Source organism: Barbatula barbatula, assembly GCF_947034865.1.
Source record: "Barbatula barbatula genome assembly, chromosome: 8".
In the NCBI taxonomy this organism is placed as follows: Eukaryota; Metazoa; Chordata; class Actinopteri; order Cypriniformes; family Nemacheilidae; genus Barbatula; species Barbatula barbatula.
Window position 1 is genome coordinate 11,811,451 of NC_136771.1, and position 144,179 is coordinate 11,955,629.

General features: G+C 41.1%; 5 protein-coding genes across 11 annotated transcripts in view; 1 reads left to right on the forward strand and 4 right to left on the reverse strand.

Moving 5' to 3' along the window:
• Positions 1–7,464: 7,464 nt before the first annotated feature.
• Positions 7,465–12,461, reverse strand: lsm6 (LSM6 homolog, U6 small nuclear RNA and mRNA degradation associated). The gene is made up of 4 exons (XM_079463439.1): positions 11,441–12,461; positions 10,951–11,049; positions 10,066–10,179; positions 7,465–7,672 (listed from the first exon to the last, which is right to left on the reverse strand). Exons 1-4 carry the CDS (start codon positions 11,457–11,459, stop codon positions 7,638–7,640), a joined length of 267 nt encoding a protein of 88 aa, XP_079319565.1. The 5' UTR covers positions 11,460–12,461; the 3' UTR covers positions 7,465–7,637.
• A 17,710-nt stretch (positions 12,462–30,171) lies between these two features.
• Positions 30,172–98,425, forward strand: znf827 (zinc finger protein 827). Of its 3 annotated transcripts, none has more exons than XM_079461884.1 (14): positions 30,172–30,456; positions 45,186–46,379; positions 48,515–48,687; positions 50,515–51,013; positions 65,684–65,911; positions 77,408–77,647; positions 79,892–79,946; positions 80,046–80,146; positions 84,973–85,110; positions 85,958–86,296; positions 89,520–89,717; positions 89,982–90,159; positions 93,407–93,457; positions 93,800–93,935. In XM_079461884.1, exons 1-13 carry the CDS (start codon positions 30,414–30,416, stop codon positions 93,453–93,455), a joined length of 3,435 nt encoding a protein of 1,144 aa, XP_079318010.1. In that variant the 5' UTR covers positions 30,172–30,413; the 3' UTR covers positions 93,456–93,457; positions 93,800–93,935. The 3 variants fall into 3 exon arrangements, with proteins under 3 accessions (XP_079318010.1, XP_079318009.1, XP_079318008.1); XM_079461883.1 differs by having other exon boundaries at positions 93,770–93,909; XM_079461882.1 differs by lacking the exon at positions 93,407–93,457 and having other exon boundaries at positions 93,800–98,425.
• A 14,923-nt stretch (positions 98,426–113,348) lies between these two features.
• LOC306897397 (uncharacterized protein) lies at positions 113,349–121,874 on the reverse strand. 5 transcript variants are annotated; one of them, XM_079462114.1, is made up of 17 exons: positions 121,464–121,874; positions 119,016–120,775; positions 118,430–118,519; positions 118,142–118,346; positions 117,839–118,050; positions 117,575–117,715; positions 117,376–117,490; positions 117,192–117,263; positions 116,843–116,983; positions 116,404–116,517; positions 116,242–116,315; positions 116,058–116,162; positions 115,827–115,942; positions 115,601–115,739; positions 115,320–115,440; positions 115,009–115,096; positions 113,349–114,040 (listed from the first exon to the last, which is right to left on the reverse strand). In XM_079462114.1, the coding sequence occupies exons 1-17, from the start codon at positions 121,582–121,584 to the stop codon at positions 113,992–113,994; spliced, it is 3,663 nt and encodes a 1,220-aa protein (XP_079318240.1). In that variant the 5' UTR covers positions 121,585–121,874; the 3' UTR covers positions 113,349–113,991. The 5 variants fall into 5 exon arrangements, 2 of the variants coding, with proteins under 2 accessions (XP_079318240.1, XP_079318241.1); XR_013787004.1 differs by lacking the exon at positions 113,349–114,040 and adding an exon at positions 114,641–114,792 and having other exon boundaries at positions 114,837–115,096; positions 118,142–118,343; XR_013787005.1 differs by lacking the exon at positions 113,349–114,040 and adding an exon at positions 114,662–114,792 and having other exon boundaries at positions 114,837–115,096.
• Positions 121,875–126,157: 4,283 nt separating this feature from the next.
• mmaa (metabolism of cobalamin associated A) lies at positions 126,158–131,669 on the reverse strand. The gene is made up of 7 exons (XM_079463245.1): positions 131,472–131,669; positions 130,841–131,252; positions 130,527–130,649; positions 130,126–130,296; positions 129,943–130,028; positions 129,313–129,462; positions 126,158–127,150 (listed from the first exon to the last, which is right to left on the reverse strand). Exons 2-7 carry the CDS (start codon positions 131,235–131,237, stop codon positions 126,863–126,865), a joined length of 1,215 nt encoding a protein of 404 aa, XP_079319371.1. The 5' UTR covers positions 131,238–131,252; positions 131,472–131,669; the 3' UTR covers positions 126,158–126,862.
• Positions 131,670–132,475: 806 nt separating this feature from the next.
• smad1 (SMAD family member 1) overlaps positions 132,476–144,179 on the reverse strand; it is a 15,772-nt gene continuing 4,068 nt past the window's right edge. Inside the window, exons 2-7 of the mRNA XM_079462095.1 lie at positions 139,606–140,197; positions 137,947–138,225; positions 137,698–137,814; positions 134,588–134,809; positions 133,956–134,212; positions 132,476–133,862 (exon numbers count right to left, since the gene is read on the reverse strand). Of these exons, the coding sequence (XP_079318221.1) occupies positions 133,719–133,862; positions 133,956–134,212; positions 134,588–134,809; positions 137,698–137,814; positions 137,947–138,225; positions 139,606–140,005 (1,419 nt within the window). The 5' untranslated portion in view covers positions 140,006–140,197 and the 3' untranslated portion in view covers positions 132,476–133,718. The remainder of the gene's footprint in view (positions 133,863–133,955; positions 134,213–134,587; positions 134,810–137,697; positions 137,815–137,946; positions 138,226–139,605; positions 140,198–144,179) is intronic.

Sequence of the window (144,179 nt, forward strand, 5' to 3'; positions counted from 1 at the left end):
TCAGGAGTCGCAGCAGGCTAGCAGCAGCACACAGAGAGCACAGAGAACGTTAACGTAAAATAATAAAGGAGCGGCAGCCCAGTCCAGCACTGCTTAGGTTAATGTATAGAGCGGAAACCCTGATTTATCCCCGGTTTTACCGATGTTTGTCGCCTTTCATAGGGACAGTGAGGGGGACGGATCGGGTCAATGAGGGGGCCATGTCCCCCCTAACCCTAGTGCCATCTGTGCAGCTGGGTGTTTCATATTGTGAAGCAAAGTTGGTGTTTATGAAGGGGGCAAATGCGAGTAGCTATTGACTGAGTAAAGGAGGGAAAATTCTAAACCTGAATCTGCGGTCGGGAGGAGACGAGCCGGATGACTTTCTACAACGTTTAACGAGATTAAGAAGCCCACATTTCTGTCAAGCATTGTCATATACACTAGCTGCTGTTAAAAAAATGAATCTGATCGTCCATTATAACAAAACAGCTTAACAACGTCTACGCAAAACCAAATTTCTATTAAACCTTGATTAGTAAATGCTAGCTACTGTTAAAAGAACAAGCACTTATTCCACTGATAACAATAGTCTCACGTTAAGCTTGTTTATTTGAAAGGAACCACATAACGTGGGTCAAGGCAAACTGAGAACATAACACATGTTTATGTTTGATATCAGTGATAAACTAAATGTATTTCATTTGGTTTTTGCCGTGGTTGTTGTTTTGGTACGTGTCCTTATAATGGATTTTGGGAAAGAAAGTATTTTTTACTTTATCTGTTTAATAAGGGCTCGTTCTTTTAACAGACGCTAGAGTTTATTACAAGTAAGGTTTGACAGAAAGTTGGGCTTACCTGGTCATGGTTCAGATCCTTAAACAAAAGTACATTGAGTTTGTCAAAGTTAATTCCTATGGAGAAAATCACTTGCTGCCATCCACGTGATTGAAAACAATCTTTTAGTGAGCTATTTTTAGAGTGTACACGCGATGCCCGCATCGACACAGGCAAACTGCTCAATCCTACTTCTACTTGGCGATGACGGCATGTGGTTAAAAATCATAACAAACAAATCTGAAAGTTGGGGGGGACACGAACAGGATTTTGAAAAGTGGAGGGAACATGTCCCTTTTGTCCCCAGTGGAAATAACGCTCCTGTGTGTTTGCACACAACCCACAGTAAGAATATTCTTCCTCTCAGAATCAATGAATACCCCTGCTGCACCAACACACTTTATTATAAATTAAAATAATCTGTTTACATCAGAAATGGTATCATTTGCATCCACTAGAGGTCAATAATACACAACAATAAGCAGTGCTGTCAGGGCCAACATACCCCCAGAGGCTTATTTCTCCCCCAAAATGAATGCCACTTTCTCTAGCCAAGCAGCTTCACTTTGCCATTTGTAGGTTGGTCCAGATAAATCATTCAACCCCCACTTGCAAACACCCAGAATAGTTCCTTTCAGATAATAAGGTCAGGGAGCACATTCCAGGCCAAGGTTGACAGTATTGGAGTCTAAATTAAGAGTCTGCATGTGGTATGCTAGTCATCAACAGTCTATAAGCTTAAATGCCCCACATACACATTCCAATGTAATGCTAGGATAAAGCTATTAAACCTTATTTTCAAAAAATAGATAAATCTATAAACAATGAAATAAATATTCTATCCCGCAGTGCCGATCCTAGAAGTTGGTGTGCCTTATATTACTGCGTAACAGCAAAAACTAATACATTACTGTAACATCGTTACTTTTGTAATAAAAAATCATTCTTAAATGAATAAAAAGTGTAAGACAAAAAACATTAAACTGACAGAACAATTTAGTATTAAATTAAATTAGCATTTTTGATTTAGATGAAAATAATTATTTACATAAAGTAATGTGCGACTCTGGAACCATAGCTGTAACAAAATACTTTAACACACAAATTCTGTGTGTTTTTACTAACCAACTGAGTGATTGACAAAAATATATGGAGCGATTTTAGTCTCATTAATTATTCACGCGTAAAACAAGATACACACATGCGTAAACAGTTTCGCATGCATAAAACCTAATTTACGTGCACATAGTATATATTTACATTTACGAAAAGCCATTCACGTGCGTAAAACAAAACTATTTTCTCACAAAGTACGTTTCGCAAACATACAACTGCGCACAAAACCTTCAAAAGGTAAAAATGTACACGTTTGTCTTGTTATGCGAATGTTCAAATCGTGACACACGTGTGAATCGCCTTGGACGTGTGTGTGTGTGTGTGTTTTGAGACTCTCCTGGCAACTCAACCCCTCCCACTTGGGTTGTCGTACTCTTTAGCCAATCAGATTCAAGCTTACCATTCAACCAATCACAACCCGCTGAGGGCGCAGGACTCAAGGAAAACTTTTGTGCAGTTTGGCTCAAATAGAACGAAAATGACGCATCACCCTCACCGCACGTTAATCACATTACGATCTGTTCCACGCCTGCGCAGCTTTGTGGATACAATTTATAATATTTTTTACTGTTAAATTAAATACAATACTCAATTTACTTCGCTGCTGTCCACCTCGTATAATTCACTATGCGTTCTGTCAAGTCAGTTTGAAATACTGTAATGTTTCCCCTGACTTTGTAGTTTGTAGTTCTTTCTTCATGTAAATTAATATAGTCTAGTAAGACATACGTGTTATGTTCCTTATTGACTTCTGCAAACGCCATTGAAGGGATTATTTTACTCATTTAGATTAAATGGATAGATATATTAGCCTATATAGACCCTAACTAATAAATTACTACATTTAAAGTTAATAGTATTATCAGATTTTAATTTAAAAAACGACACAAACCGTCTTTGACAAAACTACTGACCTCAGATCGAAACACGGTAAGGTAAATAGACATGCCATACAGCAATGAATCGCAAAATGGAGTTTAGAGGATACTGAAGATTTGCAGTCGGATAAAAATACTTTATTCCACATGTAACCAAAATCATCCATGTTCATGTAACAACTCTATTATTTTGGATTGGCAACCACATAAACACATCGTAATCATGGTAACGTAAGCAACATTTAAAAACATAAAAACAGACTCGCCGTGAACGGTTAAACTATGTTAACTAACTAACGTTAGCCTACAAAACAAAAAATGTGCCGCCTGCACCAAAGTTGCGCAGAGCCGTTTTCCTTGAGTCCTGCGCCCTCAGTGGGTTGTGATTGGTTGAATGGTAAGCTTGAATCTGATTGGCTAAAGAGTACGACAACCCAAGTGGGAGGGGTAGAGTTGCCAGGAGAGTCTCAAAACACACACACACACACGTCCAAGGCGATTCACACGTGTGTCACGATTTGAACATTCGCATAACAAGACAAACGTGTACATTTTTACCTTTCGAAAGTTTTGTGCGCATTTGTATGTTTGCGAAACGTACTTTGTGAGAAAATAGTTTTGTTTTACGCACGTGAATGGCTTTTCGTGAATGTAAATATATACTATGTGCACGTAAATTAGGTTTTATGCATGCAAAACTGTATACGCATGTGTGTATCTTTTTTTACGGGTGAATAATTAATGAGACTAAAATCGCTCCATAAAAATAAACCATGATTAATATAGTTTACTCAAGAAAGCTAATCATACGAAAAAACAATAATAACAAACAATTATTGAAAAATCAATAATTCTCTAAATTTGATGACACAAAAATTACATATTATCTGAGGCCAACGAACTACAGTGGATTGCAGTGGTGTGCATTATAGCTGAGACTCACATGAACACTGTACAGTTGGTTTTGTAAATCATTCCCTGTCAATGCTATTGAGCTTTAAATATTTGTGTATGAACCCATATTGAAATACACAGTAATATTTACATATTATTTGACAGTTTATTGTAATAAATATAAAAAATATAAAAGGTGTGCATTATAGCTGACACCCACATGAACACTGTAACGCTGATGACTTTAAGTCATTCCGTTTAAATGCTATGGAAATAAGAAACATGTATATCATATAGGCGTAATTTGCTGGTGGAAGGGTGGGTCATGTCACCACCACTTATTGGAAGATATAAAAAATACGGAGTGTCTATTTACCGTGCAAGTAGCCTGCTTTGTAAGCAGAGGCTATTTATTTAACTCCGCCCACCAGTTTCAGATTGGAATAGACAAAATGTTAGAGAGGCACACGAAAATGTACTTTGTCGTCGTGGGATCGGAACTAGTGTTTCCTGAACTTTTTCCAGCATATGTTTTTTAATAAAATGATGAAAATATTAGAAAATGGCTGTTCAACTCAAACATGTACCAAACATTTTGCGGTTAATTGCACTTTGGTTCTATTTATGCGTCCTTATTGTTCTCGACATGCGGTTGCTATTGTCTACTGCAAGATTAATTACATTTTGATACTTGATAGAAAACTCCAATAAATGAAAAGTCACAACTTTGTAGTTTCATGAGTTCCTAACTAAATTTTGAAAGTTCGTTGTATATTTGTAGCATATCTGGCGATGCCTGTATAGTAATAAGTGAAAATAATATATTTTTTAAGATATTATTTTTCCATCTGTTTCCCCTGTATACCTGAATGTTTGTCCTTTTTAGCAGGGGGTTCTCAAACGTCTCAATCCTTGACCCACCGACAGGCAATCTGTGTCAAACACCAAATCTTTTACATGGAGAAAACACACATTTGTTTCAGTAGTTTTTATTTTATCATAAATTAATGTTTAAGTACATACGGCAACAGCCATCCTAACATATAATAAAGCACAACATGCTTTAAATTATCTATTGATGAAAACATGATACTAGTTTAAAAACAAATGGAAGCAGATCTGATATGTGAAAATTTAAAATAGTCTTCACGGCAGTGTCAATATTATTTGCACGAACTGTCTTTCGCACTAAGGTTACAACAATGACGTTTTTATACTGTTTTCTGGAGGAGGAGTCACCTACATTTGTCGCTCTTGTGACGTCCATTAATATTTCCAACCAGTTATTACAGAAACAATTAAAGTATGTTTGTGTCGTCTTTGTCCCCCCTCCCCACTTTTCAAAACAAAGTTACGCCATTGGTGTATATCAATGTAACTTTAGAGACGGTCCCTAAATTTAGACTTTCGAGGCGTCCAACGCCAAACCTATTTTATGGCCGTGGATAAACACTGATTTTGAAAATCTGTACCTCCATAATTTGGCACAACTAAATAAGACTTTGAAAATAGTACAAAAACGCCTTGTTTTTTTGCTTCGCGTTTTTTCCGCTACTCACGAATAGCTCCGTTTTAAAGCCATGGCCTGACATAGTAAAGACGCATCATCCCATCACGCGCATATCATCACCTGTCGCGCACTACATGATGTCCGAGACCGAGAAAAGTAACAAAATATATTAAGTATTAAAATGGAAATATTTAAATGATTCCTGTAAAGTATAATCCGCAAGATATAAAAATAGCGTCTTGTTTACGTTATAGTTTTTTTAATTCGGTACTCAAGGGGGCCCCCTGGTGGCGCAAAGGCCCTAAGAAGCCTGTGTATAAAGGATCGGATCTGCTATCGCGTGAAATTAAAACAAGCAGCAGAAAGAAATAAAAGACAATTAAATCGATGAAACAGTAATAATATAATTGAAATACAAACTTCAGTATGCTGAACTGAAAATGTGTGCATGGAAGTTGATCTCTTTCACTTCAAACCTCTCTGGCAGAGCAGGGTCTCACCAGATCAAGTTTACAAACTGTGATGTATGACATCGGCTTAGACTCACAAACACTGCTGGCTCTGTATGAACATTCTAGAAATGCCTGTGTTACTTCAAGGAATCGGAGAGGAACCTAATATTCGATCTCTAAATAACTCATTCATAACATTGCACATCAAAATACTGCGACAGCAAAAAAAAACTCATTTTTTACCCTGCTATATCTAAAGGTTTCCTTTATACCTCAATGTGATCGGTCTGGCTAGTGGCGAATAACTATTCATATATAATTTAGATTTTATAATTTTGTATAATAAATAATAATTGTATAATATTAAGAAGTTGTTCAATTTGATTGTATATTTATTTTATTAAAAAAAACAATTAGTTGATTGGGTTGTTTAACTTATGTCTAGCCAAGTAAACGTTCTTCTACTGGTAACCCAATATAATACATACGTTTAACTTGCTTGCTAATGTCATTTACTTACTTCTTGTGCTTGTTTTCAGAAATAATCTGCAGGGATGTTTAAGTAATTGCTTTGAAACGGTCTACAAACTGAAATTATTAGAACTTTTGTTAAAATATTACAAAATTTTTTTTTTTTAATATATTATAGTTTTCATAAAACAATTCACATTATGTTACTTTCAGGATATGTCCACATCGCAAAGTAAATGGTTAATTCTGTTTTCCAATTTGTGCCATTGTTTTCTGTTGCAATGACAGGATCTAACTCCTGGTGGAGCTGCAGACCTCGGTGTCTGAACCAACATTCACATGAATTAAACAATCCAATCTATTAAAAGCTATACATATATATATTATAAAAAATGACCATGTTGTTTTACTGTCAAAAAGCAATAGGGAGCCAATTGACAAACAATGTCTGTTACATCACAAACCAACTAATGCCGTCATCAAATATATATATATATGGCTATTGCCGACCCCAAAAATAACCTGTGTACAGATCCTGAAGCCAGTCTTTGTTTCCAGTTAGGATGTTTCAGACGGTTGCTGTAGGTCATTAGAGCAGCCCTCATAAGACAGTCTATTTAGTCATTGGGTCATTACTGGGAACTGTGCTAATTAATCTCAGAGTGCAGAGAGCCGTCGCGAGAGGGGTTCTGGTATTTGATTACAGTAGAAAAGCATTTGCTGTGGTCGCCATAATGATACCGAGATCCTGCTAGAAAGCCCCCACTCACTCCGGTTACGGACAAGGTTTAATCAATACTGTGTCCTTCATCCTGCATTCAGGGCCGACCTTGACAGCCTTTTATCTCCTAAATGAGGGCAAAGAGCATTTATATGTGAATGCAGAAAGATATGCATTCCAAGAAAATCCTTTTATCATATAAAGAAAAACTCTGGAGCTTCCAAACAGCTCATTACGAGCCTAATGAATCATAAGTTACACTTTTTAAATTAGCAGTGCCAAGATCATTTGTACATTTGTTCCAGTCCCCCTAAAAAAGTATATATACACACTATATATAGAAATGGCCATATGAGCAAGAGTAGATTTGGGGGGGTTGAGGTCTAACTACTACTGATAAAATGCAAGTGTTTTAAAAACAAGGAGAATGTTTCTCAGACCAATTCAATAAATGGTGATGTGTACTATCCAGACTTTTCTAAGTCTATAGACTTAAAAATGCAAATCAAGTAATTTTTCACTACAGAATAAATCACAAAATAGAAATATTCACAGAAACACCTGAAAAGCAAATATATTAAGTTATTAAGACCCAAACACAATGTATATGGTTGGAAAAGAGATTATTTACTGCATTACACTGTGCAGACCACCAACTCTTTGTGTTACAAAATATCAAACAAACTTGGACATTATTGTCATGTAACAAAGGATTAAGAATATACAGTAAACAATAATTCACTTATCTAACATTGAATAAAGAAACAAGTAAAATGGCGTTACATCTTCCTCTTCTGGGTACTGATGTATAACACTGAAAAAAAAGGAAAAAATGAATCTGTAAATAATGCACAGACATTACTATAAAAGACTGTTTAAACATTATATCAGTAATAGAAAGAAATTAATAGCATACACAGAGAATTTTCACCCAAAAAAGAACATTCTGTTTCATTTACTCAACACTGTTTCGTAACAGGGATCCTATTCTTTTTCTGGGCAATACTCCCTGAAAAGCATGGCAAAGCGAAAGTAATAACCCACTCACGCACCAACCGACGAGCAATAGTAAGACCCACCTACCATCAAGAGCAGCTTCGCTGTGGGCATGCAGCTGCAGCTCCTTACTCTTGCGAAAGTGAGAGAAGTCCGTAGTTTGTTTGTTCACAGCATTTCAGTGATGGATGTTATATAAACGGTGGTTATACAGTGAGGGAAATAATTATTTGATCCCCTGTTGTTTTTGTAAGTTTGCCTGCTTGAAGAAATGAAGGGTCTATAATTGTTACGGTAGGAGACAGAATATAAACAAAATCAGGGGGGAAATGTTATATAAAGGCTAAAATTGATTTGCATTTCAGTCAGTGAAATAAGTATTTGATCCCAGAGCAAAACATAACTTTGTACTTGGTGGAGAAACCCTTGTTGGCAAGCACAGAGGTCAGACATTTCTGATAGTTGGTCACCATCACACATGTGTTGGGATACATTTCAGTCCCCTCCTCTGTAATCTCTAAGGTTTCTGGTGTCGCTCAGCAAATTGGAGTTTTAACCTCCATCACAGATTTTCTGTTGGACTAAGGTCTAGAGCCTGGCTAGGACATTTTATGTGGTTCTCCTTAAGCCACTCTTTGGTTGTCTTGGCAATATGTTTTGGGTCTTTGTCATGTTAAAAGGCACATCCATGACGCATCTTTAGTGATCTACTGTAAAATCTTGGAGAACCTCCACCCCTACAGTACATGGGCTCGTCCCTCTACCCCTCAATGCAGGTGACCCTGTACCCGAGCAAAGAAAAAGCCCTAAAGCATAATGTTTCCAACACTGTGCTTCTCTGTAGGGATCGTGTTCTTGTGGTCATAGTCAGCATTTCTCTCCCTCCAAAAACGGGTGTCAATTTTGGTCTCACACCAAAGCCTTTTCTGAATCATTTTTATGTTCATTGTCAAACCTCAGACGAGCCAGGCGGGCGTTCTTGGGCAGGAGGACCTTGCGGGTGCTTCAAGATTTCTAGCTATAGATATCTATTGTGGCATAGCGTGGTCCCAAATGTCTTGAAATCATTAACAAGCTTCTTCCGTGTAGTTCTGGGCTGATCTTTAACCTTTCTCATGATCATCTTTACCCCATCGGTGGAAATCTAGCAGGGAGCTCCAGACCAAGGGCAATTGATATTTATTTTGTATATTGTCTGTCTATAGCCAATTCAAGGTTTGTGCAGGTCTACAATCTTGTCACTGACATCCTTTGAAACCGATTTGGTCTTGACCATGGTGGTGGAGAGATTAAAATGGAAGAGAGATTCTGTTGGCAGGCATTTTTTATATACTGTACATAACAAGCAGATTTAGGAGTACTTTCTTAAAGTCAGATTTGTCTTAGCCGTTGTTGATCTTCAAATCACCAAAACAAACACACCCAGGCCCATCTTTCGCTTGGCTCCACTAATGTCCGTCCTGTGCACTTTGTACCTTACTGCTGATTGGCTACAAAGTTGTTTTGGTACTCGGCCCGACTTTGTCTAAACAAGCGTAATGCAGACACCCCGCCTTTAAAGTGACAGGACTAATCAGTGGTCCATATAAGCACATAATCTATATGTGGAGCCAGAATTCTTGCTGGTTGGTAGGGGATCAAATATAAAAAAAAAATTGATATTCTGTTTCTATCAGTTAAAAAAACCTAAATTTTTAACATAAAAATTATAGACCCTTAATTTCTTTGTACGCAGGCCAACCTACAAAATCACCAGGGGCTCAAATAATGATTTCCCTCACTGTAAATCTGGATTTGGAGATCATTTGAAACTGATAGATGGTGCGGTCCAAGTGCTAAAAGATGCTGGCCATGAACCGCAGTTAAATTCTTAACTGATATTTTCTTGTCAATATATTTCTCTTGTGGTGCAGAGCAGACTTAGTTGTGCAAAAGATAGTCTCATTTTAAAAAGGGAAGTTAGTGCTGGGGAGTGTATCAAGCACAGAAATCTGTTTGCATGTTAAGCATGAGAAGCCAGCACGTTTAACAGTGTAAAAAAGTCAGAATGCATGAAACAGCATCTTACCCAATCTCTAACTAAACAAAGGTATTTTAATTTTGGGGTAAACTATTCCTTCAACAAAGCACTAGGACTGTCTAGGCAGCTTGATAAACTATCATAACAAATTTAAAGGAAAAATACAAAAAAGGTACACAGACATTACATACCATTGTTTCCTCTGAGAAATGCATCCCCATATTTGTTCTTCAACTGACCATTGACATATTCCTCTGTCTGTTCCACAGCAATGTTCATGTAGCCATCAAGGCAAGCAAGAACCCCTGGGGTCAAGAGACATACTTAAGTTAAGCTTTTAATGCCTGTTGGAGAATTTTCAGCAGCAGTTCCATCAAACAGTTTCTGCTAACAGAGGAACTATTAAAAGGGGACTCAACCAAATCAATATCACATCATCAACAGCAATGTGCAGATGCATCATACACTGAGGATACATTTAAACATACTATAAAAAAAAGTACGCAACATTAACTGAATATACAAGTCAAAACATTAACAGAAACACAAGGTACACATAATATAGTTGCAAGCACATGTACAACAGGTAGGTAGGTGATGGCAAAGCTGATTATTAATATTGTAAAGCGCGTAGTACATCACAGTCCATAAACCATTTAGGAAAATGTGGTAATCGGAGTTTAAGTAAGTGCCATGCGTGGCATTTGATAGAGTGGGGAAATGCTGTATAAAAGCATATCAACGTGTTTGGTGCTAGTCTGTGTCCAAAGTCTGTCCTGGAAACTACTACATTAATGATAAATACATTTGAATGTATTTTTACTTTATTTTAAGACAGTCATGCACATATCATCATAAGCAAATGTGACGCTTTCATATAATATTAGGCAATATACTGCTCTGTGATTGGGTGGGTTTAAGTACTTGTGCTTGCAATATACTTCACTACAAAGTAATAGTATTAACGCCTGTGTAATTTATCCCCAACTTATACTGGTCTTACATTGTTTAAGATATATAAATATGAAAAAGAACCCCACTGCAAGGTGGCAGGTATTTCACAACAATACTTTTACCTCTGTAATCCACACCAGAGTTCAGTTTCACCACCACCGGTCTTCCAATGATCTGCTTCAAGAAATCACTCGGTGTCTGCTTCCGTAAACTCATTTTCGCTGCAAAAGAAGAAATAATATCACGTTGGCAAGAAAAATATATTGCTCAGCTCCATTGCTAGCAAAGAAACGTGTTTTCTGTCCTCGTAACATAATTGTACCACTGCCTGTTTATACAAAATAATGACAAAAGAGAAGTTTAAAATTGTTTTGTAAATAGGCTGGGGTGGATTCGTTAAATAGAATAAAGGCGACAATACCGATCTTTTAGCATGAGCGGCTACCTAGCCTGTTAGCATTACAATCCACAGTGCTAACGCACGATGAACACTTAAGACGTAAGTTGTATAGTGCACAAGTCTTGAATTTTATGTGAAATTATTTAAAACCTACTATCAAATAAAGCACAGCACGTTAATTTAACCAACATTAAAGAGTCACGTAACGTTACCTCTATCGCTTTCCAACATATACTGCACGTTTCAGCGGAGTGTTTATGACCAATGACTGAAGCGCCAACTCTATTTCCATGGTGTTTACAGCACACAGCCAATCACAGGCTTCGATAAACTGTCAGCGTACGGAAGCCGCTATGGAACAATCCTTCTGCGATTAAGAAAGCGAAGAGATAAATGGGCAGGATCCACGTTGGTCATACATTTTTTGCTGTATCTGGAAATTAGATTGTTTCATCAATTTCCATTGTTTTAAGAGTCTTATTACAATATGTAATGTTATGCAAGTTACTCTTATTAAACAGAATATACAATATATTATAAAACATTGTTTTTTGTGCACTGTTAAGTCCACTGTAAGCATTGTCTAGCAATGAATAGCAAGCAATACTGTGACTAGGAACAGAATATCCTTAGCGGCCAACAAAATATAATATATGAGGAAGAAAAGGCTATCTTTTTTTTCACAGGAAGAGGAGGGCATGCACCTGAGAGACACAATCATAAACCATTTCTGGCGCATCCAGACAGTTTGCTTGTTAGCAGGGCATTGGTAGCCCTGAGGAGGCTAGAGGTTAATTTGGTATCTGGCGCCGTGTTAAACTAAGGTCAGCGCTACAAGTCCTTAAGTCATAAACAAGAGTGGTTAAGAGCCGTGTACACACCTAGGCACAAGTTAATGAATATTCAATGAGTATTTTTTCCCTGTTGCCTGTCTTGGTTTAATGTCCTGAAGGAGTGGAAAGATTGGGGAATAGTTATCTAATGCGTTTTTCTATCAAAGTAGTCATTATTTTAAACAAAATCTCTCATCTGTGATCATAGTTGTCAGTAACGTAAATGCGCAAATGCGCAAAAGTGTAAAAAGCTTGGCTTGTTAAGGGATACTTACTAAAAAACACAATAGAGCTGTACAGACACAACTTGGGCTTCACAAGCTTTTTCTTCATCATTGTGCATGTTGCTTGGTGAAGGACAGGGAATGTTTCTCTCTAACTTATGGCCCAAACTGAAGACATTATACGTTCTAATGCTTTTCAGTGGCGTACTTTCATGGTCTTACATATTTGATCATTTGCATGATCAAACCCATGACCTTGCAAGCTGCATGCTCTATTTTCAGCAATATAGTTATGTTATTGTGAACACTGCGGTATGTAACACTGACTAACCAAAGAGCAAGAAAAAAACGTTTACATTTACTCAGCACCGACAATCTGCTCTTTCCGCGAAGCTGAAAGAACCCCACAGCTAGTCTGAAAACAGTAACAAGTTGGTAATAGCTGCCCAGTAATGCCAGATGGGACTGTTTGCACCTTGTATTCAAGATGCTGGTGAGCTCAGATGGACAGTGGCACAGTTGATTTGCTGGTACAACCTGCCTCACCTTTCAAAGCCCCCAAAGACCTGAGAGGGAGTGCAGGAAAAATGAAAAGATTACAGAGGCAGCTTCGACACCAGGCTGAAGGGTGTGAGATGGGAGGGGAGGAGGGACCTCTCGGTTGCCGCAGGCTGTCCCCAGAAAGAAGACAGAAAGGCAAGGAGAGGAGAGTCTAGACTAGGTTGACCTTTGCAGGCCAGGGCTTTCTCTAAAGGGGTCAAGTTGGATATGGAAGGGGGATAATGGAAAAACCTCACGGGAGTTTTCAAATGAAATCCAGATTGGCTGCTGGCGTGTAGTCTTTCTCCTCCCCCTTCTCTCTCCCTAATCCCTGCACTGCATGGGGGTAATAGTGTGGAAATGATGGGGGAGCATTGCCTTGATCAAAAATGAGCAGTGGAACCTTTCTCACCTTTTCTAACACCAAGATGCACGCCCACTATATACAATATCTGCACTGCAAGCCACGTTATCAAATGTGATTTCAGACACTGGTTGCATCCTCTGGACCTTTGTCATATCCCTATAGCAGAAGTGGTTTGCGCTGAAATCTGTTTATATTAGAAGTCTTATACGAAGTGAATCTTGGAAGATATTGGATTCTAGATCAGTTGTTTCTCTTAATTACCTTTTCAAAAAATCTCAAAAGATTTAACTAAAAGTATTAAGCTGAAAGGTAAACACATTTTATTTTTTCAAAATTCAAACATGTTACAAAATTGGAAACGTCCAACATTAAGTTTGCCATTTCGGAGTCTAACCTTGAGTGAAGACATTCCTCAGCGCTCACAATGAACTATTAGCATTGTCTGTCTGTTGTGGAGTTTCAGTGCTAATTAAATCGCTAATTGCTAATTAAAACTAATGAGACACATCAATATACGTAGTCTCTGTGCACTCTAACATTTTAAGCGTGAACAATACACAGTGCCTTGCAAAAGTATTCAGACCCTTAATCAATTTTCTTATTTTACCACAGTCCCATGTTGAAATTTTGTTCTTTTTTATATTTTTCATTCAGTGTAATATAGGCAGAGCTTTTATTATGGTTGACTTCACTCTATTCTTAGCTGCTGAATTTGGTAGTCTTTCATAATTGTGATTCTTTGCACAAAATATTAAGGGGGACAATTTAGAGTCGTTTAAATGTGGCTTTCCAATAATTGTACCAGCAGGGCACCATGAGATGTTGGATATTTATTGGACATTGTTCTGTATACTATTGCCTAATTTGAGCATCTGTTTGACCTTGCTGTCTTAAACATCTTTGGAATGCTCTTGGTGTTCATTTTCACTGCTGGCTTTCAGTTTTACAACCCAAACATTTTATGATAACTAATTTACCAGGTGCTTTTATCCAAAATGACTTACAGCGCACTGAATGTATAATCTTTTATTTATGTGTGTTCCCTTAACTTTTTCTATCACAAGGCTAGCTACAGGAACATCCTTTTTTTGTTTTTGTTTGTGTACACATTCAATTACGAGTTTCATAAAATACATTAAAAAACATGAAATATTCAACTATACAAGAGGATGTATTCAGTCTTATAAATTCAAGTCTGATGCCTAGAAGTGCTTCACATGTTTCAGACCACTATTGGACATACGCCCACTTTTGGCAGCCCACTCCTCAAACCTACCCTGCAACTAGCTCTCCATGAACCCACCCAAAAGGCATGGCACAGAGAGTGGGACTCAAGCCAGGCCACTCAATGTAAAGGCTGTTAAATGTAAGCTGAGAAGTGCCTGGTTCTTTGGGCATGGTGTTGCTAATTCTTGAGACCTTTTCTCTTAAAGGCTAATGGGAAGATGGCTCGGTAAATGTATAAGTGTAGCTACGTATATGCATACTTTGATTGCACGTGTCATGACAGTGATGTAAGAAGAAATGTTTGCGACTGAAGGACAGGCGAATCGAGTATACAAAAGGAGCACTTCACAGCCATAAATATGCATTGTGACATTTTGGAACAAAGCCCCCTCATTCCACTTTCATGATGAGTTCACATAGCATGCTGTAACATATTGCCCGATGCCCATACAGTTCTACAGTCTTGCCAGATCATCAGGTTTGTGGTTCGAAAATATACTTTTAAAGCTAAGCACAGGGAAAGCATTGCCCAAGTTGTAAAGCAGATGGAAAAATAATTAAAATAAAGAATGAAATAAAAGAATTCTTAAAGGTCCTGTGAATTAAATTTAGCGGCATCTAGTGGTGAGGTTGTGAATTGCATTCAGCGGCTCACTCCAACGCTCATCCATCCATTCTAAAGCATTATGGTGGCTGATACAGAACTAAGATGTCATCATGTTTTTGCTTCTTTGCCGAAGGAGATAAAATATTTACGAAGCATGCACTGTATGCCAGTTTGTCCATTTAGGATTACTGTAGAAACAACATTGCAAATTCCATGTAAGGGGACACGCGATGTAAGAAGTTAGAAATAGCTAATTCAAAGGTAATTAAAACATAACGCTTCATTATTGAAGGCCTTTTACATAATCATTGGACCTTTAAATCATTAATATTCATAAAACGATTTAGCTTTTTAATGCTTCTTACATTTTTCTCCATAGAAACCGCCTGTATAACTCAGCAACTGAGGCTCAAATTCAGTCTTAAACTGAGCTCAAATTCAATTTAAAGTCGCAGATTAAAGATTATAATATCAACCCACATCTTTGTAAAAAACCAAATTAACTGTGCAATGCTATTAAAATGAATCGCAAATCTTTACTGTATCTCAAAAATAGTCCATTTTATTATTTTTACCTGATACGTGGATGATACTGAACAAGAACCCTAAAAGATTAGTAAATGTAATATCCTGAGCTATAAAAGAGCAACCTCTGAACAATATTTTTTTATCCTCTCAGGAGAACAATTAATTGATGTATTAGTAAAATGATGTGCGTGTGACTATGGGATTGTGGCAGTAATGTAAGAAAATCCTTTCGTGGCATTCTTCTCATATTTTGATATTTATTTTTACAGTCATTAGCATTAGCCCCTGGGAAGAGAGAAACATCTCTGCTTTTATAGGCAACCGTCTAACTTAGAGATGGTATGCTGGTTTCTAAACACCTCACTGGTTGTTCTAAAAAAGAGATAAAACTCCCGGCTGCCAGTAAGCTTGCCTTTCAAATCCTACACTCCTCTCTCCTCGGGTAAGGATCTCTCCCCCCCTCTCTCTCTCTCTCTCTTCTTATCTATCTCTCTTATAAACACAACCACACTCACATACACAAACTCCCACTCTGCCTTTTGACCACCAGTGTTCCCTACCACAGAGATGTTGTGACTCAGAAGCAGACAAATAGTGGTCTGTGCTAGCAGAATATTCATTGGAATGGGAAGTCATGTTGTACTTGATCCTAAAGTCGCTCATTTAGCAAGCGTTCAACAAGGTGAATATGGGTAGATTCTGTACGTTGAACAGCACCGTGTCTGACTTTAATATCTTCACTCTCTCCACAGGCATTTAACAGAACATTCTGCAAGTCTGATGCCTCAATAAATCTACCCTACTTTGTGTCTCTCGCTTAGCTTGTCTTAGTGGAATGTCAGCTGGCAAGTACCCAGACATTGAGACTTAGCCTTTCAGAACGTGCCAGTCTCACCCAAGCTCCACATTAGAGCCTCAGAAGCGGGCAAGCATGGAAGCAGTAGCCCTCTTATCAAAGCGCTTGTCCAGCAGGTCTCACTGAACCTCTGATCACCAAAATCTTTTGACCTGCCGTTAACCCGCCAGACTCAGAGCGACGGTGACAGAATATTCTGTCGTGGAGAGGACCTACTGGCAGACTACAGAGACTGACAGGGATGAGATGATGTTGGAATTTATCATGCATCAGGCTTGGCATGGGTTTAGGCATCACAAAGATTCCTACAGTACCCCACAATGTGTATTGTAACAAAGCAGCTTACATTTTTTTACATAGAATAGTGTATAAAATATGAAAGGAGTTTTTAATTGTTTATTTATGTGAACTTATTTAGTTGTATTTTGTAATCAACATTTAATTGGCTAAAAATGTGATGCATGCAGGATGAGTCATCAATATTTTGGTTTGTCTGTATCGGAAAGAATATACATGTCTCTTCAAAAGTGAATTGCAACATTAAGAAGGACATACATAAAGCGAAAGTTGAACAGTTTTTTTGAGACTGGTCATTTAATAATATGTTCAGATGCACTTTCGAAAAATACAAAAAGGATTTGCAGCCATGCCATAAATTTTCATTCTGGATCTACAGAATCTTTATGTCAAATGTTCTTAAAGTGTCAGTTCACCCAAAATTTTTAATTGTGTCATTGTTTACTCACCCTCAGGTGGTTCCAAACCTGTGTAAATTTCTTTGTTCTGCTAAACACAAAGGAAGATTTTATATCAGTTACCAAACAGATCTCATCCTGCATTAACTGCCATAGTAGGGAAAATAAATACCAGGGGAGTCAGTGGGGGATGAGATCTGTTTGGTTACTGACATTCTTCCTAATATATTTGCTTATGTTTAGCAGAACAAAGAAATGTATATCTGTTTGGAACAACGGATATACCAATTCTGTCATCATTTACTTTGAGGGTGAGTAAATGATGACAGAATTTTTATTTTTGACTGAACTGTCCCTTTAAAAGAACCATTTCACCTTCAGTGTTATGGATGAATAGTATAAACTCTCAAATAATGTATGTTTTACCAATATATTGAACCATCTGTTTATATTTTGAAAGAGTCTGATCATCAGAAAAATATCGATCTACGCACAAGTTTAAAAATATGGAAACATACATAATGGATGTAACAAAAACGGACAGTAACTACATACTTTAGGATTTCTGTAAATTAAAATGCATAAACCAGAAGCGAAAATAGCGATGGCTCTTTATACATGTAGTTAATAAAATGGTTTCTATATTTTAATTGTTATAACTATTTATGAAGAATATTTACTGTTATGGATGTGACAACTGAGCACCTCAGATGACGTATTTTTGTAGGCCAACGTAGAAGTTTGCGCGTCGCTGGTTCCCATGACCGAAAGCCTACGCATTTTCCCCATAGACTTTTGCAAGATTGCTGTGATAGACAAAAGATCATGAACATTTTTTACATTTATTGATTAACTCAACATTTGCTATTTTTGAGGCCTAAATACAATGGGCAGAAGTAAAAGGCTAGCATGAGGCTTTAAAGAGACTACACTACAGTCGCTCAATATGTCACCACCACCAAGCCTCTGACATCTTTTTCAAACTTTATTAAAAACATGTTCCCTTGTAAGTAATGCTCCGTGAATGAATCCCCATTAATGCTTTAGAGAATTGTGAACATGTTGCATTATTTGTAAGATTTATATGCGTGATGATGTCTAACATTCCCGTCAAAGGAAGTAGTTACTTTTAGCAACTTGTTAGCAACCAACGTTTACAAAACACAATAAAGGTTTAAAAATTCACAAGCGGGTTATAGCTTATAACATTTTATGTCATAGATTCAAACATAATACTTTTTAGACGTTTTGTTAACCACAAACTTTATTTCAGGCAATTTACCAAAAATTAGGTACTCTATTCTGAAAGAGGCCCTTACCTGAAAAATTATGTTTTAGATCTCAAAGTTTTGTGCTATCAGACTATTTGTCTGCATTGTATTTCTATAGTCTGTAGAAGCGTTTTCAACTATAAAGAACATTTTGTGCAACATGAAGATTCTGCGAAAATGTATTTATTGAACCATGTGGTCAAATGGTATTGTTGGGCACCTTTATTTTTAAGAGTGTGCGCAGTGAGTTTGCACACTGTGTTCTGAAAACCTTTTGACTGACTAGATACGTTTGAATCTCTTGTTTATGTTAATTTTGTAAATGTAGTGAGATTAAATTGACCTGCTATTTATTATTAATAAGAAGTGGTGATTGATTTGGCCTTTCATTGATGGATCAGTTCAGTGATCCAGTCCAACTAACTGGTCTACACTGATAGTCCATTAAAAAATGTATGATGCATTATTAGTTCAATGCAATATTTCTCTCATTTGACGGATGGATGGATTATGTGAAATTCCTTCTTGTTTCTTTGCCATGTTTTCATGGTTCAGATCTCTTGATTTCAAATACAGGCTATATAGCCGGCTATCAAATAGCCGTTCGGTCTGGCATTTTTCAAGCCAAGAGGAGCTGCCAGCACTTGGCTGTGTTGGTTTAATATTTTAATGTGTTTAATTATGACAGGATCGGCTCGATAACCTTCTGTGACGTTCAGGCAATTGTCAGCAAATGAATGAGATTACACGACAAGCAATGAATGACAGTGCAACCCGGTGCTCAGTCTTCCCGCCACTTATCTGATGGTAGCCTAGCAACAGATCCCTGACCTGGCATTGACCTCCACCTGATAAGGTCAGCACCTGAAGAGTCTCTCATTGGTGGGCCCAGTGAAGAGGAGGAGGAGCTTTGAAGAGAGGGAGAGAAACGAAGAGAAACAAAGGGAAATGGAGAGAGGGCAGAAATCCCATCAGAGAGACAAAGCCATAGCCACACAAAAGCTTGAGGGCTCGCGTTACAGTGTGTGGATCAAAAGAGAACTGTAATCACCATAGGCTTCCATGATAGTATTTCCCATATGCAAACCAAGAACCGCACGTTCAGACGCATTTATACAGTGTTGGAGAAATGGTCAATAAACATTCAGAAGGAAAGTCTTTCTTTTACATACACAACATGGCAACGCAAGGCACCACTAAAGCACTGCATAGAATGACAAAATTGTATAAATACTATTATTTTAATATTTTAAGCAGCGCAGTCACTGCAAAGTCAAAATTGCTGCAAGAATAGCAAATGTTAAAATAATTACCTTTATAGAGCCTGCATTCAACTGCTAAATGTCAGCGTTGTGTGTTTTATGCGCTGAGATTGTTCCCTGCTTCTTAGTATCCACAGCTGAGAGGTTTTCCATTTTGTTCGTGTCACCAGTATGTCAGTATAATGTATTCAGAATGTATTAAATCAGTAGATTTTGATTGAAATTGATAGAAGCAGATGAGATTTCTAAGGAGAGGAGTCTAATAAGAGAGAGAGAGAGAGAGAGAGAGAGAGAGAGAGAGAGAGAGAGAGAGAGAGAGAGAGAGAGAGAGAGATAGGGAGACACTGAACTGAGAACTAATTGACCGGAAATAGACACATGCAAAATGCAAACATTCCAAATTGACCCTATTTTTAAACATTACACATACTTGATCCTATTATGAACACTCTATTCACAGTAGTTAGCTATAGAAATTTTGACCTAGCAATTAATCCCTTAAAACTCCAAGCATCACCAAGCCCTCTTATAAAAACTGTCATCTAAACTTTACTTGAAAAAAACAATAAATCCAGATGTCAAGCCACACCATGCACACTCCCACATATGCATACACACACACTAGTAAACTATGTCATTATTATTTATTTTTAGTTAAATTGTGATAACTAATAACTGAAGAATTATGCAGTTGTCATCATGGCATTAAAATAAAAAAACTAACTTGTCATTGTTGATGCAGGTGACAAACATGCACAAGAAACACAGAAATGCACAAAAATTCAACATTTGCATGTAATCTGTGGAGTTTTTCGAAGTACGTTTTTGCCTGAGAGGCTTATCATCAGAAAAAAATCGTTCAAGACAAAAGAACCGTGAAATGTGGCATAGAAATCAAACGATTAAAGCAATTAAAGTCTTCGAGGGTCAGACCCTTCATAAGGTAGAATAAATGACTTCAAACTAATTGTCTTTTATAACATTATTCTTGGTCACAGAGCTTTACAGAGAAACATGAATAGGCCAGAGAAAGAGGCCTTAGACTTAATTTAAAAGGTCATGATTAGATGGACAGTAACATATTATTAATATATGTACTTGTGAATATACTAAGTGACATGTAATACACTTCATTAAAATTATTATTTCTAAATTCAATAAATTAATAGATATGTTTGTCAGCATCCTGCCTCCTGCTGTTTGTCTCCAGGCCTCTAGAGGTCACCTGTATTGCCATAGGTCTTAGTTGTTACTCTTGTGTCCTTGTTAGCGTTATCCAGGTCACCTGTGCCTTGTTTCCCCTAGAATATTTAAGCTGTGTTTTTCCCCTTACTCCTCACTTGGTTTTTGAGTCTTGACTATGCTTCTCCTGCTGTCTCCCATTGAGTCTTTCGCAGTAAGCAAAGTTCCCTATCGATACTTCACTCGTACTGCGTAGCAGGACGCTATGGGGGGGAAAACTCCTTTTTCTCCGATGACTGAAGCAATTCAATAGCGCAGTGAAACTGCACGGTGATTGGTTGGAAAAAAGTAAAACTTTAAACCAATCGTAGCGGAGCTGCCGGACCAATTGCGATGGCACCCGCCAGAATGGGCGGGGCTTATGGCTATATAAGCAGACGCATCGCCGTAGAGTCCTCAGATCTCTTCTCCTTCAGCGACTCCTTCTTTGCTTCCCGAGACTGACTGCTTCACCGTCGAGAGAGCGCCTGCAGCGGATTCGACCTCCTGCTCAGCGGCTTCGTTCAGCGGCTTCGCTTCCGGCGGATTCTGTTGACGGCTTCGCTAGCGAGTGGTTTCGCCACTCAGCATGGTCTTTTCCCTGCCGCTATCCTGCGACGCTAAAAGATAAAATTTCTAAAGAGCAAATTTCTGCGGTGTTTTCGTGCAGTTTTCACTGCGCTACAAATGCCGCGTCGTCCCTGTCACTCGTGTGGGGTCATCCTGCACGCCGCTGACGGGCACGACGAGTGCGTCTCATGCTTGGGTCTCTCCCAAGGATCTCTCTGAGAACGTGCTCAAAGAGACGGAATGCTCTCACTGCGAGAGTATGAGTCTCTCCTCTCTGCGCTCGCGGATAACTTTCTTTTCAGAGAGTGACTCTGCCCCTCGATCCCCCCCGCCTCTGCCCGCACAGGCCACTGTGCGAATGAAGCAGCGGGGTAGAGGAACTAAGCGCTCGGGGAAGCGCGAGCTCACGCCCGCTCGGCGTGCCTCGCCTTCTCCAGAGAGAGAGCTTTCCCCGGTTTGTTTCACCCGAACAGATCAGCGTGCACTGGCGGCCGCCAGCGACATGATCTCGTTTGGTGGAAACAAACTCGAGGATGACAACACCATGTCGTTAGCGGCTTCGGACGGGGAGGAGTTAGCGGGCTCAGTAGATGACCCCGCCCCCTCCCCGTCTCCAGAACCCAGCGGACACGGGCCAAGTGCGGACTCCGAGCTCTTCCGGGTCCTCACAAAGGCAGTCAACGAGCTGGGTTTAGAGTGGTCTCCCCCAGAGGAACCCGCTCGCAGCCGCCTGGACGAATGGTTCTTGCCTGGGCGCCGTCTGGCCCCTCGTCAAAGAACTTCACCGTTCTTTCCAGAAGTTCACGGCGAACTCACAAAGTCGTGGCGCGCCCCCTACTCGGCCCGTCTTCGACCTTCTTCCTCCTCCGCTCTCACCTCCGTGGACGGCGCAGAGGAAAAAGGGTATGAGAAACGTCTGTGTCCGCCCACCGCCATCGGATGGAGGGCAAAGGCATCTCATCCCTCTAAGCCGTGCAGAACCACCTCGGCCCTCGCTGGACGCGCATTCTCGTCCTCAGGCCAGGCGGCTTCGGCACTACACTACATGGCAGTGCTCCAGGTATACCAGGCCAAGCTCCTCCAAGGAATGGAGGAGTCCGACCCTGACCCTGCACTCTTCAGAGAGCTACGGAGCGCAACGGATCTTGCTCTACGCGCCACCAAGGCCACGGCCCAGGCGATAGGAAGATCCATGGCCAGCCTAGTAGTGCTCGAGCGCCATCTGTGGCTGACGCTTACGGAGATCAAGGAGGCAGACAAAGTCCCCTTCCTAGACGCTCCAATTTCCACTACCGGCCTCTTCGGACCGGCGGTGGAGGGATTCGTGGAACGCTTCACGGCTGCGCAGAAGTCTTCACAGGCCATGAAACAAGTTCTGCCGAAAAGACCCGGATCTAGACCAGTGGCGACCCACCCCAAGCCTGCTCCGACGCAACAGCCGGTGAGAACCCCTGCTGCTCAGAAGGCTCCGGGAGCTGACGGCGGTCAACGTTCCCGATCGGGACGGCGCTACCCACATCCCCTACAGCAGGGTGTCCAGCCTAAGATCACGCTGGACCCTGCGCCTCAGGCCCCCTCCTGAGACCGATGCAAGGAAGAGGAAGGCTACAGGGCCCACTCCAGCTGGCCCTCCTTCAAAGACCGCTCTCATGTCTGCCGAGTCACCCCGTTCAGTTCCGGGTGCCGGCAAAATATTGACAATGTGCAAGGTTGTAAGTGCGGGGCCTGTTCCAATGCCTACACAACATACTGCAAAATGTTTAATAAAACACAAACATTGTCAAAAAAAGAGCAATCTTCCTCTCCCATTATCCTTGGGAGCAAAGCCCCCAAAAGGCGGCGTACCTCCCCATTGCACCCAACCCCTTGCCACCCGGGCCAAGGCCTGGCGAGCCATCCCTGATGTGTCAGATTGGGTTCTGGATATAATATCACGAGGATATTCACTCCAGTTTGCTCGTCGACCCCGCGCTTCTGCGTTTCAGAATGATCACGATGAAGCAGATCCTCTCGCAAATACGCCCAGAGGACTGGTTCTTCTCTCTGGACCTGGTAGACGCATACTTCCACATTCAGATAGCCCCCCGTCACAGACGATTCTTGAGATTCGCCTACGAGGGGGTTGCATATCAGTACATGGTCCTTTCATTCAGACTCTCTCTAGCTCCCCGCACTTTCACAAAGTGCATGGATGCGGCTCTTTCCCCTCTCAGACAGAAGGGAATCCGCATTCTGAACTACCTCGACGACTGGCTTGTTCTAGCCCAGTCGGAGGACGAGCTAGGGTCCCACAGATCCCTCCTCCTCAGCCACCTGGAGTGCCTGGGATCAATCTTGCCAAGAGTGCACTGTCCCCCAGCCAACGTATATCGTTCCTGGGGGCAGTCTCTACTCAAATCGCATGACTGCCAGAATATCGCCAGAATGAGCACTGACTATTCGACGGCTTGCGGCCTCATTCACACCCGGGGTTTCACGCCCCCTCAGGGATTTTCAGAAAATGCTGGGCCTTATGGCCTCTGCATCTCAGGTGCTGAGTCTGGGCATCCTCCGGATGCACCCCCTCCAGTACTGGCTGAAGCCCAGAGTTCCTCCACACGCTTGGCGTCTTGGACGTCTACGTGTTTTGGTGAACCAAGCCTTCGTATCCGCCCTAGCCCTGTGGAAAGATCCCCTTTGGCTAGAGCAGGGTATGCCCCTGGGCTCCACGTCCAGCAGGAAAGTGGTCACGACAGACGCCTCCAACACGGGTTGGGGGGCTCTGTGCGATGGCGAACCTGCCTTCGGCCTCTGGTCGAACCAGGACAAAAGCCTCCACATCAACTACCTGGAAATGCAGGCAGTATGGTTCACTTCCTGCCGGTGCTAAAGGATCACCACGTCTTAGTTCGATCAGACAGCATGACGGTGGTATCTTTCATAAATCACCAGGGAGGCCTCTCCTCAAGACGCCTTTTTTCCCTGGTATTACACCTCTTGGAATGGGCCCAGTCCAATCTGCGCTCACTGAGGGCAACTCATGTTCCAGGCAGACTGAACCGGGGGGCAGATATGCTATCTCGGAGCAACGTTCCTTCGGACGAATGGCACTCCACCCCATGTCGGTTCAGCGAATCTGGCAAATCTTCGGCAAGGCAGAAGTAGACCTTTTCGCCTCAGAAGACAATACTCATTGCCCAACGTACTTTTCGAAGGGCAGGGACGCCTTGGCCCACACTTGGCCCAATCGGCTCCTCTATGCTTTTCCCCCGATCGCGCTCTTACAGCAGATGATCAGGAGAATCAGGGATCAAGCGCACCAAGTGCTATTGGTAGCCCCTCTGTGGACAAACCAGCCTTGGGTCGCAGATCTCTCTCAGCTACTAGTAGCAGCACCGTGGCCCATTCCCCTGAGGCGGGACCTCCTCTCTCAGGCAGGGAACACGATATGGCACCCCCAGCCAGAGCTGTGGGCTCTACACGTTTGGCCTCTCGACGGGAGCCTATGGACCTCCCCGAGAGCGTCCTGAACACCATATCTCAGGCTAGAGCCCCATCCACTAGACGTCTCCATGCCCTCAAATGGTCTGTCTTCGCCTCCTGGTGTACACCACGCGGCGCTGACCCGGTGTCCTGTGACATATCGCTGATACTGTCATTTTTGCAAGAGTTGTTGGATAACGCCCGTGCCCCTTCCACGCTCAAAGTCTATGTGGCAGCTATTTCAGCCTCGCATATCCACATCGAAGGAAAATGAGTGGGCAAAAACGACCTTATTGTTCGTTTCTTGAAGGGCTCCAGGCGGCTACACCCTCCTTGCCCTCTTACAGTTCCCACTTGGGATCTGGCCATGGTCCTGAGGGCTCTAAAGAGCCCTCCCTTTGAGCCTCTGCTATCTGTGGACCTCCGTTCCTTAACGCTCAAAACCGCTCTGCTTCTCGCTTTAGCATCGGTGAAGCGTGTGGGCGACCTACAGGCTATCTCTGTGAGCCCATCCTGTCTTGAATTTGGGCCTAACGACGCCAGGGTCATCATCAAACCAAGGCATGGCTATGTACCTAAGGTTTTCTCTACTCCGTTCAGAGCACAGGTTATTACGCTCTCTGCTCTCCCTCCTCAGAGCGGGACCCAGACCTTAACCTGCTCTGCCCAGTCAGAGCATTAAAAATCTACAACCGCCCCATTCAGGCGGTCGGAACAGCTCTTTGTGTGCTTCGGTGACCGCACCAGAGGGTCTTCGGTCTCGAAACATAGACTGTCAAAATGGATAGTAGAGGCTATATCGCTGGCGTACTCTTCCTTGGGCCTTCAATGTCCCACGAGAGTTAGAGCCCATTCTACTAGAGGCATTGCCTCTTCCTGGGCATGGTCTAGCGGTGTCTCTATAGAGGATATTTGTGCGGCGGCCTGCTGGGCTTCGCCGTCCACTTTTACAAGATTCTACAGTCTGGACGTCCCGGCCCTTCAGGCCCGGGTCCTTTCTGCTTTGGATTAGGCCGCTGAGCCCTGGCTCTGTAGCCACGCCAGCACCTAATAATTTTGGGACGATTAACCGGACTAGGCCACCTTCTAGCTCGGCCTTCTCCGCCTTCTCAGGGATTCCCTGTTCTACCCCGTCTCCGAGCCAAGGCTCCGAGACTATCTGTGTTTTCGTTCCATCTGTAGCACGGCGTGATTATACTGGTTCCCCATAGCGTCCTGCTACGCAGTACGAGTGAAGTATCGATAGGGAACGTACTGCTTATATAGCCATAAGCCCCGCCCATTCTGGCGGGTGCCATCGCCATTGGTCCGGCAGCTCCGCTACGATTGGTTTAAAGTTTTACTTTTTTCCAACCAATCACCGTACAGTTTCACAGTTTCAGTTTCTATTGAATTGCTTCAGTCATCGGAGAAAAAGGAGTTTTCCCCCCCATAGCGTCCTGCTACGCAGTACTCGTTCCCGTATCTCAGGGAACCGAGGTTACGTTAGTAACCGAGTACGTTATCGCAAGTAAGATGTTAGTTATTTGATTTTGCTTTTGCTTTTTCTCCCCTCGTGGAGTTATTTTATTTACCTCCTGTTTGCAATATCTTTTTTTGTTAGTAATACCTCTTTCTGAGAAGAATTTTTGTTGGACTTTTTATGGACTTGCAAAGTACCTTTTACCTGGAGTATTGCCTTGAGTGTTTCGTTTGGATCCAATACTATCTGCTCTGTGGTAGATCTCTCAACCCACCACACCTGAGACCCGAGTTGTGACAATGTTTGTGTGTGTGTGTGTGTGTGTGTGTGTGTGTGTGTGTGTGTGTGTGTGTGTGTGTGTGTGTGTGCACGTGTAAGTGTACATATTAATGTGTATATTCAACGTCTTATGTGTATATCCTCTGTATAATGTATATTGTACTTTGCACCGTTCATCTGCACTACAGTTGTCTGTCCAACAGCACCATATTTTGTATGGAGTACGCACCCAAGACTTTCACTCACCACACATGGTGATGTGACAATAAAAGTTGAGGTGAGGTGCGTGCCTGCGTGTGTGTTGTTTAATAAAAGAAACTAGCCATATTTTCTATATGACAGATAACTATTTTAACATAGTATAACTGTTCTTGATAACGGATACAGTCATAACTGAGTGGCAGCTTAAAAATACTAAACCTCACTCATTAAATTTTACTTAATATCAAGACTGTACACATGCATAAAAATAAAGATAATCATTGTCAACAATCAGTGCTCACACTAATTAACATAGAACTAATGTAGCTGCGGGTCAAAGGTCGGGGATCATCAGTCATCAACTACTGTGCTTAGAAAAACACAAATTGGAACATAAACAGATATTTTTGTTTTAATTGATAGATAATTAGTGGTTTACAGTCTAATCAGGCAACAGTTAAAATAAGTGGGGCGAGTTCCTTGAACAGGTTTTTGTGGGGTTGCTGTGCAAAAGGTCAGAGATCATGTGCAGGGGCAACCACCTGCTTCTGTCACACTGCTGAAGAAGAGAGGGAGGAGGGACAGGTGGCATGCTGTGAAGGACAGTGGCTCCAGCATTCTGCCAAATCATTTTTTTCAAAGTTTTAGTTAGCCAGGTCTTTATCTTGAAACACTACAGACAAGGTGGTAAGATATTACGCTGCAATAAATTAATTGCAGTACAAAATTTAAAGAGGACGTTTTTATCTAAAGCACAAAATCTAAAGTGGACGTTTTTACACAGCCTGGCTAAGAAGTGTTTAAAGTGAACTTTTGCACTCACCAAATATCAACTTTGTGTAATTTTTTACTCACCCACATAACGTTAAGCATGTTTTGAGAACTTCCGGCGTCTTCGGTGCCAAAAATGAAGATATTTAGGTGACATCCGAGTGATTTCCAGGCCTCCTCATAGACATCATGGTGTCAGTTTTTGCCAAGGTTCAGAAAAGTACTAAAGACATCTTCAAATCGGTCCATCCGCGCATAGTGGCTCAGTTGAATTTTTTTGAAGCGACGAGAATGCTTTTTGTGCCAAAAACAAACCAAAATACAGACTTTTATCGATATGTTCTCCTCTGTCTTGTCAGTGTATGGCATGCGATCACGAGAGCGGGGGTGTTTTCTTTAATAATTACCTATTTGATTTCTTTCATAATCTCTCTACTTCTGTTTCTGCTGTCTATATGTATATTTATATACTTTGCAACAATGCAGCATTGTGATAAGTGCTACATTTTTATTATTAAATTCAATGTACAGCGTGTGGGGGTTCAAAAAATATACCCGTCTGTCTCGAAAACCTGTCATGTCACTAGTCCTCTAATGGCATGCTTGACTTAGAGTTCCTAACACAATCTTGAAACATCCTAACAAAGCGGAAGAGGCAACGAGGAGTTGCAAAAGAGGTAACCCACACCACTATGACTGGCCTAAGGGAGAGATATACCTCTTTATCCGCTACTGAAGCACCTGAAATTCATTTAGTGCACTAACAGCCCGGACTGCTGCAGGGGAGCCATTTTAATAAGTAGTAATAACGCCAACAGACAAAACGAGTTGCTTTCAAAAGCAGAAGGAACAATCATGCTTATCAATAACGTAAAGGAACCATAATTAGATGAACGGTCTGAAGCTAACTATCCTTTTTTTGCAAAGAAAGTTATAAGGCTAATTTAGCATGAATAATAGCAGAATTTTTGTAAGCCATTAACATCACTTGTCTATTAGGAAAAATCTAATTCATATAATAAGAGTATTGCCTAAATGCTTATGACGGTGTAACATGTAAGTTCTATTTTTACATGTAGAATTAAGGTTTGTGAATGTGTGTGAGCGTGCACATCTGAATTCTCAGGGCAATTTGTAAAGCAACACTCTAGAGTGAACAAAAGAGATAAAAGTATCAAATGGAAACAGATGTCAATGGAAACGGTCTTCGTTCTTTCGCAGATGTTTGTCACTGTCAAGTTCAGTTGATACAAAGCCCATCAAAACATGATGTCTGTTGGGTGACCTTTAGGTTGCTACCAAGTGTGAGGTCATGCTGCTGTTGCCATGACTACTATCAGCAGATTGTCTGTGCGCACGCATTACCTCAGCTGCCTGGCATCGGTGGGGTTACAGAACAGACCGTGACCTCGCCATGGAGACTAAACTAATCTTAAACAATAACAAGCACACAAATACAGGAGAAAATTTGGAATATATTTAAAATGTGTTGTCTAATATTACACTTTGCATTACATTTTAAATACTATATTTAGCTGGCAAGGAATGATATTGGACCAACAAGTATTGCGGATTAAGCTGTACACACATACATTTTAAAAATAAAAAAGCTCTATTTGTGGAATACCTATTTCACATTTACAGTATTGTGACACTGTAGGCTACCCCCAAGGTCCAAACGTCAGCAGAGCAACCCCTCTCTGCACTTTTAGAGGGACCACGAAGCAGAGGATTCGTGAGACAGCCGTATTCTAATGAGCAAGTTACAAAGTGTGTGTGCGTGTCAGTCACCTGTGCAGAGGCCATTTGGGTCTGTGCTAATTGCCACGGTAACGAGCTGCACGTGTGGATGGTTGCGAGGAGGATGGCAACATGGCATGAGGGAGGATGCAGTCCTCCTAACACCAGAGAGGTGTGAAAGAACGAACTTGTCCAACAGCATGCAGCCTGCTGGAGACCAGCCCTGAGTGGGGAACAGCCGGCTGCTTCAGTGCAATGCATAGAACAGAATATTGTGTGTGTGTGGATGGATGGGAGGCTTTCATTTTTTACATAATTGTAATGGTTTGGTTGTTACCATGTAATAAAGAGTATTTATAAATTAGCATTATTTCAGTCTTATTATTCTACAATTCCATTCTACTAAAATAAATTTGGATTTGGGGATTTCTGTATGTTTGCGGATTCTGTATCTGTTCAATCTCAATGTAATACCCGACCAAATATTTCCCATTAATTCAAAATTATAAAATTTCGAAAATTCTTAAAAACACAAAAAGCTCATTAATTTGAAATCTTATTTCATATTTATATCGCACCGTTTTGTTTTCACATGTGCAAAAAGCGAATTCTCGTTTCTTTTTTTCGATCGATTTAAATATGCACAAACCATTTGATATATGCATATTAAAAAACCTCGCGGTCAGTCAAGTATACACCCCGAAAGCTTGGGGCACCTTGTCCCTTTCTCGTTGCTCGGGCGGGCGAGCTCTGCTCTCCGTTAGCGAGTGCGCGCGCGCGCGCAAGCGTGTGTGTGTGTGCTCTGCTGTTGCTGCCCTTTGATCCCTGCATTAGTGTTAGTTAGGGGCTCGGAGACACACACTTACGGAGAGCAGCCATAGTCAAGACACGGCAACAACAACAGCACCTCCTCCTCTACTCTTCCCTATTCCCAACAATACACTTAACCGAGGACAGCCAGGTGCACGACAAGTCCCAGCCATCAGGCTCCCTCGCGAAATTTCAATGGGAAAAGACCTTTTTTCTTCTTATCCCTAAACAAGAAGGAGAATGTGATAAAAGGGGGAAAATGCCAAGGAGGAAACAGGAGCAACCCAAGCGCCTGCCTTCACGTAAGTCGTTTTCTCGATCGCCGCGGTTTTAGCGCTTCTCCGTGTGTTTTGCGCAGTAGTTTAGGGTTAAAGAGGTGAAACAGACAAAGGCACGGCGTAGGTTATTTCTCCTTTTTTAGGTCTGTGCTAGGCAGCCATGTTGGCGATGAGGGGGCTAGCGGAGCGAGTGCACTAGCGGTGGCTTTAATTGCAGATAATCGATAAAGGTCCCGTTCCGCCTAAAGGTTGCGGCCAGTAAAGCTCGCGTTATCGCCGCTTATTTGGCGCTTATGGCAGCGCGTCTTTGCTATATATGTATCCGCGCGAGCGAGGCTGAGACTCGCGGAAGGGAAAGGGGAGGATCTGTGGAGCTGGTCGCAATAAAATGAAGGGTCAGTCGGATCAGACCGAGAGCCAGACTCAGCCTTCCATCCGTGCCCCTGCCTTTCATTAGCTCTAGCGCTATCTAGCACCAGTCTGCAACTTGAAAAATCGCCCTAAAACACGTTCATGTAACTTTCCCCCTTCCGCGGTCGTGTGTGTGTGACGCTCGGCGCGCGACTTTTTCCTTCGTTGGTCGAGCACTTCGCGGGCGAAGCGGGATTTTTTTAAGCTGAGGTATTTTCTTCCACCCCTCCCAGTTCAGCGGGGTTCATGTCTGCAGGCTGCCTGTGTCAAAGCCATGGTCGGTCACCTGAAGTTCAGGGTTTTTTCCTTCCTCATGCAGCCATTCGTTGCAGACGGTCTGCGATCGATACGCACGAAGGCGACACGCTTTTTCTTTTCGCTTCGGAGGCTTATGCGACGAAAATGTTATAGCTTCTGCTGCATTACGCCGGTTGCGCTTGGAATTACTTATAACGATATTTGTTCATTTGACCCGGTGTAACTGGATGTTAAGATGTGCTTTTATCAGCTCAGCAGTGAAGAACTGTAGTTGCGTGTGCCGGCCGCTAGATGGGGTATGGTGTAGCGTGTGGATGGCATCGATCAGAGGAATTGGTGAAATGTGGCTCGATGGCGCTTTAAGTGCACGGAAGTACCGTATGCACGAGCGCAACGCTGTCTTCATGTGCCTTTTAAGTGACATATATTTTCTTTTGCGAGTTTGGTTGCTCTCTTCAGAATAAGAAATAGTTTCTGCATGCGTTTTAGCTTCTTTAAAAAAAGGTACAAATATGATGTTAGAATGTATTTCATATATTTTCAGTATGTCCCATTAAATGTAACGGTGAAAAATGGAAATCGTTTCTCAATAGAAACTCGGAATAAGAAGCTTAGTCGTATTACAACTGATGTTTTCAAACACCTTTTTAATCTTATTAAGTCATGGATGCTTATCATAATATCTTAAAATCCACTACGATCAATGCTGCAGCGAAATCACTTGCTCAGCAAAAGCTCATGTGAAGTTTAGTGGCACTCTGCACAGCCATGAAGGAGTGATGTCACACTTCACGTTTGTACTTTCTGTTTGCATTCAGCATGCTTTAACCCATGTAAACAGAGAGCCAGATGACAATAACAAAACAGGATCTTAATAGATCCTACACCTGCACTTGTTTAATACTGCTTTTGAAAAAAAATCACAAAGTCAGAAACCGCACATTTGAGATGGTGTGCTACTTGTTTGCTCTTTGAACAAACCATTTGCCTTTATCTGGTATTTTGTGAAATAATTATTTTATGTAAATGCTGTGACATGTAAATCTTTTACTTCCCTTTCTTAAAAATACTGAGAACATGAGCATTTACGGCACGATGTGCATGGGTCAGGACTTGCAAAAGGGCATTAAGGCCTTGATGCAGTCAGATGATCTTCCTGACAGTTAAATATGACCTTTGGCTTTAGTTCAACAATGCAATCCACCGGGTTTCCAAAACTATGCCCTTTATAACAGTGATGCACCCTCCTTTTTCCAGAATTCATACATTTTGTTCAAACTGCAGGTCACAGTTCACAGTGCTTCCTGTAAATTAATCCAGCAATGGGAGCCTAGGTTAAAATGGCCTTCCTCGTTAAGCTGTTTTCGTAGGATTTCTACTCCGAGGTGTAGAGGTCGACTGAGGTTACGTCTTTTTTCCCTCTGTGCCGTTCTTTGTCTTTTTCGCCAGCCACCATTTTGTGGAAGTACAGAGCCGGTATCATTCTTTCACCCTGACCTTTGCCATCAGCTAAAATGTCTCCCAATGGGAGCCAGCCATTTTCCATTATACACACATGATCTTTAAGGTTATCTGCATTTGCAAATGGAGGAATTGGAGCATTGCATGGATTTCAGCTCTCCATTACACACCGATGGCAGAGTGTGTGTGACTGGGTGACTCTCCACCTTACCGTAATGGTGGGTCACTGGCTCCTTTCCACTCATCTTTGATTATAATGACCTTGGCTGGGCCAGGGCTTGAAAACATTGGATTAAGGGGAAAGGAAAATGAAGGGAGGTTTCCATTTCGCTCTTGGCATCCGATTTGTTGGTAAAATCTGCCAAGAAGCCCCCCCCCTCGTCTTCCACTTTCTCCCCCCTGCCCCACCAACTTGATCAGCCTCTCTCACCGGTGTCTGCCCATTTGAGCTCAAGCGAATAATGATACACAGGCTTTCCTCTCAGAAATGAATTAAAGGGCAGGGGAAGGGTGGCGGATACTCTTCTGAACAAGTGCTTACACAGAAAGGGGCTTCAGCCAGGCATGCTGAACCAGAACATTTAGATTAATTTGGCTAGCTGGATTTCCTTGGCTTTCATCACACAGGTGTGTAGTCTAGCTGCGAATGCTCTGTCAAAGGCACTGTGGTGACATAATTAAAATAAGAGATCGTTTATAGAACGGCTTGATGACTGTGACGGACTCGCCTCATCAAGTGGAAGATTTATGTGCACGGATGCATAATGTATTATTAAAGACTCCAATGCATATCTTTCAAATGACCAGATAGCAAGATGCCTGGTTTGGCCTGTGATAGTATTGTAAGTCTGTGACTGTAAACAAAAAGGGACTGTGCTAAGAAACCTCTTTGGTAGCCGCAAATACCAACTTATAAACCTAACTTTCTAACTTCATAGATAAGAATTTTTTTCCAGTAACTACAGCGGAGACCTTTGTCTGCCTGCTATATGAGGAACTACAGACTCTTAAGTGAAAAAGGGCCAAACACAATCTTTCACCCACCCAAGTCTCAATCAGAGCCTGTGTGGAATAAAAGTGCCTGAGCTGGGTAACGATTTTCCGCACGTTGACAAGTCACAACATGGAGATCTACAGCTCGGAGAGCAGCCCTTTGGCTAGTGGCAGCCCGGCACTGAGTAATAACCATCTCATAGCAGGCATTCTGTTGGCAGCGGTTCATAAGGAACAGCTCGCTGGTTCAGCTGGGGAATGGGTGGGTGGTGGGTTGGGGGGCTCTCTGCTGGAGAGCTCCAGGCACTTTCCTGTGTTGTACCACACAAGTGAATCCATCCCCTCCAGGACAGACCTTTAACGGGCTGCTAACGCTGGGCCACGCTGCACGAAGAATCGAACGATCAGGCCTGACACAAGCCCAGGCTGCAGAGCAATGCCAAACAGTGGTTTGATTTATGAGTCAGTACTCTGTGTCTGTCTTTAAGCGAAGATGAGGCTTACTGGGCAGAATCAAAGAGCAGTGTGTGTATGTGCAGCTGACAGAAAAGAAGAGGCAAGGCATTTTAAAATGGTTTGTGAATCGTTGCGTCTTAGAGCCAGTGGTATAAGTCATGTTCACGCTGAAAACATTTTTAGCATTGGAGGTCGCCAGGTCGCTGCGCTGTGGCTTGCTGGTAGGCGTTTTGACGCCGGGTCCTCTAACCTTTTTAGTCAGGATAGCAACTGATTGAAGATTATGAAAATCTGATCACAAATCATGAGTATTGCTGGGAAAATTATGCTGTCATGGTTTTCTGAGAATGAATTGGTTGTCTTCTGCTAAAAATCTTGCAGTGGACTGCATTTGGGTAATTGACAAATAAACTGTACATAATGGTGTGTATATGGTGTGAAAGCAAAACATTCGAATACAAAGTAAAAGAAAATATGAATATATTATTTGATATTAATAACGTATATATGTATAATATAAAACAGCATAAAAGAGATTTATCTTCATTGTTAGTTTTTAACTAAATGTTTGCTCTGTCACACCAAAGGACAGATGTATGGTTTATTTGTCAACTACCCATTTATATGTTAACACATGCAAATATACAATTGCCTAATAATTTCAGCATAATGAAATTGAATCAAAGTTACTCAAAATGCCACAGATTTCTGAAGTTTCCATGCATTCGAAAAACGACACACCTGCATGTTAAAAGAGATCATTTACAACAGTTAAAGATGGAGGCCTATATGACTGCAGTATGTTATTTACTGTCTTCATTTGTATTCATCTCATTCTTTTGCCGCTCATTTACATAAATTTAAACTGAACACGCCCACATCACAGCGGGAAAGATTTATGTCACTAGTCACCTAAATTGCCAACTTTAATCACAAATGAATGACTTCTGGTCGTTTGTTGCTGAAACTCACTATCAATCCCACTATTAGGACTTGAATGAATGGAGATATCAAGAGTTGCTTTTTAAACCAAGTAAAGGCCTCTTTAATACATGCATTACGGCCGCTTATATTTATTTTTTTGTTGCGATTATAAAGATGGATTTTACGCACTGAAAAATGTCTTGGTTGACTTGCCTGTTTCGCTCAGTTTTCAGATGTTAAACTAGACGATTTACACATGCTGAGATGCTTACAATTATGTGACGATCATAATCATAGTAATTACGCAACAATTATAATGAAGGCAATTACCATCATTGTCATCATTAGCATCAAGAGATATTGGGATTCTAATGTAGTTTTAAAGCGAATTGGATACATTTATATGCTGACAAGTTTTGTTGCACTCATAATGCCTAGATAGAAAAGTGAAAATGTGTTTAAGTATGTGCAAACTCAGAATTAGTCCAGTGTCTTTGTTGTGCCTGATGTGGGACATCGGTCTTTAAATTTGAGTCTTCTCCTAGCACAAGACTAACCTCTATTATGTCTCGAAGATAGACTACAGTGTCCAGCACAGAGAGCGTAAGCATGTTAATGAGTTTAACTAGCGGACTAACAGCTGTGCTCCAATGGTTTTTCTGGAGACTGGGCTGTTTTATAGCTGAGAAGATTAAAAGTGCCAGGAAGGAAACAGACACAGAGTAGTGGCACCCTGAGGTATTGACAACCTCCAAGGGAAACGGTATATCATCGGCAAGAGCCTAGGTGTTTGGCTGCTTTACAAAGGCGAGATATTATATTCATGATGTGAAGTCATCTCTGTGAAAGCTATTGTCGCTATGTCTTACGCTGATTTACGAGGCTTAAAATGTAGGACCTTCTCAGGCCCTTGTGTAAAAGATGTCCTTCGCATTTGCAGATGACTTCACAGTCTTGTTTGATTACTTCCGACCTTGATGCAAAGCTCTTGTATTCATGTTTAGTTGTTGCAACCGTCTACATGGTCTGAGGAGTCCACCCTTACCTGTATGATGATAAGGGACTAGAAGGTAATACATATTCTTTCTATGGGTGGGGAACCACAGAAACCCGGAGGTGCAGTATTATGTTGATATATTGGGAACAATATTGCAGTTGTTTTTGTGTAATTTATTGCTATTCAAAATTGTGATTGACCTAACTCTTTCAAAGATTGGTTATTCAGAACTGTTATATTAAATATTTTGTTACTCCATTAATTCTTTTTAATCTTCATTGGATATTTATTGTATGGTCTAGTGATTAAAAATCTAGGCTGACTACTGAAAGGCTGTAGGTTTTCATGCCACAATAGTGATCCATGAGCTATTACATGTTGCCCTTGAGCAAAAGCACTGAACTCCAGGTTGCTCTGGGGGGAGACATTTTTCACCTGTAACAACTGTACTTTATGTTGCTTTGAATGAAAGTTCTTGTTTTTGATGTGGATAAAATGTTAGGTGAAAACAGCAAGTTCCCAATTCTGTTGGATTGTACTGTTTAACTCATATTATTGATTTTATGTAATAGTTGATTTTAATGCATTTATTCATTTACCAACTATAGACTAGCACACATGTTCTGGTATACAGACGTTCTAAAGTCCACAGGTGGTGAACTTTACACCATCTTTCTCATAGTCTCAAAGAGCTGTAAGTCACACTCATCTTTTCACAAGTACAGTTTACCCTTGCAGACATTTAGTCTTCTATGCAGAGAGTCTTAAAGTAAAGACTAAGGTTAGACACACAACGTTGGCTCTTTGTGCTCTCGAAAGGCTCCGTTATGGTTGTCATAGTGATAATATTTTTTGCCGTCATTTGTCACTGGGATATTGTGGGGTTAAATTAGATGCACCCGGTTTCACTGACTCGAAGCATAAGAAGAGGCGAGAGGTGAACAACTCTTCCTGTTTACTCTTTTGACATGGCAGAATTTCAGTCCTACAAGGGAGCCGTCGCTGTTATCTTGCGTGTGTGTCTTTACCTTTTGGAAACCGAGATGGGTATCATCGTAACAAAGAGCTCTAGCACTGAACAATGCGATGGTAACCATCGGCTGCCCTGGCCACCGTTTAACATGGAGATTGGAAAAAGGAATCAGCTCGCTGTCCTTCAGGACCTGCATGTAAATGAGGTTAGCCTCTCCTGCTGCGCTACAGCTCTATCCCCCACTCTCTTCTCCATCTCTAATAGCTGCACAACTGCCTCCCCCATTCTTAAGGAAGAAACCGGGACCAATCCTGATTAGTGCCCTTGTTTTGAGTGACAGGCTTGTATCTGAGCAGGCAGTGCCGTGGGCGCCACTGCCAAGCTGCTGTCAACCCGGTATCACTGTAAAAAAGCCATCTCTTTTCTTCCGCTGTCCCAACTACACACATACCTCCTCCACTCTCTCGCACACCCCCTCATATTCTCTCTCTCTCTCTCTCTCTCTCTCTCTCTCTCTCTCTCTCTCTCTCTCTCTCTCTCTATCTCTCTTTCTGGGTGGCTGGCTAGTCAAGCTTGGCTGCATCCCTTGCCTGAGCTACTGGGACAAAGTGTGATTTACAGTAGTTGGAGAGTTTCCCTGTCAGCTCTAACCTGGGTGCTTGCTGTCTATCTGAGTAGGCGGCAGTAATGCAGTAGCAACACCATATTGTGGTATTAGCGTCATAGCACCTAGCTGAATCCACCCCTGCTTCCTGTCCCCAATAGTACGTACATAGAACATTACTTATTTTTTGTTTGGGGTGTGGGCATTGCAATCCATTCGTTATCCTTTCGCTCCAGAGTGTTCCATTATTTGTTATCCTAGTAGAAATGTAAGATCTTCAAGCCCAGTTGAGCTGTGGTCTACGTGCCCTACTTTTCATCCTTAAAGAAACATAATCTCATAGCAGCCAATCTCATTAACAACAATCTCAGTGCTTCTCGTGGTCGACTTCAAACGCACAGATCCAGAGTTTTTGATGGTACATCTGAGATGACTAGTCTAGGCGCTCTCTTGTTTTTGTGCAGTGTCTATAAATGGAAGTTGGGGGAAATAAACAAGAGGGCAAAAGGGCGCTTCATCTACAAAGAGGAATTTTAGAGGTCTGGAAGCCAAAGCTGTCTCGATCTCTTCCAAGAACACATCTCCTTCCTGTTTCACCTCTGGCATCCTGCCCAATGTGCCCACAGACTGCCGAGGCCATGTGGAAAATACACAGATGGTGATATGTAGTATACTTTGCTAATACATGCTGATGACGGCCTGTACTAATGTGGAAGATTGTAGGCGAAGGATTCGTCCGATGTGACTGCCAGATACAGTATTATGGAAATCGTTATATATTTAGTATAATAATACTGGGTTCACAAAATTATGCTTGTTGTGGTATTTTTATAGGCTGCTATACCCCAAGTATTAAAATTGTGGCATGTATCTAATTTTATTTGTCTGTAGCAAGTAAGAATTTTCTGATACAATGCTGATTTGCATATTAAATTAATTTAGATTTTCAAAATTGACTGCTCATCTTGATTATGGGGAAATTGGCCATTAAGGTTTTTATATACCTCTGCTCGCAAATGAGAAAAGAAAACATGTCAAACCAAAAAGTGCAAGTAGGGATTAAACTTTTAAAGCTTTTAAATTACAAATAATAACGGTTGAAATATCAGTATTTACAGTTAGATTTGTTATACCTGCTAATACTGCATGCAGTGTCAACAGTATGATATATTATTAAAACACTACAATTTGTTTTGCTTCACATTGTTGCTATCCTTCCAAAACTTTGAATGTCCAAATTCGCTGTTATTCCTTTTGTTGGTTGGATATTTTCAAAATCCAGCGACAAACATAAAGGATGGCAAAAAAACAAAACATGAATTATAGAAATACTAGGTTTAAAAAAAAGCATGTTTTATAGCATACGTATACAGTATTTCTAAAATCATCATGCACTTAGACAGATAATATGAACTAGGCACATCTAAAGTGCTTATACAACAGAGACCTGATATCAGATCTTAATATCAGGATTAAACAGGGCCATTCGAGTTTTTATTTTGATGTTTATGATTTTCACAGTGAGCTCATAATTTGACTATTATCAAGTGATACATTGACGTCTTATAGGACGAGATCAAAGTTTAAAAAAGTATTTTTGGACAATTTCTTGTCCTACATAAACAACCAAAACACATCATTACTTTAATCTACATACTTTAATAATTTCTACATACTTTAATAAGGATTATAAACAAATGTCGGCACCCCAAAGCTCCAAAAGATAAAATAAATTATTGATTAAAAGACTATTGCATGGCGTGTAACGTTTCGAGATTGAAACGTTCCACGCCTTGCTATAAAACTTAACAAAAACGTAATTTTTTTACTTATTTGGAGCTTTGGTTTGCTGAATTTTGCCTATTATCCTGCATTCGTTTTTTTTTTGGTCAAGCACCCAGTAGAGGGTGATGTGCAAGCTTTTGTCCTCTTTTTACATACTTACATACTTATAGACACTTTTTCCAAACCAACTTAACGTGCACCTAGTGTATACATGTCTTTAATCAGTATGTATGTTCCTTGGGCTGGAACCCACAACCTGTGAATTGCCAGCGCAATGGACTACTAAGTGAGCTAGATTTAATCTAGATTCATCTTGGACTAGATGTGGACTGGAGTCATGCTGAGAGCGTGCTAATTAATAGAATTACACCACCCCTCTGGTTTCTGCTCTAGTCACTCATGGCAACGTGCGACTAGTGGCAGTAGAGCTACGTTCTTTCCACCATATTGTTGGCCTGCCGGCTAATAAGGTACCGCTGACCCGCGGATGGGCTCATTAGCATCGCCTGCGGCAGATTCGGACACTTAATTACCACCACCACTTCTTGTCTCCCCATCCAAACACCACCCCACACCACCACCCATCAAACTCCTTCGGCAATCAACAGAAAATGCCGGGAACCTATATTTGCCAAAGTGGTGGTTAGTTAGCCCGTAGCAGTGCTCACTTTGAGGGACGGCAATATCTCTGATAGTGTTAGGGCCATTCGACCCGGGCCTCTCATACTAGACTGCATGAGTGTGTCTTTTCATTGGCATCAGTGGAATATTGATGGCTCCACCCCGGCTTAATCGACTAATGGCCTCTCCGTCTCTCCTTCGCTTTGCTGAAGCAGCCACCCAGCACCCAGTAGAGCTTCTCGGTGCCCTTTCTGCGACCTCTGGGTCAGGCAGGCCGATTTTTATGCCCGGCTGAGTTGCAGAATAGCCTCAGTGTATTGGTAGGCAACCTTAAGCAAGTCATGTGGCTGCTGGCTCTAATAGAGATCACTCCCATGCTCCTCCAAGCCCTATTGGCTTATTGTGTCACACAGTTGAAATACTTTGGATTGAACTACTGTATATGGGTACTAAAGACTGGTGTTTACATCAAACACATACATAGTTAAACCAGAGTTAAAGAACAAAAAATAATGAACACAGAATTTATAGAAATAAAAATTCTGTCATACGTTATGTTGTTGTAAATGATTGGAAAACAAATCTGTAAATAGTGGCAGAATTTGTATCTTTTTTAATTAATGAATGCCATTTATTAGACCATGGATAAATATTTAATGTTTTTAACATAACAAATAACTGTTGATATTTTTAGTTTCTAGATTGTTTTTAAGATGGCATATTTCTTATCTCAGGTTGATCACTAGCGTTGAGGTTGGAACTGTATGCGTTGCTGTTACGCCATAAGCCAATGAACCTTGTTATGAAGTCATTAAGCATGTGCCATAGGCTTGATGCGATAGTCAGTGTCACCGATACATGGTGTCCACCCGCCAACCGATTACATCACTTGTCCACCGTCATTTAGAATTTTTATAGTGATAAAAAATCACACCAAAGACCAAACCCCAGTTGTGTGTCTGAACACGGATGCTACATTCAGCATAAGCTAAACAAGTGTCGCTGCAAAGATCAGCAAAAAGATTGTATTTATCATATGAGGAGAGTGAATTCATGATTGACAAGACGGTGGCGAAGAATATGTAAGCACAGTCATCAAGAGCCTTTATGTTTTAATTTTCTTTTTGTTCTAGTTTTAAAAAGCCGGTGTTTTGCCATTTATTTAACATAAACGTTTTTCGTTTCAGCTATTCCTTTCTTAATCATTTCTTATTTATTTATTTATTTAAAAGGCGGGGTGTCCATTGTTGATGTTCAAATCAACAAACCAAACACATCCTTACTCCATCTTTCTCTTTCCCTAGCACTCGGCTCGAGTAATGTCCGTCCTGTGCACTGTTCACCTTACTGCTGACAGGTTGTTTTGGTCCTCAACCCGACTTTGTGTAAACACGCGGAAATTGGACACCTCGCCTTTAACATAAATGTTTTAACATAAACATCATTTCGTATTCCTTTTTTTTTTGTTTCTTATTTTTTTATTTAATATTTATTTATTTAATATATAAGTTTTTTGTTTCTGCTATTTCTTTCTTCTTTCTTTCTTATTTGTTTGTTTTTTTGCAATGTGATTACTCGTTTTGTTAAAGGCAAACTATCTGACGTTAAAGTTTTTTATATTTGTTTCTTATTTTTTGCATAGTGTGTGGTTATTTGTTTTGTAAAGTCTGTGTAATATAAGCAAATGTCATTGTTCTTTTTTGTAGTTTTGTGTGTTTTTATTAACCACCATTAATTCAAGCAATTGCCGTTCCCGAATTGCCGCTAATTCAAAACCGAAAGTAAAATGCGTCATGCGCATAGCCACATCTTCGACCATCCGACAGCAAATCCCCAACCCCGCTGTCACCGTTACCGGTGTTTTTAAACGTCTATTATCCAACGTGTGACATGGGAATATTTCATCACCGCCACATCCCTACCAGATGAAAGTGATAGCTTTCTCCAACTGTTATAGAGTTACCTGATTGACATGGCATTCTAGGTACCATCAGGCATGCACCCCCCACACATAATACTAACACATTAACCTATAAATCCTTCTTATTTATGTTATATTTATGTATATCTGACTTTCTTTCTCTATAGAAAAGAGAATAGAAATATATATGATGTCAAATCACGTGATGGTACAACATTGTGAATAGCCGGGTTTCCATCCAAACGTAATGCAAATTTTTTCAAAGTTTCCAGTAACATGAGGAAAGAGTCATGCGAAATTGTACCTATCGGATCATGGTGGTATTGGTAACCTAGTAACCAACAGTAAATAAAAAAGATCTGAAAACCAAAAAGACACCATCAACGGTAACTTAGGCTTAGTCTTGTGGATTTATTGTTCACTACGTCAGAACTTATTTTGCAAATGCGTTTCCATCTCCCATTATTCGTGTGAAAAGTTTTTTGCCAAAAAAACACCTCAAGCTGAAAACTTTTTTTGTGAATTAATGATTTTCATTTCTTAATTTGCCGTTTCCGTTACTCGTTAATGCAAAACTTCAAAATGCGCATAAAACCTGACAGAAGGGTGATGGAAACCTGGACATTGACATAATAAGTAAAGCCTTCAAGTTCCTTGATATATATATATATATACTCGTTCCTAGAGAGTTTTACTTTTTAGTAAACGTTATAGTTTATATGAGACGTATTGAGACACATTTTATTTCGAGGGTCAACATGACATTATTGTGTGTGACACTTTTAACTTCCATCCAGCCCTCCCCTACTATTGGCTTCTAGCAGGTAAAGAGACTTATTTCATTGCCAGTTAGACAGAAACTGAGGGGGTGGTGAAGTATAGCACAGGGAACTTCTCAAAATAATTTACTATCTAGATCACAATTCAACTTCAATGAGAAGAGAGTGCACACGAAACACTACAGGCCTTATGAGAACTCGCAAGCATGTGAGATTGAACCTTTAATGATTGCTTTCCAAAGTTTTCATGTTACAAACTATTTATGCAATATATAAAGAATAAGTCCCAAGCACTGACATGCTCTACCGTATAACACATACACTTTCATTATTTTCTTTATTGCATTTGTTGAGTTTACTATTTAGTACTTGTGGTGGCTGGGTTCATAGGAGCTGGACCAAAGCCTTACAGCTGTTTTTCTGAACACACACTCATCCTTACCATAATGCCAGTAAGGCAGCTAACTAGTATGGTTTTGTTCCCCTTTTTCAAATGATGAAACTGTACAAGTGTGTTTTAGAGGCAGAGGGGGGACGTTTCAGACAAAGTCATGCGGAACTGGGGCCCGAGTCGTGACCTTGGGAAATGTCAGGCCGCCCACGTAGTGGCATGCCTGTGTCTGCCTCTCTGCTGCAGCAAGAAACAAGAGTGGCGGGGCGTAGCACAACCTAGCTTAACCTAGCGGGGCGAGCACAGGGTTCAGTCCGAGTTTCTGCCACTGCCCCAGAGACCTCTGGTCAACAATCTAGCCATTTCTCACTAACAACATTATGGCCATTACTGCCTGTCCTCCCTGGTGTCACATGGAAATGGGTCATGCCTCACATACTTCACTGTTTTGTTCAGGTGACCGTGAGCTCAGTCAGTTCAACATACTAGCAATATGTAACAAACGTTCAAACTCCCTCCTATTACTGTCGAATTACAGGAGATAAAAAGAAAAAAACACTTACGCTTTCTGGAATAGGTTAAATTATATCACACATTTTTTAACAACATCTCAGTGTTTCAGTTGTTACGAAACAGTCATTGGTACCAATTTAAGAAAAAAAGAGTACAATAGCGTAAAAACAGGATTATTTTGTATCAGTGACGCCTAAAATTAGACTTTTGAAACCAGTTATTAAAACCAACAGTTTGAACGCATTTGTGGAATCGAATTACACTTATCAACTCTTGCTCAAAGTTTTAATGAGAGATGCTATTAAAACATATTTGTGTTCTCATACTCGTGACTCGTGATACAAGAAGGGTCGCAAAAAACTAATCTGATGACACAAACCTAAAAAAATATAATGGCCAAATAAAAAGCGCATAATCATTAGTGCATTGCGCCATCATTGCAATATTCAAAAAGTTTTTTGAAATTGTATATCATTGCGAATCAGTCATTAATGTTCACTAACACAGTCCAGCCCTAGCTTACAGACAGGCACAAACTATTGCATTCACACCGAATCATATATCAAGCTGTGTGCGTCAGGTTTATATCTTATTTTCTTTGATTTTACGGGTGATAAAGCACGCTCTGCTGCATTGTCAGTATCATAGTGCACGATCGCACGAGGTTGTGGCGGTTGTCACCCCTTTGGACCAAAGTAAGCAGTGCTGGCCAGATGTGTGTTGACTGTAATGATCCCTACGGGTCGACGTGATGCCGTTGCCAGGTAGCGGCTTTTCCTTTTCCCTGTCAACAGAGAGCTTTACTCGCCAGGCTTATGTTAGGGTCAGCAAGGTGAGACCAGCTTTTATGTGTGCGAGCAGAAGTCGAAGAAAAGATGCTCAAATGAATTTTTTTCACTGATCATATTTTGAAGTCAGAAGTCCCAGGCTGTTTTTTCTCCACCTCCAGGTCTTATTCTCTCTCGCTCGCTCAGAGGCGTAAGCATTTAATTTGTTCAAGTGAAAGAAAAAACTCACTTGATAAGTTTTGACATCCCCCTCATGCAAGCTTGTTGCTTTTTTTTGACATGCTCTTGTGGAGGGTTTGTTAATATGTATCAGGAATATTCACTTTTTCTGTTCGCCCTTGTCTGGCAAGCTGTAATGTTTTTCTTATGAATATTGATACATGAAGTGTATATTAATGACCCTTGGTGACCTTAACCCTATCCTTATTGGCTCCCTGGTGGTATCAGCGAGCTCATGAATATGAATCCAGTTCTGTAACCTCCATTACCCTAATCTTTGCTGTCTAGCCTCCCGGAAGGACCTGTCACCATGGTAACCCTTTTACTAGACTCCTTTAGACCCTGAAAAAAATGGTTATAAAAGAACAAAAAGCCAGTTATGCACGTCTTGTGAGGAAGATTGGAATTTTATTCCATTGCTCATCTTTTCAGAAAATATTTATTTAACACCATCCATTTTAGTCGTAATGAGAAAGTCAGTTGGAAAAGGTCAATGGATGGCCGTAAGGGAAGTACTGTCAGCATTTTGTCTTTACAAATTTGCCCTTTAGGATATATTGCGTTTATTAATATTGTACAGTTATAATTTGCTCAAGTGAAATTGCAGATGTTTTCATATTGTCTTGCTAGAAAATCATTAATTGTTTTCTGTATCACAGATGTGGACACGGTAGACGATGGTGGACCAGAAGGTGGCTCAGTCGAGGAAGATGGCTGGTTTGGGAATGGTTCTGACAGCCCCTCTGAATCGTCCTACGGTGATGTGCCGGATGAGCTTCGGGGTTCTCCGGACAATGCCCACCAACCAGACCATGACACCTCAGCAGAGAGCTCCCTGGGCTGCCCCACACCGGTTCAACGTGCCTCTCTGGAGCTACTGGGATTGGACAGTGGGGTCCTCTCGACTCAGGACACTCTGTCCTCTGTGGTGTCTTCTCTTTATGGAGACTCCAGCCAGGGCCTGGGTAAGCCCCTCAGCAGCAACCTGCGGCGTCTTCTAGAGGCTGGCTCGCTGAAGCTGGAAGGAGTAGAGCGTGGAATGGGCAGAGGACCAGAGTCACCCCCTATTAACATGGTACTTTCTCCATCTTCACATCACTCTCAGCAGCTGAGTGCACTCGCTAGGAGACTGGCTAACAGCAGCAACAACAGTGGCAACTCCAATTCGGCTTCGCCCGCATCTGTAGCGACTGTCAAGCAGGAGCCCTGTGACCCATTTGGTTCCAGCAATGGCCCTAACTCAGGAAGCAGTGGCTTTGTATGGGTAGGCGTGGCAGACAAATGGTCATCAGCGCCCAGCGGCAGCAGTCTATCTCCAGATTCAGCCATCCAGAAGTTGAAGGCAGCAGCTAACGCCGTGCTCCAGGACAAGTGTGCAGTGGCATCCTCCACCTCGACATCTTCATCCTCTTCTTCCTCATCCTCCTCCTCTTCAGTCACCTCTTCCTCCTCAATGGCAGGCTTGGGTACCCGGTCAGATGACACGGTGCGCTTTGAAGCGTTCGCTTCGCCCTTTAGTCCCCAGTCGGCCAGCTCCACACTGGCTGCCCTCTCAAAGAAGGTGTCTGAAAGGAGTCAGCAGCAGGTGGGCTCATCTGAGCATCAAGCCTCAGCTGGTTCCTTTCTCTCCCTGGTTTCCATGACCTCCTCGGCGGCTCTGCTAAAGGAGGTGGCGGCACGAGCAGCAGGGAACCTTCTGGCTGATAAGAAAGAGCCGGCTTTGGTATTGGGAGCCACTGAGGATGTCAAGCCCCTGTTAGACAGGAACCAGAAGGTGCCCACCCCAACTCAGACCATGGACCTTCTGCTGCCAACAATTCCCAAGGGAAGGGCCAAGCCCAGCAGTCAAGCAGGTAAGAGTTTGTTTCTGAAATAGATGCAGTTTTGTGTTACCTTTTTGTGGTGAGATGAAACTAACGACATCACACTGGCTTAAAATTAGCCCACAACTACTACAGCTATTAGCCATAAAACACCAATGTTAAAACAAGCTTAGTAAAATAAATGTTACTAATATATTTCCTATTTTAAGTTTAAATTAAATAGAATAATTGTTTTAAAAAATTTAAGGCAGCAAAACTTTTTACAGTGTAGTAAACAATCTTGGAAGGATATACCTTATATTATTTTTTTGACCATAATAATCTATGAATAGTTGTTCTTTATTTTCTAATAAAAAAAAATAGTGTCTATATCTTTGATTATTACACAACTGAAGAATGCACTGTGTAGTGATTCATCAGTGCCATAAGGTCATGCTTTGTCTGCAAGAGGTTGGCTGCTGAATCTGGGAAAGGTCTGTTTGCACAGTGGGGGTTTGCTGGAGTTGGCGGCACGTTCCCAGACCCAGCTCATCTCCCGCGGATGTGCAGCCTGCCAAACGGAGGCCGGCAGTGTGTGTGCTCCCTGTAGCCTGAACAGTCGGAGACCATCTCAGCAGATTCTCCCGGAATTTAGGTCAGACTCCAGAGCCGGCACAGCCATCAGAGTTTCCATTCAGCACAGGCTTGGGATAAAGTGCCAGAGATATGGCTGATCTTTAGCTAATTCGTAAAGTTCTATGGCTTGGAGTCAGAACTGACTGTCATGAAAGACTCGACGTAGTCACTGTATAAAGGAGAGTGAAATAGAGTTTAAATTGTTTTGAAAGGCTGGGATTTAAAAAACCAAAAACGACCTAAAAGTCTGTAACAGCACTCTTGTTCGTGTGATATTGCTTGGTTTTTAAATGTATCGCCCAAATACCAAATAAAATTACTGATTTAAAATCCCAATTGAGTTTCACCTGGCTAGAAAGATGGTCGCCACAAAAATATTTGTCCATTATAAAGCAGGCAGAAAAATTACGAAAGGAGCTAACAGCTCGCGTTTCCTTCCCTTGATACCAAAGACCTTCAGTCATTGTACGTCACGAGCAGTTTCCACAGTGATCCCTTTGCCGGGAGAGGTTGAGCCACAGATGGTGGTTTATTGTTGCAAATAGGCAGTCTCGAAGTTTTACACCCCGGGTCAATGAATGCCTGAGCGCGGTAATTTCACCAAACACTGATTACCAGATGTTTTTCGAGGAACACGACTGGAATACTTATGAAGCCATCCTGACAGGCCCTCGTAGAATTTGTAATGCAATCATGCCAGCTTCTAATAAGACCAATTAAGCTCTAATGGACACCGGATATGGAGCCAACAACAATAATCGGCTTACTAAAAACATCCTTGTGTTTGGCTTCCTTTGTGAGAAGGGTCTTTGGCATTGATCGGCATAATCGTGCCTCACAATGTTTATCTCATTCACACGAATAGATGCAAAGGTGACATGAGTAAAAGGCTGTTTAGCCTACGTGTTACTGCTTTCCCAAAGCACGTATAATATTTAAGTGTCTTTGTCCTTCTACTAGTTTATATTAAAACTATATTTGCACCTCATGCTGATGCATCAGCTAATTTTCGTTGTTTTAAAAAAGCATAATGTTATATGTCTAAAAATCTTGGTAACCCTTCCAGGTGCAGCTACTTTTTGTCCTGGTATTAGACATACTACATAAATATGCAAATACATAAATCTTCAAAAAACATGTCAAATCAACAATACAATCTAAAAGGTAATGGATTCTTATAACTAAAAGACTGCTGCATTATTAAAAGAAATAACAACTTCTGCCACCCCTTAGAGAAATCTGGTATATTGGCATAAATGAACAAAGGTGTTTTACTTGTGTCCAAATATCAGATTTCTGTGGAATTTGTAATTATTCTTCAATTGTCTTGTCTCCTCATCTTTAAACTCTCATATATCAATCAATCGTTTCTAATAGTCTAGCTCTAGCATCTCTGATCAGGGCTTTGCATATAAAAATCACAGTCATTAAAAATGTATATCCATCATGATAGCAATCATAACATTTGGTTTTAAATATTTAGCATAAACTTCTCACCACAAGCTCTCAGTGTTATACAGAATCTGATCAATAAGTATTTTTCCTTCCAGGTTCTCCTGAGGATGGAGGGAAACCCTTTCAGTGCCCAGTATGCGGTCTGGTGATCAAGAGAAAGAGCTACTGGAAGAGGCACATGGTGATCCACACAGGCTTGAAAAGCCACCAGTGTCCCCTCTGTCCCTTTCGATGTGCTCGTAAAGACAATCTGAAGTCCCACATGAAGGTGACCCCAGTCACTAAGCAAGACACACACACCAGAATTCATAACATCGATATGTAGATAATTCCATCTGAGAATCACAAATGAAAAAATTAATTTATAGAAAGTAGGGCTACAGGATTGTATTACTCAAATCATGATTTTTGACTATTTAGACTGATTTTAAACAATGGAATAATAGAATTTGTTGCTTCTGTTACAATTCAAAGGGTCACCATCAATCCATCTTGTCTTTCCGTTTACAGAGAGAGAGGACGTTTTTTTTAACAGAGAGTTTTTTACAGTTTATCATTTTTATTTGTTTATTTTTAGTGTGGATCAATTTATTAATTATGCACCAGTGCAGAAGATATTATGTCAGCATCCCGGTTCATAGAAAAAAAACTGAAATGTAGAATTTGCATAGCTCTGTACTCTCTCAAACACTTCGGCTATTAATAATGAAACTGCACACTACACAAACAATCTTTTCTTTAAACTAGATCTGTGTTTGTGACTTGCTGATCACAAAGGGAACCTTCTAGTTTTGTCACGGTGTGTCCATTCAATGTATGTTGTCTTATGGTCTAGAACAGGGGTCTCCAAACTTTTTCAGGCTGGTAACGTACAGAATTAGCCTACACAAACATTTGCTATTAAGCACTGTTTCCATCCAGTCACTCAACAAAAGACAACAAAAACGTACCTTCTTCATAATCTGGCCCCCAATATCACTAAGGAAAATTTAGGTTTCTTTAGGTTCAACTGTAGGTTGTCTTATTTAATCAAAAAGGCTATTTATTATAAATAATTTGCACTCTTGTCAGAGTGCACAGATGGAACACAATAAACACGTGGCTTTCGGAGGTGACCGTGTCTACCTATTAAGGAATGCAGCTGTATAGGTCTGTTATAGGAGGTAATAGCTAACCACTTTCTTGTCAGACTTTGGCTGAGCATTTTAACAGCATTCCAGATGGTGTACAACGAGAGCCGACTGTTGGTTAGTCCAGTTATGCCATCAATTGAGGAAAGGCACATTCATTTTCGGATGCGCGTCGAGGAATTTTTTCAGTAAATGTGTTTCTATCATATTTAATTGTGCATATATTCTTGTACGCTTTATAATGATCAGACTCAATTTAGCGCATATGTTTTATGTGCTTTTTATGTGTGTCTTTGTGTTTTGTGTGATATGACGCACATCAAATTAAGTTTTCTTTTACATATTTGTGCACTTGAATATATTTACTTTGGCAAAGCTTAAAAACATGCAAATGATCAACTTTCATGATGATGCAGCACTCGCTGGATTGGTATTGTCCCGAGCGTCATTCATGTGCAGCTTTTATTTGTTAAGCCGCACGCACCACGTTGGAGACCCCTGGTCTAGAATTTATGCCAATAAAACTACATGTATAAAATATGAAATGATTTAAAATAATATTTTTATATTGAACTCAATTCTGATTGTCTGGAAGGTGTACATTTAAACCATTTAATGCTGTGGATTATCCCTTACTTGTTGTTTAGGTGATATTTCTTTAAACTCAATTTCGTTTGGCACAGTGAAACAAAGTGTGAAACAAAACAAAACATGTATCAGACTGTTGAAAACATACTCATCAGAACTGATATGCCTGCAAACAAAATGGCCAAGCCATTTAAGTACTTAATTTACATATCTGTGATTTGTTATAGTTTCTTCAAAACACATAAAACAATAATATTCAATTGTGTCAGCTGTAATCGTAATCTTTTTGTTTTTAAGATTGCTACCCTGTGAGAGAATATTAGGATTCATCTTTGATATGCCTATTTGTCATCTGATTAAATTTCTGATCTTCTCAGGTCCATCAGCACCAGGACCGCGGGGAGACCTTCCAGTGTGAACTCTGCCCCTTCACATCCTCTCGCCACTTTAGCCTCAAGCTGCACATGCGTTGCCATCAGCACTTCCCTCGTACCGACCTCAAAGTCAAAGATGAACCCGGCACCGACACAGAAGAGAGCGAGGGCTTGCTTATGGGGGATGGTGGTGCTGCTGGCGATCAGTTCATGAACACAGATGCTTCCACGTCTCCCTCACTGAGCCAGCCTGATGGACGTCTGCTGGCCTCCCCTGGAGAACCCTCAAACCACGTCCAGATTAAGGAGGAACCCCAGGAGAGGGATGTGTCTGTGATGTCTCCCTTCGCCCTGTGTAGGGAACGGCCCAGTAGCAGCAATAGTTCTCTGGATCTATCTGGTCTCAAGTCCAGTCCAGCAGGCCCTGGACCAACAGCTGCCTCGCTCTTCAGCCCAGACATCACCACCAAGACGGCTACAGACCTCCTAATAAAGCTCTCAGGTAGGGTTGGGATATAGCATGTTTTTTTATATGGAACCAAAAGGTTCTCATAATGTTTGGTTGTTACAGAGACAGTTCACATGAAAAGAACAACTCTGTCAACATTAATTCAGCATCATGTCGTTCGAAATCTGTTTATGACTCTCCACGGGGGCACACAAAAGAAGATATTTTGGGAAATATTTCAGTGGTTTTGTGTCCATCACAAGTCAAGCCAAAGTTATTATTGTCTTATTTGGTGTTCAGCGGAGTCATAAATGTTTGGAATCACATGAGGGTGACTGAATTATGAAAGAATTTTCATTTTAATGGTAAGTATCCCTTTAACCTTTTAATATGCCTGGCAGTCTGCACAAGGAACAGCATATTAAATAGTGTTTCCTGTGGTGACACTTAATTTACAGTGCTGCGACAAAATAAATTATGTTTTAGCTTACCTTTTAGTTGTGAGCTTGGGGTCTGAATTAAGTGTAATGAGAGAGAAACACTTGTCTCAAATACTACAAAGACAATAAATAGATGGCATGTCTTTCTTTGGCCATAAACTCCTGTTGCACACAACAACAACAATCATTACAAAAGTCGTTAGAATTATTACCATACATGGCTGTACAGTGCGACTTAAAATAACGAAATAATTAAAGAAATAAAGAATTTTACCAGTGTAGGACGCTTGCGATACAGTTTGGCAGGTGCATGGAACAGAGCTGCTTGTTTGTGTGAAGCACATTTGTCATTGTGCTTGTTCGTGTTTGACATTAATCAATGGCGCACCACTATTTTACTTTGTTTTAGAGGCCTTTTACACAAAATAAATTATGCATTTTGGCTGTCCATTTACACGGAAACAGTGTTTTAGTTTTAGGGACTGAAAACGCCGCCATTTTTGTTTCCATGTAAACTGCAAGTTGGAACTTTCTGAAAACAAGTGAAGTGACGTGGTCAAGAATGGTGTTCCATACTCAGAATTTGTGCTCTGCATTTTACCCATCCAAGTGCACACACACAGCAATGAGTAACACATACACTGTGAACACACACCCAGAGCAGTGAGCAGCCAGTGCTGCAGTGCCCGGGGAGCAGTTGGGGGATCGGTGCCTTGCTCAAGGGACTCACCTCAGCTGTGGTATTGAAGGTGGAGGAGAGTGCTAATCATTTATTTCCCCCACTACAGTCCCTGCTGGTACTGAGGATCGAAGCAACGTTTGGGTTACAAGTCCAAGTCTAACCATGAGGCCACGACTAGAATGTTTTTTATTTTTTGCAGGGTGTATGCTACCCCTACCAGTTTTACTGGTAGTTTAACCCATTCGGCGCTTTAACAACTTGCTCACACAACTCGTGAAATTTTCTACAGGGTGTATGCTTCCCCTGCCAGCTTACTGCTAGTTTGACCCATTCGGCTAGTTAACAACTTGCTCATGCAACTCGTGAAATTTTCTACAGGGTGTATGCTTCCCCTGCCAGCTTACTGCTAGTTTGACCCATTCGGCTAGTTAACAACTTGCTCATGCAACGCGTGAAATTTGCTACAGGCTGTATGCTTCCCCTGCGAGCTCTACAGCTAGTTTAACCCAGTTGTCTGAATAATTTGGCATGTTCTTAATGCTCTGACTTGCTAATTTGTTTGGGGGAATGATTTTGTTTTGGTGGCAATCATTTTGTTTTGGGGACATGTATTTATGCCCTCCCGTTACACACATGCTAGGCTGTATGGACAGGCGGAGAGTTTACCCAGAACAGTTTCATTCCGGCAACCTTAAAATTACGATTGATTTTATATTTGACGACAGTTGTCCTGACAGAAATCAAGCGTAGCATCTGTTCTGGCAGCTCATATGAGATCGCATCAGGTGCTGCTAATCAACGTTAACCAATAGTCACACAATACATACTAGACTGCATCCTATTAAAGTTGCCTTTCTTGCTCCTTATCAGCAACTTAATCGTGCCACACTCAAAACCCACCTCCATCCCCAACTCCTCCATATCTGCCTGTATCTATCGTATCATTTTAGTTTAATCCTGTTCACGAGTTCGCCCTCGCTAATAAACAGCTCCTTGTTGGGATAGATGGTAAAGCATGGGAATGAAGGTTATGCGTATTTGGCGTGTTGTGCAGGGAGTGGGCTCCGAGCCCGCCGGATCTATCCGAACCCGGAGCACTCTACCCTGCTCAGAGCAAGTGCTCCGGGCTCGGAACCGGCTCGAGCCCAGAACACACCCCCCCGGGGGTCCTGCGGGACTTTAGAAAAATGAGAGGAGCTGGGGTGGAGGAGGGATGCTTATCTGACAAGATGCAACAGGTAAGATTGTTTGTCTATTTATGATAGAGCTTGCAGGAGCTGATAGGGTAGATACGGTGATTGCTGATGGTGAACCAGCCTAGATCATTAAGTAGAGATTACGTGCTCGGCTGATAGGTGATTGCTGATGGTGAACCAGCCTAGATAATTAAGTAGAGATAGCGTGCTCGGCTGATAGGTGATTACTGCTGATGGAACATCGGGCTGATTTATATGCTTAGGTTCCTCCCGAACTTTGTTAATAAAACATCATTTCACGAGTTCGCCCTCGCTAATAAACAGCTCCTTGTTGGGATAGATGGTAAAGCATGGGAATGAAGGTTATGCGTATTTGGCGTGTTGTGCAGGGAGTGGGCGCCGCCGGATCTATCCGAACCCGGAGCACTCTACCCTGCTCAGAGCAAGTGCTCCGGGCTCGGAACCGGCTCGAGCCCAGAACACACCCCCCAAATGCAAATAAAGCTGGACAACCGCCGAAGTACGCATACACCCCCCCAAATGCCATGCTGTGCGTTACGGAGGTACAACCTGAATTTTAATAAACGAAAGGATGAGGGCCTGTTAGGGCTATCGCTGCTGCGATACTGACCTCATGGCTAGTAGTGTCTGCTGCTACAGAGCTTTGTTGGAAGCTCGGGCCCCTGCGGGGGCAGTTGCTGCTGTGATACTAACCTCATTGCTAGTAGTGTCTGCTGCTACAGAGCACTTGTTGGAAGCTCGGGCCCCTGCGGGGGCAGTTGCTGCTGTGATACTAACCTCATTGCTAGTAGTGTCTGCTGCTACAGAGCACTTGTTGGAAGCTCGGGCCCCTGCGGGGGCAGATGCTGCTGTGATACTTACCTCATTGCTAGTAGTGTCTGCTGCTACAGAGCACTTGTTGGAAGCTCGGGGCCCCTGCGGGGGCGGTCGACCCTTGTGCGACCAATGCGCGTTTCGTGACCAATGCACGAGTGTGACCCTTGTGCGACCAATGCGCGTTGCGTGACCAATGCACGAGTGTGACCCTTGTGCGACCGATGCGCGTTTCGTGACCAATGCACGAGTGTGACCCTTGTGCGACCAATGCCCGTTGCGTGACCAATGCACGAGTGTGACCCTTGTGCTACCAATGCCCGTTGCGTGACCAATGCACGAGTGTGACCCTTGTGCGACCAATGCGCGTTTCGTGACCAATGCACGAGTGTGACCCTTGTGCGACCAATGCGCGTTGCGTGACCAATGCACGAGTGTGACCCTTGTGCGACCAATGCGCGTTGCGTGACCAATGCACGAGTGTGACCCTTGTGCGACCAATGCGCGTTTCGTGACCAATGCACGAGTGTGACCCTTGTGCGACCAATGCGCGTTGCGTGACCAATGCACGCTGGTGGTGCCTGCTGCTACAGAGCACTTGTTGGAAGCTCGGGCCCCTGCGGGGGCGGTCGCTGCTGCGATACTGGCTTCATTGCTGGTGGTGCCTGCTGCTACAGAACACTTGTTGGAAGCTCGGGCCCCTGCGGGGGCGGTCGCTGCTGCGATACTGGCTTCATTGCTGGTGGTGCCTGCTGCTACAGAGCACTTGTTGGAAGCTCGGGCCCCTGCGGGGGCGGTCGCTGCTGCGATACTGGCTTCATTGATGGTGGTGCCTGCTGCTACAGAGCACTTGTTGGAAGCTCGGGCCCCTGCGGGGGCGGTCGCTGCTGCGATACTGGCTTCATTGCTGGTGGTGCCTGCTGCTACAGACCACTTGTTGGAAGCTCGGGCCCCTGCGGGGGCGGTCGCTGCTGCGATACTGGCTTCATTGCTGGTGGTGCCTGCTGCTACAGAGCACTTGTTGGAAGCTCGGGCCCCTGCGGGGGCGGTCGCTGCTGCGATACTGGCTTCATTGCTGGTGGTGCCTGCTGCTACAGAGCACTTGTTGGAAGCTCGGGCCCCTGCGGGGGCGGTCGCTGCTGCGATACTGGCTTCATTGATGGTGGTGCCTGCTGCTACAGAGCACTTGTTGGAAGCTCGGGCCCCTGCGGGGGCGGTCGCTGCTGCGATACTGGCTTCATTGCTGGTGGTGCCTGCTGCTACAGAACACTTGTTGGAAGCTCGGGCCCCTGCGGGGGCGGTCGCTGCTGCGATACTGGCTTCATTGCTGGTGGTGCCTACTGCTACGGAGCACTTGTTGGAGGCTAGGACCCCTGCGGGGCCGGTTGGGCGAGTGGTGCAGTCTTCGAGACTTTGAGAACAACGTCGTGAGATGGAAGCGCTGGCTGCCTTGTTAACAAACTGTATTGTGGTGCCGCCTTCAGCAAAGAAGACTGGCTCAGCCGAGCCCCAGATGTGAGAACCATCTCCTCCGAAGGTGTTCCCGGGTGTCAAAGCTGGACAACTGGTAACTTGTTAATGCGACGCCTGCTTGAGTCGATTGGTCCGAAGGTGATGCGATCTTCAAGGAATCATGAGTCAAAGTGGCTGAGGTTTGAACTAACATCCGAGACTATCAGATGATACGGGCAAGGAGTGTTTGCTGGGCTTCCCTGAGGAGCGACAAGTCTGTCCGGATGTAGCTTCTAAAAGCCTCTGATGACCAACGGCCTAGGGCTTGGATCTGCGGCTGGGATAGGCCCTTTTGGGTGGCTGTGGTAGCTGCGCCTATGCGGAAGGAGTGACCGGAAAAGTTGTCTGCTGGGATGCCAGATTGGAGCAGGACGGCTTTGAGGTGCTTCTGAAACCAGAAGCGTGAGGCCGGGCGATTAGAGTCGTCGACGAAGAGGGGATCCGATAAGGCCGCTGACCGGGGTTGTCTGTAGCGAAGGTAGGCTAGGAGGGTTCGATATGGCTGAATCGGTGAATTGATGTTGAACACGTAGACGAAATGACCTCTCCTGATCTGGTCAGTCTTACTTTGCTTAATCGAGTAAGAAATCGTCTCCGAATCCAGCACCTGGAGGTCATTCATGGTGGGGTGAACTGAAGGGTCGAATTTGGATGTGGTGGTGATCTCTGAGCATCGTAGAAAGCCGAAGAACGCCAATGTGAACATGGCGTCAAGTGTGCGGGCAACATGTGTGGAGTGATATCCCTTGCGGAGGGTGGAGATGCATTTGGTGAGAATCTCCAAGGTAATGGGCCTCCTAGCGTCCTGACGGGCGGGTTGGGATCTTCGTATGCCTTGGATAACCATTGATGTTTGGGAGCTTGCTATGGCCGGTGACGGGGAGTTGAAAATCAATTTATGGAAGAACTGGAGTCCGCTGAGGTAACCTCTGATGGAGCTGGCCTGAAGGTTTTTTGCGGTGTTGAGAAATGAGATGTATGAGGTAATTGTGAGGAGAGAAAATTCTGGGAAGGGAATGCTGAAAGCCTGGTGAAATGATCTGAAGCTTCTCCACGCCGTGAGGTATGATTGCAGGGTCCTGGGGGAAACTGCCTTAGTTATGGAATTGAGAGAGGCATCGAGAAGCGTTTGCAGTGGGTGATTCACTGGAAGATCAACTCCGGATAAGGTTGTACAGGAATAGGCCTGGGGTCCGCTTCGAGCGCCAGCAGCCTGGACTTCTGCCAAAATCTGCGCTCTGATGTTGCTGGAGACTGGTGGAGGTTCCATCACATGCACGTGTGGAGGCGCTGGCATCGCAGCGGCTGTGGCCAATGAAAACGTGGGGCGTGCCTGTTGAAGAGAGAGAATGGCAGTCGTTTGCGCGTTGTGCGGCGACAAGCTCGTGCTAGCGTTGGCAGCGGCGCCGGAGATATGAGGCCCAGGGACTGAGGCCTGTGACTCTAACGGAGGCAGCCTCACCCCAGAAATCAATTCCGGCGCCGCGGGCCAAGATCCAGGGGCGGGAAAAGCGAATCTAGTGGCGGCCGCTTGTGCGTCTAACAGAGATAGGCTCGGGGTAGCGGTGGTAGCGGTGTCAAGGAATTGTGGTACGGAGACCAGCGCTTGTGTCCCCAGCGGAGGCAGCCTCGCACTGGGGAGCCATGAGCCCGGGGCGGGCAAGGCGAATCTAATGGCGTCCGCTTGTGCAGCTAACGGAGACATGCTCGCGCTAGCGGCGGAAGCGAAGAACTGCGGTCCGGAGACCAGAGCTTGTGTCCCCAGCGGAGGCAGCCTCGCACTGGGGAGCCAAGAGCCCGGGGCGGGCAAGGCGAATCTAATGGCGTCCGCTTGTGCATCTAACGGAGACATGCTCGCGCTAGCGGCGGAAGCGAAGAACTGCGGTCCGGAGACCAGCGCTTGTGTCCCCAGCGGAGGCAGGCTCGCACTGGGGAGCCAAGAGCCCGGGGCGGGCAAGGCGAATCTAATGTCGGGCGTTTGTATGTGTAACGGAGACAAGCTTGCGCTAGCGACGGCGCCAAAGAAAAGTGGTCCAGAGACCAGCGGTTGTATTCCCACCGGAGGCAGCCTCACGCCTGAGACGTATGGGTGAGCCAGGGCTCCTGAGAGTTGCCGGCCAGCCTGTACGGGGCGGTCATCTACAGTCGCTGTGCTGTCCCACGCGTTGAGCTGATATGCCGCGGGCTGCCGGAGGTGCTCGATCGGGATATCCGTGGCTTCTAGCATGACCTGAACGCTTCCAAGACTTGCCGAAGGCTTGCTGCGTCGGCTCGAGTGAGGGAGGCCTAGCCGAGCCGCGGAGGTAGATTGCCCGTGCCTGGAATAGACGGGACCCCGAGCCGAGCCTGGCTCCTTATTGACAGCCGATCGTGCCAACCTCATCGAGGGGACGTCAGCCTGGGACGACACGTAAAGGGTGTAGAGCTCTAGTTTCGACATCCGCCTGCTGAATGGGACGTCCGCGTTGGCAAGGGCCAGACGAAGGCTCTGGATCGTCCACTTGCTGCATGCAGATATCTTGGGGAGCGCAGAGGCGTATGATGACGCCGGTGAATGAGGTGGAGATCGTGCCGGTGGGAGCGATGACGAACCCTTCCTCTTAGATGCACGCCGCTCAGAGCGGCGGGGATGGCGGCCCCGCGGCGAAGCTTGGAAATAGTCCGTATAATCCGACCCTGAGCTGGAAAGCTGGGGTGCGCATGATGGCACCGAAGGATCTGGAACGTTTGCTACTTTAGAGACCACGGGAGACTCTGACATAGTGGCGAAACTTGACGATGCTTATCTGACAAGATGCAACAGGTAAGATTGTTTGTCTATTTATGATAGAGCTTGCAGGAGCTGATAGGGTAGATACGGTGATTGCTGATGGTGAACCAGCCTAGATCATTAAGTAGAGATTACGTGCTCGGCTGATAGGTGATTGCTGATGGTGAACCAGCCTAGATAATTAAGTAGAGATAGCGTGCTCGGCTGATAGGTGATTACTGCTGATGGAACATCGGGCTGATTTATATGCTTAGGTTCCTCCCGAACTTTGTTAATAAAACATCATTTATGCATCAAGAACTGTTCTGGTTCCCCAGTGGGGCAGGGATGCCAACTTTTCAGCGAAATTCACTGAGTCATTGTGTGGATTCATGTAGATCTGATGAGTTTTTAATCTGCGAGGGGGTCTGCGAGTCTTTGGACAGGATCGCAGTAAATGAAATTATGAGAATCATGTCCAGATGTTGTGGTAACGATGTCAAATCACTAGCCAGTTTGCAGGTTATGATATCTTATAATATAAGATTATTTCTGACTTACTTCAACACAACCATCATTAAGCAACAGGTAAAGGCTGGTTTGTTTGCCTTGAAGGAATGAAGCAGTCCCAAGAAACATAATATGGGGTGAGTGCGTTAACACACTGTGACAACCGCTATCACCGCATTTATGGAGAAGCCCCGATGTGTAAAAGGAATCGTACTGGACAACTAGTTGTCTGTCACCCGTCGCTCCCTGTAACGTTAAACGTGCTAATGAGTGCATGGAGCTGATGGCAAACTGCTTCTAATGTTTTGCACCGCCGATCTATCTACACAATAGCTGCGCTATAGTATGTGATAGTATACAAGTTTAATTTTCAAAAATCAAGAACAATACCCTGTTCTCTTGTACAACATACTGTACGCATGTGAGTGTTGCGTTTGGTTTTTAGTACAACTTTGCAGATAGTACCACACCTAATGTTGTTGTTAAAACACAACCTCTTGTGTAGAAATAACATTTTAAATCTGTCACTTTGGTTACAGGAATGCTGTGCAAATAGTAAATGAGTTTGACCGTTCATTCACGTTTAGACTAGATCTGTGACTGTAAGCTGTTGTGTGAATTGAGCACCTTCAAGTAAATGTGAAGTGTTCATTAATTTGCAAAAACAGATAACTCCGTTTTTGTTCATTATTTTTTATTGTGCATTCCGAGTAATATCATTTAAACAGTTGGGTTATTTTATTTGTGTAATATTAACTAAAAAAATACAGATATGTTACACAGTGAAAACACGATAACACAATAAAAACATGATTTTTGAAAATTAATAAAAACGGTTATCTGGTTTTGCAAATAAACTCTTCAATGGTCAGACCCTGGACTATTCTGATTATGTGCACTGAATAATATGAAATACAAATTGTAATAATGATTGTAATAGTTATTTATATAACTATAATAAACTATGACTATATTCTGTATAGATAGCGTTGGGGGGGGTCTCACATCATCTCGTCACCTTTTTTCACCCCCGATGCGTTTGCATCATTTGATGATCTGCCCTACAACTCTTTTGCCTGTGCTACATAACTTTAAACCTCTGTGCTATGTTAAAAAAAGTAAATGTACAGCCATGTAATGCATCCATCCGTATTTTCAGAGAATATATCACAATGCTTAAAGGTTAAACCACAATTTTCTTAAAAAAAACAAAAGATGCAAGATTACGTAAACCAATTTAATTCATCCAATTACTTGTATTTAGAATGACCGAGTTGGTAGTATAATTAGGGATTGGCAAAGGCGATAGAATTCGTCTTGCCGGAGCCAAGATCCTCCAGGACAGAGTTTCTGCATGATTTATATTTAACCTCAGTTATAGCTCTGCCATTGAGAGCCTGTTTATTATAGCCATACTATACCATCCTGCTTCCTAAGACTGTCAGACCTTGATTTTTAGAGTTCTGTTCAGTTTATTTTAAATGCATATTTAAAGATGCCATAAAAATGTCCAATAGAACACTAGCGTCAGTGACTTATTGATAATGTAGTCCTTGTTGAAGCCATGTTTTGCAGGAGTCTAATATTAATCCATACATTGTATGAACCTTAACAGATAAATAAGGTCCAGATTTTGTGTAATATTTCAGAGGAATCAAGAGTCAGTAAACATTCAGGTGATATCATAATCACGCTGAAACGGTTTGTATTAAAGGGACAGTTCACCCCAAACAAATCTGTCATCATTTACTCACCCTCGAGTTAGTCTAAATCTGCATACATTTCTTGGTTCTTATGAACACAAAGAAGGATATTTGGAAGGATGCTTGTAACCAAACAGTTTTTGGCCTCTACCATGGTAGAAACAATTACAATGGTAGTCAAAGTGCCCCAGAACTGGTTGCTTTCGTACTTTCTTCAAAATATCTTTAACAGAACAAGAACATTTATAAAGCTATTTATTATAATATGTTAGTCAATGGTGGCCAAGAACTGCTGTGGGTGGTTTCGAACTTTGCAATTTAACAAAGACAATTTTTGAAAACAAATTTAAACAGAAAATACTTTGCAATGGTGTTGACTGATGAATTTGCACACAGTTTGGCTGATAAAATACAAAGTACAAATCTTCGGTTGTTCACATAAACAAAAACAAAACTGCAGACTATTAGATGCATGTTGTTATTTCAGAAAGTAAAGGTAATTGTGAGACATCAACAAGATGGATGCGAGAGGGCTGACCAGGGGTTGCCCAAAAGGTCTGCAACAGGGTCGCTGCTCCTGCGCTTAATGCAGCATAATTAGATTGAGATCTCTGCGCAGGGAAATGGAAAACCTTCAGAACATTAGATTAATTAAAAATTCATGCATAATTCATTATTAAAAAGAAATCCGTAATTGGAAATGATTAGCGCCCTCAGCTCCATCGCGTGACCTCTTGCTTGGACGCGTAGGGACTGTTCCATCTTAGTTAACTCCATCTCCATCTTGGTGGAGCATACAGATTCCACGATCAACATGCTGCTGCCCCTTCGTTGCCCCATGGCACCATGTTCCTACACTCCTAAACAAGCGGGTTTGAGTCCCAGAGGATTAGAAAGGTGCCTCAGCAACATCAACCTGGAATTGATAGACAGCTGAAATGTTTTGCTGTGTTCAAGACAGCAGCAAGGAATTTCAAGACACCAAGAGACAAGCATGTGTTAATGGATGCTCTACTAGAGAAGAAGACCTTTTAATATTAAGATTAAGGAATATGGTATGGATAGTTGACTAGTTGAATATTCATATTTTTTGTGAACCCAATCTTTAAATAGGATGAATTAAGAGGCAAGAATTCTTGGACAGAGTGTTGTGTATAAGTGTGCAGAAACTCTCTAAATGTTGCATTTATCTCATTTAAAATACTGCCCCCTCTTATAAAACTATTGTGAATAATACAATAGGAATAAAAATTTTTTTAAATCGCTTACAGTGAGCAATCTTGCCATTTTTATGTTAATCTGTATTTTTTTGTGGGGATTGTAATTGAATAGCCAAATTTAATTACCATTTGTATAACCATTGTTCTACTACAAAAATCATACAAGATCGTTGAAATACAAATATCAAATAATACTTTATGGTTACTTGCTGACACCGTAGTAAATTTGGTTTCACAACAAATCAAACCAAAACAGATGGTTTGTATAGTAAAAGTATAGTTAATTTGGGAGGTAGTTGACAAATAAACCATAATTGTGTCCTATGGCGTGATCTATAAATATATAAGGCCCTGATTTTGCACATACAAGTGATTGAGGTGTTCTGTTATTGGTTTGACAAACACCCACCTTGAGTAAACTAAGGAGAGTTAGACCTTCAACAACGAGTAACAAAAAAGCAAAAATGGGATGGAAATTAGAGAACTAGAAGGTGGAGATGAAGTGAAACATCGCAGACCAGTGCTTTTAGAGTTCCCCAGGCGAAACACACATCCTCACATAGGCATGGGGTGAACTCTCCCTGACCTCTGACATAATTGGCCTATCATTTCTTTGGACTGCCTGGTTCTCCTCTGAGTTTTAGACCAATCCGCTTTGATTTTCCTCCACGCTGACACAACTGTCAGCCATCCAGTTGCGATACACATTTTGATTTGGAGATGAAAGCCCAGGGAAGCTCTTTGAAATGCAGGCCCCTGCACATGCTTGCCGTACCTAATTCAGTAATAACAGTTCACACATTTTGTCTTTTTTTGTGACAAACTGACACAGGGTGTGACTGTGGTCCTGGGCAGTTAATTGGCTCGTACAATTGACGGAGCTGTTAAAATTGGTGAGGAGCGATATCCCCATCCTCCACCTTCCGTTCATTTGCTCTTTCTAGTGTCCACCATGATTTTTCAAATTAAGTTTTGTCAATTCTGACAGTGGCCATGCAGCTCTTTTGAGCAGCCCCACTCCCGCATCCAGCGATGTGTATCTCCACACTTGCTGCTTCCTGTAGCAAAGCCTGCCTACCGTAGCGAACCGTTGGCTGTTGTTGGCCCTTAACCTGCCACGTTAAGCCATCCTTGGCGGGAGCGGTGACCAGTTGTCAAAGCCGAGAGCAGAGCTGTGTGACAGAGGTGGAAAGCTAATGAAGTGGTCCAATAGTGGGCAGAGGCAGCAGACTGCGAGGTGACAGCGTACTGGACAAGAGCCCAACAGAGTGACGAATCAGCCCGCGGAGAGGAGGACAGGAGGCGGAGGCAAAAAAAACGGAGGCCAGGTGACAGCATAGGCAGATGACAGCCTCACCGGTGAGAGCAGAGATAGACCTCAGTGTTGATGTTACACTGACCGGGAGCTTGAGGCCAGCCTCAGAAATAGAAGGAGAGAGAATGGAGACAGCGAGTGAGAGAGTTGGCAGATGTTTGGTGAACTGTTGAAGGAATTATTCAAAATCCAAAATTATAATTGTGTCATCATTTACTAAATTTACTTGTTTTGTTGAACACAGAGAAAGAGCAAGATTGTGTTGGTCACTCTGGGCAATGCAATTACTGTGAATGGGGCGCCGAATCGCTTGTGTTTTAAAATAGAATCAAAAGCAGAATAAAAACGTCATAAACGGAGTTCACAACTTTTTCCAATATGTTTATTAGGGAACAACAGAAAGACGGTCATACAGGTTTGGAATAACATGAGGGTGAGTGAATGAAATATGAAAGTGCAAGACTTCCATGTGACAGACTTTTATTAGCAAATATTGTGCTTAAGGTGATGTGATGACACAACGGAATTGGAAAGATCAAGATAGGCACTCGGGATTACTCCTTTATGAAAGTCTAATGAAGCAGTCAGTAAACAGAAAGCGCTCATTTTCGGTGAGTTTAATTTTGGTATTTTGGAGCCGTTTGAGATTTATGAGGAAAAAAACAAACTTGGCTTGAGGATTAAGCTGATAAATTATTCAGTGCTCACTGTAACATGAATTCGAATGGAAATTTTGCTCTATTTTTAGCGACAAACCGAAAGGTCACCGGAGTGGTGTGACTCTGTATCTTCGCGCTCGTGTCTCGAGCTTGTACTTTTCCACGCGTCTTCGAAAGAGAGGGCGCTTGTGCGTGTTCCACACGCCCTGTCCCTGTCTGATAGGACACGCGACCCGACACGCTCTTAATTAGAGGATGCCCTTCCAGGTGCTGACCGGGCTACGCAAAGTCCGTCCGCTGACATCTGACTGGTGACATTTCCAGCCGGCGCCCCCACGTACACCACCTCGTTCTCCGCCTGAACTCTTCATGTGGAGGTCACAAGCCCTCCGAATATCTCCTTGCGCTCTTTATCTCGGGTAGCCGCGTCCAGTCCCCTAACCTGGATCTTCAGTGCTGTTTAGGAAACACGTCACCATTAATCAGAGTCATCGGAGTGGGCGGCGGTTGGTTCACGCAGATTGATGGGAAGGGTGAGCTCTGCGGTGGATGGTGTACGCACATGGTTTTCGGGCAGAGGGGAGATCAGATCGCTGCTGGGGGGCTGTGGTAGAGACGGAGGAGTGAGTGATCGTTGCTGATCTGTAAGAGACATGAAAGGAGGAGTCGGGGGTGAGGGCGGCAGGGGGAAGGATGGGTAGGCATATGCTTGGAAAAGACTGACATAAGCGTAGGAGAAGATGTGATGCAGATATCAGCAGCATTTGTAATTGGAAATGGCCATTTGTAATTCGGACGGGTTAATTGCAATTATTTGTACAGACTCATTTGCGCATTTTAGTAGAATCTGCTTTTGTCCGAGTGACAATATGAGTGGAGCTTTATGTTTTGTTGTTTTTTGTAAATAACCAAGCGAAAGTAATCATGATATTAAGGAGGATTTCTGATATTGTATTAATACTATGCATTTACTCAATTTGATTTTAAACAATTGACAGCTTCTGGTTGACAATCCAATAACAATATTTCATCAATGTACATCGTATTGAGAAAAATTGCAATATTACCATGCATTATACTAACATATATTCTGTCATTCATTTATTTATCTACAGTATTTCTATTTACATCTCTTTACAATTACAATTACTGTTTGTTTTTGTAAGAGACAATTTTAAATCCATAAGAAGTTCCCGATGTTATCGGAAAAAAACAAACGTGTGTGCGCGGGTGTTAAAAAAGCCAATAGAGCCTTCTTTTTCTGGCACTGATAGGAAGAGGCGCCATGTCTTAATATTAATTATTCATTGGAGCCTGATTAGAAATGGCCCATTTTTACTGCATGATGAGTGAGAAAAGAAAGCTCTCTTACTTTCATCTTCATCCTCGAAATGGGCAGTGTTAGTTTTATAATGCTGGGAAAATACAACACCACTGATCATTTATGTCTAATTACAGACATAAATACACTGTAACAGCATCACAGCAGATTCAGAGAGAACATGGTCCCTCTCTTTCATAACATTGGAAATCACTTCCCATAAAAAGATCCCGCTGGTCTTTCAGTCAATTCTCAAACTCATCTCAACGAAAACTGAAAAGACAATTAAGCTTATTGCCGCTTCATCCTCAAAGCGAGACTGCTAAACAAATTCATCATCAGTGAAGGCAAATTATGCATAGATTTTCTTCTCCAGGATAGCTTCTAAATCTTGCACGTATTTAAACTCCATGCAAGCATGTTGTGTGAGATTAGAGACCTATAGCAGAGGGCTGGATATGTCTTAGGATGATAATCATATGACTGATTTATCACATATGGATGAACATGTCCGCCAAGCCACCACAAAACACGAGAGCCAAAAATAGTGGATAACCCCTTTTCTGTTTCTTTTACCCTGCAGCAGCGAACCAGAAGGAGGCCCTAAAGGGTCTGTTCTGTGTTAAGGAGGAACCCCAGGCTGACGAGCCCCTGAGCTCTCAGAGGGGACCCAGCTTCAGCTTTTGCCAGGATGGGGCCCCACCGGTCACAAAGCCACAGGAGGAAGGCAGCCCCCTGTTAGGCAAGAACAGCATACTCAACCAGGACATCAACGTCAAAGTGGCTTCTGAACTGCTTATGAAGCTTTCAGGTCAGCAGATGTATTTTGGTGCATGTGCTTACATGCGTTTCTACGTTCAAAGCGTGCTTTCTCTGTGTTTGTATCTAGTATGCTATTAAGGAAATGCAAGAACTGGACGATTGAGCGAGTGGGTGTGTTTGTCTGTTGGAAAGTGTGTTATTAGTGTCTGCATTTCTTTCATCAAAAAAGAACATATTTAGACTTTTCACAATGCTCTAGTGTCAAGGCGTTTAAAAGCTCTTTTTGATTTGCTCATTTTTCCTGGATTTTCTGGGCTTACTTTAGTGAGGAATCTGTGAAACACAGTGGAATAGATTTAAATAAGTTATTAAAGAAAGAAAAGAGTAATCAAATGAGTATAAATATTTAAAAGTCGATGATGCTGCATGTGTAGAGGTTTGTGAATGACAGGTGCTCCAATTTGCAGAGTTCTGGGGCAGAAAACCCATGGCGATCTGGTAAAAATCTGACAGTCACTGATTTTCTGTCTTGTTTGTCTTCCTTCCTGCTTTTTTCTTTAATGCTTATTTTTTCCTACCCAAGCAATCACTTGTGTTGTGGGCTGAAGGAAGAGGGTCAATTCCTTTTCATGTTGTTCAGTCAATGCACTTTTTTATCTCAGGCAGCCCTTTGCCAAAATAAACCCATTGATTGCTCTGTCGAGGTGCTGGTCCAATCTTTATCTGATCTCTATAATACAAGGGAAAATAAAAAAGTTCAAGACTGGGTAATCTTGAATGTACACTTTGTTTAAAATGTGCATATGCATTTAAACGTGGTTGGCATTTAGTAAGAGCTTATCAAAAACTGTCACCAGTCAGTAAATGGTTATACTGAAATAAGATAAAGGAGAGGAGAACATGAGAGTCAAGCTTACACACTTGCATGAGCACCACAGCTCAACACGTATGACCATATAAACCCCTAGACCACAGCTCCGAAGAAAATGAAATAAAAATTTCACATTTTAATAACCATAAATTCGCCCTATATATCTTGCCCCGACACACTAATTGTGAGATCATAGGGGTGAGAATTTAGATGTGGTTGCAAGGTAATAATAGATAATAGCCTGTGAGAGAAACAAACCCCAAAAGAGTGAAAAAATTACTTGTCAGAGAAAGAGATTTAGAGTAGTCTATTACAGAGGATGATGGGAAGTGATTCACACTAAAGCAGTGTAGTTGACGGGCTCCACACACCAGCTGCTGCTGTACCCTCCCCACCATGCCTTACACTTCAGCGTGACTCAGATGCTCAGAGAGCGAGCCGGTCTTAACACATGTGCTTCCTTTACTGCACAGCCCCAGGTCACGTTTCCTCGGAGAGCGAGGTCCGGTTCACATCAAGTATTTGGCAATCTGATCGCAAGCTGAAAGTGCGAGTACGGTTGCAACTGAATTTAACAGCTAACCTAATATGGTTACTTCACTAAGATTACTTAGAAATATATATTTTTCAAATTCAAGTGTACATACATACACCCCGGGTCCCCTTACATGGAATGTGCCATGTTGTTTTTACAGTAGCAATAAACGCTCAAACTTTCGTTAACACGTTAGCTCCTTCCGGAAAGCAGTGAAAATGTGACGATCTTAGTCCTGCGTCAGCCACTGTAGTGCTTCGAAAAGGAGGGGTGAAGTGAGCCATTGGTTGCGAGCAGCAGGTGTAAGCAGCGATCTGTTTTTTGTTTACCCCCACAGTCCAATCAGCAAGTCTTTCATTAACACCAAATCATACACCTGTTTCATTAAACTTATAATGTTGAATATTATTAAGTGCATATTATTATAATGATTGAGTTTTAAACTAAAGCAACTGATACTTTGGTTGAAAAACACTAAGGAGACACCTGAACTTTTACAGGTTTTTATAGTTCTGGGGCCAGCTATGCAGTAACCTTATCAGAGAAATAAACAGCAAATGTATTTATAAGTAACAAATCCAGATGGAACAATTAACAACAGTGAAGTGATTTTCAGTACGTTAGTATTATCATTAAAGCTAGCTATAGGAACGGCGCCCTATAAGTAAACACATGATTTGTAAACTTTAATCCCTTTTTGACAGCCATCATTTTTGTTTCATAGGTTTACAAAACAAAACCGTAATCTTGAAAGTACAGTATTCCCTAGAACTCGCTCGGGAACCTCTTGAGGTTTGTCTACCTTTTGGGAGGTACTGAACTAGAAGACATTCTGACATGGTTGCACATACGAGTATCTTAAGTAGCGAGACGGGGGCAAAGGAGTACACTTTGCTCACGCTGTCTTTGTGTGTGTGTGTGTGTTTGTGTAAAGCTCAATGAAGGGTCTCGGTGACTTCCCACATCAGAACGCTCCAGAGCGTCTTTCCCACATACCCCACCTTTAGGATGTGTTTCCTCAGCCTCACTCTCTCCTCGTCTCCTGAGGCTAGGAACAGGGACCAATTAGCCTGTTTGTTGTCAAGCTGTGAAGCAGTTTTACACGACATGGTCTCGCAGATCCATCTCAGCGCGACCACGGTGGCATGCAGACATGCAACCAAGTGGATCTAAAAATCTGCGCTCGGCTAGCTGCAGACTGGGGATCAGTGCCATGGAAACAATGACATTGTCTGAGGTCCTTTGTGTGTACGCATGTGATGCAGAGGCGCAGTCTTGGGAGGTTAGTTGGGGGAAGGTTGCCTCCATCTGACTCTAACCTGGGTGTCTTGGCTTGTTCTTGAGGGAAGTATGGCTCTACATGAAATGCAATGGTGGTTGTGTGGGTTAGGGGAAAAAGTCACAGAACAAATAGCTGAAGGGTTTCTGGTTTGAACTCTGCATGGTGCAAGGCATCATTCTGTCCCTTTGTTTGGTTACCAACATTCCTCAAAACATCTAAGAGGCTGAGTGATGACATAATTTTCATCAATTTAAGAAATTACTGTAGCTTATTTGGTTTCACTGTTTTGAGGTGGTGCATGATTGCATCACTCGATTCAAAGTAGGTCACCCCCCATCAAACCAGTTAACAATGTGTCGACTTCCCTGCATCTGTTTGATGGTAGCTGTTTGCATCCTGGGGCTAATTACCACTGCTGTGTTGGTCCCTCCGCACTGATGGTTCCTGGGCTTCAACAGATGGACCCTGATGCAGTGCATTGCATCGCGGAACACGGCGCACCTAAAGAGGACCGCCTTCCTTTCATCCTTCACCACGCAACCTGTCTTTGTCCCTGCGGATGAGATATGTCTAACTGCACATTTTCCCATGAGGATTGTTTCTTGATCTGGTCAACTCTACCTCTTTTTCAGCCAGGTTCTTTGCCTTTGTTATTAAACCCAAAGCCTATTAGAGACGTCAGCTTTGGAGTAAGGCAGCATGACCCAGGAAAGCTGTGCTAGGCTGCTGAGTGGCCATGACCTTAGAAATCACACCTCCCGTAATCATACTGTAATAAATTTTTTAAGAGATTACTTTGGTAACAATTTCTGTTGTCAGTGGATGAACAGCAATGGTTTTTAATGGTCTTTAAAATGGAGAACAGTGACCTGTTAAAAAACAGAAATAGGGGAACAGAATGGACAAATCAGAAGGGTCTGAAGAAGATTTTAATAGTTAAACTATTTATATCTCAACACAGATTAAAGTGCTCATGGCTTGGAGCTTTGATCAGTGCCAGTATTTGTTGGACAGTCTGTCATGGGCGTTTTACACAAATACTGAACCATGACTTGTGATCTTGGGTCCTTAGCGAAAAGCAAAGCCCACTCGTTCCGAAGATTATATTATTGGTCGGTTTTAACGCCAGATTAAAGGGATCCTTTCTTGCCTTTTTTCAGTCTTCATCATGTTTATGATGTGCTCAACATAGGTGTGGATGTTTTGATTTTCCAAAAAATTATTTATATTGTATATATTTCACCTGAATTCCACACCATCAATTATGAGAAAACAGGCTGTTGGGTTCCTGGTTCTATGAAGTCCCTCCCCTCCAGTCTAAAATTGAAAAAGTGAAATTCCATGAAACCACCCCTTTAATCTCTCATTGATTTATAATTGCCTGGTCAATGTTAAATTTCATGGCTAGACCTCTCCTTCAGAGCTGAAAGCATCCACTCAACTTCCTACAGCACTACATAGACTGATCATGGTATGACAATCACAGTATCACAAAAGCAGAAATGAATTAAAATGGAACTTTTCATAAAAAAGTGAGAAATAAAATCAGTGAAATGTGACAGTAATTTAGGGAATGTTATTTGACATATTTTTCACATATTTTTGTGGTAAACATTTTTGTACATTGCACAGTGACGAAAGATGTTCATTCATACAGAAATATTGCAGTCTGTACAAAAAATAGGACTTGTTCATTTTGCATCATGAAGAGAGCTGCTTACTTATTGTTGGCATATTTCCAACAACAATTGTTTCAAAATGTTTGTATAATTCTATTTTCTACAGGCGTGGTGCTTTGATAGTTTTGAATGAGTTCAAAACTTCTTCGGGAGAGTTATACATTGCAAAACAGATATTGCTCTATGATAGCTGCCATAACTACACTTTCTGAAGTATAGTTTCCGATGGGGATTCAAAACGTCTTGAGCATCTCAAAACGTAGGCGGTCACCACTGCTTTTAGTTGACATGAATAGGACCCCAACAGCTTTCTCCAGCTTTCTTAAAGCAAATGCCCATCCTCACCCATCCCCGATTTAAAACATTACCCTCACAACATGTATTTTACGACCTGCAAAAGGGCAGTCTTCACCATCTAGGGTGTACGTACCGCTCCACATCAAATGAAACAACCGTTCAAGCTTGCCTGGCCATTTGACAATTCTCTCCGTGTACGAATCCAGCAACACCACTGTAGCCTGTTCAGGGGCATGTGGAGCGCTGATTCTGTCTCGCTGGCTGAGGTGAGCGTTGCATCATGATGTGCTGAATTATTGAGAGGCTGTTCGGACGCTGGTCTGGGATCAGCTCTCCCTTGTCTCTTTGTGGGCTGCGGTTGCACTGGACCTCTTTGAAGTGCCTGAACTCTTCACCTCGTGTCTAAGCGGGTCATCTTTTCTGTCGGGCCAGAGTAGACGTAGTGCAGAATGACAACCTTGTTTTCTATCCTCGTCCTCCGACTTTACATGTCCCTCTTTCTTTCTTTCTCTTCACCTCTAGCTTTTTGTTCCCTGTGCCTGACTCTCATATACTGTTGTTTCCTGTTTCTCAAGTCTTGTGGTTGCCACTCTAAAAATCTTGCATTGTGTACATTTAAATGCAGTAACAAAAACATAAATGCCATACAAGCTTTAAAATGATGTCATCACTGCAAAGATTTGTGTTCAAAACAGGATTCTGTGATGAGAAGAGGTGTGACAGTCGTAATTTACTGTGGTTGTGTGTGTCTGTGGCCTTTTGTCTTTTATTTCTCTTCCTCATTTTTCTGCACATCAATTCCCTTTGTCTCCATCTCACCTCTGGATTCATATTCTCAGGCTAATGTACAGTGCATCGAAGGGCACGTGACGTGGTGGGTTTGCATGCGTTGAATGACTAATGCTCTCAGGCTGTCCGAGTGTTTAGTATGCCAAATTGATGCTTTGGGAATGATGGTTGATTCATGCCTCCATTGTCTAATGGAGAGTGATGAAGTTTGTGGTCATTCACCATGTTGCCTTTGAGATATTGTTATAATATAATAACACAGACAAAAATTTTAATTTTCGAAGTTAAAGTGACACAAATATGTATACGTGTGTGTCTGTGTTGTTTATTTCTCAACAATAAATTAAGTTATCAAAATTACTGCATTTCTGTTTCGAGATATATTTATAAGCAACGTTTCTATAGAAACACAGAAATGGCTTCACTACCGCTTTGTGGTTAAGTTTATCAAGTCAGTGAAAGGGAACCAAATTAGATCCCAGTCTTGTAAAATATCCACTGGCATAGAACTGCAATTTTAGTTGATTAGAAAAGGATGAATTAAGTCTAAAGTTTTTAAAGGCCCCATGAAAGTTAATCCTACTTACTTTGTTTCTACATTATTTTTGTGGTCAGCCGTGCAAGTCAATCGACAAAAATTGGTTGGACAAACCATGATCTGGACAAATCATTTTATGACGTAAAATTGACGGCTTGGGTAGAACATCACAAACCCCACCCCTCCATATGTTAGTCTGCTGCCGGCTTCATTTCTAAATTAAAGGGATAATTCACCCAAAGTTATTTGTTATTTAAAACCTTTATGACTTACTTCTACAATACAAAAGAAGATATTTATAAAACAACGGCGGTACCCATTAACTTCTGTTGTACAGACACAAAGCCAATTCAAGTGAAAGGTTACCAACATTGTTCAAAATATCTACTATTGTGTTCTGCGGAAGAAAGTCATACAGGTTTAAAATTTCATTTTGGGTGAACTATTCCTTTAAACGCCTACTTTTCTACATCATACAAATTTGTAGTGGGAAAAAAACAAGCAGTCTAATTTTCCCCATTCGCTATTTCGCTTCACAATACTGAAGTAAAGTTGATTGCTAATGCTGGTTCACGCAGACTTTATATTAGATGAGCAATGATGTTTTTGATGGAGTTTTGATTTACTTTTTAGAGATTTTTTACCCAAAAGGGTCATTTACACAGATCTCTGATTTGCCGTCTTTGTTCTTCAGATTTTTATGTATTTATTTCTTGGTGGCTTTTTCTTGCTTTTTTTAGTGACAGAGTACAATGGAGAGCTGGCAGGAAAGCTTGGGGTGAAGATAGGGGAGTGTTATATGTTGGTGCGCTAACCACGAGGCTATATGAGCTCAGAACACTTGAACACTTTAGCCGGCAGGTCACAAAACAAGATATTTAGTTGACATGTTCGAGATTTCCAGGCCTCCTAAACAACATGGTTATAGTTGTTGTCAAGGTCCAGAAAAGTACTAAAGACATTGTTAAATTGGTCCATCTGTTCATAGTGGCTCAATTAATTCTGGGAAATTCTGGGATCTGGGAAAACCCAACACACAGTGAAAATTTACATATTACAGTTTTGGATACCATATGAAAATAAAAGTATCACAAGTAAAAGTCACTTTACAGTGGAAAAAGTCTTGCCCTAAATAACTATTTGATAAAAACTATTTCCTAGTGTTGAAGTCAATAAAATGATGTATACAAGTTAGGAAAACTGTGCCGGGCACACTTAAAGAACGAGAGCTCTGTCAGGAGTGCTAAGAGCTCTATCACTACGCAAGGACACAAGCATACATTACGGACAACAACTAGTAGGTAGTGAATCAAGTTTTACATTGTTTATCATGGGAAGAGTGTCTGAACTTTTGATCATCCCCTGAAGGCGGCTCACATGAGCAGCAGACCGGGAATAACTCCCGGTGCTCCAGACGGTGAGCTCCACCATCTCACGAAACTTTGCATGCCTTAGTTTACACAGGAATGGTGGGAAATGTGCATTGATAGTCCTTCATTCAGTGATTTACTTTGATAGGTGAACTCTCTTTATAGTGTAAAGAGGTTAGTTATGGGTGATTTTTTGCTGCTCCGCCGGCATTTCCTTAAACATCAGCTATAGCAATATAAATCGCAATTTTTCAGCTATAAACAAGTACATTTTGCCACGATATTTTCAGAGTTAGGTTAGGGAATAATATTTTAATGAAAAAACCATTTTGACCAAAAATTTACTTTCTATTTTTGATATTCCTGAAAACGTCTCTGCGCGACATCCGACAGGTTTTCCCAGATCGCATCACATATATTCTCCTCTGTTTTGTCAGTCTGTGAGGCCATTCACTGTGAGCACTTCGACGCATGCACATTCGGTTGGGCACAAAACGCAAGTCTTGCTCAATATCGAAAATATCAGACATTATGCGAAGATAAGATTTTATACAATGTGTGTCTGCTTATAAACACAGAGTTGCACTTCTTGACTGCCAGAGGAGAATTTATCGATTGGATTTTGTTTTTCGCACAAAGTCGTCGCTTCAAAAAGAAATTAATTTTATTGAGCCACTATGAGTGGATGGAACAATTTAAAGATGTCTTTAGTACTTTTCCGGACCTTGACGACAACAATTACCATTATGTCTAGGAAAACTGGAAATCTCTTGGATGTCACATAAATATCTTTATTTGTGCTCCGAAGACGCCAGGAGGTCTTAAAACATGTTTAACGTCATGTGGGTGATTAACAAAGTTCACTCAAATTAGATTTTGGGATGAACTTACCCTTTAATAAGATGCGCTGAAACAAAGTTGATTTGAATTTTTGGAGCCCATGCACTAACCATCGTGTCTGTTCTCTGTTTGACAAAAATCTTTGCTGGTTTAAGACTCACAAAGGTTTACCAGGCAGAAATCTTTGATAGACCAGATGGCTAGACAGATAGTTGCCACTGGTTAACCTCAGTTTAACCTCGGTGTGCTCTCAATGCGTGTTTGTGTTCTTTCCTTTCTGTATTTGCAAATGTATTTGCACGTATGGTTATTGTTCTGGCATGACTTATTACAATCTGGCTGGCCATTTTGACCTGCAGATTAGAGGACTATTTACAGTACGTCTTGTATGTAGACCTGTTCTCAACACCACAGTTTCTATGTACATGTGTATAAATGCATTTGAGAGCACTTAGGGATGTGGTCGAACCCAAGTCGAGACTACAACACTGTGTGTATGTGAGACTGCGTGTCCCCTAAATGACCCCGGTCCTCAATCTGGCTCCGGGCACTTTAATAAGGGATTACCAGGGTAGTGGTTGTCAGTGTCCCTGTGTGACGTTGCCTCCTCCAGCTTCTGACACCTGGGCATACCACTGCCCCCCACACACTGTAAACATACACTGTACTCACACACAATCTAGGTCAAAGCCACATAACAAAACTATGACAGACACTGCCCAATAACCCTCTGTTAATGGGAGGGGCGGAGGTCACCCGGTCTACCCACAATCTCTTGCTCTCTTGTCCCCAGCCAGACAAAATTCACATGATTATGCCCCTCCTCCCCACCCCCAGCTGTCTGATAAAGCTTGGCTTCCTCTGAGAAGCATATGCCATCTACTGCTCGACTGTATATGGAGGGTTATTCATTTGGGAAACTTTTGTCCTCTGTTTTAAAATTGCTTAACTGCTAAAAACAGCTGTTCTGGTTGAAATGAATAGATGGTAAAATATTCCTACTTTTTGCCGTGCTACTTTGTATTCATTTGTAAATATAAGACAAGCATCAAAAAAACTTGTACTACTTGTACAAACCATGACACACAATATCAAAAATCCACACCTAAATCTGCTTGATGGTGATCACTTGAAATCAATCTCACCAAGAAAATGTATGAAATGTTTAAATTGCCCCTAATTGGAGAATCAGATACATATATAATTGAAGCAAGGATTTCCTTGCTTCCTGCTTTTCTTACAGTCGTAAAGGATAGGAACAGACGTCTTCATTTTCCAGTACCAAAAAGGTCGAGTGAGTTCACGAGAGCTGGATTTCATTAAAATAACTGTAGAGGCCTGTGAGCTCACTGACTGTATGAAGTTTGTCCTGTCATGGCACTGAGCTCGAGATTTAGGCTAACCATAGAAAGATCTGTAGATGTTTGTAAATATACTGCCCGGCTCAACCCTCATTGTTATGTTGTGCTCAACACCACAGCACTTTATGACCACAAATGTGAAGAAACATGCAAACGCCTGAGGTCCATCCCAATTATAGCATGTTTTCGAATCGTTTTTTCCAGTTTAGCATTTTTTTCGATGGAAAGAAATGAGAGGAGATGATCTATCTTCATGTCTTTATGTATTTAAACAGACTAGAAATGTATTTTGTTGGGATGAGGTAATTTTTGCCTTTTCTTTTTGGGCCCTGGCTTAGCCTAGAGCGGTAAGTAAGAAGAAAACATTCTGACTCTGACCAGATTTCAAACCTTTTTGTTTTTTGAAGCCAAATTACAGACATCTGCTTCAAGTTTAACCGACTTTGGTAAAGCTTATCTCAACGATGCCCTTGTCTCCATGGCAGTTTAAGCAAAAAGCAGGCAACCGGGCTTAAATTTAAATATGTTGCACATGACAGTTGACATCTGCTCTGGCTTTGGCCAGGGGGTTTGTGGGTTACAAAACAGAAAAAGAACCATGCAAATTTCAATCCGTGGAGTTGTTTATAAATGTGCACTATGTTTCCATGCAAGACATTGCCAAGGTGTTGTGGCTTGCTAATTGAGCTTTGCTACGTGGCTGCTTAAAGCCCCAGGTCAAAAGAGCCCTTCCAAAGGTCTCTAAGATATTCCTGTCCTTAGATTTAAATCAGGTCTCTCCAGCAGATCAGATTTTTTTCACATTTGTTATATTTCATTTTCATGTTTTACCATCCACCTTGCATGACTTTCAACCCAGATTGCCTTAACAGGTAATAGAACACTTTGTAGTCTGGTTACTTTTACATTTTGTAAGTGAAAAACGGAGGGTTTTGGATCACGCTGAAAGGGTTTATTCTGCAATAAAATCCAATCGGCTATACGTTATCCCAATTATTACATGGCTACTTTGCTCATGAGTAAATTATTGAACATAAAATACTGATTTGAAATATTTTATTAGTTCATTCGTCATGAATGCAAGACACAAAGTTCAAAAGAGATGAATACACAATTTGGTTGAATAATTTACGTATATGCATATTTAATTAGGCATATTTATATTTATGTGTTATATTAATTCACTGATCACTGGTCAAGATGACTCGCAGTACCCATTATTGTCACATCACCACTCGGGTGTTGATTCTGATGTGTTCATGCCATCAACAGAGTTGCCAGGACAACTTGTCATTACTTGTATACTTCCATTGTTATTCCTTTATTTTTTGTAAACAAACAGATCATTACACATGCTAAATGGTTTTGTTGGTGTATTGAAAACAATAAAAGGCATATTTGGATTAGGTTAGCGACAGCTTTGATAAATAAGTCATATTTTGTATTGGAAACTATTTTTTAATCTCTATTCATGTTCCAAGCCCAAGAGATCATGAGGTACCAACCAGAGCTTTTAAGTCTTTAGTTATTTGCAGATTTTAGCTGTCAGGAGTTTAGTCATTTAAGGTCAGTGTGCCAGAAACACCGGTAAATAAAGAGATATCTTTATTGTTAGATATTAAGAGAGATGATTATTGTTATATTATTAAATGATTGCAGTTTTGTAAATAATAATTAATTATACATGTTTGAAGTTTTGCCTTAAGAGTCACAATGGTTACAAACTTCCTTTCAGTCCTACACTCGTGAGTGTTATTCATTGACCCAAAAAGAGAAAACACTAAATGAACTAAATTAAATATGAATTTGTCAGGTGAGAGTTTGCTTTCTCTGCTCAAAATATTGTTAATACAAAGGATATTCATACTTGGTATGCAAAGGCTTTAATTATGATTCTTGTCTTAGCAAGCACTGCTAAATAGAATCAAAATGATGATGGACATTTGCAAATCAATTGACATTTATTTTCATTTACTTTTTCAGAGAACAACAAAGACACTTTCCTCCAGAAAGTTATGGTGAAGGCGGAGCCTATGGAAGTGGATCCACCCCTTGAAAGAGCTCCACCCTCATCTCATATACTGGGCTTTAGCACTTCAGGGGCATGCGAGAAAAAGGAGCCAATGGCCAACCTCCCAGATTCTCTGCCCCGCCCCCAAAACGACCTCTTCTCCCAGGACATCTCAGTCAAAATGGCTTCTGAGCTGCTTTTTAAGCTGTCTGGTAAATCTATATTACAGAATAAATGAATTGTGGATATGCCTCAACAAGAGCATTCGACAAATGTCAGGTTGTCTCCGTCATCTTGTCTGATTGCTGCAGTGACACACTAGAGAGTGCAAGGATGTTTGTGGTGTTAAATGATGGCAGGATTGAGCTTTTCTTCCTAGAGCATTCAGAGGATTAGCCGAGACAAACCTGCCCCCCGCGCTCCTTGCTGCCAGCTACGGCTCTCTTTAAATGGCATGTAGCACCTCGAAAGCCACACACGAAAAAATCCAACCCCCACTCGCGCACACGCACAAACCTTTACGCACACCATTCGCACCGTCCCCCTCCCCATGGGAGTGGTGTGTAGCTGCACAGTGTGTATGTATAACCCCTCAACCCTCGACTCCCTCAGATTGTTCTCAAATATTCTGGCTCAAGCACACTCGGTTGCACACACTTCCCTTGTCTCTCTCTCTTTCTCTCTCTCTCCCTCTTGCTCCTGTGCAGCATCGTCATGGCAACGCAGAGAGCCCTTCCATCCTCTGTTGAGCCATGTGACCGAGAGGGTGTCAGGGAGAGGGAGCTTAGGAAGTACCACCCAGGGAGCAAGGTCATTACCAGACCACCAGAAGAGAGAAAGAACAGATAGACAGACTGACTGGATACTGTTCTCTTTTGCTATCTGTGAATCTGTAAATGTAATGCAGTTTGGCAAAATGTGGTAAACATCGAACCACTGCAGTTGTTGCCAGTTTTGGAAATTAACCTTTACATTAAGGGGCGATCATTTCTTCTGGAATTGAATTTTTTTTACATTTATGACAAAAATCTAACTCACATTGTGTTCTTCATTAATATGGAATCATATTGGTAGCAATATTCCATTTGAAATGCAATTCCCAAAATGACAATGCAGCTCCTGAGCTCGACAAAGACAAAAATTACTAAAGTGTTTCTAGAACTAGTAGCTACATCTCGTAGAGATTCCTCTGCCTTATCAGGCACGTGCCTACGCGTTTTCATCATGAACACATTCAGTATTTTGATTGATAATATCTTCACACAATCATTCAGAAATGGTCATTTTGTCAGACCACTCTTCAATAACTTCAGTTATCAAGTTACACTGCATTTGTACAGCACAAACGTGACCCATCCACGTGAAAAAACTCCCGTCTGTCGTCTGTACTGTCCTACTTTCGTGCTGGAGGCAGTGTAAGGGGAGAGATTATGCACAAATATACATATACAATGCCAAAGCGAAGATCTGCCCTTACGAAAATTAACCTTGCTTTCTTAGTCATACGCATGGTGCAGTTTGGGCTGTGACAGATCCACTGTAAATCGATTCCTTAAGTTACGGAACGTTGCACCACAAAAACAATTTCTGAATGATTATTTGAAGATATTGACTAAGACGACAACAAATACTGAATGTGTTGACGATGAAAACTTGTTTGTGCAGGCGATTTAATTATTTTATCATCTCTGCAGTCGTATGTGTTTCCAACATCTCAAGACAACGCACGTAACGAGCGATGCTGCCTTCACGCAATGATGCTGTATCGGGGAGGGGGCGTGGTCAGTTAAAAATGCAATTTCAAGTCCACATTGAATTTTGCAACAATCAATGCGCTGTGTGTCCGTGAAAATGCATTCCCAAATGTTCAGCCTCTTAATGTTAATAAATGAGGGAAAATAACATTATAATTTTCATTTTTCATCTTAAACATATATTGTATAATCAATCTGGAGAATGCATTTTGATTCCATTTACCAACTGAAAGAGTGTTAAAAAAATCTATTTAAATTACATATTAAAAATAAAGTAGGAACTGACAAATGTAATTTAGATTATTGAATTCTTATTTTCATTTTGCACATAAGTTACTTAAAATGTATATTTAAATACATAATTGCATCATCATTTTATTACTGCCATTTAGCGTATTGCATTTCAAATGAAAAATTGCTACCAATATGCTTCCATACATTAATGTCAAAGCAATGGCCTAATAGTATAAACCTGTATAGTATAACATATAGCAAATGTCTTGCAGCAAGTAAAAAAAAACTGAAACATTATGTTTCCTTCACCATTGTTTGGCATTTTTGCCATTCGGTGCCGTTTTCTGAGGCTGTAGTTCTTTTGAAAAACAAAAATGTAACCATATTTACATCTACTTCTTTATCAGATAGAATATATGGTCAAATCTTTGTCCAAGTTTTAACTAGACTTTGTTTTTTCTTTTTCAGAAAAAGTAAGTAAAGCTAATGAAAACAAAGACAATGCGTCATTCGGTATACACAGGTAGGTTAACCATCATGCACCTGTCGTGATCTTTTTATCAATTTAGCTGCATTTTTAGATCCTCAGACTGCTAAGTATAATAAAGATTCTGATTTTTAGCCCTTTCCTAGATGACCGCTTTAGACAATCACCTTTCACCGCACGCTCCAAGAGCTCTTCCCCAGCTGAAGCTGGCTCTTCAAGCAGGGTTTCCCAGCAAGGTAAGACCTCCTCTGCACCAACCAAAACCCCTTACACGCTCAATCCTACATAGCTCTATCCACACGATCCGCCTTTCTCATAAACTTACGCCCTTGCGCTCCCACCCAGCTTTGAGACCACTGGACTGGGCAGCTGGCACTCCCTGCCTCCCTCTACTGGCCCCTCTGGCAAAGGGTAATTAGTTTGCGCTAGCCTGGCCCGATTCCCTACACCAGTTAATGAAAAAATGATTGGGTTTTTCGTGTCCAGGGTGCGTGAAAGTTAATTCACTATGCAGTCAGACGTGCATTCGTTTTTTACACGCAGACACAAAGTGAACGTACACAAATCACAGAAGAATAGCCATGACCTTTGCCTACCGCTATATCTCTCTTTCACTCCTTCTTTCTTAGCCGTTTTCATTTCTACGTGTCTAACACCTCATAACCTGGTGTGGGAAGTAACTCCCACGCGTTAGTTAAGACAAAGCGTTCTTATTTATTATTTTTGCATTCAACAGCGCAATCGGCGGTCGAACAAAATGGTCTGAAATAGTTTTGTACGCATGCCAAAGATAGACTAAATCTGTGTTTGTTTGTTTGTTGCATCTAATTAGTGTGTCCATGGCTAATTTGATCATTCTTGTCGACAATCGTCTTTTGCTCATGGCTTTAAAAATGTCATGGTCTGCTTTTAATGTTTAATTTGATATTTTTCGCTTTATTGCATGTGCCGGTTAATGTAAGGGTTCATTGGCCGTGTGGCTTCTTTGTGCACGCGCGTGTAAGACTGCTCTTCTGTCGTGGCCTCTTGCCCTGAGTCAACTTCAGCTGCAATGCGGAGGCTGTGTCTCATCTTTCTATAATAACACTAATTAAACCATTAACCACTTCAAGGCATTGACGCACATGCTGTAGGATCCCAATTTAGCTTCATGACCTTGGCTTTTTTGCAGGGTCATGAACTTGTAACCCTAATATTTGACCCCAAACTTGGTGACTAACCTGCACACTTTTAAATAAGCTTGTAAAGTAGTTGAAGTTTTTTTAATTATTTACTTACGTCTGTGTCAGTGTAAATCTATATGATTTTCATTCTTCTGTGAAACGCAAGAGGACGTTTCCGAAGTTGTACTAGGTGCCAATTTCTTTGTACTCACAATTAAAGGGGGCTAAGGCTTTTTACTCTTTGAATACGATGCATGCTCTATATTTCTAAACATCAAAAGCAATACGAAAGCTTTGAGGTACAGTTTGAAATTTGTTTTTCAAAATCTTGACATTAGGATCGCTCTCTTTGGCGCAGTAGAAGAAAAAGTGTGACTTTAGTCCACAAAACAGTCCAAATTATTCATTCACAAATTGGTTTTAGGATTCACTTCGAATTCCTCACTAAATTATCCATGAAAAAGTGAATGAAAATGAATTAATGAGGAAAAGCTTACTTTAAGAAGTTCATGTGTTACCATCACTGATGGAGATAAACCTGAGGAGATACAAGTGAAAAAGGAGTCATAAGCATTTCTTAGGTATCCATTCTCCCAACGAGTTTGACTTTATGGGAAAGTGCCATCTTTTCCTGGCAGTCTCTAGACTCTGTGTCACACTAGAGCTGCCACTGTCACATGCCGCACTGCCACTTGGTGGGACGTGAGTCAGTCGCACAGGTTCATACGAGCGCTGTGACTCAGCGGAACCGTGGGCCTCGGGGTGACAAGGCTGATTCAGTGCCCTGTGTCTAAACTTACACGTAGATTGAAGCAGAGGGCAAAACACCCACTGTAGTTTTAATTAAAGCTCTTGTGCTGCGCAGGTCATTGCGGGGGACGGCTGGGAGATGGCACACACATGACACACTTATTTAATTATGTGGTTTAGCTATGCTAATTCATGCTGGTAGTGTGGCATTAGTAATCATGTTGATGCTTTAAGATTCAGATGTGGTTAATTTATTAGTTGATAGGAAGTTTGATGTAAACAAGTACTTAAAGGTGTCAAAGGTATGAGGATTCCGTAAGATGGGTCTAAAGACATCCCTTAAAGGGCTAGAAACCTCCCAAAAATGAAACTTCGGTCATCATTTACTTTACATAGAAGATATGGTGAAATGGAGATGCCTTTTGTTAATGCACTTTGGATGTTGAAGCCTCGGTTACGATTCACTTTCATTGTGTGAAAAAAGAGGCAATGAAAGAGAATAGTGACTGGTGATTGGCAGTTGCATAAACACAAGACAACATGCATGCAAGTAAATAAATGATGAAAGATTGTTTAAAGTGAATTTTATTTTGTCTGGGCCTTTTCCAAATTTTCATATAATATAAATCAAATGTACTATAGGGCATTTAATAAAAAGTGAAAATTAAAGCTATTTTATTCATTTAAGTGACTTGAAGACATTAAAAGGTTTAACGCAGATGGGGCACACGGTATATCACTCAGCACACTTCATTTCTCTACTTTTGTCAATACTGAATTATTGTGCCACATTTTCAGCTGTGAGCAATGCATCAGTGGTAAAATAAAGCAGACGAGTAAAACATCACTTATCCTTATGTCTTTTAAAATAATGATGGATTTTAGAACGTACTACAGGATTGATGATTCGCATTAGTTTTAACGGGTACTCCAGGACCGATAAAAGCCTTGGCATCTTTGTGCATAATAACAATGAAATTCACACCCTGACATTAGATTGCCCTTTAGATGTATATTTGCCTCAAAAGTATCTTTCATTCAAGATCACCGTGAGGAGCAATGGGGTACTTTTAGCATCAAAATTATGACATCTTGTCAGAAGACCCCTCCCATTGGGCCACTTTGAGACACTTCCCGTCTGGAATCTGGGTTTGGTGGCTGGCACATACAGAATGAGCATCCCAGTGAAAATGTCCTTCAGGTCCTGCGTCCAAGGCCAGTGCATCTGCTTTTTAATTGCAACCATTAAATCCTCTGTAATTCGCCAAAAAAATGTGTGTCTCCCCAACCACTTGATCCCCTCCTTTTCCTTCCAGTGCCCCCATCAATCCTGAGGCTACATTGCTTATGAAAGCATTTATAAAAAATGTGCCTATTTATGAGCAAACACAAAGTCCAAAGGGACGGACACACACCCACCGCACATCCAAAAAGCCCCTTGCATGTTTATTGAACGGATCAGAATGCCGTGGTAACTTTAAAAAGCCTGCATCTCTGAATACCTTGATATGATTAAAGAAAAAAAATGTCCATTGCAGTTTAAAAAGATAATGTTTTTTTAAAGCAGGCATACATGCTGCTTTACTGTTTAGGCTCGTGGAGGAACACCGCTTAACATTTGGCAACCTCGCTACCTCTGTCTGGCACAGAAGAATAATAGCCATGCGTTCATATTGCACCAGACATCCATTTGAAGGGGCGGTGTTGCATGATGACGGAATTTCTCATTGGTTTATATATTTATTTATCTATTCATTTATTTATCCCTCAAAGTCTCTCTCTCTCTCTCTCTCTCTCTCTCTCTCTCTCCTTTTTGAGTGAGAGAAGGCGTGGCGCTGCATTTTAATTTGAAACTGAGCCAACCACCTTCATCAGAAGGTTAATTCTGCCACTCGTGTGGCATGCTTTCTCTCTCTCTTTCTCTTTCTCTCTCTCTCTCTCTCTCTCTCTCTCGCTCTACTAATGAAAGGTGAAAAGGAGCACAGAGCCCAATGTCAAGATAAAAACACCTTGTTGGCTCCCTCATCTGGATGTACAGACTAGTCAACATAATATGTAACACAGTGACAGAACATGCCTGACCTCTTGCCAACCTTCATGTTGAATAGGACGAACTCGGTTGTACTTGTAATTGCTGTACGTCTGTCGAACAAGAGTGAAATATTACGATTTCAAAAAAAGTACCAAAGTAGGAGTAGCATGCACTTTGTAAACACGGGATGTCGGCAGTATGAAATTAGAAGAATTCTATAGATAGACAGTGGGTCGAAAAAGTGTTTGAATATTTAAGAAACACTTACTGAAAAAATGATTAGCATAACATTAAATGATCAAATATTAAACCGATTACATTTGCGATGTGTGAAAATGATGCTGGAGATTTTCTCAAAAACTAGTTTTGATATTTCTGCAATTGAAAGGATACTCCACTAAAAATGAAGATTTTGTCATCATTTACTCATCCGTATGTTGTTCCAAACCTGTATACATTGCTTTGTTCTGTTAACCAAAGGAAGATATTTGGAAAAATGTTAGCAACTGACAATCATCGACTACCATAGTAGGACAAATTATTGTATCATTTATTTTTGTTGTTAAACAGAAAATATGATATTTTGAAGAATTTAGGACATTTGACTTCTATTTTAATTTGACCTACTATGGTAGTCAATGCTGTACCAGATATGTCAGTTCAATACAGAATTTTCATTCTTGGGTGCCTTGGTCCACAAATAGTTTCCTTTTTTTAGATGATGTATGTAGTTTAGACCTGTCAAACATTTAATCACGATTAATCGCATCCAGAATAAAAGTTTGTGTATATAATTTACTGTGTATGGTGCATATTAGGTTTGCATTTATAAACACATATACATGATTTCAATTATTGAATTATCTAAATGTGTTTGTGTTTATAAATACAAAATGTATATGTACACTTTAGCCCAAACCACACAGACATTTCCATTGGATGTAAATGCACTCGCTGTGTAAGTCATATTTTAACATCAAACTTAGTTGAAAAGAAACCGATTGTAAAAGTTTAGGCAAAGGCCTAAGAGAGATCTTGTCTGCATGTTTCCTTGGCATTTTAGTATTTGATTAATTATGCTTTAGCATTCTGTTTTTGTTCTGCTTTGACTTTGTAGATACAGAGAAGGTGAATAGAGAGCCAGGTAATGGACTTGCCCAGTGGAGACTCAACGAACAACTCTTCCCTTGCCCTATATGTGGCAAAGTGTTTGGCCGCCAGCAGACCCTCTCCAGACACCTCTCCCTACACACAGGTGAGCTTGAAATGAATGACTGCTTAAGTGTCTCATACTACATTTGCACTTCCTTATTTGCACAAAAAGCACAACTTGTTGTTCCCAAAAACAGGCACCACCACTTACTGACAAATAAGATTTGGGAAATGATATTCTCATATGCACACACGTGTCCCATGGCGTTGTATATTGCTGTTGTGAGGGAAAGTAATGCCCTAGGTAAGTCAATAAGGTTCAATGGACTAGATTACCATTCCTTTAAAGAGATTAGACTACTGATTAGTCCTGGTGGGAAAAGTGCCCCAGTCATTACTAAGCTGTAAAGAAGACTCCCAGAGCGCTAAGCTCCCCTGGAGCACATCACCGTCATGACCAGCCCTACCTGATCGTGGAACAATCGCATCCCGCTGGTCCCCCACAAGCATCTATGATTGTTTGATCTTGGGCCATCTAAATACATTTCAGTCTGCACTACCAAACAAATAATATTACCTTTGGATTATGAGACTGTGCCTGAATGTGGGTGGATCAGGATTCTTTAAAACTGTACATATTTAAAAATGTATCATTTATATTAGCCAAGCTAATAATTGATCTAATGTAATAATTCAATGCTTGTTAAGCTACTTGTTCTGTAGTACTTGTTAAAATGATTAGAAAACATGACCAACTCTGCACCAAGGATATCATTACAGATCTTTGGTATTTTTATTAAATGTTGTAAGTATCCTTGTAAGCCAATGGTGATTCAGGCATCATGCTCTACATTACACATTGCTTACCAGTGTTTCGTTATAGAGAAAGGGGAGCTGGGACCATCATGTTTCTTACTGCTTTATAAATGCTCATTTGTTTATTTCTGCAGAAGAGAGGAAATACAAGTGTCACTTGTGTCCGTACGCGGCCAAGTGCCGTGCCAACCTCAACCAGCACCTCACCATCCACTCCGTCAAACTGGTGAACACAGACGCCGAGCACATCGTTACTGCTGTTACCCACGAAGGCCCAGAGCTCAAAAACTGCCCTTACTTCTATAGCTGCCATGTCTGTGGCTTTCAGACGGAGTTTAATGCTCAGTTTGTCAGTCACATGTCTCTCCATGTAGACAAAGAGCAGTGGATGTTCTCACTCTGCTGTAACACCTGTGAGTATGTGGGTGTGGACGAAGCCGAGATGAAAGCTCACATCAGTGCAGGCCACGCAGGTAAGATCTCACCCATATACCAGTATGTTCACTAGGGGTGTAACGGTTTAAATTACTCACGGTTCGGTTTGTGCCACGGTTTTAAGGCCACGGTTTCGGTTCGGTTTGTGCTATGTTCAGAGAAAAGGGACTACTGACAAATACAAAATAAGATAAAATATCAAGCTACAAGTAACAGAACCAATAAAACAACAGAGCAAAGCAGAAAATTAAATAAGATGCTGTATATATACCTTTTATGGTATAGAAATGGATTAAAGTGATCAAATACAACATAACATTGCATATGTGCAAATTAAATAAAGATGAATCATAACTGAAGATACAGAAGCTATTGAGTCACAAGCAGTGAGCGATTTCCTTGACTTCTAACAAACAGCAGGAATATGCTGCTGCTGCTTTAAGAGGAACGCAACCTTCCAGTACACAGATACTGTACACATGCGTTGTTTTTCGTCTGTTTCTTCCATTTACTTAAGAAATAACCCACCATGTTTTTAGGATACTCAACAAGAGGGGCATGTCGACCTACTTAATGTGTGAATTTGTCCATTTAAGCGCAAGACTTCAAAAACAAGCGCCATGTCTGAGACTTTCCTTGTGTGCGCTTCGGATCTCCTCACAGCGCACAAGCGAGTTTTCTTGTGCATAATCTTGCACTTAAATGTTGAAATTTGCAAGGCATGAATGAGTTTGGTTTAAACAGCAAAATGCGCTGTTCAGGGCTCACCTGCACTCGTGCGCTCACAACAGTCGGGTGATAAAAGAATAAATGACTAGTCATATTACAGCACACGTCAATCCTACATTACATTATACATTAGCTGAACTTTGTCAGTCTGTTTAATGCATTATAATTTTTAACAAACAATATTATAAATGCTTCCTAAGATTTAAAATAAACCGTGGTCCAAGCGCGTGGAGAACCGTTCGGTTATATTTTTTAGCGAGAACCGTTACACCACTTATGTTCACCAATATACTTTGTCATAAGATGCTGGTTGGTTGCCTTCTCAGCCAGACTTTATTTCACAGACTATGTAAGTCTACGAGCTGAACAAACGCCATTCTACTATGCTGGTCTTTCTTCCAGCGTACCTAACATACCAGTCTGATGTCATTTTATATGTACCGACTTGGTCTGTATAATACTTGCACTTCCCTTTGAATTTTAAAGTGCAGCTGCTGAAGCTTCAACAAGCAATGACCCGAACGCCTGGAGTCACTTTGAGGATTCATAAAACAGCCGGTTTTCTAATTTATATTTGTTCTGTTTTGCCATCCCGATAACAAGATTACCGTCTTTCAGCATCAATAACCTCAAAATTTGTTTGTCACCTTGCAAGGTGTAGCTGGAACTTCGACAGATGTGAGCTTGAGATAAGTTCGTAACAATGTCGCGGTAGATGGGGAGAGTGTTTCTGCTGGCATTTATCGGTATAGGTAACTGCACAAGCGGGTATTTATTGACAGACAGAGAGCGATGGTATAAATTAGATAAGAAATTTTGCTCAGCTGTCAAGACGGGGACAGGCAAACACAATGGCCACACCATATCAGCTACTCAGACTTTAAAGGTTATGTTATTGTTTAATTTTAAATTCGTTTTTTGCAACTTGCAAGTCCGTTTTTTGAGTGTAGAAACCCCACTTTTGGTGGTACATCCATTTAAAGGTCCAGGGTATGAAATGCAGTGGCATCTACTGGTAAGGTTGTTAATTGCAACCAACAGCTCACTCCACCCCTCCCTTTCGAAGCACTACAGACTGACATAGCACTAAGATGTAGTCAAGTTTTCGCTTCTTTGCTGAAGGAAATAATATATTTATGAAACAAGCTCTGTAGAGCAGTTTTCTGTTTAGGGCTATTGTAGAATTCCATGGTGAATTCCAGGCAAGGGGACTTTATATAGATAGAAATAGCTCATACAAACAATGCTTCATTATGTAATGTCTTCATACACCTCTGTATATGGCTTTGCTGTAAATAGATCCTCCAAAAAATACAAACTAGACCTTTAACTTCTGGCTGAAGCAGAGTGGGATTTCGGAGTGGGATTACATGTTCATCCAACGAGTGGTATATGTGTTGGGAACTGATTGAGTGTGTATTAATATTGAACTGCAAGGAAACTGAAAAATCGATAGCCGTAGTCCCCGAAAACTAAGCAAGCCCTACACAACTACATCTGCCGTGCGCCACTTGTGTTCTGACTAAGACCTGTGACCCCTTTCCTCAAGACACTGAGCTCTCAGAGTGACAGCAAAAGAACAAGTTGGTTTGTCAACCGCGATTTAGCGCCCTGCCAAAGACACCCCTAGCTACAGATTGGTTGCCCTTAGGTCAGCGCCTACCAGCTTGCTCTTCTTTGTCTTCTGCTAGGGAAGCTGCGACCGTCACCGAGGGGCGCCTGCTTGGCAGCTGTTGTTTCCATCAGAAATGGTTTGCGGTGTACTGCAGGTGTACTTCGGCTAAACCCGAACACAAATTCATCCTTATATGTAGGGCAACATCCGCCACCCATAGGAGCCTAATAGATGGCTTGCAGTTCACTGTCGAAGAAAAAGTCGTTTCCCTGAAACGGAGTTCACGAGTCGCATAGCGCATCTGTATTCAAAGATGTCATTGCAGCTGACAAAAGATTAAACATGACTGCCTACTCTGTATTCCGCGCGCATGCTTTGAAAGGAACGGAAGTCTAAACGTGAGCAAAGCGTGCACGTGAGCTGGCACCGGCCATTTCGCAAGCTCCTGGAGACCTAGGGGAGAGCCATGGCCTGAGATTCTCCCGCCATCTTAGCTGTGGCAGCCTGACCTAGGCAGCCCCCTCCCCTGCCACTCTCAGGAACAGTGTAGATCAATAAGAGCGCAGGCTCGAGTGTTCTGGCTGCTTGGATACAGAAGTCAGGTTAAACCCACAAGAGTGCCTCTTAGGAAAGAGAGCCCACCTCCCGACTTTTATGGCTTAATACCACACCGCTCTAGGCATACATATTCCAGTCTAGCTAACTGGGTGGATTTCGATCAATCCCAGGATTTTTCTGCCTTTTGCTGCACTCATTACCGAATTCGTTATCAAACCTTCAGTGTTGAAAGATGCTCCTATCCAATTCTCGGCTGGCTTAAGCTAAGCCTGAGTCTTTGATATCGTCATGTCATTCAAATACGTGGTTTATCTTTTATTCGGGAAGTGACCCTCGTTCTATTCTTTTCACACACATAGGTCTCAATTCCAGAAGCCCTCTCAGTGAGACCAAGAGCACTTCCTCCTCTTTGTCGGCTCTCAGTGACTCCCTCAACAGCTCTGAGGGTGGGGATGTTGCCCAAGGTAACGAAGAATTGAAAAGCCTTTTGGCTCCGCCTTCTACTGCAGGCAGCCAATCAAGCTCAGGCACAGGAACAGATGAAAAGGCAGAGAAAGGTAAGGCCCACTTTTATGGGTAATAAATTGAACTTTTAAATTATAACCTAGTAAAGGTGCATTAAGTAAGAATTCATGACCAGCTGGATATTATTTACTTTATCTTTGTAACACGTCATTGAACATTTCATCATCTTAAATAGAACTGTTGCACCTATGAGTTTGCAATTATTTAAAAAAAAATGGTTCTTTTTCAGTGCATAAGATCATGATATTAGGAGTTTAACGACATGTTGATTCTTTCTTTCTGACCCGACCCTGAAGGTTTTGAATGCGTTTTCTGCAACTTTGTGTGTAAAACTCGGGCCATGTACGAGCGGCACCTACAGATCCACCTGATAACGCGCATGTTCGAGTGCGACATCTGCCACAAGTTCATGAAGACACCCGAGCAGCTCCTGGAGCACAAGAAGTGCCACACTGTCCCCGCTGGAGGACTCAAGTAAGGAAAGCAAGTACAGCACGTGCCCCCACCCCCTGGTACCTCACGAAACCCCACCCTTACTTAGCTTAAGTTTCCGCCCCTGATGCCTGACAAAACCCTGGCCCCACCTTACCTCAGTCCCCATCCCGTTACCTCACAAAACCCCACCTTACATCAGTCCCCATCCGTTACCTCACAAAACCCCACCTTACCTCAATCCCATCCCGTTACCTCACAAAGCCCAACTTACCTCAGTCCTCATCCCCTCAGTCATTCCCGGTTTAGTCCGTCTCTGCAGAGTCACACAGAAGCATGTTATACGCATAGAAAGTTCCTGAAAGTGTCGAAAACAAATGACGGGGTCAACAATTAAAGATTATTGGATCCGGTCTGGCTGGCAATATTTTCACTGCTTAAACGGTACTAAATACAATGCTTAATACTGTAAATTTATTAGGCTTTGTTTAGACTGTCACCCAAAATCAGATTTTTATGCATATCCATTGGAATCTAATTTAAATGATTGATTGTCCACACTGTGTATAGCAACTGTTCAGGTCCAATTTGAGTGTCCCATTGTGCTTTCTCGTTTTTTGCAATATGTGATTTGGTTTCTATGGCAATAGCGTTGCATTGACAGGGAGTGTTAAACTTCATGTGTCGGTGTATGACATCGCAGTACCGTAAGAACGATTCCACAGCACACTGCTCTTGTGTTGCTCTTGCAGTATGGTCATATGTCATACGCTGATCAGTCAGAGCAGCCCTGTGTAGAGTTGAACGCAGTCAATTTTTCTTACAATATGGTGACGTGTAGCCGCTGTGCTGTATTACTTTGAGTAAAGAGGTTTGTATACGCGGCTTTATCCAGTGCTCCAGTCTCCTCCAGCAGACAGACAACAACACAGCAACCTTGTATCTGAGATGTCTGATGTTTTAACGTGGTGTTTCACTTGGCGTGAGAACATAACGTAAACTAAAAGCTACTCATTTCCGATCGGAGCGTTCAGACTGAAACGGAACTGAAAGGATTTCAAACCACATATGAATGTAGATGGAAACAGATTTGTAAAATTCGGATTTCATGCGATTTTTTGCTGTTCACACTTGCTAAATTCAATCGGATTTGCACAAAAATTTTATTTGAACTGACAGTCTGATCGTAGTCTAAGACAACCACCCAATGAAAGCTTTGTGCCACAGCTGACTTGCACTATTACCATAATAATCTTTTTGTTTCTGTAATGGTTAATCCACCAGTTTGTGTAAACTCTTTAGTCACAATTGTATTTCTAATACTGAAATATGATTGTAGTTATCATTTCATTTCTTTATTTGCTGTTTTACAAGCAAAGCTGAAAAGAAATAGTAAAGCAATTGATTTTTTTCATTCGGATTGCCAATTGCAGTTATTTACTTGCAGTGCTTACTGAAAAAATACGTTTTAATGGTTAAATGATTAAATTTGGACTTCTGAGAGAAGATTCTGGCTATTAAACATGAATAAAGACTATTTAGTTGTTTCATTTTGTTATTTGCCTAATGGACGACAAAACCTTTTTAGTTTTAAACACGTTTCTGCCACTTTGCAGCTGACAGAGGCAAATTCTAGACGAAAAAGCACCTAAATCACAGGCACTTTCAGGAACCAGCCCCCTCCCTTTCAGTCTGTGGTAGACATTACTGCAAAAGGTCTGGTCCTGCATGCGAAAATATAGCTGAAGAAATCACAACAAGCCAGTCAGTGTTCGTCCATCTGTTGAGCAGCTCCAAGACTGCCAAGACCATTAGGCTACAGTTCACACTGTTCTTTCTCAGCCTGTCATAACCGCCACCACAGTTACAACAACACATTTAGACATCATGAATAACCATCTCAAGGCAAATAGACACCCTATTACCAAGCACTTACAAGACATACTGACTCCCCATCCCCTCCAAAACTCGATATCTTTCGTTTTCTCAAACTGAACGAGTACAAAGTCTGGTCTTTTTCTATATTTTCTGTTGTATTTGTCTAGTTGTTTGACATACATAATTCATGTCTAAAGGTCATGTATTTCAGATTTCATTGCTTCATCTTGTCATTTATGGCTATGCTTTTCCATGCTAGACACATTTGGCAGCTTATAGTTATCACTCATTAGAGCGCTTAGCCATTACAAGCCACAAGTAAAGAGGGACAAAGATATTCTAGATTAGTATAAATCTGGAGGGATAGACATTGTCTTATTTAGATATTTCCCTAAAAGTTTCAAACTGCATAGTGACTTAAAATACAAAATGCTTTTACTCACAATCTGTTACCTTTAAATCACAATGTCATCAAGTGAATCAGCATCTAATATAAAAGTATATTATTCTCTTTCATTTGTCATCTTCAGACCAACAAAAATATAAAAAATATAATTTTGTTGCATATATTTAGGCACAAAGTGCATCTTGGTCAGTATCTTGGACGGTGGACGTATTTGCTGTAAATTCGTATATATTGAATGTGTATTAGTTCAGTGACTCTAAGGTTTACGTTTGTGTGTGGTCGGCATTAATATAACACTATATGTACAGCAGCTGACTTCTTACAAATCACTGCATGTTTTTTTTTTTCACAGACTCTTTCTCTCGCAGCAGGATTCCAGTAGGCTGAACTAATGTCTGCTTATGAATAATCCGTAAGGTGTCACAGTTTGGTACTAAGAGTCATTATTTTAGACATCTAGTCTTGGGGGAGTCTGACAGTTTTATACAATTAACATAATTACATTTTTTATGTTTAAAGATAAGAATGTGGAATGCAAATATAGAGAATTACAAAGAATTTGATCAAGAGCAGCAACGATGGATCCATCTCAATGGAAAACGTCATAGCTCAGAGGTTGCTCTTTCATATCACTCCTAAAGACTTTGGAGTAACATAACGAAGCTCAGCCCTGCGTTGTTTTACTTTTACTTTAAAACGATCTAGCTTACATGGCATTCAAAATGTATTCTCGGCTCTTAGTCAAACCCCAGAGTCGTTGCACAATACAAATTCAAGTATGAATGCAAGCAGAATAAACTACGTACGATCCAAGTACTGACCAAATACATTTGGAGCTCACTGTAAATACTGTAGATGAACCATTGTTAGTGAAAAGTTTGCTATATTATAGCTGCCCAGCTGCTTTTGTAGTCAGGGTGAGAGAGTATGACAGTGCTCTAGTTCAGTGTTGAGGTAGAGAGGCGCCCTTCACAGTGTGCTTTCTGAGGTCATTCTGTTCTGCAGGGTTTGTGAAGCGCTTTGGGGCCCTGAGCAGATGAAAGGTGCTATTTAAATGTAAGTGCCACTCATTTATTCATTTACCTTCATCTGATTCCCGTTCCAACCTGTACGAAACCACACTACCATACACACACTCACATTGTCATGCACCCTTTCACATGTATCAGAGCACACACAGACTGTAGCTTTTAGTCACAACAGAGGGTAAGACACAGTAAATGCATCTGTCATCCTTCCCTATGTCCATTCTGTGTGTTCTTCATCTCATTACAGAGAACAGTGTGTGTGTTCTTGTTTGTGAGGCGCATTATTAAATGTCTCCCACCTCTGTGTCCTACACCCTGCTCCTCCTGTTCCTTTGACCAGGTGCCCTCTCTGCATCTACTCCACCAACAGGCCAGCCGCTATGGAGGGCCACCTGAAGACGCACTACAAGATGGAGTACCGCTGCCGTATCTGCCAAGCCGTGTGGGCCAATCAGGCAGAGCTGGAAAGGCACACGCGCGCTCACCGCCTGGGAAACCACTACAAGTGCGAGCAGTGCGGCTATCTCTCCAAAACGGCCAACAAGCTCATCGAGCATGTGCGTGTGCACACCGGCGAGCGGCCTTTCCACTGCGACCGCTGCAGCTACAGCTGCAAACGCAAGGACAATCTCAACCTCCACAAACGGCTCAAACACGCGCCGAGACAGACCTTCGGCTGCGGCCAGTGCCCGTTCACCACCACCCACCCGTTCGTCTACAGCCGACATGTTAAAAAGCACCAGGGCGGAGAGGGAAGCGCGGAGGAAGGCGAGGGCCAGCCAGGTACGCCGCGCCCGGGCTATTCTGAGAGGGGTGGGAGCAGCTGCGAGAGCGTGGACAGCGGGACCACTAGCCCGCTGATGATCCTGTCCGCCTCTCAAGCCTTGCAGTCTGTCGCCCTCTCCATCACCAGCAAGCAGCAAGACGGCACACCAAGCCCACGCTACCTCTCGGCCAACGGCACTTTCTCCACGCTGGCGGCTCGCTACTTCGAGCAGTACAGGAACTGTGACCTGGCTCATCTCATCCCCCTCACCACTCTCTTCACCGCCCGACGCTTCACATTCCACAGCCCCTCCCCTTCAAACTCATCACCTCCCTTCTCCAGATTCCGGTCCGACTCATCCACGCAGTCCCAGCCTTCTCCCACATCGCTTAAACACTCCTTCCTGGCATACCTGGGACTGACAGAGAGAGCTAAGACCATTTGACCACGTTTGACTTTTGCAGTTAACCTTCCCTTTCCCTCATATAGTAAATCACAGACACCACTAACTGTTCCATAGGCGGGCTGAATTGCTGCCCTAAAAGGTAGAAATGATAGTAAGACATTCATTTATCAGTGGAAAAGCTATACATCCTCCAGGCATTTCTATCAGACCTTATTTTGTTTTTTTTTGTTCTATCGATACAAACATTGCTCTTTTTTAAGAGGTCTTATAACAATTGTGAATGACCCAGAATCTAAATAATAGCGCTTATTGAAGTTTTGTATTGGTTTTGATGGGAGAAAGCAAACAACAAACATATAAGCTTGCAAGCGATAAGCTTTTCTTTTGTATGCAGCATGTTCGCTATGTGTTGCAATTGCTTTTCGAAGTCATATTAGGGGCTCGGTATGAAATATATACAGTATGGCACGACAAAACCATCAAGTCTCGTTCCAAGGCTAAGCATCAGACCACGCACTTGTTAATTTATCAAACTGTACATAGTTTTGTAGTCTTTCTTTTCTCCTTCCCCAACGCCTGTTGGCATTGGCTGGTTTTGCCGAATGGTGAAACCATTGGTAGAACATTGACCTTGCCTCAAAAACAAGCATACGGCCCTTTACGAAACCTAGGGGGCACAGCTGATGGCATTTCTCAATAATAGCCATTTGGGGCATGCTAATGGCAAAAGCAATCATTACCACTTCTGTAGTGGCCGTCAGCCCATTATGCAGCCTCGAACCCTTCACCGTCCTCGTCGTACTTTTGGTCACCACAGATTGTGCCAAAGCTATCCAAGGTGAGATAGCCATCTCCCGTAGGCATGAGATGAGTGACCAGTCAAGTGCCCCGTGCATATGTATCGTATGTAATCGCACTTGTATGTTTAACAAGATGGTGACAGAAGAATGGGTTTCCCCCAAAACCTGTCACAAAGGCCGATTCAATGGTGCTTTTTGGAGCTTTTTTGTAATTTTGTGTGTAAAAAAACTGTTCCAAAATGACTTGAATGAATGTACTTTTTGTTGGTTAATGTTAAAGTGATACAGAGGTATATAGCTGGGCTGCGGCGAGAGAGAACATGGAAAAACTTTGGTATCCCGGTGGCCTTCTGTGTCTTAAACATTTTGTTCTGTTATTTTTATTATTATTTTGAAAGAGCCTTTGAAATGTAAAATACAAATATATATAGAAAATATATATCCTGTACTAACAAGCTATTATGAGAACCCCATTGGAAAATGGCTTTCAAGTGCAATGTGGAGGCAGCCATTATTAGAGAAGGAATTGTGGAAGCATGGCTTTCCATAAGCGGGCAAACATGGTACCATATATCTATTTTCCCCTTTTGATTTCTTTTTTTTTGTTTTACTTGCACTTAATATTTTAAAATGTTTCAAACAATAGCACTTAAACCCAATATAAAATGTTCTCGATGCCAATTCAACCATTTCATCAGACAACCTTAATGTTACGTTTTTTTAGCAGTGTCTGCCACGGTAGTTGAAAAAATGAATTCAAAACCTCTTCCTGTAGATATTTGCCAAACAGCAGTGATTGACTGCCCTGTTAAGATGGATAGCGTGATGTTTAATTCAGATAGCTGAGGTCAAACCCCCTCCTGGGCACCAAAGTGCCAGGCTAAATTTTAACAGCAATTTTGCACAGTGCTGTAAAAGTTGCACTTTTTAAACAAAGTATCAGAACGCATATATTTAATGCACTAAGAGGCTGTATTGTCCATAATGTGGGCAAGCTTGGAATAAAAACTATCCCCTAAGAAATCTACTTTCAAAGACTAGTCCGAAACACATGAGCAGTAACAAATTGATGTTAGCTTAGCACTTTTGCATAGTTACTAGCTAGACGGATATATTTTAAGAATATAAGAAACATTGTTACTTAGTAAGTGCAAAATGAGTAACATAGCATGTGTGTGGTATAGACCGGTGGTTCTCAACCTTCTGAATTAAAAGGCCCACAGCTTGAAATAATCCGAACATTTTCATTATAAAAATAACCAACCACTAAGTATAAATCTTGACTTTAAGTTGTTTAAGCTTATTTAAATGCTTGTTTTGTCTTACTTTAAATAATGAGGTCGACTTCAGGCATGAAAGTTGAGTAATACTGGTCTAGACTAGAGGCCAAATATCAGCCATTATGAGTCTATGGCTAGTCTAGATTATTATCTATCGATTCACCATGTCATGAAAAACATGCAAAGCTCAAGGATTTGGATAAGTCAATTCCTAAAAGACTGTTTGTTGAAGAGAAATGTTTTAAACGAAAATGTGGATTAAACAAAACAGAATCCAGTCAATAATTTGAACTCAACTGAATCATATGCACTCTGTGCTTTTCAACCTCATTCATCAGTTCAAAACATTGCCCATTTCTTTTCAAAAGTATACAGCATCAATTGTGAAGATCAACCTTGACCTGCCAAAAGATCTTTCTTGGCAAAAATTCCTTGAAAAGCTCTACACCCGTATCTTGCCCAGTGAGAGAATTTGAATGACAATATTTTCATTTAAGGCCAGTTTATAAATGAAACGCAGGTTAGAAGTAGAGCCATAAAAGATGAGTTACAGTTTCCTTGCTCTACATGATATCCTTGTTTTATATGTTTTGCTATCACCATAACGTTTCGTTTTCTTCATGTAAATGCCCAGCATGCGTTCTAGTGCTCTTTTGTATTTTGAGTGGAGCTTCTATGCTTGTTAATAAAGCTCCTGCCCGTTATCTTTTACGCTGTAGTGCCACTGGAGGAAAGGAGTGGCCGAGAGCCTGAGATGAAGTAAAACTGATTCTCAGGACCCATTTTGATAGAATGAATGCAAATGGAATGTCCAATGGGCAACATGCTTCTGTCCGTCTGCCTTGGAACACCATGTTGTCATCATGTTAAAAAACATGGCTGCTGCTCGATCAAGCTCAGTTTTGTGGGCAGGAGGAGCGTGACAGAGACCGCTCTCTGTTCCAATACCAGTATTTATAAATACTTGGCGTTCTGTTTGCCTAATTGCAAAAAGCAGTGTTTTTTGTTTTAGCATCATTGCGTCACACAGGATTGACTACCTTTTTTAGCACTTCAAAAGATGCATGAAATTGCTCTTGATTGTTAGTTTGTAGCACTTACATTACTTTGGTCGGAAAAAAAAGACCAACTCGTTTTGCATTTAGCTTTGCGGGTTCCTCTGCACAATCTGTTTGCTTTATCTCTTGCTGTACTCTACGACTCAATAAGGCTCAAGTATCATTTCGTTTCGTTTCTTATTTGGCACCCAGTAAACTTGTTATGTGCTGTATAAAGCTTTTTTATTACTTTATTCTTAAGGCTGTACAGGGTTGTTTGTGACAATAACTGGTAATTAGATCATTTGTACTTTTTATTATGTTTTGTATTTAGTTTTTCTTGGTTTCGCATTTCTTTTTGTTCAAATTGCCAGTTCTTAATGTAACAGGATTTGAAAGTAAAGCTTACATCACATATTACCTTAATGGTCTTGTTGTCCATTTTATCAGTGCATGTTTTTCTTTGATGTCTTTAACTTGTATAACCTGCATTTGTTTTATTTAGGAGAAGAACTATGCTGCCCTTGTTTAAATTTAATAATTTCAGTTGTGCATTTCAAAAAATATTGAACCCCTTACTGGTCCACACAATCTCAACCCTTCAGAATTGTTTTGGAAAAGCCAGGAATCACATTTTAGCCCCAAATCCTCCCTGATTTTAAGATGACAGCAAGAGTCATGAGTCTAAGTCTACTTTGGCATTCAAACAAGAAATGTGCCTTAAAAAGAGAAGCTCATACACACCTCAGCTTTGCCTTCAGCAGTCCCATGAGTGCTGGTGCGCTCCGTCCAAGCCAAAGGTTGGTCCTGCCTAATGAAAACAGATGAAGCAGAGATAAAGTGTTTGCTGACATTAAGGGCTCCATTCATCACTGTTAGCCCTGGAGCTATGGAGCACCTTGGACAGGATCACTCCCTCTCAGGCTGGCTTCATAATGCCGTTGGAGGCAGGCGGTCTGTGTAGATTCCCTCCCCTGCATTCACATGTACAGCATGAGATTTGATTCATTATTTATAAGTCTCTCCCATGAGGTTCATCTAAGGGTTTGAGTTTATTTTGTTGAATGGATAGAGGCAATTTTGAAAGCTTGATCTGAAAACATCTGCATATGATAAACAGTATATGGATGTTTGATAATTAGGTTGAGGGTTTCGGGTCACTTCTTTATTTTTGTTAATTAGTTGCAGCACTTTTTTAAATTATGAAAAATATTTCCAAACTCTTTATTGGTAGTATACATACCATGTCATGGTATTGATTTATTAAAGCGTGGGTGTGATGCTAATGACATTCTATACAATGCAATGATTTTATTCACAGAAGTTTTGGAGACACTGATATGTTATATGATATGTTAGTATAAAATTGTACTTGCAATTCCATGCAATTGTCAACCTTATGATGAAAAATATTTTTTTTTACCAAAGGTTTACACCATACTGTCAATATTAATACCCATGAGTTTTTCTTAAAGCATGGTTTTTCATAGTCAAGCAAGTGAATATATTCCTTATAAACGTACAAAAACGAAACTATTTTGTTCTATAAGGAGTAATCCCTTCTCCATTTGGTATTACCGCTTCTGGTTTGTACATATTAATTCACAGAAATGTGACCCTGGATCACAAAATCAGTCTTAAGTAGCACGGGAACCTTTTTAGTAAAATCCAAAAATACATTGTGTGGGTCAAAATTATAGATTTTTCTTTTATGCCAAAAATCATTAGGATATTAAGTGAAGATCATGTTCCATAAAGATATTTTGTACATTTTTAACCCAAAATATATAAAAACTTTATTTTTGTGAGTGGATGGCCTGCTACAGTGCCTCGGATTAACAACTTCAAAGGGTATTTTCTCAATATTTAGATTTTTTGCACCCTTTACTTCCAGAGTTTTACACTCTTGTATCTCCACCAGATATTGTCCCATCTTAACAACCCATATATCAATAAAAAGCTTAACTATACAGCTTTCAGTTGATGTAAAAATCTCAATTTCGAAAAAATTTACCCATAAGACTGTTTTGTTGTCCAGGGTCACAAATATGTTTTCAAGTGTATTTTAAGTTTTGACCGAAAATGTCACACCCGTTACGCTGGAGTTGCCCAAATGTATTACAGAGATAAAGTTTTACAAATCTAAGTGGGGCACAAGCCTTACACAACTTTGTTGTATTTAATGCACGAGCAATTAAAGACAACCCAGTCTAAAACAAGTATACCCTTGTTGTATGAAAAGCATTTTCTCTTAACAGTCAGAAGACAAAAAGCTACTCCAACTGAAGATTCACCTGTATATACAAAGGTGTAAGTACTATGACCTAAACATGTTTCTTTTTTACGTGCACTGATATGCTATGATTTTCCGGCATCCCTGCGCTGAAAACACCGTACAGGCAACATCAAACATTTGCTCACATGTAAATGAGCCAGGAAAGGACAGGTGACTGTATTAACATGAACGTCGAGCCGAGGTCCGATGCATGTGTCTGGAGGATGTCGTCTTCAGAGATTTCAGTCCTCAGGAAGACAGCCGCAATGCTGGAGCTTTGTGCCGCTAGATTGGCTCTGGTTTTAATGAATCCTCTCCATGTTCTGTCGCATCTTAATTAACATCAAAGCAGGGCTGGAGGCAGGGCGGCGAGAGCCTCTGCTCAGCTTGACCTCTGCTGGAAAGGGAAAGTTGATTAAGTGGATCTCTAGGGTGATGAGGTCACACACTGCATCTCTCTGCCAGATACTGGCTAATTTAGTCATATAGACGCTCAGCTAAATCAATCATTTTATTTTCAGGCTGTATCCATGTCTCTCGATGAGCCGAGTTGGTAAAAAAGCAACACGTGACCAAATGTAAGCAGAGTTGTATAATACTCTCGAATAACTGCGTAATAGGGTCAAGGATTAATATCTTTCAAATGTACCGTTGGAACAGCAGATGTATCTAGTTTGGAACACAAGAGGGTTTTTTTCTCAACTCGGCTTCGCTTGGAGCCGGTCTATGCTGAGGCGACCTCTTGACACAGGCGTGTGAAAGTTTGCAGCAGGCAATCGATAGGCTGTTGGCTTTTTTGTTTGTAGGTTCAAGCCGGCCTTGGCTTTATTACAGCCGGGTTCGAGTCACGAGGGAGTCACAGACTTTGGATGCTGCAAAAGTCTGAGTGAGAGGAGCTCCCTCCTGTTTGCCAAAAGTATAATCCCACTGTGACCTCACAGAACCCTGCCTCTAGAGGAAAAGCTGCTTAGAGGAGTGCCTGTCTACAGGAAGACCCCCTTCCTCCGCCTCTCTTTATCTTCCTCGATTCCACTGCCTCACTCTTTCTCTCTCACCTCTTCTACCTTCTCTCCCCGAGTTGTTTCAGCTTCAGTATTTCCCAGGCTCCCTCTCTTCACCTCTGTCATATGGCTGGATCCAAGGGCATTAGGGAGCCTGCAGCAAGCGAAGTGAAAAAGGATTCCTGTGCATGCCAGGGATGAGAAAACAAACAGCGAAAAAAGAGGGTGTGGAAAGACATGTATGTGTCAAGGCAAAACTGGTCAAAGTAACAAATATTCAGCTCTGGATTTCATTAACATGACTTTGATTTCACAGATATGAGAAGACTGATCCAAGATTGAACGTGAAGATGAAAAACGTTTCAGCTGATGTCAATTATAGAAAACAGGCTTCATTTCAGGGTCAAAGCTTTGTACCCAGTTTATTAATGAAGCGCAAAAGGTTGCAATGTTTTATTACTCGTTCTCTTTTGGTGACCATAGAGAAGAGTATGATCCCACTCTTCAGATAAGACCGGAAGCCACACAAGAGCTCAGCGGGAAGCATGACAATCTGGAGGCGCGACAGGGGATGCTCACGCAGATGAGGGATTACTCAATGAGTCATTGGCAAGCCGGCCTTTCCAGACAAGGGTGGTTTACGAGAGGGGAGTGTTTATCTAGTGACTTGAACACAATTAAACTTAATCTGTCTGACAGTGTAAAATGTTGATTGGAATGTTTGTTTTCCTTAATAATGCTACTGTTCAGATGGTTGGATACCATGACAGCAGCTAAGCATATAAATACTGGGTCTCTAAAGGTTTGTAAAAATGTGAATGTGATGACATAAAAACGTATACCAAACAACGAAAATGAATATGGCATAGTTTTTCACACAACCCAGACAGACAGTAAACTCCATTAATTGTGCCGATTTTAATTAATATTTTGAAGTTAAGTGGCGTAAACATTTCAAGAATAATAGGAGATAGCATCTAAAATGCTTCGATGAACCCAAAAACACACTGGGTTATTTTCAACCCAACGTTGGGTCTAAAAGGGACGAACCAAACCACTGGGTTTTAAATTAAACAACACTGTTAAAAACAACTTTATAACTTTCTTTACACGGCTTCATTACATTTTTAAGTTAAATAACATTAGCTTCATGAGACAATGAAAAAATATTGAATTGACTTTAAAGTCTAGTAGTATTTTACAACTTTAACCCATAAATCAAATCTAGGTATTTTTTATTATTTTATACTGTTGTCTGAGGTCTACCTATGACGTTCGAAAACATCAAAATCAATCAGTAGGGAATTTTCAATCCGGGTTTTGATGCTCCGTTTTATGGGCGTATAGAAGACTTGGAAGTAAACGCCCACTGCTATGAATGGATGCAGTTTGCATAGTAAACTTAGTTGGAGCCTTCTGTGAATTTGGTTAGACGTGTAACGTTAGGTTTCACATTATCAGGACATATCCAGCGATCTCTAACAGAGCAATAGTGACGCATAGTACGAATATGTTTTACTCATATAAGATTGCGGCGCCATTCATGTCGGATATTGACTGCACTGCTTTTTAATTGTAGTCTCTTAAATCCAGCGGCTTAATCAGGGATAAATCTATAGTGAAATTAAGTGAACAAATGCTCAATGTTTCACACGTGAGCAGGAACGTTGTCACAGTGCTACATTGAGACTGTGACTACACACACACACACACACACACAGACCCATTTACCCACATACAAATATGGACTTGTGTTGGGTTGGTGTAATGAATATATGTTAATGTCTGTTAATTGCTTTACTTTGTTGCTTTGTGCCCAGGTGATGTTTGCTGTATTTGTCTACCAGGTTTATACCTGTAATTTGTTAGTTTATTTTATTAGTTGGTATTTGGTTTAATAATTTAGAATGTTGAAATGTTAAATGTACTTAATATACCTACCTCCATTTGTTCCAACATGGTATGATCCAAGGGCGGGGCCTAGAATATAAAATGGCTCCCAAAGACTCACTCAGGGTGGTTGAAGTAGGTTGGTGTGTTTTGTAAAGACAGTGTGAACTGGACACTATAGAAGCTGATCAGGTCTGTAGTAACTTCAGCTATATAAGGACTGAATCACACACTATAAGGGTACTGTGTTTTTATTCTCTTTACTTTACAGAACATACAGCAGCAACGTAACACTTCTTTGTCACCGGTGCACACACACACCTGCAGAACAACTGCACCTCTTGTGGTGTGGAGTGGAAGGCAAAAGTATAACTTAAATATCAGGATACCACATCCCTCCCCCCTTAAGAAAAAAAAATACTCACAATTACCGTAAGGCAAAATGGTACCTAATACTGTTAATACAGAAAACAAAAACAAATCAACCGTAAACTCTTCTATACGGTCTGATCACAGTGTTGAACAGTTAGCCTAGACATACACCGTCTGGCACTCTCACATATATATATATATATATTTTTTTTTTTTTATTTACATTCCTCTATGAACAGAGTGTAAGACAAAACAAAAAAAAACTAGGAAGGTGGGTAGACTGCCATCCTTCCAGTGAGTCCCAGAGCTCATTCTTGCTCTATCTTGAGGGATCTCACTACTATTTCACAAAGTCTTTCAGATAAGCAGGAGTCTGTCTCGTGCGCTCGGAGCGGCGCAGCACAGGTAGTTGATCTATTCCTGCTTTTGTCTGTTCAACCCCTGAGGGGTGTACTTGGGCTGTATCAGACTCAGTTATAGTCTCACTGACCGCAGTAGTGACAGCAAAGTCTGCAGGCAGGGTCTCCCATACTGTATCTGAGACCTGAAGACTGGTAGGCTCCTCCGTCCTCTGGGGCATGGGCGTTTCACCGCTCCCTACGGTATACCGTTTCCTGATTTGATCAACATGACGCCTCATGACACGTCCATCTCCTGTCTGTACTGTATAGGAAACAGGTCCTGTGTTCCTCTCAACCACCGCAGGTATCCAACGGGGGCCATGACTGTAGTTTCTGGTGTACACATCATCTCCAGGTGAAAAACTCCTCCACTTACTGTGCGTGTCATGTTGTTCTTTCTGCTTGCGTTGTTTCTGGCAAATCTTTGACTTCACATCCGGCAGCAGAAGATCCAGTGTTGAGCGCAATCTCCTGGACATGAGCATTTCAGCTGGTGACAATCCAGTCGTGGTTTGTGGCGTGATTCTGTAATTAAACAGAAATCTAGCTATTCTTGTTTCCAGCGTGTCTCCTTTTATTTTCTTGACTCCTTGTTTGAACGACTGTACCGCTCTTTCCGCTAGGCCGTTTGACGCCGGGTGAAATGGTGCGGACGTTATGTGTTGAATGCCATTCTGTTTTAGGAATGCTTGAAACTCTTGGCTGGTGAAGCAAGTACCATTATCGGATACTAAGGTCTGGGGCAGGCCATGTATGCTAAAGCACTGTCTGAGCTTTTCCATGGTAACAAGACTTGTTGCTGTACTGGTTGGGTACACGTCAATCCATTTGGAGTGTGCATCTACAATGACAAGGAACATTTTTCCTAGGAAAGGGCCGGCGTAATCCACATGCAGTCTGCTCCAGGGTGTCTCAGGCCACTCCCACGGATGTAGCGGTGCTCCTGCTGGAGGATTCCTGCTTTCCTGACATGTATGGCAGGACTGCACTTCCTTTTCAATTTCAGAGTCCATCCCTGGCCACCAAACATATGAACGTGCTAATCCCTTCATTCTTGATATTCCTGGGTGTGTGTGGTGTAACTGTTTTAAAATGGCTTTCCTGCCCCTTTGCGGAACGACAACTCTCGCCCCCCACAGCACACAGCCATCTTTCACACTCAGCTCCAGTCTTCTCTGACTGTAGGGCTTGTAGATTGCATCCACCTCCCTTGGCCATCCTTTCAGACACCAGGCTAGCACTTGGGAGAGTGTTCCATCCTTAGCTGTCCACTGTCTTACCTGTTTTGTCGTGATCGGTGGGTCCTCCATGACCTCCAACATGAGGACCTGGTCTGTCTCGTCCTCTTCCTCTGTTTGTGGCAGTGGTAACCTGCTCAATGCGTCTGCATTTGCATGTTCCGGCCCGGGTTTGTATATGATTTTGTACTCGTAAGCACTAAGGAGTGTCGCCCACCTCTGCACTCTTGGTGACCCCATCTGTGGCACTGGCTTTTTTTCATTAAAGAGCGATATCAGTGGTTTATGATCCGTGCTGATTGTGAATGTTCTTCCGTAGATGTATTTGTGGAACCTTTTTATTCCGAAAATGATAGCTAATCCCTCCTTATCGAGCTGTGAGTAGCGCTTCTCCGCTGGTGTCAGTGTGCGTGACATGAAGCCTACAGGTTTTTCACTGCCGTCTTCCATGACGTGTGACAGTACGGCGCCTATTCCGTATGGTGAGGCGTCACACGCTAGCACCAAGTCTTTATCTGCTGAATAGTGACCCAGGACTTTAGCTGACTTCAGCAGCTGCTTTGAGTTCTGAAAAGCTTCTTCCTGCTCCCGGTTCCAGGCCCACGAAACATCTTTCCTCAGCAGCTTGTGTAACGGGGCTAAGCGTGTGGCTAGACTAGGGAGAAACTTATTGTAGTAATTCAAGAGACCTAAATAGGCCTTTAACTCAGTCACTGTGGTTGGCGGTGGAGCTTCCTCTATGGCTCTCACCTTGCTCTGTACGGGATGTAAACCTTCAGCATTAACAACATGCCCGAGGTATTCCACCTCATTTTGCAGAAACGCACATTTACTTCTATGAAGTCGCAGGCCAGCATCTTTCAGTCGCCTAAGCACATCATCCAGCGTGCTCAGATGTTCAGCCTCGTCTCTCCCCGTCAGAATAATGTCGTCTAAGTACACAGCTACTCTTGGAAGGCCTTGTAACAGGTTTTCCATCGTTCGCTGGAAGATTGCTGGAGCTGAAGAAACTCCAAACGGTAGCCTATTATAAGTGAACAGGCCTCGGTGTGTGTTTATTGTGAGGTATTTCTTTGAGGTATCATCCATCACAATCTGTTGATAGGCGTGGCTTAAATCGAGCTTGGAGAACTGTTTCCCTCCTGCCAGTGTATTGAACAGGTCTTCAACACGAGGAATAGGGTATTGCTCTAATGAGGAGGCACTGTTAACGGTTAGTTTGTAATCTCCGCATATTCTGACCGACCCGTTTGGCTTTAAGACAGGAACTATGGGCGCGGCCCACTCAGCATATTTAACAGGAGCTATAATGTCCTCCCTCAGCAGCCGATCTATCTCCTCTTCTACTTTTGCCCTCATGGCATAAGGAACTGAGCGGGGCCGATAGAATTTAGGATGTGCTTCAGCGGACACTCGGATGGTTGCTTTCATGCCTTTTAACCTGCCTAACTCCTGCTTGAAGACATCCTCGTTTCTCATGAGCACTTCCGATAGACTCTGTGCCTCTGTTCTCACGTTTTTTATTTCTTCCCACTTCAGCTTTAGAACCTCTAGCCAGCCTCTTCCTAACAGGCTGGGTCCTGTACCTTCAACCACCACTAGGGGCAATGTCTTTATTTGCCGCTCATAGATGACTTCCACTTCAGCTACCCCCACTACTTTGATTTTCTCCCCGGTGTATGACTTAAGTGAAAGTTTAGTTTGTCTTATTGGCGGTCTTTGCTTTTTGTTCCACAACTCATTGAACTTCATCTCATTCATTATGCTTACACTGCATCCTGTATCAATTTCAAACTGTGCCATCTTCTTATTCACTTCCATGGTTACCTCAAACGGTTTTATTCTCTGAATTGATGTCTCAGTTTTCATGCAGTTTAATGTGAATGCTTCCTCTTCAGATCTATCACCGTCCAACTTTTCGCCGTCTACATTATGTGCTCGATGTGGAGGTAAACGCCGCTCTGTTCTGTATGTTTTCTTTTCGTGATGGTATGCCCCTTCTTTCTTCTTATTTCGGCAAGCCTTAGCAATATGCCCTACTTTCCCACAACAGTGACACTTCGCCTCCTTAAATTTACACTCGCCTGCGCTGTGTTGCTTCCCATGACATCGGTAGCATTCTTTCTCTCTCTTTTTCCATTCACCCTCCTTTTTTAGAGTTCCCTGCGTTTTCATGCTGTTGCATACTAACGGTGCTTTGTGGAGGTCTTGAACATTTTTACTAGCAGCTTCTGCAGCTACTGCAATTTTGAACGCCTTCTCAAAAGTCAAATCTGTGTCGGATAGCAAGCGTCTTTGAATCCTGTCATCATTAATACCGCATACCAGTCGGTCTCTTAACATCTGTTCCAGTGTAGTGCCATAGTTACAATCATGTGCTAATCGTCTCAGTTCCGCTACATATTCACTGACGGACTCCGTAGGTTGGCGGGAGCGCGAATCAAATTTATATCTCTGCACTATTTCGCTCGGTTTTGGGTTAAAGTGCTCTTTCATTAAAGTTTTCAACTGACCGTATGTTTTTGAGCTGGGCTTTTCTGGACTCACCAGGTTCCTTATGAGCTTGTATGTGGCTGGTCCCACCACGCTGATGAGGATGGCTCTTTGCTTATCTCCGTCATCAATTCCGTTAGCTTCAAAAAACTGCTCCAGTATCTCACAATACTCTTCCCATGTTTGTTCCTTTACGTCAAAAGCCGACAGAGTGCCTATCATCGTAGTCATTTTTTCTTTTTCTTTTTTTTCGTTTCAAAAAAAATCCTCCGCTCCAATGCTAGCTCCTCGTTCTTTTTACCGTCTTTTAAACCGATGCTCTTTTCATCTTCCAATATCCTCGTCGCCAATATGTAGTAACTTCAGCTATATAAGGACTGAATCACACACTATAAGGGTACTGTGTTTTTATTCTCTTTACTTTACAGAACATACAGCAGCAACGTAACACTTCTTTGTCACCGGTGCACACACACACCTGCAGAACAACTGCACCTCTTGTGGTGTGGAGTGGAAGGCAAAAGTATAACTTAAATATCAGGATACCACAAGGTCCATAGGATTTAGCTGAACAAGCCTGTAGATATTGTACAGTTTATTTTTTTCTTTTGTTTTTGTGTCACTTTGTTACACTGTTTTGCTGGATTCTTTTTGCACTTTGGAGAAGAGGAAACAATAAATCAATCTGTTTCCACCTCAAAAGCCTTTGGTCACTGTCCATACCCATTGCTCGGGTCATCCTGTTTACAAACGTACATAAAGAGAAAGTAAAATTGGATTTTTATAGTCCTACTTTGGTTTATGGAGTGTGCAACAAGTTATGTACATACAAGATCTCAACACACTATAACGTCGTAATAATAGGCAGTTAATCTTACCATATTTCTTGACTGATGATACGCGAGCCTAGTGTCATGTGATTGGTCAGATGGTGTATGAAGTATTTTGTGATTGTCAAAATCATCATTACTGGATTACGGTTTACAGGTGGTTGGATATTATATATATATATGATATGTATAGCTAGAGATGGCGGGGATTTTACCTTTCCACTTTGAGCAAGAGTCTGACGAAGAAACAAATCCACAAGAAACTCCAGCACGACTGGAGCACGATGTTTCTCAGTGGCAAGTCATCAAAACTTCCAGCGACAACATGCATGTTGTGCTTTTGCTTATCAATGGAATAAAACATAATTTTTACTTAAAATACTGTTAATACGTTAGTAGTAATATTATTCGTGTTTACTGTGCGTTGTTATGGTACATAGAGCATTTCAGGAAGTTGACGTTATAAAAAAATATTTTAGCTTATATATAACAGCAAATGTGTTAAAAGGCAAAGCGCTGCTGAAAATCTTTGAAAATACACTTCAACATTTGATTATTGCAAAACTTGTATCCAAACGGAAACACATTTATGTGCACGCGTATTTACAAATATGAAATATTATGTCTGTGAATTATAGGCAATTCCGCCATCTGACGTGTAGGAGCTTTGTGAGCTGGTGCTGGGACTACTTAGGTCGGCATGTCCGTGTTGATATTCCATCCTGTGTTTTAGCCCTGATACGCCAGGAGTTTCCAGATCAGGCTGGTCAGTATGTTGGCTTTCGACCACCTTTGGTGAATCTGGAGACATGGTGGGCAATTGCTTCCTCCTCTGTTGGTCTGTCATAATCTGCAGTAAGGTCTGGGGGAACAGGAATGGTGTTCACTTCCTTGACAAATGGTGTGGGGTCTAATATAACCTCCTCAAAGACAAGACTCAGTAGTTCTTGTACATAATCTGTAAAAAAATTATAGATGTAAATGTTTATGTAAACATTATGCAAAACATTACTTATCAATAATAAATGTTTTATCACTTAAACGTTGGTTCTGTTTTTATTGTCCGTGCTATGAATTCACCTTTTTTGGATTTTGGCAGCTCAAGTCTGTACCTTGGCTGTCCTGCTGCTGTAGTGGCTTGTGTTCGGTTTGCATTCTCATTGTAATGTAGCACAGCAAGGTACTGTCTGAAAGGACAGAGCATTCATTTAATTATAGACGCACAAGTAATAATGACTATGTTTGTAAACAACTGTATTACCTGCATAACATTCCAATGAAAGGAAAAGACACATTTTTGGGTGTTAATCGGAGAATCAAGCTATGGAAAGCCTCCAGGGAGGATGTTGGGAAATGGTGGCTTAGCTTCTCCATGTCCTTGAGAACCCTTGTGTTAAAAAGGACTTTTTCAACCTTGCGGAGTGCTACTGAGCCTACATTTTCAGAAAATGGTATTAAAGAAAAAAGAAAACAATGTTACGTATTATCTCCATTAATATGTAACATATTGTTTATATTTCTTCAACTTAAATAAAGGTAATGTAACTTTTAAATACCTGGTTGAAACTATTTCTTGGTGGCCCTGGAAACACATACAGGATGTGCACACCTGGGAAAAATTGAATTGTCATGTTTGTGAACATTCTGTAGGTGGTTGAGAAGTGACATCCATTTGGCAACCTTCTCTGGTCCTGACGTAGAAGAAGTTGCACACCAGTAAAAATGGTTCCGGATGCTGTGCAGCCACTTCTTCAACAAACCACAGTCCTTGTTTTTGGCCAGTTTGTCCAACTTCTTTGACAAACCTGATTAACACAAAGAAAATGGGTAGTGACAATGTTCGAAGAGTGGCATCATTTTAAAACATAAGTTCTTCAAAAGGACCAAGATTTACCTTTTTCAAAGTCCCACACGTCGTAGAATTGAGTTCATCTGGAAAATATATTTTCAGGTATATATGACAATAAAGATCTTGAATCTAATAAGGGTGCTGTATAAATTAGCAACCTAATTAACAATCTAATTAAGATGAAGCAAGTTTGCTGATGATAATGATCAATATTAAATAACAGTAAACGTAGAGTCATCCTATCATTGTGTAAGGCTCCAATATCTGCAGGATTAGAATCAGTTCTTGAATCACACTGGAGGGGTTTATTCTGCGATAACAACTGACTGGGTGCATTATCCTGCTGTAAGTAATTACCACATGAGCAAGTAATTGTACACTAAATATTGATTAAATAATATATATTTAAAAAATCCAAACCATCCATGAGAAAAAAAACTTCCAGTTAAACCCACAACCCCAATACTGTTTATGATGGCATTGTAGTCAGCCTGGAATAATATTTGAAAACAGCGCACAACAGAATATATATAGTATGCAGAGTGATGTCATTAAAATACATTAAGGAATGTTATCTATACAAGATAGTATACTTCATGGAATAGTAATACATGATAGTATACATAAGTATGATGGTTTTGCTTAAGTTGAAAACTGTATTATTTAGACATTTTTTTAAACTACTATTTGCTTGATCCTTTCCTTGTGATTTTCCTGCCATTATGGGACAGTGTAGCTCAGCCACATGATGTCATCAAATGCCGTTCCTTCTCTCGCCTCTGAGCTTTCAAGTGCACAAGATAGTTTTGCAACGGGTTTATCGTGAAAGTACACACTTAAAACTCCTGACCCAAGTCCTGGGTTAAAAAGGGACCAAATCATTTCTGGGTTATTTCAACCCAGAAAAATGGGGGTTTTTTTTGTCCCAACTTCTGGGTTAAATACCAATCTCATCTAAGAGAAGAAATGCCTCCTCATCTATGCCTTCACCTGAAAGACAGAAAACAAGACAACATGAGTATTGTTAATAAGTCGAGACAATTGTGAACCACTCACCAGACACTCTTTGATATTCACTTATTTGTCTCAAATCGTTGTTAACTTATATACTGACTTCACCATGTGCTGCAATATATATTAAGTTTTACATTAATTTATAGAAATCAGCTGCTTGAATGAAAATTGCTGATGTTATTGGATTTTCAGGTGATATTCTCAATTCATTCAGTTAAGGGACGCTCTGAGGTAAAGTGGACATGGACAAAGAAAAGTTAACGTTACATCGACACTGACAATACTTGCTTACCTTGAATACACGACGAAGTTGCACCGAAGAAGCCCAGGCCAAAACGAATCGAGCACGAAGTGACGGTTATTTCAAACGACTGTTGTGAGAAAATTCCAGAACAACAGCGGGGGGCGTGAACCCAGAACATGGGTTACTCTTTGAAAAATAACCCAGAAACCTAAACAACCCCGGAATTGGGTCAAAATATTAGCCCTATAACCCAGAAAATAGTTACTCTCTGAAAAAATAACCCATAATTTTAACCCAACACAAATAACCCAGAAAATGGGTTAAAGAAAGTAGTAGAAAAAGTCAAAGCGGGAAGACTTGAAACTGTAGTGACAGGTTTGAGAGTTTGCTGATGCCTATTTGTGGTTGAATTTCAAATCTGAATCTTGGAAAACGTTTAAATATGTCCAATGCATTTGTATCTGTCAATGTTTTTTGAAAATGTCAGTTCACACATTGTGACTATTTTTTGCAACTACAAATTCAGAAGACAGATTTGTGAATTTTGTCCTCGAGTGCAAATCTCAACATTCAACAGTACACACTCTGAGTGTACATTTTAGTGTACAGGTACAAATACTTTACAAGTTCACAAATTAAAATCTACATGCTCTCAAGTTTTGCTACTGATTTACCTTCATACTCAGACTAGGTCACGTCTTGTTTGCGTGATTCAGAGTCGACTCCCTTTTTTACAAGCCAATAACTTTGTTATTAATTTACTTTCAGACTTGTTTCAACTTGGCACACTGCTTACTTTCAAACACGACAACATAACACAGGGGGATAGCCGCTCTTCGAGAGAGCCCTTCGCTAAAATGAAAGGGTTGCCAGATCTTCATAGGAAAAATAAACAAATAAATACAAGACAAAAACAAACACAAAAATGCTAATAGTTTATATATTTCATTCTTGAAAACAGCAACAGACAATTTGCTACGACCTAATTGCAGAGGCTTTTTGATTGAAGACCAAACAACAAGCCTAAAAGCTTATTAATAACAAACATGGCACAGCATGAGCAAAAGAGCGTTAGAAAGAGTTTAGTTTAAACTGACAGACAAAACGAGTCTTAAGCAGAAAAATAGATTGTTATGGTTACCAGTTTGTCAATCATCACAAATGCGGGAATGTGTACTATGTGTGGCTAAATTCATTCGCGAACCAGTGGGCGGGGCTAGAGAAGTAGTCGTTGATATTTTTCCGACCCTGGTGTCAATAACAGTTGTAATTTCAGTAACATGGGCTTTTTTCAGTTTTGACACTTACAGGATGTTCGCTTGAATACGACTAACTCTTATATAACAAAAGCTCGGGTTAAAATTGAAGTCATCATTCATTGCCCCTTTAAATGTATGTTCCAAGTGTGTCATACCATTAAACATGTGTTAACAACATTTTTATGTAAAAAAACCTGCCAAGTCAATAAAGTTCCCAAAATCTTTAAACAATGTGCATACTCTCTGCTCTCAAACGCTGGGTTCTTCTCTTTTTGACCCAATGCTGGGCAGCAAATAACCCAGCATTATTCAGAGAGAAGATGGCACTTTATTAGATTAACAGGAATTGACTTCTTCCTCTCTTTTAAACTGCACATTAAAATTACACTTACAAGATAGCACGGTAAGATCTAACAGTAAGATAAGAAAGCAGGTAGAGTACACACAATTTAAAGTTTCTACAGATATGAGAAACTATACAATCACACACCAAAATATGTTAATAATATTGATGCCTAAAGACCATTTTTATCACGCATTTGTCCATAGACCAGATAATGCCAGGCCAGTAGTTTTAAGTAACGCAATTAACTTTGTGACACTGGTTTATCTCCTATGCACTCAGCAGGCTGCAAACTAGCAGCTGGGTGTTAGAGAAATCAAGAAATCTTTGAAATTGCTACTATTTTTTTTGCTTTACTATTGGTTTTTATTTTATTTTATGATCCTTTGTGCTGGAACATAACCACTTTCACAAGCTGCATCATATGAATATGGACTAACTTTATTGATTCAAGGGTAAAGCTAATAACCCTTAAGATGAGTTTCAAGGAATGCAACACAGGTTAGAACCAAATTACATATTTTTTCTTGAGCCATTCAATAAGCCCAGCTGAATTCCTGTCTTCAGTCATTAGCATGTTTTCACATGGCCATTTGTCTTAAAATTAAGACACCAGGAACAAAGTCATTAATTTTGTTTGGAAGGAAGACCTGGTCAAACAAACCACAATATATATCTTAATGTCTCTCTCTCCATAACTTCCTGTCATACTTTAAATACACAATGATTCGTACTGTAATTGTGGTTATAAATTGAAATAAAAAAATAATCCGTCACATTATTGCATTGATTGTACATCTTGCAAAATATTCTTTAAATGAATCATTATCTCCACTCAAACAGATTTTCGAACATTACCGGCTGGAACAACGGAGCATCTGGTTCCTTTCTCTGTGTGCCAAGAGCAGCGTGTTCATCTGGCTGATGGTACAGTAGTCCAACGCTGATGCTCAGGCATTCCCATCAGCCAGTTGGGCCCGCACACACAGCTTGTACAGCACAAGCCCAAACGGGCAGAACCAGCAGCGCCCTGGCACTGTTCCCGGGCATGTCAGCCAACTGTTTCACCAGCCCTCACACTGGCTTTTCACTGCGGCCGTGGCCTTCAAACACCTGTCAAAGGAGAGAAGAATCAGATAGCAGGTAGAGCTCCACCAGGAGCCATTTAAAAGTCAATTCAGAGCAATAGCCCTGTTCTCAAATCTTCGGTTGTACCATTCAGTCTCATTTGATGGGATTATGGGTTTGTTATTTTGGGTCAGAATCTGAGGGGTCTTCATAGGTCAGGTCTGGAAGTTCATCAGGTATAAAAGATAATGACTGTAATTGAATTATGAATTATTGGGCTACTTAAGGGTAATAAGAAATATTAAAAATTATATAAACATAAACTAGGAGTTTTCTTGTAAAGCAATTATTTTGCAGTTCAATTAACTTAATCTGTGTAGAATTCTCTCATCCATCAGAGAAATCGCCTAAAATATTCAGAACAGTTCTAGTCCCATGGTACCGATTCATCTATTCCAATCCCACAAGTATGTACAAAAATTTATTTTAATATATAAAGCTTTGTTTTAATGGATTTCTGAAAATGTAGTCACTTTTCACCAGCTGATAAATGAGTTTATGAGATTCATGTGTTACACAAGCACCAGAATCTTATAGGCTACACTAAGAATACAAATGACCCATCCCCCTTGATAATCAGCACTTCAGAAATCAAAGTCAAATGATGCAGGTGTCATCAAAATGCATTTATTTTAATTTCTTTCCAGAATCCAAAAGGTGTATTTAACCCCAGAGAACATTTTAAGCCCAAGAAATGTATTTAAATCCCCCACACGTCACAAATAAATAAAGGAAAACTAAACTATGGAAAAAGAGAAGATGCTTCATGATAAAGGAAAACTAAACTATGGAAAAAGAGAAGATGCTTCATGATCAAAAGCAAACTATTTCAATAACATCAACAAATACACACAAAACACAAAGCTTTCAATGTAAGCAAACACACCAAACACGTTGGACACCCTATTCCCTGATAAATTGAAGAAACAGCAACAAACTTTATTAAGCATCACCATCTTTTCACTTTAGAGTCTTCCTTCACCCTCCAAAGCATGAGCTCCATACAAGCCGTGGCATCCTCACGTGTGTCATGACCCTCCACTGTGGCAAATGAGAAACGTTTGTGGGATTGTGTTGCATGTATTTTGTGCAAATAAAACCAACACATTTTGCCTTTTAATAAAGAGTTGTGTGATGATGCAATGAAATGAACCACAGTTGTCTAACTCCTGTTAAATCTTTCAGCAGCTGCTGATTCAGTAGAACTTGATGCAAGTCATTGTTTACAAATATTTAATAGGACAGGACACATTGTTAAACGTACCACTCTCCTGGATAATTCTCCGGAGGTAGTCCCCAGTCAGACTATTTAGTTCCCTTTTATGTGGCAGACCCAGGCGATGGGGAAACACCATAGAGGTGTCAATCACAGAGCTGTGTATAATCTAAAGATAGCAGAAAAGCCAAATGACTTGTATCAAATCGAAAGGGAATACTCAAAAAGCAATGTGGCTAAAAAAATCTATAATTTTTAAGATTAGCGATTTCATTAGATCATCTCAATTCAGTGATAAAAAACTGCAACGTTTTTTCATTACAACTCACTTTAAGTGCAGAGAAATCATTCTCCAAGCCATGGCCAATCAGAAACGTGTCCGCATTAATAAAGCTCAAAAGCACTTTCTGAACATCAGGCAACGACGAGCTGGTACCTTTCACATCATCTTGACTGATGCCCGAGAACCTGAGAGGGAGCAGCAGTTGAGTTTTAACTATTTTCATTAGATTACATCTAATTGATGCCAATCTTCAATTGACTGCAACATCTCACCTGGTATTATAGTCAATGACATCATTATCAGGCTTGACAAAGGTGTCATAGACAACTTGCAAACTGCTGTTGACTATAGTCACTCTCACTACTTCCAAACCTTCAGTTGTGTAGCACTGGAGAAACAGATTTTGGCTTGTATAATTAATTAATAATAGAATGTTATTATAATATTCAAGAATGTAATTTTGCTCATGTCCTATGCAGTTTTATCCAAAGATGTAATCTTACTGTTTCTGTGTCAACAGCAAAGACTCCCGGACAGGTTTTTCCCACTGGGGATTGAGGGAGACTGCTCACAAAGCCCTGAAGGCTTACTGCATCATGGACATGGAGCTGTAAACATGTACATCTCAGAATCTTCTGCAAAAATGATTTAACCCTTCAACCGAAGCACGAGTAAAAACCTGAATACATTGAAAACTTGGCATCCAGGTGAGCCAACCACACTCTCGCAACAGCTGTATCGTGTCTCAACACCTCCTGGTACTGTAAAAGAGAGTAATAGTTAACAAGACACCACAGCAACATATAAAATATAATTGGTTGGTACATGCTAACCATTAGCAATTCTTACCTCTGTTTTCTATAACTTTTCCATAATGATAATTGCACTCCTCTGTGCGGGTGTGCTTTCCACTTCTGTCAACCGAGAACGTAGCACCACATCGGCAGCAGATCCTCTTTAAAGCTGTTACGGTTTCATTTCTTAGTCACTTTAAAAATGTCAAATACTAATAGCCTTATCTATTATAAATTAACTCTTGACACTAAAAAAAGACTTGAACACTAAAACGACACCTTAAATTGACTACATTTAAGCATTTGGCAGACGCTTCTATCCCAAGTGATTGCAGTGCTTTCAGATTTTGCATTTTATCTCTATGAGCCTTCGCTAGAAATCAAACTTGTGACCCGGGCTTTGCTAATGCCATGCTTGACCAGTTGAACTGCTGGAAAGTTGCAACAGAAAAGTCTAATTAAATGTCTAGGTGTGAATATCTAATTGGACTCACCATCGCTTATTCCTTTCTTGAGATCTCCATACTGGACGGCAAAGTCAGCTTTATCTTGGTGTTTACGAGGGTAGTTGTTTACCCGCAGCATTTCCTCAGATAGAACGTGCTCCTTCAATTGCTTATAAAGCATCCAATCGTCTGCATCAAAAAACAACAATTGCATACTCATTCCAACCAGTCACAAAATAATTTACAGTGATCTATTAGTGTGAACAAATAAATCCTTGCACAAATATCATGGCAGTCGAGCCTACTGCACATTTTAATGTACTGAATCTTAAAAAGAACTTGTTTACCTCTATGACTATCATTTTAGTTTGACCCTGAAATGAGAGGCAGCTCTTACCAGGTCCCTGAAGTGCTCGAGTATTTAGTGGTACATTGCCTCTAGACACATGCTGATCTCTCTCACTGGAAGCTGTAAGTACATATATAGAGAGCGACCTAATATGACTGTACACTGCAGTCAACAAATGTAGCCAGAGCAATATGAGCAAAATCACATCATACATACACAATGCACTACCTACCTTTGGCAGGCAAGACACTTTGGTTCTTAAGCCTCTTGAGCGCGTTGACAGCTACGCTTAGATATTTTAGCTTATTGATACTGCGATCATATACGCTTTTCTCCTCTGCCAGGGCCTAGAGCATTTGAATAAACATACATTTTAAAACAAACAGGGTATAAAATGATGCACATACATTTCAGATATTTCAAAGACAGACCTTCTCAAAGGCATCTTGCACCGTCACCGATGTTTTTAGGAACTCCTCCACAAAGAGGTTGACATAGCGTTGGCGAACATCATGTGGAACCTTCGCCCCAACCTCATGCCGTAGTTTTGCTTTTCGCTTTACCCCCATTGACTACACAATGCATAAAATTATCCGTCTCAAGGTAGACCACAAAACCATTTTTTAAAAGCAACTTGTTTATTAATAGCTGGATTGTTTTTTTAAGGGTCATATGTTTTAGGGCGTACAGCTAACCTTGGCTGGAATGTAGTTGGGCGGTTGTGGATGATATGAAGTTTGTGGAGGATGTGAAGTTTGTGGAAGCTGTGTAGGCGGGGAAGGCTGAGGCAGTCGCTGAACAGACATGGCAGTTGGAATCAGCATTAGAGGCAAGCCACAATTCCCCTCAGGCACAATGAGCTGCAGGTTTGCACCCAGCTGCAGAGTAGCACCAAGCGGAACACCGGCTTAAAAACAGTAACAATTTCAAGTAAATCAACGTTCAATTCCCTGTTTTAACAAAGCAATTGTAAACAAGTAACTGAAAATGATGCTTACAGTTTTGCACAGCATTTGAATGGATGACACTATGCATGTACACTTTCTTTAGAGGATTGCTCATGACCTGAGACTGGCATCCTTTCACAGCTGCAGTCAGAATGGCTGCACTTCTTTGGCATGCCTGAGCTCTGTTAGGAATGACCAACTGGGAGACGCCTTCTCGAAGAGGCACGACAATCTGTCCTTTGCTTTTATTGGCCTGCTGTTGTAAAAAAAAAGGAATGAGTAATGCTACTTAATATGAAACCTAATGATCTATTTGGAATGGTTTTATTTTAAGACAACCTCAAACTTCACTGCGTGGGCCACCCTTCTTTTCAACACAGGAGGGGGATTGGACTTCATTCCAGTTTCTGGAGAAACTAGCAAATCATTCTAAAAAATAAAAATTAAGCATTCATATGGTTATTCAGAATAACAATGTAAAGGTAGTTGCAACCTCAAGATCACTTTTAAAAATAAAAGCGCTTAAAAGGATCTTCACAGCGATGCTACAGAAGAACAATTTTTGGTTCCACAAAGAACTATTAAGTCAAAGGTTCTTTAAACCAGCCTTTCTTATTTATGAAGAACCGATGTTAAAGGTTCTTTATCGAACCATTTGTACAAAAAGGTTCTTCTACACTTAAACAATGTGCTTCAAAAGGTTCTTCGGTTCCATAAAGAACCTTTAACATATGAAGTTTCACAAAAAGGTAAGAAACAAAAGTATGAAAGAGATTAAATGATTCTTTGACTAAATGGTTCTTTTTTGGAACCAAAAATGGTTCTCCTATGGCATCACTGTGAATAACCTTTTAAGCATTTTTATTTTTAAGTGTGAAGCTTAAAAACACTTTGAAAAACACTTACTCTTCATGACTGTACTTACAGGAGCATCAATTTGGACCACCGGAGCTTTATTTTGGACCACACAAGGTTCATTTTGAACCACCGCAGCAAGTTGGTTGGCTTCCATGAAGATTCTATAGCACTCTTCCATCGGGTCAGTTTCTGAGAGATCTAGGTCAGAGTATCTAAGCTCGCTCTCAGAACTAGAGTCAACTTCTATGATTTCATTATCAGCCCCTTCAATCTCAGCAGGAGCAAATGCCTGTAAAGAAACAGCTGCTTCACTGTGAACAAATGATGCATCTGATGTAGATTTTTTACGCTCATATTCCACACTTGTTCCTGGGTTAAACTGACTAGTTGATGGTTCAGATGGAACAATTCTGTCATCAATCCCTGAAACATATGGGATTGTATGAACAAATTGTTTGCTTTTTGAACTATCTTGAACATTTGTCCAAGCTGTCCCAACTAGGTCTTGAGAGTTTGGGTTACATATATGCTCTTCATCCTTATGCAAGGATGACACGAAGGTCTGCGATGAAACCATGGTGAAGGAAGTCTCAAATTGTGAGATCTTTTTAATAGATATGGACTTTGGACTACATTCTGATGTGTTGTCAATTTGTGATTTGGTTCCGAATGCACCATGACCTGTAGCAGAAATATCCTTATCCTGAGGAAGAGAACCAACAGGAAGCAGCGTAACATCTTGAATGGATTTGATCTTCTCACTCTCACTTCTTAAATTGTCTAGACATGTGGAGATGTCATCCAGTACATTCTCAATATTTTGCGATTTCTCTCCTCCTCGCGTATATAAAGTTTCCATTTTAAGATTATTGGATTGTGGAGAGGCATTCAGTTCTTCAATAGGTTCAGCTACAGGTTCTTCTGTGGTTTGTTTTTTAAAGTGCTTTATATTTGTTATCCGTTTATTGGTAGGTCCTTCCTTGATCTCTTTGCCCTCCTCAGTAGGGGCATCACTGATGGAGGATAATATGGGTGAATCAAGTATGTCTTCGGCTACAGTTCCACACTGGTTTGAAAGCCTTTGTTCATCTTCTAAAGGAGATACGTCAATGATAAGTTCCCCCTCAGAGGATTCTTGTTCCTGTGTAACTGTCAGAGGTTTTGTTAAGGCTCCCTCTTTCTCCTGAACATACACATTATGAATCGGAGACCCTTTAGAACTCAACTTTTCCTTTTCTACCCTAACATTCCCTGCAGGTGAATGTTGTGGTTCAATGACTGTAGTCTTCTTTTTTGGTTTTGGCCTATGTCTTCCCTGAAGTTTCTTTGAGCGCGGGATATCGATGACTAAGGTGCCCTCATCAGAGTCATCCAAATGAAAAAGCTGAACATTTCTTTCGGTTCCATTATTGAGCAATTTATTGGTCGACTTAAGTTTACAATCTACTGCACTGCCAGATAGCAAGTCTGCAGAGAAATTGGAACAAGGGTCATATTCCAAATCAGTCTTGGGTCTGGCACGATCGATCACATACTTGCGATCAGCAGTTGAGGCGGCAACAGGTTTTGTTTGTCTCAAATGGTTACCATTCTGGTCTTTAGCAGGACTGTCAGTGTTCCTCAAATATTTCTCTGAGCCAGCACCAGTAAACTTTGTCTGCGTGAGGGACTGTGATGACTGATATTGAGACAACCTTTTTTGTTCTTTCTCCACTTCACTTTTCACTGCCTCTATTTCTTTGTTGATTCTCTTCAACTCCTCAAGACAATTGTCCTCTGTGGTGTGGGAGGCTCCATTGGAAGCGGAGACGTTATGTTCGCCAAGATCTAAATGTGAAGATGAAAAATGTTAAAAGCAAACACCTTTCACTCCTGGCATACTGCTTTAAAGTGATAGTTCACCCCAAAATGAAAGTTCTGTCATCATTTACTCACCTTCTTGTCATTTCAATCCTGTATGACTTTCTTACTTTTGCTGAACAAAAAAGATGATATTTTGAATAATGTTGGCAACCAAACGACGAGTGTACCCATTGACATGCATTGGCTTTTTTGCCCATACAATCAAAGTGAATGGGCGACGGCATTGTTCGGTTTTTCCATCATTTTTCAAAATACCTGGTTTTGTGTTCTGCAGAAGAGGGTGAGTAAGTGATGATAGAATGTTCACCCAAAATTAAACAATCACATAACATTTTTGCACATATGTTTATTTGCCTGCCATGCATATTCAGTAAACAATTTCAGGAAGGTTCGATACAAAATAATCTTTCACAGACATAAGACTTTTTTAACTGTATTAACCATTTTTGGCAGATTGTTAATATTTTGCATAACAACAATATTAATATGTAACTGTTAATCAGTGTAACTTTTGTAACATTTTTTATTAGTAGTAATAAATAAACGGCGTACCTTAACGAATCTAATGCAACAATACAGCGTCAAGAGTAAATATATGGGCGCGCGTGCCGTGCCAGTAGAAGAGCGTCAACATAAATCATGATTTCATTACCTGTTGTCACGCTAGGTGTTTTGTCTTCGCCATGGCTGTACAAACAGTAAGGCCGCTTGCATCGTCCCCATCGGAGAAAGGGGCAAACTATTTCACTGAAGAGAGGTGTGGAAGGGAACATGTGCAGCGCGGACAAAACACAAGTGAATTACTCAGTGAACGGTTGCTTGTCAGTATCAAACATATCTGCTGACTGCTATCGCTAACTTTTACAGTATTTAGTTCAGCATCTGTAAGACGACGAGAGTATTTAACCAAAGGATCCTCTTAAAAGATGGTAAAGGGACGATATGATATCCATGAAAAAGTAGTAAGGTTCTCTTAATAGTCGCTACATACAAGAATGGGCATCAGTGGAACTGGAGAGACTTTTGTTTTCGGCTGCTGGTGCGCGGAGTTAATTAATGTCGCAGGTGAGACTGATGTATCTGCTTTTAATGGGTGTGCCCAACTTCCTGCGAGTGCGTGCAGGCGGATCGGAGTATGACATCAAAGTAACGCGAGAGTGATTCGAGACTACATGCTCTCGCGGTGCTTCGATGACATCCATGCGTCCATCCTTCTGCGCAGTTTACGCTCAGGGGGCGAAAACACATCCGCTGCCCTACCGGAAGCCATTCCTCTCAATATGAGCTGTGAACATGACAGAGGAGAAGATGGATATGAACGATGTTCGTCAGCATTGTGAGACTGTCAGCTGCCTCCTGTCTAGTAAAATGGAGAAGTAGCTCAAACTATACGTTTAAAATTACATGGACAGCTTGGATGCTATTGCTATTAGCATCTAGCACGTAGAGTTAAGGCTGGATAACACTGAATGACATAATCTTTACACCGATTTTCAGCCCTTAAATACCTTTACCTTTCAAAACAAATTTGTATGAATCTGACCAGATATCAACAGCACAGTTCCCAGTAAGACACATTTGTTTACCTCTCATTAATATGCAGGTTTGCTCTAAAGAAACAGACTTCGCTTGGCTTTTAAAAGGTATAAATATTGTTTAAATACTGAATCGTTGTCTAAGGGGTCATATGGCGTGAACACTTGTTTTTTTGTGTCTTTTGTGTGTTATTAGTTGCCCATGGATGTATTAGAACCGTAAATTGCAAAAATTAAAGTGTCGGAACAAAAGATGCATTCTATCTTAAAGCGAATGCTCACCCAATCCTGCCTGAAACTAATGTACATCATTTCGTGGTGTGATGTGATGTGACTAAGACCACCAAAATGTATATCCAAGTAAGGTGGGTGTACCTGTCAGTACAATTGCGTTGGATCCTGATGTTCCAAATATGGTAAGTTTCATTTCCGTCACGCTTGCAGTATTCGACCAATCACTACACATGGGTGAACTGGCCAATCATAGGACACCTCGATTTTCGAACTATATTATTTTTATCCATGTCATATGACCCCTTTAATTAGTTGTGTTACACAATTCCCCTTAAGTTGATGACAATTTATGAAATATGTGAAATGGTTAAGAAAGATAACAGATAACTCTGTGAAGCTTCATAAAACTGAATACAGCCATGCCTGAAGGAACCACAATCACGTTTGTATTTAAACCCTGCAGGTCATGACTAAACTAAAGTTTTGTATAGCACCCGTTACTTGCTAATAATTTAACTATACAATGTATCTCACTAATCTATATTACACATTAATTTCCCCAAAACGAGCGCTGATATAGCACATTTGCTATGGGTGAATACCGCCCAGAAGCTTTCCCGCCCCCTAAAATTTTTACCGGAAATATGTAGGCAGCACACCGTGCATCAGGGCGGAACTAAAGCACGTGCGTACACATTGCCAACAAAACACAAACAGTTTACTTAACGCGTCCGGTTCATGTCCGGCATCATTTAGGGTTGGGAAGGCCGCTCCATCTATCAGTTTCAAACGATCTTCAAATCCAAAAAACTTTCGTCATACGTCCAACTAATTTTTTGATAAGTTGACCATGTTTAGCACTAGAAGACACGTTTAACATTGTAAATCATTTAGAATGCATGAAACACCGTTGCAGGGCCGCTTTAACATTCCGGTCCAGTGTTTTTATTACCGATTTTTGCCTTCTACATTGTGGCAAGAACAAATGCATTCTATCTTCCAGAAAAAAGGAGAAACAATCTTCCAGTTTTTTTTCTGGAAGTTTATGTCGATAAATTTTAGGGAAGTGCACATCAAATAACATTTACAGATGGGTTCATCTGAACAACATAAACAAACGTTACTACGCATGTGCACTTTATGTAAACACAACATTCAACGCGGCATGACGCAGCTTCACATGCTGTATATTATAACAAAGACGCACACTTTTCTGATAAAAATATGCTTTAATAACTTTTTCCCTCAGTGTCCGACTCATTCTTTTTCATATCATCTAAATGTCATCGTCATGGGTCTTTCTCTCATTTTAAGTTGGCAGGATCTGATCTCCCAGGTTAATAATGGTATACATCTCCCAAAATAATGGTACAGCTGTTCTCAATAAGCCACATAGTACAAACGTGTGGGATGTGTGAACCACAAAAGAACAGGGGTGTAAAATTCAAGCTTAATGAACTTGTTCGTGAATGAAGTAAAGAGATTCCAGTCTGACCTCTATAGCAAATACTAAAAACAGCCTCCTCTAGTGGTAACAATACAGTGTACACTAGTCTGAAGGGACCCTTTAAGTTCATATGTACAGTTTATAAGACATCGAGTTTATAAATAGGGTGGGTAGGCGTGTACAGTCAAAGAAAGAACAAGACTGGGAATTTGTTCCTTTTTTAAACCTTTAAAGGGCTGTGGAGGAGTACGATCTCTTACGTCCTAACACGATTCTGAAGACCCCTGGCCTCTATGGCCACATTCTTGTCCTTTGTTTACATTTTATATTTCTGTAAATTTTATATTGTATGTTATAACCAAATGCTCTAGAGGTTTGGAGGTCTCACAGACAGCCAACAGCTGAATTCACTTTGGCTGGCAAAGCGAGCAATTAGACCCGGGATTAAAAAGGATTCAGTTTAAAGGCCTGAGGAGAGTTAGCCTGCCATCTCAAGACACTCCATTACCACCAAGAACACAATCCAAGCTGAATTACTGCTCGAGGGTAAGATGAAAAAAGCTACACAGTGCTGCCAGGAAATATACTTGTATCTGAAGAGGGTGATTTTGACATATAAGCAATAATATCAGCAGAGGGACCATGGACTGATTTTGGGACAGAGACCAGATGGAACTCATTAAGTCAACACTGGCAGCCGCCTGCCTTGTACCAATCAGACATTCAGAAGAATTAATCTCCATCAATCAAGTTCATATCAAAAGTCCTTCCATTTGTAAAGTTCACTTAATTTTTCTGAGATTTGATATTCATTTTTAAATGGCAGCCTAAGGGTGGACTGTAAAATCACACTGAGCGTTTGTTTTTTCTATTATGGTAATATATTCACATTGACATCTATTATATTTTTCTTACTGAGAAAATTATATTTTCTATACCCTACCCCTAAACCGAACCATCACAGAAACCCTCTGGCATTTTCACATTTTTATTAGACATTTCATGTGCTTATTAAGTCATTTGCCCCAAAACCTGTCCAACATTTACAAAACAAACAATACCTGTAGTATATATCACCATCAGTAAACTACCCATATCCCCTGTAGATATGCCTGCCTTTGCATAAAGGTAAACCGTAAATACAACACTTATTCTGTCACCGAACCGAATGCTTTAAGGAATGATACTGTAATTTGCAGATGTGGCCACAGGGATTACAAAAAGGCTTTTCGCAACTGGGCTGAAATCCCTTCTGTTGCAGTTGAAAGGACTGCTGGTCTTTTCTAAGCGCTAACAGGAGTTTATACTACTCCCTCCCACACTTCTAGTCTATTCCCATTACGTTGTCACTCACAGGACCATTTTGCAGAAGCCCAGCCCTGAAACCAAGCTTACAGCAATGAAGGAAATACTGTATGCACTCACCAGTCACCGGAGAGACCCGTGAGGGAGCCAGCTGAGCTGTCGCTGACATGCGTGTACAGTCATATAAAAAGCAAATATCAAAAACACAGCATTGAGAGACCAGTAAAACCACATGAGAGCTTGCATCGTAAGAAGGTTGGGGTTGCATTTATCTTTTAAACGTGCTCCCCAAGTTAAGAAATAAATATTTTTATATAAATGCAAAAATTATCTTAGTTTGTTTGCGGATGTAATGTGATTGTTTGATATACTCAGAAGGGCAAACTGCCTTTGAGAGATTGTCCAAACATCCAAACCCTTTTAAGAGGCCTTGGTCCTGTACTTACACAAAAACCATTCCCTCGAAATGTTAAACATGTGTAGGCCCTACATGAAGCACTGTTTACGCTTCAAGGGTTCAGCATGAGATCATGGACGGAAAAATGTTTACTTCAGACAAACCACAGTTTTGGACTCCGTTAAGAGTCCTGACACTAAGATCCAACGTATCACTGCTTACTGAGGAGGGCCAAAAGCTACTATTCGTGATTGATGGAGAGAGCGGCCCTCAGGTCTTGGGAGTTCATCAGTATTCACAAAGCATTCCAGTCTGAGTCATAAGACAGAAGCGCAAGGCATAATGACTAGAAAGCATGTCTGCAGGAGGCAGAATGTTTCTGTCCACAAACACGCACAGCTTGCGGGACACTAATGATGAGATTAGGTCATATGAATTTGGGATTTATTGAACCAGAACAATGCTAGGTTAGCGCAATATGGCGCATTCTCAAAGAGTTTGCTAATCTCGGTTGTGGTGGAACATCAGGACAGGAGTCAGCAGGGTCGGAATCTCGGTTAGGGCGTAAGGGAAAGGCAGATGGCACACTAGTGCAGGCTGAGACAAACAGCCATGGTATGCAGAGGTGCTCATTTACATAATGGACAAAGATCTTCTCAGGCCCACAGGCCCACCTAGTGTCAGCCTGAGAGAACATCACCTCTTGCAATATCAGATTGTGAATTGAGAAGCTGTGGATGTAAAAAGAAAAATTGACTGTGCATAACATGTCATTTACACACCAAATCTGTATAAGACATATTATTATACAGGACAATACACTAAAGGCTAAAATTCAACAACAGTCAATCATTAATTTATCAAGGGCTTGATAATTTAATATCAAATGATATATATATATGCATGCAAAGACAGTATTTACGCAGAGTGTTGATTGAATAACTGCATTTTACAAAGGTCAACAGACAAAGTTGGTCATTAGTTTTTTTTCAAATGTACTTTAATACACTTTTCCTCACTCTGGAAAATAAAGTAACAATAAACAACAATTACATCACTATTAAAAACCTTTTTAACCAGGTGAGATTCAATAAGTCAACAGTGGGATGACAGTCTTATAGGACGGCTTTCCATCATGGTGTGCTTGTAAAGGCTTTCAGGAGGAGATCGGCAGCAAGGCCGGGGGAAATATCTCCACGTGTGACCCTTCGCTCCAGCTCGGGGAGGTCGGCCCACACAGCTGGGTGCTGCTCGAAATGGCGGAGCGCGTTCTCCTGTATGAGATTCCATAGCCACACTTTCTGCTGAGTTTGCCGTCGGACTATAAGTTCGCCACTGCTCAGCATTGCATCCCGGAACTGGAGCACTGTATCCCACAGCTCAGGCACACCTTGCCCCGTCTGAGAGGACACAGGGACCACCTGACCAGGTATGAGCATGACAGAAGACAAAAGATAAAACATATAAAATAGAAACCTGGGAGTGGTAATTGATGAGCAGTTCAAATTCACAGATCATGTTGCCAGCCAAACTCGGTCCTGTAGAGTCATCCTATACAATATTAGGAGAATTAGACCTTTACTGTCTGAGCATGCTACGCAAGTTCTTGTCCAGGCTCTTGTCCAGTCTGGACTATTTCAATGCTCTACTGGCTCGTCTTCCAGCTTGTAAAACCAGACCTCTTCAGATGATCCAGAATGCAGTGGCAAGAGTGGTCTTCAACAAGCCAAAGAGAGTGCACTTCACTTTTCCCTTCGTTAGGTTGCACTGGTTCGCTCACATCCAATTTCGCTCACATAATCCAATAGTCGCTCACATCCAATTTAAATCTCTGCTCTTGGCCTACAAAACCACCACTGGTTCGGGCACCCACATCTTCACTTGCTACAACAGACTTATGTCCCTGCACGATCCCTGAGCTCACCTTTCAAACAACGTCTTGTGGTGCCGTCCCATAAAGGGAAAAAAGCACTTTCTCTGGATGTGTTCAACGACTCTGGAGGGATCTCCCTCTTGCCACAAGATCAGCGGATTCTGTAGATGCCTTTAAGAATTGGCTAAAAACACATCTCTTCTGTCAACATCCATAGTACAGTCTTCTACTTCTCTACTTTCCTTTTTTTCTACCATAGTTTTATAGCCATATGCTAAATAAAAATACACGGCTATATACAGCTTCACTGTGCTCAAAGTATGATGTAAAATGTAGGCTACAACATGACCTGGACACAATGGTGAAATTAATATTTCCACAAAGAACCCCAAAAGTGCCGGAAACATCAGCACATATTTGCATCAACAACAAAAAGGGGCAATGAAGAATTGTCCAGATGGGTTACGCTTGTTAAGAATGATATTTTCCCCGTTGCATGTTTAATATTGAATACAATGCTGTTATGCAAATACATTGTAAAGATGGGGATGGGGTTTGCAGAATGGCAAGCATTTTGTAAACAAAAATAGGTTGGAGGCCAAAACGTTTGAAACCTGTGATACAGAAAGACAAGAGCAGACACTGTGCAGTCGCTTAACATAAACAGCCCGAATGTTGAAATGTAAAGGCTGAATGATTCGCCCACACATCCTCAGTCTCACTCGAAGATCTACACACCGAGGAGTCTTCAGGGAGGAGGAAAAAATAAATCAATATGACCGTCGCATCCTCCAGTCAAAGGGATGGAGCTCAGAAACCATGCTGCTGAGAGGAGACAAAGGCTTCAGCCGTTCTCATCCATGTGGGTGGCCTCTAATCACTGAAATGCATAAGGCAGCATTTTGCCATTCAAAGGGCCTATGTTGGCTCTGTGCCCTGCGGGCAGAAGTAATACCGGGGGAGACGGGATAAAGATGCAAGAGTTGACAACACAGAGCAGAGCATTATGGGATATTTCGTGATTCTCCAACAGACAGGACATCTATTTTATCATGAAGAATGAAGATGCATATATAATATAACTGTTAAAGGGAAGAAAGTAAAAAAACGGCAGAATTACAACAGAATGACTATAGATATAGACATTAATATTAACAAGCTCCAAACATTGGCTAATATTGGCTGGCAAAAGCAGTCATTGTTATGATTCTTGATTTAATGAAAATCAAATGATGTCATTTAGGTTAATAAAACAACAAAAAATTCAGTATTAGCATTTAATCTGACAAATTCTGACATGCTTTGTGTTAGTGGAGTTGTCTCACTCTAGTTTGAAACATTCCCAAAAAGAAAATTGCAGATATTTGTTTCATATTAACTTTAAAAAGAAATACGTTTTTGTTTTTCCCAATATGACATGCTCATATATGTCAGCTCTTAATCTCTAAAGTCTTCATTTTCAACCGGTCAATTTTGTTTTAATAAGCAAGGCATAATTTGAAAAAAAAGGGAATGTGTGTGAACTTCGCCAAAACATACATCTAAAAGTGTGGTAGACCCTTTAAACAATGTAGCTTTTGCTTTTTGAAGGATATATTGTAAATACTAGACTGGGTTCAAATTAAAATGATATAGGTGAACTCCGTAATAATCCATGTAAAATAAAACAGAATTAGGGCATGTGAAATACGGCAGTGTACAGCGTAATACCTTTGGTTTCCAGATTTTAGACTTTTTTCGAAGCAACTTGAGGGCACTTGTGTATTCTGCTTGAATTCTCCGTGCTGGAACAATCAAATCGCCATCTGATTTTGTAACTACCACCAAGTCAGCCATCTCAATGATGCCTCTTTTGATTCCCTGTTTGGAAATACAATTCAAGCAATTTAGAGCAAGATTGTGTAGAAAGCACAAAGTGGAAATGTTTACAATATAGGGTTAGCCAAGGGTTTTCATTTTCACGTTGTGTTAAATGATAAATGTTTTAACATTCAATAGTGTTTTTAAAATAATTGCCATTTATACCAAATATTTATATAAAAAGAGTTTTTTATACACCATAGGAGTGTTAAGAGAATACAATTTTCAGATAAATTAATATTAGCTTAGCAATTTTGTACAGTGAATCTTATTCCATAGTCATTTTAAAATTATCCACATAACAGAATCTGAATACTAGTAACGCTTTTTTACATCTTTTCTCAAAAATCTTATGTAGACCCTTTAAAACCTTCTTGCTGCCTCCCCGAAGCCCCCATACCCCAGTCTAAAAGCCCCTTGAGTATACTTATAATACCTCCTCCTTTCCCAACAGAAGATGTAAAAAAACAGGCCGTTTACCTGTAGTTCATCGCCCCCTGCTGGTGGGATCAGCAGCACAAACATATCCACCATATCCGCCACAGCAAATTCTGACTGCCCAACACCTGTGCAGTGATTTTAGTTTAGTTGCTAATGAATACATGACAAACTACAAGTCTGATGTAAATACATTTTCAAAGAATATCACCTTAACACACTTACCTACAGTTTCAACTAATACAATGTCATAGCCTGCACCCTCACAGAGGACAATAGCTTCATTGGTGGTCCTTGTCACTCCACCGAGAGTTCCTGAGGTGGGAGATGGTCGGATGTAAGCGTTCATGTCCCTGGACAGCTCAGTCATTCGGGTTTTGTCTCCCATCAGTGATCCTGCATACAAAGATAGCAATTAGGAGATAATAAGTTTGAATGAGCACATTTTATCCATATATAAATGAATTCATAAACGATTCACCCAACATGCCATTTATTTTTTTGAAAACCCCCAAATCCTGCACACCATCAGGTATCAGTGAATAACGATATTTCTTGACATATTTGGCAGTATTCATAGTGTAAGGCCTGACAAGTACAGATACAACATCTTGACATTTGCTCACCTCCAGTCGTGCAGGAGGAAGGATCCACAGCTAATACCGACACTTTATGCCCACTTCTTGTCAACATCTTACCAATAACCTCAATGAACGAAGACTTTCCGGCGCCAGGGGGACCAGACAGTCCTGAAGTCAAATGTAAACAGAGAGAGATTTCAGATGTCAGACACTGATTATATCAAGTATCTGAGGCTCTTTCATTTCCACCTCCACAGGTATTTTCAGAGCAACCAGTATATTTATACTCTGAAGGTTGAGGGCATGCAAACATCTAAACGGATCAGCTTCACTCTTATTGGTCACATCACCTTACTGACCCACTCTGAAGGCCACTGGTTTCCCACCATTACGTCTCTCCTGCTCCTGACGGTACGCCAGCACTCTCTGAAGAAGAACCTGGGCCAACTCCTTCTTCCTTGGATGCTGGGTCTCCACAAGCGTTATGGACTCAGCGAGAGATGCCCTTTGGCCCCCAATAAGTCCATGGTAGAGTCTGGTCAGTAGTCTGTTTTCCCTGTCAGTCAGGTCTGCAACTTGACGGCTTATAGCAGTCTCCACAGAAACACATCTCCTCTGTTGCAGGACGAAAGCTGGAGTATAGCACAGTTTAACAGTTGCAGTTTTACAAAGACAGTTTCTTAATGTTGTCCTGGTGTGCACTTGAAAGGGACCAGCAACACGGCGAATATGTGGAAGAACCCAAGTCACTGCCATGTTGCTTCTTCAGTTCTGCAAATATGGTGAAGACATTACATAAACAAGTTTGCTTGATAAATACGGCATTTATTTGGTTGACTGACTTCCTTAACTAGCCACTTAAAATATATCATGGGGTTATTAGTATCAATACAGTAGTGGTGGTGTCAGTCAGCATACAAGTCAATGAATCAGACAAGTCCACTGCCTCTCTTGATTATAAACAGAAACTCAAACATTACCAGGCCTTACCCGGTCTTGTGACACCGTCTGTCTGTCGTGGTATTCTATGACTTTAGTTCAGGTTCTCTCTTTATGACAGTTTAACAAGACAAATATTAGATCTCAAGAGTTCGCCATGCTATTTCAACATCGACACTCTGAGGTCGGATCAGTAAAGGACCCCAAAGGTTTATAAAATAAAAGTCCGCTTTCTTCAAAATTAAAGTCCCCACACAGCAAACTGTCCCCGCTAAAATGCGTTTTAAAATACTTAACAAACACTTGAAGAAATAACTAAATATCGTTTACTAAATATATGTATCGTTTTTAGACATTTTCCTTTTATGTCTATATTAGGATACATGAAAACTTCGGCAAAATTAAATAAATAATGACGCTTATAGATTACAGAACAGAAATAGATTTTAATTCCTGTAAAAATACTGTATGCACATTGTTGTTCAACATTTTTGGTTCAAGGTTCAAATTACTGCAATGACCATCGTGTCATTTCATTTACAATGTCACTTTCCATGTCACTGTTTTCAATGTCACCAGTGTCAATTGACACTAGAGGGAGCTGTTCGAACGGTTTTAAAAATGACCCTTTGAACATGAGAGGTTCCCTCCACACATTTTTGAATAAAAGTAAACTCATCAAACCTATGAAATATTTTATAATATAACATAATAAAAACGTCACCCCTTTGCAGACACAACCTCCTGACCCATGAGATGCATTTTACAGATGTAGTTCCCATTTATTCTGGGCTTCTATGAGGCTTTTATCTCTTGTGGAATCTTTGCATTTTTATTAAATAGTCAAGCTTGCACAATTTTTGTCTAATACATTAATTTCAGACATGTAAGCATGCCTTCCGATCAAAATGTACATCCACCTATTTTAAGAACAGAATGATGTATCTTACTTAATGACAGGTTGCATATTAAACAATATTAACATTATCATTGATCTTAATAACACATGAAAAACTAAACACACTTTAAGAAATTTGTAATCTTAAACACCAAGAGACAGCGGTAATGAAACAACTTTATTGAATCTTCCAGTAGAGCCTTGATATTCATGGAATAAAACTGTTTTCTGAGAGTACAAGCATGAACAGCACAAAAAAGGGACAAACAGATAAGAAGCCACCTACGAAAGTGCAGATATGAAGGAACAACAACATATTTTCTTAAAAAAAATACAAAAATGTTTACATTTTAACAGTGGATGGGATTTCAATATTAATAAAAAAACGAGAGCAAGTTAATAAAAAAAACTACTTTTTACAAAACAATATCACTAGTGCCATTTCATTGCATTATTTTTCAAATTTTTCGATGGGTATTTATTACGAAAATTGATTATTCATAGTTTTTCAGGAAAAAAGAACAGAAATGCGGACATTCTTTCGTGCAGCACAGTGCACAACACATTGACAAAGTAAACAATGCCTGCCTTTGCTCTCATAGACTTACATATTCTGCAGATCAAACCACACTTGCAAAAAAACACATTCTACTAATAAGTACATTTACACACTACTTTTTAAATCAGTCGAACACAACTGCCATAAAAGTAGAGCAACATACGCATGAGTTTGCTCATGCACCCCTTCCCGCTAGCATCATGCCCTAATTCCCATATGTTTTCCCATTCAAAACTGTTGCATTTTCAAATATATGTATTTTTCTTTCTACATTAAGCCATTTATCCATTTTATACATTTTCATCTTCTTTCCCAGATCGATATATCATAGAAAGAGAGCTGGGAGAATTTTTGCAATAATGACCTTGTCATATTCACAAAGCTGCATGCCGTTCAGTTCATATAAAGCATAATTCTGCACGAATTGATCTAAAACCACCCACTACTCTGTATAAATGTACAACTATGTACTTGCCTTTATACCGCAATGCAGATCATTGTTTCTCAATGGAATACTGAGAGGTAAACTGGAAAAAGGAGAAGTAATGCAAAATACAAAGAAAAACTGTTAAAAACCCAAGTTCTTTCACAAGAACAAAGGTGGATACTTGCCACAAGTATAAGGGCCTCATCGTTTAACGCTTGGTCACACAAAGTTGTCAAGTATCTTCCAGATTCTCTCGAGCTGAGAACTCAAGAGTCTTCAGCCAAATTATATGCCCTCAATAAAACTGCCTTCAAGTAGAAAACAAACCCACCCATGCTCCCTAAACCATCAACTGCTCCATGGGAACCTAGTTTGACAGGGTTCGGTAAACCATTGCCTTATGGTCAACCCTGTCTAGGACACAGAGGAAATGGGGTTGTGAGGAGAGCCCATCTGGGTGAGGACTTTATCCAGCCATTGCAGGGGACCGTGAAGATGAATCTCAATCCAACATGGAGTGCTTGTCACATCCTGTCGATGGTACTCCGCACCCCAACCCTGAAAAGCCAGGCGACAACACATTTCACATTAAAACACATTTCTTCAGAAATCCTAATATTCAGAAACTGCCCTTTATCTGGTCTAGCATACCTTTACAAAGCTCATGCGGATGGTGCACATCTTTGTGAGTTCATAAACAGCCTCAAAACCGTGATTGACAGACTGCGCCAGGAGCTCCGCGAACTCCTGGTTGTTGAAGATCTTGAGGCTGCAGCCACTGGGGATCTTGCAGACAGTGGTGGGGTGGAAACCGTGGTGATAATTGCAGTTGCGACTCTGGACAAAGATGCTGCTATCACTCAAACATTCAGCATACACCTCTCCTCCTACATAGTACAAATGGACTCCTGCAAAGTGAAGGAAAAGATGATTTTAAAGGGACAGTTTTTTTTCTACATTTTTTTAAATCTTTCATCCTTTACTCACCCTCGATTGGTTCCAATTCTATATACATTTCTGTGTTCTCATGAACACACATTCCTACATTCTACATTTTGTGTTCAACAGAACAAAGAAATGTATACAGATTTGCAACAAATTGAGGGGGAGTAAATCATTACAGAATTTTCATTTCTGGGTGAACTGTTACTTTAAGCACAAGCCTTTGATATTTACCTCATTACTATTTCTGCAACAAACATAAAAATCTAATAATAATATGAATATGAATATATCAGTTATGATGTCACATATTTGATATTTCAAGTTCAGTTTGATCAGACCTTTTCCAATATGGCGTCGGGTGTTCTCAATGGTTGAGTTGCGGTTTACGTTGGACAGCAGACCCAGGCAGAAGCGGTTGCGGTTGTTGGAGGGGTCGGTAAAGCCGTCCACCAGCACGCTGGTGGAAGAGGCCTGGAAAGCCTCTCCTACTCGATTATTCAGCTCATAGTACACAATGGAGCACCAGTGCTTGGGTTCCTGATAGGCCACAGGCTGAACATCTGCACAAAAGATGGTGGAGAATTTTATCAATGAATGCAAACACCTCACAAGCACACCCACAATGGTTTATTTTACTGTATTAGGGAGGGTATAGCCTTACAGTTGTTTATATAGCTGGAAATTGTCTTACCCTAAACCCTCACACATAAATGTTTACATTAGGAAATTTTTGACACTTTTTTTTGATGTAGATGCTTAATAACTTTTGTTTGATATTTTTAACTAAAAAAGATACAGATTGCATCTTTAATTCCAGATAAATCACCTTTAAAATACCACATAGGAATTTTGTGAAAAATTCAAATATCATTAAGACCTAAATGGCAACTGTGAAAAGTTGACAGCTTCATTAATTTTAACTGGTTTCAAAGTGTCAAAGGTCTTATATAAGCGCTTATTTTTAACACAAACAGCTTGTTTGTCACTTCAGAGAAATGACTCGCATTTGTATGTGTCTCATCACTTACAGCAGAGGGCATATCGATTTTAGTAGCGTATTATATGAGGTCACTGTTGCTAGGCTATTAATGGTAACACTCTAGTAATAAGACTGCAGTGATTGGTCATATCACTCCACCGATCAAGGGCTGACAAAATACCACCAAATCAGCATAATACAAGTGACCAGCTAAACAGATATCAAATCCCAGCAGAGCATGTAGAAACAAACAGTAAGCGGTTGAAACATTTGAAGACGTCAGTGTGCAGTCAGAGTTTTGGGATGCAAGTACAAGCTGCATCCTGTGCAAAACTGTAGCCACACTTCCATTGTCAGGGGCCGAAGGTAAACAACTAGACAAAACACCTGCAGCCAGAGCTGTTTTACTTTCTCTACGTACATTTCCTCACCTCCTGTGGGAGTATTAGGGTCAATTTTCAGTTTTTTGTGTGTATTTAATCCGCTAAGCATGGAGACAACTGGTGTTTTGTTTATTCCTGCTTGGAAAGGTTTACATTTTATTTGGAGGATCTAATGATGTTTTTATTACCTTAGAATCAGCTATTTCTATCTACTGTACATATATTGCAGTTCTGCTTGCATGGAAATCGCCATGATGTTTCTAAAGTAGCCCTAAAAGAACAAACTGCTCTACAAAACGTGTTTTATAAATATGTTATCTCCTTCGGTAAAGAAGCAAAGACGCAACAAAATCTTTGTTCTGTGTCAGCCACTGTAGTGCTTTGAAGGGGTGGGGTGAAGCGTTGGTTATAATTTGCAACCACACCGCTAAAATCTCCACATTGCTACTTTAAGCTGGGGACACATTTAACAATTTTACTACGATTATGAAGGGAATTTTATCATAACCAATAACTGTGCTATTCCAGTTGTGCTCAGTCGTTGTTCAGAATCGCAGATACAATTGTTCAGTGTGTGGTGTCTCATGATACTAGTCTTAGAATTTATGAGCCAGTCATTGCAAGTCATCCTCACTAAAGATTTTATTAAACCTGTTTAATATTTAGAACTTGCGGATGCGATCGATGATATCACAGCCGCTTTGGAGACGGTATACAGGCAGAAACAAAGACAGAAATGCTGACAAAAGTCAATTATATGGGTTATTATATAGATGGAAATATACTGTATATGAAGAGTTCAGATCCAAAATCCTCTGAATCCGTCAGACCGCCAGACGTGACTCTTTTCAAAAATCATGTGGGTCGCCAGGTGTCTTACTGTGTGAATCCACACCGCCAGCGACTCTCAACTTTGTCGCGTCACTGGACACGCCCACTTCCTGTCGCCAACGGTCACTGTCGCCAGAAGTCACCAGCTCTCAATGAAATTAATGATATCAAGACGCTTTGTCGCTATGTGTCGCTGGTGGTGTGAACGCACAGTCACCCTTCACCATCAATTGATTGTTAAAAACATCATAATATATATGAATATTTCAGGTTGTCCTGGCCAATACACACATGCAGTGTAATGCACAAGAATCACAACCCTAATCAACGGCAACAACGTTTCTATGGTGACCTCTCGCGCCCGCAGCCAAGATTGACGCTACCCAGCACGCAAGGAGTTTAGAAGAGCGAGCGTCATTTACATGTTTGCATTTGGCAGACGCTTTTATATAAAGCGACTTACATTGCATTGTACTATACATTTTACTGTATAGTTTCGAACCCATGACCTTGGAGTTGTTAATTTCATGCTGGAAAAGCGTTGAACAAAGAACTTGTTTACTGTCATATTGAAGCAATGTTTCATATGTTATTCATAAAGAGCTGACAAAAGTTATTTTTGTTACTCCCAACTGACTGAGATTGATAATGCAATGAACTGCAATCTGTAACTTTGACTTTTTATCGCCATCTATTTGACAAAAAGCTTCTTTTACACATTTCTCCTAATGTGGGTTGAAGCTGAAATTATGTCAGACTGACATTTTCTCAGCTCAAACTATAAAGCATTACTATTATAAGAGTTACAATGAATTATTAGACTGTTGTGATTTAGGTTAAGGTATAATTTTGAACACTTGTTTATAATGTACATTTTACAAACTTTTTGTTTCACTTTAAACTTTACAGCTTAAAAGAGCTTTTAAATAATGAGTCAGGGTTCACACGAACTCTCACATGAGTGGATAAAGAATGACATATTTGCTTGTATACCCTATGGATCACTTTTTTATGTCATTTATGTAATTCTGTGTATAATCACACCTCATGCTCGGCCGCAAGATAAATCAAATAGGCAGACTGTTAGTGACCGTATGTGTGTGTGTGACTGCGTGTGTATGTTTGTGTGTGGACTTCCTGCACCTGCAGTGTGGGCAGGCAGCTGTTGACAGCCCAAGTACGGCTGTTAGGGTGGGTGACATGTTTGCCTTTTGCTAAAGATCACCATGGTTCTCTGTTTTCATGTGGAGCATACCTGTCCGGTTGTTAACCTCCAAAGGCAGGTTTGGAACTAGAAGATTGGTGTCCATTGGTTGTGGACAGTCTTGTGTCATCGGCTCCTCTGGAGGAATATAAGCAGGTGGAGGGGTTTCTGTGTGGACAATACCCAAAAAGTAACAATATTGAATCCATGCCTCTTAAAAAGCTATAATAATCTTACACATTTAGTACTCACAAAAAACATTTACAGAATGTATAGCCTAATTTTAGACAACGGTCTCACCTGGCATCTGAAATGGGCTGCCTGGGTCCGAGCTGGATGGTGACTGGGGGAAGGTGGCTGTACTGCCTGTGCCGCTGTTGGGCGAGCTGGGGTAGCTGTTGGTTGGTGAGTTTGGGGTGAAGGGAAGGGTGTTTGCTGGCTGTTGGGGGAAGGAATCAGGGTAGGTGGCGTTTTGTGGCATGTGGGGCTCCGTCTGGTGCATTGCATTGTGGAAACGTGGTAGCATGGACAGTTTAGCATTGAACTCACTGTTTCGTGGCACCAGGACGGGCGGCAACACTGCAGGAATAGAGGAGAAATATGTCAATCATAGGTAACATAAGAATCCACTGAATGTTACATAATGCGATTTACAATGACATAATTTAAGATGATTTAATAAGAAGTGTAGCAACTTTAAGCTAAAAACATCTTCCAGCCTATCTGCCCACATGCTGTTAGACAATTTAGTCAAGCTAACGGTTTACACTGTGACGTAAAAAAATTTGTGGAAACTTATATTTTAAGGCTCTACTATTGCTAAACAATGGCTGTGGACAATCAGCGTCCGGCCTTTCTGGAAGGGAGGGGAAAGGCAGGTGTCCAGACATCCAACAATCCTGCACTAAACAAGTGTCTGCAAGGCGGGCAACCACTCTTTCCTGCTATTGTCTGTGTGGGTGACAGTAGTTCCTGTAAAAAGTCTTCCTCTATAGAGCCACATGTTCGCCTGTTACAGCCGCCACACACACACAAGCATGCACACAGACCCTGAACAAAGCCCCTATTCTGCCCCCGCCTGGAATTTCCTGCTCTCTTGATGCATCCACACACACACATACTGAGGACAGCTGTTTCTGTGTTGTCAGCTGACCCTCATCTTCTGCTTAGCCAACAAAAAGGAGGCTGTGCGTTTGAAGTCCATTCTTTCACCCTAAGCAGAAGTAAGAAAATGTTCTGGTTTCCCATTAAGACACACACATACACCCAGAGCGCAGAAGGTTTTGGACTTGGCAGTGTTTGATGCAACCAGATTGTCTCATGCCGTATCAAGATCAAACAACAAAGAAAAGCACCTGGGAGAGGCCAGAGAGAGATATGGAAAGGGAAGACAGAAAAAGAAAGACCATCTGCAGGAACCATGGGAAACGGAAAACTCAGGAACATGCATGGAATATGGTACAAATGGGCTATATATTTCATATGGATTCACTGACACCTTGTTCTTTCATATTTAAAGAAACATTAACAAAGGGAAAGAGAAAACAGATGTGGTCATTTCCAGTAATTCTCAAGGATGCAATTCACATTCAACCCCACAACACCTGCACAGCACCTCCACATCAGGGAAATTCCATGCAGATGTCAACCAAAGTTTTGGTATGGTCAAAGGTTTTTACCAAAGGTTTTAACCATACTTATATGGGTTTTAACCATACTGATATGAACTTATGATATCTCTAAAAGCATTTTTCATCTTAAAGCATGATTTCCCATAGTCAGGTGGGTGTTGCTTCAGAATTGTCGCACCCATAATGGTATATATTTCTCATGAATGGGTATATGAAAAATAAAATATAGAAACTATATTTTTTACATAAAGAGTCATCGCTTCTTCTCATCATTTGCTAGCCTCCGCTGCTTGTGAACAAAATATATTTGGCCAATAAACCCACTCACCTGGACTGTCGACCCGCTTGTAGTGGTAGGGATTGATGCACACATCCTTCTGCTTAGATCCGAAGGGGAACTCGCAACACTCCAGGGCCTTGAGCTCATGGTGCGATTGCAGGTCAGGCCAGCGCCACACACGGCAATAAATGACGTGAGGCAGTCCCTTCCGATGTGACACCTGGAGCCTCCCGTCCAGAGATCGAGGGATAGTGACGCAGTTGCTGGGCTGACCCGGACAGCTGAGGGCCCTCTCGAGTTCTTCCATGGCCCCCTTTTTCTTCTTTAGCTTTTTGACAAGTGCGTCCACTGCCTTCTCTGCCCACTTCTCCTCTTCGTCGCCTTGTTTCCATCCCAGCAATCGCTTGACTGCTGGGCTGGTGAAGGAGAAAAGCGAGGTGACGTTCATTGTGGCGCCACTTGCGCCCCAGTTAACTCGGTCAGTCTGTAGGATGTAGCCACTCAAATTCAACTGTGTACAAGAGGTAAGAACAGGTAACAAGGGGACGCCTGCTTTGCCTCCTCCAAGAGTAGCAGGGTGTTATCGGAACAGATATTGAAAGGTGTGTTGTTCACAGCGAGCCCAGATCATCCAGTGTACCTGTAGAGAGACAAACAACTCAGTCAGTGAAAACCCTTGTATCCAAGCTCTGACACTAACTTCGAGAAACTAGAACAAATGAGACAATACGTCTTCTGCCATGAGAATATTGTGACATCATTTCGTTATGGCTTCTCGGAATGACTGCCTACAGAGTCACAGAGTAGCGCTTCCAATTACATCTACTCTACCGTAAGTTCTCAAAATGGCTTTCAGCATTTGGGAAGTGAGATGTGTTCAGACGGCACACGCTTCGGCAACACTAGTGTGACACGCCGCTGAGTGATGCTTTATAGCACCGAAAAATGCAGTGACTCATTTCCATTTCAACATATATGATGCACAGAGGAACATATTGTTGCGAGCGTTGTAGGCTCCAGCTGATTGTTCACTTGATCAGCTGGATGGAGATAAACTAAAACACATTAAAGAACAGCAGCCACAGAATAGAGAGGAAATGCATTTGGGATAAGGATAAAAGTGCCCATTCATAGAGATCCCAAGGCAGCTATTCAGAAACAGGCATTCATGGTAATGGGAAGGGAAATAAGAGCACATCATGTGGGAGTTCACACTTCTTTGAAGTTAGCAGATGGTGTAGCATAGCATTCTTTTTTTAATAAAAAAAGAGGGTTGAAATGGTACAGTTCTTAGGGTGGGACACTTATATATTGTCACAAAAACAAATAAAATAATTCAACCCAGTATCAAAAGCCTTATTCTCAAGTCTTTATGAAAGACTTGATACTAGGCCCTTTTAAACCATTATATATTGTTTTTCAGTAACATTTACACTTAATATTTAGACCATAATGTAAAAAATATATAGTTTAGTTTATATAGTTTATTATTTTGTACTTAGTTTATTTCGTTTTTATAGTACTGTTGTTGACTATTGTTACTGGGATCATAAACAAATGTCAGCAAAATCTACATTTTACTGCTGACACAGAAGAAAGTCCAAGATATTTGAAGGACCTGATGGTTATCAATATGAATGAATCCACTTTTATCAAGACACTCTTGTATTGTATCAGTGTCCTACTAGCAGGTAAGTGTCATTCACTCATTCTGTTCTAGAGCAGCAAAATGAGATAAGCACGGTGACATCAGAGAGCGGCTATTTCAGCTATGCTGAGTGCTAAGAATAATGTTGTCTTCAGTGAGTGGGACTGCCCTTAGCTACTGTTTCACTTGTCTAGTATAGGTTACCGCTTGTTAAGCCTGACATCATGCACCACCATATATGGAAGGTCATATACTGTTTCCGGGTCCAAAAGCTCAATGAGATTTTATAGGCAAACAACAAAAAGTGCTAATATACACTCATGGCGAGCTATAAAACTGTCGGAAAACTATGGCCAGTCAGCTATTTATTTTTCATAATTTATTCAAATATTGACGTCTGAGATTTGTGAGCCTGGTGACTGTGGTGTATACTTTTAGTCAATACATGTTTTGCTTCAATATGCAATATGAGTAAACAGTGCTCATAAAGAGCTGTTTAAGCTGTCGCCCCGCTTGAAATGAATAAATACTTAGACCCGAAAAAGGTATTCCTTAAATCATCACTTAACAACCGAATAGGATGAAACTATTTTGGTTCTGTAGCATCACAAAACGTCATCATTTAGTCACCCTCATATTGTTACAATCCCATATTTTATTCTTCTGTGTATTTCATTAAAACACAAGTCAAATTAGAAAAAAAAGTGCTCGGAGCTCCTTTCTATAAATGAAAGTAAAGAAATCTGAAGGGCTAAAAAAACGACCTTTAAGTTTTCTCACACAAAGCTTGCTGTTCACAATAGTGAAATCAGTGCACAGATATAATTTTATGAATTCTAATTTTAAAGTTTGACAACCCCAGACCCCCTTTGCATTACAGTGACGGTAAAATTCTGTCATTTTTTACTGCTCGTTTATTGTCATTTTGTCATATTTGGTTTTGTCAATGCAATAGAAGTGAATGGGTTCCAGTTTGCTGTTCGGTAACCAACTTCTTCAAACATATTTTATGTTACAGCAAAAGTCTCTTTGTAAAATAGCTTATAAAATGTCTTGAGCCTCAAGTTCTATGAACTAGCCTGTGTTTGACTTAATTTTGTTTCTATAGTGGCTGTGAAAGGATACATAGGAGCTGGAGTCATTCAATGAAAACAGGTGCTATTTACAACCGGGAACGCGAGAGTAGTAGCTGTTATCATGGACCACAGCGACAGCGAGGCTAAAAAGTTTTTCCTATTTTTAGCACTTCCTCGCAGCCAAAACCTAATATAAAAACCTGGGACCGTTGTTGTCAGGGAGATGAGCAAGAGGGGAAAAGCACATCACCAACCGACCTGCGACAAAATGAAATAAAAGTGATCTTCCATTCGAGCTTTAGAGTTACAGTATATGGAGCATTTATTGATCTTTGGGTTCCGGTTTGTCACAAGGGATCTAATACATGTTTTTCTTAATAGAGGGTAAAGTTTTCATGATGCTTTAAAATAAATTGATGAAAAACTCTTTCGTCAGAGCGGTATTTTGTTAAGACTAAAGTATAGGAAGATAAATAATGGGTTAAAGAAGAATATGTGGGGAATGTCCATCTGTATTCGTAGAATAAGGCACATGGTGAGTTTGCAAAGACTTTGCAAAGATCTGTCAGTGAATCAATATAATGTAAATGACTTTGTTCTGCTGATCACAAAGGAATAAATTTAGAAGGAAGTGTTTCAGTTCTGGGGCTTCATCCACTAACACAGTGGGAAAAATTTAAATGGTAGTCAAAGGTGCCCCGGAATCGTTTGCCTTCCTAAAAACAAATTTTGTGTTCAACAAAACTATGTAACATCTACTATGTTACAAAATAAAGACATTTATACAGGTTTGGAAGAACTTGAAGGTGAGTAAATGATCATTTCAACATGGCCCTCCCCTGCATGCAATATAACATACTGCGTTGTCTATTTCACATAAAAAATACCTGACATCATTTTGACATGGAAAAAAATACACACAGCAAATACAGTATGTGGAAAACGGGCCTAAGGCATAGCTGGGTGTGGGGCAGCTGGTAAAGTCACACCTGTGTGTGACTGTAACAAGTATCTCCTTGACACATCAAGAGCCTCTTTATCTTTGTGTATCAGAGGCAGTCTGAGCCTTTCTTTGTCAAAGGCTACGAGGCACTTCAAACTCAAATGCACATGCAGCTGTTCCCAGAGGGAATCTGTCATCCATGTTGAAAGCACCCCTTCCTAACCCAAACACAGCACAGATCGGGTATTCCCATAGCAGGTGGGCTGTTAAAATATCTGTACATCCTGTTTTCAGACCCGCCACTTGGATTTGGAAAATGTTTCCATGTCTGTATGGGTTTTAACCATTCAGTTATTCAGCTACTTTCAGTTCAATTCCTCAGTCCAAATATCCAAAGACTGTTGCTTTCATGGGAATAGATAAAAATTATTGAGGATTCACTTAATCTGACCACCAGTCTGACCACACACTTGCATAAAAAGGTCAATATGCCATTGATGCCTCGGACAATGATTGTTGGGTCTCTCTGGAGGCCAGTCAAAGCAACAGTTCCCCACTTTGCTTAAAGGCACAAACAGATCAGTTCACTTTGTGGTTCACTAGTCACCAGACTATGGCTTCCTCAATAGGTGGCCCGCAAATGAATTTTTTTCGGCCCGCTTAAGCTTAAAAGTGTGTTCAATTTAATTTGGGTCGGCATGACATCACCGCACAAGAACGGCTCGAAAGCACACAAAGCACTCTGATCTCGCATAGCTCTCGCAGTACTCTGTCAGCCAATCACAATGCTGGCGCGAAAATGTCAACGGCGCAGCTTCATTGACAGTTAGTGACAAGGAGTGACAGCGAAATCATGGCGAGTGTGAAAAAGAGAAAGGTAGACACAGAAAACCGAAGATTCAAGAGCATATGAACTGAACAGTTTTGTTTTGCCTGACCACCATAATGCAAAGCC

Coding starts and splice junctions, on each gene's coding strand:
- mmaa (XM_079463245.1), bottom strand. CDS start 131,237: ATGGCAGTGACTTGGGTTCTTCCACATATTCGCCGTGTTGCTGGTCCC. Junction 129,463..129,942: donor CAGGGGGCGATGAACTACAG/GTAAACGGCCTG, acceptor ATTTCCAAACAG/GGAATCAAAAGAGGCATCAT. Junction 127,151..129,312: donor CTAAAATCTGGAAACCAAAG/GTATTACGCTGT, acceptor ATACCTGGTCAG/GTGGTCCCTGTGTCCTCTCA.
- LOC306897397 (XM_079462114.1), bottom strand. CDS start 121,584: ATGTTCCCTTCCACACCTCTCTTCAGTGAAATAGTTTGCCCCTTTCTC. Junction 117,264..117,375: donor AAGTGTCTTGCCTGCCAAAG/GTAGGTAGTGCA, acceptor ATGTACTTACAG/CTTCCAGTGAGAGAGATCAG. Junction 115,943..116,057: donor TTGCTGTTGACACAGAAACA/GTAAGATTACAT, acceptor CTGTTTCTCCAG/TGCTACACAACTGAAGGTTT.
- lsm6 (XM_079463439.1), bottom strand. Junction 10,180..10,950: donor CTCTGGTGTGGATTACAGAG/GTAAAAGTATTG, acceptor TCTTGACCCCAG/GGGTTCTTGCTTGCCTTGAT. Junction 7,673..10,065: donor ATTTCTCAGAGGAAACAATG/GTATGTAATGTC, acceptor CTTTTTTTTCAG/TGTTATACATCAGTACCCAG.
- znf827 (XM_079461882.1), top strand. CDS start 30,414: ATGCCAAGGAGGAAACAGGAGCAACCCAAGCGCCTGCCTTCAC. Junction 77,648..79,891: donor GCTGCTTTTTAAGCTGTCTG/GTAAATCTATAT, acceptor TTTCTTTTTCAG/AAAAAGTAAGTAAAGCTAAT. Junction 89,718..89,981: donor AGATGAAAAGGCAGAGAAAG/GTAAGGCCCACT, acceptor CCGACCCTGAAG/GTTTTGAATGCGTTTTCTGC.